Below are 121,896 nucleotides of genomic sequence, written 5' to 3'. Positions count from 1 at the left end.
CAATGGTCCAACTGTGCATATGAAACTAGAAAACATAGAAAACATTTGCCTCAATTTTGATGAAACTTGAACTTGAACTACGCTACTATGAATTTATGTTGGTAATTGTGGTGGTTCCAAGTGTTTTTGAGGTGTATTTGGTTAAAATGTTTGAGAAGCACTGGACTGGAGGCGCCAGATATTTCACAGACATGTTTACCTTGCCTGTTCACCCGAACTCCGCAAACGCTCCATGTTTGAAACTGTTTAGTTCAAGGAAAATGCGAATTATCGCAAATCACATTCTATTTCCACTCTAGTACTGCTGTAAGATGTCCTCCAATTCAGCATAATTTCCCGGATTCCCACTCAAAAACGTGGACTCCTTCCTCCACTCGCATCATTGGCCTTTTCCCACTCCCAATAATCAGCATTATTGATCGTCCCCTGTGGACACAGCTTGTTATGGTACATAATGTGTCGTCCCTCCCTGCATGCAGGCACACGTGCACAGATTAGTAAACACCGTCTGAACATCGTGACCCCAAAGTGTGAGTGGGATGTGTGGGTCTTTACACCAAACAAACTGGCATTGATGACTTAACCACTGTCTTCTAAGATGTTGTGGTAGGAAATTAGTAACAAAGTAAAAATACTTTTAAAATTTGCATTTACGTATCTTTTTCTGGTAACTGCACTTAATTTTGTATTTATTATTATTATTTTTGGCGTCCTTTTACAACCTACATTTGAAAATAACAAGCATATTTAAGAGTCTGTACTTTTTATTTTTACTTCTCATTACTTCTTAGTACTTATATCATAGAAGTTCTATGTTACATTTTATCTGTATTTCGTCTACTTAAGCACAAAGTGTAGACTACTTTTGCCGACTCTGCTGAGAAGGACAAGGAGCCAAGCTCAGCCGATGGATGACATCATTTGGTTTATTACGCCCCCTTGTGGGAGTGCAATGCATATATAATGGTGCTAGATTTAGCATACTAGTGTAACTTTTTAAATCTATCTGGATGATAAAAGTTTTTTTTTTGAACCCCAAGGCCATTCGAACCAGAAGACTCTAAAAATACTGCAGTTTATATTGAGGAAATAACCTCGAGCCACTTTCTTCCGAATTTTCTTGATTACATTTATATATGTAGACAAGGGGTGGGCAATCATGGTCCTTGAGTCCCGGAGTCCTGCCTATTTTCAGTGTTTCGCTCCTCCATCACACCTGAATCAAATGATCGGCTCATCAGTAAGTGCTACAGAAGCCTGATAACGATCCTGATCATTCGATTCAGGTGTGTTGGAGGAGGGAAACATTAAAAAACATGTAGGACTGACCAGGATTGCCCACCCCTGATGTAGAGCGTACACCTATATCTTGTATTGCTCATGTAAGAAAAAAATTAATAGGATCACAGAATCAAAAATGATCAAAAGTCAACACAGAAGGACTTATAGGGAGGGCAGTTTTGACAGTACCTTGGGGTGTCTCGTAATAATGGAGGGTCTGGGGATATGAGAGTATTTGAGCTCCATTTCTGCATAAAATGCCTCCTCAACATCACACGCCGAGCTGGAGGAAAGGCAAAAAGCATGATCATCTTTTTCCTGAGGGTTGCGCAATGACTTAGTTCCATTAGTTTCTTGTATGGAGAAACAGTGGAGGGTCCCTTGAGACTTTTGTTGAGATGAAGAGGCGTCCGCCTGGGACGTCACGGGGCCCAGCTCATGAATTTGACACTCGTCAGATTCTGGAGCAAGAGCTGGGTCGCTGTTAGAGTCGGAGAGGTAGCCGAAACAATGACCTAGGGATGGGCAAGGAAGTCCGTGCATGATGGGAGATGGATGCGAGATCCTCTTGTCCAAGGTGTATTTCTAATGTGGGGATGCCAGTAGCACATCTGTAAATAAAATAAAGTAAAATAAAATGTCAATGATGGTGAAGGGATTGACATGCCTGACACCCATGCAGGCAGATTCACGACCAGTCCAGGGTGTCTGCCTCTGCCTTTCACCCAATGCCAGATGCAAGAGGCTCCAGTTAGATGTCAGACAGATTGGTACGCAGCCTCCCTCTAGTGGTATGGTAAAGAATCACTGCTACAATTTCATTGTACTGTATTTAACTATTTGGTAAAAATGCATTTGCATTCATGCATTTGCATTCTTTGAACTGCCATCCATCCATCCATCAAAGTTTCAATTTTAAAAATTCAAACAAATTTACGACTTTTCATTTGTACATAACAGAATGGAACCTTGTAGCTATGCATGGAGCCTGCTTTTTTTTCTTTCTTTTTTTTTTTAATTTGGTGTAGTTAGTACACTTTTTACTTTTCAAATGCAGTATATTTTTTATTATTATAAATGTATGTATGTATGCATGTATGTGTATATTTTTATGCAGTGCAATACATTTGCACTTCATCTTAAGCACTATTTGTTTTGAAATATTTACATCAAATTCATTTAACTTGTATGTGATATACATTTCAATTGAATCATTTAAGTGCTGTGTTGAAGTTCAAACTGTGCATGGTGTTACAGTGGCCTACAATCATATTACTAAATATTATTTTAAAGAACAAACCAAACCCTCTGTCTCTTTTTTGATGAACAGCTAGTGTATTTTGCTGTTGGTCATGATGGTTGTACTTGGTGTAAAAAAGCTTGACAGCCATTCGTGTAGTAGTTCACTTGCCTGACTTCTGTGCGTGACTGGCTATCAGGCCAGAGTGAAGTCTGTTTTGCCCAAAGTCAGCTCGGTTAGGATCCCCCACAACTGTAAACAGGATAAACACTACATAATCTAAAAAAACTAATAAAGGTGTGTCTCTACATGGAACTGTTAATCCAGGATGATCCTCGAGTTGTTATAAAGTTTTTCTCCAAGGCAGTTGTCCACTAATCCCTTGGCAGATTTTCCATTCGTAGGGGTATCCAGATGATACCATCACTAGGTAATCATTCTCTTAGTTTGTTATATCAGGAACCTTCTCAACCAACAGCATGCAAGGAAGAATCCCTCGGCCAGCACCTTCTTGTCATGTCCTCTCAGGATTTTGGTGTATGCAAGTTTCTTAATACTCCATCAGGTAATTCCTGGTATGTTTGGACAGACTGACAGCTCACACATGGAGGGGGGCACTCCAATTACCGTTCGATCTAGGGTCAGTTGATAACACACTTACCCTGCACTTGGACAGCGCTTAATAAATGATTCATCTGACCGCAGAGCACCGCAAAGAAAAGTGTAGAGGTTATCGTAAGGTTACAGATGGTTGAATACGGAGGTGGACAAGGGGGATCTGGTTACAGGCGGACAAGGTAAATGATAGGCAGAAAGAGAAAGGAGAAGATGACTGGAGCTTTCTTCATTTGGTGGCTCAATTACAGACTGTAGCTTTTCAATAACAAACACAACTGGTCATATATAAAAGGCACTCACTCATATCAATATTAAGAGACGATAGTGCTGGGAGACGCTGCCTGTCACTCAGCTGAAATGCAAAATAAATAAATATATATACATATATAAATATATATATAAATATATATATAAATATATATATATATTGACAATTACAACACAATTTGCACATTAGTAGCAGTAAATGCTTCCCATAAATAAACTACCGTTGTTGTGGTACTTGCCTGACGTCTGGTGGCCACCGTGAATAGTGCAATGACAATCTTACAACAACAAAAATGAGGACGCTGACCGTTTGTCACGACATTTATTCAGGGTTGACTTATAAGGATAATGTATCGTTTTCAAGAGAGTCAATGACCGTAATTTATTTGTCATTGTTCGCCGTAAATTAATTATTTTGCTGGTCAACGTCACTAAAGTGTCACTAGACTATGGTTAGCTGCACATTTAAGTCAGCTACTGTGGCATAACCGGTAACACGCTTCAGTGCTTTTGAGTTTTGCTTTCAGAATAAAGCACAGATATTTTTTTTATTACAATGGACAAAGGAACGTTTCCAACTACTATAGTGCTTTAAATAAATGATGTCAAAAATACTGAATAATATAATAGATCAAAACAAGAGGGCGAGGATGGTCAAAAACGAGTGGATCGTTTATTGATTTATTTTGAAAATTGATACTCGGAAGTTGCGCTTTTCCGTCGTTAACTTGACAGACGCGGAGCACCGCGGGAGAGCGCTGTCCGAAGATAATCGCAGGTGGCGTGCCTGGCAAATTGGCGGACGACAGAAACATGCGTTTGAATGCTGTTTAAAGCCCCAAAACAATTAAATGTATCTTAATTATTTATCGATCTCGCTCATTGGATGCTCAACAATGCGCTCGCCGGCTCGGTTCGTCGCCAGCTGGGCTCTCAACATCCACATCCAACGTCTCCTCGCCGTCGTCCTCTTCTTCCTCTGCTGCACGCTGACGATGATTGACGGGGCCGAGACACAGCGGCAATGCACGGAGGTGAGCGATGCGCACTTAATTCACGATTATTCACGCTTCATTCATGCTAAATTTCTCACCCATTCCCACCTTTGATTACCGGCTGTGCACTGATTTGGGCTGCGTGCGACGTTCAATGTCCCCTATGGGGAAAAACAAAACAAAACAACCCCTGCACATTTCCGGTTTCCTGACAAGTCCTAAAGCTGATCTCGTTAACACAGGGGTGTCACTTTGACAGTCTTCATTTATTTTATAGTAGTGTCTTAAGTGACTTAAGAGTTTAATTTGCTCTGTGACCATGCGTAAAACTCAGGTCTCCTATCAATGTTCTCCATTGAAATGAATAGAAAAGCTCTATATGTTCCACCCCCCCAAAACAAACAAACAAAAACAAAAAAACATAGCTCGAGCACAAGGGAGCATTCTGCTCAAGCAATGCAAAAATAAATAAATAAATAGACAGAGCAAATCCATTTGAGGTGCCACTGTATTATCACAGTAAAACGAATCCATTAGTGCAGGTAAATAAATTATATGCTATCTGATGAAGCAAGAATTCAAAGATTTTTCAGGATTTTGTTTTAACTGAATATCAACAGAACCAAAACAAGAAAAAATTCTGCTGAGGAAAGTAAAGGAAGTAGTGCAAACGAATACATAAAATCAAATCAATGTTTTCTGTTATCTAAATTATCTTCTTTCATCAAGGTGTTATGAATGGGAATGTTGTTACCACTTTAGTGTATAAACAGCTTCTTTTCATTTTTGAAAAAGTAAAAATATAAAACCAGTGTGCAAATATCATCGCTTTCCTTGCCTTTCCGTCTAGCATAGAAAATAAGTTTTATTTCATTGTACAATGCAGGCAAACAACATGGGTCATGTCAGTTGTTAATTTTGATTTTGCCGCATGCTGATAATAAATGAACAACAGGGGCTGCAAATGACCCCTGGGCCCTAGTTTGGACACCTCTGCCAGAACATGACTCACGAGTGCTTCCTTGCTCCAGTGTTTTGAACTTGGGCCACTGTGTGCTTATCGGTTTCCTGCATAGACTGTTTTTTTTCCCGTCCAACTGCTCTGGATCAGCTCAACACCTCCTCTGAAGCCCACACTGGTGTCACACTGGTCCCGGAGATAGAGGGGCAGCATTCCTGAAAGCAATCACTGCCTACTAGGGCGGGGCGAGTATAGCCTTAAAATATATATCAAATGAAAAGAAAATAAGGTTTCCGATTATAGTGAATTTCCCCCCTTCATTGAAAAGAAGAAGCAAAAGACTTTATATTATTCAAAATTCAAATCTTTAAAGGAGTTTTTGAAATCCCTTCTGTGTTTATAAGAGTCATACATTTGCAAGGGAAATAATTGAAACAATTTGGTTGTCATTCTTCATTTTGTTGCCAATGTCTGTTCTGATTTGCAGCATTACACAATGAGGAAATTAACAACCAATGTTTTAACTCCAAATGACTGAGGAGAACTGTTACCGTAAATTAGGTCCCATGTTCGCTGCCATACCGTCAGCGTAAACGGTTCACTTTTCGGAGACACGCTTTGAACTACGGAAGCCATTAAGATTATTTTCTTTTTGTATTTGAAAAACAAAAAAATCGTCCTAGCCTAATAACTCAATTAATTGATTAGTCGACCAGCCCTATTGCAGAGTCACATTTTTTTTTTAATTCGGCAAGAATTAGGAAATTATTGGATTGAAAAGAAAAGGTAACGCTACGAGTTTAATGTAATGTAATCTTGGCAATTTTTTTTATATTTTCGAGATTAACTCACATTTTTGAGAATACACTAATATTGCTATTTTTTTTTTTCAAATTTATGAGAATAAAGTTGGTAATACTGAATTTCAATGTGGCCACAATCTTTCTCATACAGATTAAAGGGATACTTGATTCATTGAGCCGTTTTCAACAGTAAGAAGATAATACTTTGTCAGGTAACGACCAATCATGGCTCAGTTTTCTGACCAAACTTAAAAAACAGCCGTAATTGGTCATTACCTATTTCCTCAGCACATGTGATGTCATCTTCAGTCGACAGCAAGTGGCAAAATTAGTTTTTAAAGGTAATTGTACATGAAAAATAACAAAGTCATCAAATTAATTCTGGACAAAATAGTAACTCTTTACTGCTGAAAGGCTAAGGGCTCAATGAGTCAAGTATCCCTTTAAAATCAATGACAGTGCAAAAAAAAAGAAAGAAGAAGAAGCAAAACACTGCCATCTAAAGCAGTTGTTGCCGTAGATGTGAAGGCGGAATGTTGTACTTCCAGACAAACAAAAAGGAGTGCCAATTACTTCATCTCAGTGGAAGCAACATGGAAGCGCTTTGAGCTTGTAAACGCAGTCGCTTCATCTTTTACTGTTCAGTAAACCAAACAACCTCACGAATAAAAGGGTGGAGGATGGAGCGGGGAACTGTTCTTTGCGCTCTGCCCGAGTAAACACATCCAGACACTTCATTAGTTACATCTGCACAATCTACAGACATAATCATGTTCAGCAAGTTATGATGCGGTTTTATTGTATGGTTGTTATGGGGTGGTTGTTTACTGCATCACACTGATCCTAACTCATCATATGATATAATGTCAATATTTTAGGAATACAGTGACAAAAAAGAAGAAACATCTGTAAACACGATGACACATTATGTAACTAACTCAAGAAGCAAAAACACCAAAAGATATAATTTTACAAAAAAGTTATAGACTGAAGTGGATGTGAAACAGCAAGTAAATTAATATTTGAGGCTGGTGTATTTGGTACTAGAACAGACAAAGATACCTAATGCAAAATTTTTGGTTTAATTAGTGGTGTTTTTTTAAATTAATTAATTAATTATTATTTTTAATTTTTTTGCAGGAGGACTACTACTTTGAGTACACAGAGTGCCACAGTTCTGGTTCTCGGTGGCGAGCGGCCATCCCGCACAACCCCGGGGCCTGCGTCGGCCTGCCCGAGCCGGTACGCGGCACAGATTGCAGTAAGTCTCTGGCATATTTTGTTGTGCGTCCATCTGTTTGGGATGCATGTGTGTATGTGTTGAACACCCCCTTATCGGCAGCTCGGAAATGTCCAAAATGCATCTTGACTGCCTCCGTTTGGACTGTATCCAAAGCCAGAGGCCATTGAACGCAGAACTAAAAAGAGGAGCTGCTCTCCTCATAGACAGGGTAGGGGGTTGAAAATGGAATGTGTCTATAGTATTTATTGATGAGTATGCCTACTGATTGTCGATTAATTTGAGATTAAAGTCATTTTATTACAAAAATAAACTTTATATGTATGTATGTATTTATATGTATATATTTTTTAGATGATTAAACATTTACTGTAAGTTGTATAGTATAGAATAGAAATAGCAACTCAGTTACAGGTCAGCAACTGATATTTTCCTTATTGCTGCCAAGTGGCAGAAAGCTCTATTTTAACTGAGCAACTCATTGACAATTATAACAGCTCTAATGCATTGAATTCATACCATATGATCTGAAAATAATGCAGCCCACGAGTCGGTGCTCGCAGCCCAAGGTCGGCATGCGAACGGTATGGCTGCATGGTTAAGAACTACTTATTTAGACATTTCAGGTATGAACTTATGGCCTCCCCTATATGATTTATGGTTCCACCCTGGCCACCGCAATGAAGAATTTCTGGCTACACCCTTGTAGAATAGTTATCCATATCCAAAATACAATTTCACATTTTTTTTAATTTTTTTAAATAAGTGTGTTATACTTGTATTTTTACTTAAAGTTGTAACATTGAGATTAAAGTCATATTTCAAAAATAGTCATAATGTTACAAGACTACATTAACTATGTTATGAGTGAGTATTTATATATATATATATATATATATATATATATATATATATATGTTTTTAGATCAAATTAAAAGATAAAGGTTTATATTTTCGAAATTAAAATCATAATGTTAACGACAAGTCCTATAGATTTTTCTTTTTTTTATTTAAGTAATTGAATATGTACTGTAAAAATAATTATTTGAGGCATACTATTAAACAATAAAAATACAACAATATTGTATGTAATATTATAAGGTGGAATCTAAGGCTGCAACTGTCAAATATTTAAGCATTCGAGGATATACTACTGATTGTACTGAATATACATGTTCAATTTAAATTATGATTAAAGTAGTATTACGTGATGGAAAAAAATATATTTTTTTAATGGAAGTTGTTGTATTTCAAGAATAAAGTCATAATATTAATTTAGGAGAATAAAGTCTTAATATTAATTTAGGAGAATAAAGTTGTTTTCCCTGAGAAACAAATTTATATATTTTTTGAAATAAATAGTTTTATAGTTCAAAGGTGAAAGTTTTAATATTATGACTGGAGATTAAAATTATGATATTATGAGAATAAAGTTTTACATCAGTATTATATAAATATATATATATATATATATATATATATATATATATATATATATATATATATATATATATATATTATGCATTATTACAAGAATGACATTGTTCAGTACATCGGATTGTGTTGAGGACCACTAAGATATGTACAGTTTTCACCAATACAGCCAATGGAAAAACAATTGGTGAGTTTTCAGGCAAGTTGCGGCCCCGAAGAAGACCATTACTTAATCAGAAAAATAAACACAGCGATTACAACATAATGTAGGCAGTTAGGAAGTCTTGTACATCAAATATGTAGAGCAGGAAGAAGGAAATGACTCTTGTTAAATGGCTCACTAATGTGGTGAGACCAGTTGTTAAACATGGCTGCTAACAGGTTTGTCCTGTGCTTCATTAACATCGGTTCACTTGCCACAATGTTTGTTTCTTCTTGCAACTGCACAGTGTGTTGTTTATCTATGTGGACATAATGATGCCATTAAAAATGATACATCTACAAGCGACGAGCGTCATAACTCATAACTCTGCCAAGATTAGTCGTCTAGTCACGACTATGTCGACAATCACAATTTTTGACAATATAGTTTAATAGTCGTCGTCGTCGTCGTCGTTTATTTCTTTATCTTTTGCGATTTTATTTTTCTCTCGAAACTGCCTCGTCTCCCGCTGCCCCTGCTGTGCTGGTCGTTGAAGCTCATGCACAGTAGTGATAATCCTGGTTATCCGTCAGGTCAACAGAAGCACTATGGCTATTGGCTAATGCAGTGTCATGGCTAACCGGCGTTAGCAACAGAGTTCGAAAGTTAAAATACTTGATGCAATTCAAACCTGCCTTGTATGGCAACATGATGGAAATGCAACAAGCAAATAAAAAGCAAGCATTTTGTGACTTAAGCCGGATTCCATTCCACCTGATGTAGGAGCAGTTTAGATTACGGTCTGTGTTTGATGTCATGTTTGGGTATGCTAATGTAATGTATCATCTACTATGGATTATGGAGGTATTAGTCAGCGAATTCACGTTTGTTTACCATAACACATTCCACAAGCTTGCCCAATCTCTCGTTCCCACACCCGTGAACAGAATAGGAACTCTGAAAATGGAAAACTCAAAGTAACAAAATGGCATGTTTGCTGCAACCCCGCAATGGCAACACATAACAATAAAACACACACAGCTCAGTTCATTATAATATACTATGTTACGGTCCTAAATAATATGAGCCTCTTAATGTTTAAGGATTATTATGTTTTTTCTTCAGGTGCATACCTCATTTTGATTGTGTCGATGTATTATATAACAGTTTTAAAAATGCACTAGTGAAGCAAAAATGTTTTGTATAAATAAATGTTAAATAAAAAACAAAATGAAAATCACTGTTTATTTAAATTTTGTTTAACTCAGTGCCTTTTCCTAATTTTACTCATCTGATTTCACTGTCTTCAACAGAAAAATAAATGTTTGATGCCTGAGAAGAGTGAAATATGCTTAAAAGTATTTCTTTTTGTATTTATAGATAGTATTCATAGCACAATTGTGTGTCATGTATAGTTTTTGGTTCCATTTTAAATTGCACTAAACATTTGCAGCCAAAAATGTTCAGCCCACAGTATCACCTTTAATTTAAGTTGCACCATTATTGATAAACAAGCTACAAAGTTTAATATTGTAAAAGTGTAATGTATTATCATTTTAATTGTCTTCATTTTTAGTTTGTACATACTGTACAATAAACAATTCAAGCTGAAAGCTAATGAGGGTTATACAAGAGCAGCTGCTTGTTGGTGCGATATGCTGTAATTTACATAGTATGATGCGACTACTATTGATGACTAGTCGACTACAAAATAATGATTTTTTTGCAGCCCTAGTGTGGTGTTATGGTCATAAGTTCTATTTTTTATGCAATATATTGTTTTGTGTTTGTGTCTTTAGCCTTTTCGTGCAAAGCCGGCGAGTTCCTGGAGATGTCGGCCCAAGAGTGCACTCGCTGCGCGGCGGGAAGCTACTCCCTGGGAAGCGGAATCCGCTTCGACCAGTGGGAATCCATGCCGGCAGGATTCAGTAGCCTAGCAACCGCCCTGGAAAACGGAGGACGCAGAAACGGCGACCTGACGTGCAACAGGTGACGCAATTATGCATTGTTGGTCTGCAGCTATATGACACACGTACTGTATATGAAACACAGTATATTACGTTTGCATGGAAGGAAATGGTATAAATTAGACATTTCTGACCCCTCTTGGCCCATTGTGGTGTTGCCACGTCGATATATTTAAAAATAAGAAATACCGTAAAAAAATAAATGGATCTCATTTTGCAGAATTTTTGATGTTTTATTCATTTTGGTTTTATCCTTTGAAATGATTTGAATTTTTTTTGGAGTTAATTTCAATAAGAAAAAAAATTGTGAATAGGTGATGTCGCAAATGCAGAAACGCGAACATGTGCAGATTCACAAAAAAAAAAAAAAAAGAAATAGTGAAACTTGTTATCCAGATTTATGAAACACATAATAAGCAAAATACTTTTCTGAAAGCCTGAAGAAATTTCTGCGACCTATTTTCTTTATTAGTACTCGTTTTGATAGCTTCCTGTGTAGTCGTATTCTAATTTCTCAATCATCCAAATAATGCAATATAAAATCACAAAATATTTCACTCTTTGAAGTTAATCAATATATTACTGTATATCAGTATCAGATTTTGAATTTAACTAGTGAAATAAAAAAGTTCTATGTATGGTATGTAGGTGGCTACAAAAATTCAAAAATATATTTTTTAAATGTTATTAATAAAAATGACAAAAGAACAAAGTAAGCCTATTATAATACTTATTTTTTTTAATTTATTTTTTTATAATATTTTCTCCAGATTTGTAAACTTTACAACAGGTGATTTTGATCTACAGTTTAGAGTAATAGGTTAAATGGTGCATAGTTTTTATTTCCAACATTATTTTTTTTTAATTATACTTGAAATAAAATACATTTCCCCCACCAAAAAAATCATATACAAACCATTTAGTTAATCAACATACAGTTGGTTTAATGCATGTCTCGTGTAATGTGCATTTCCGCTATGTTTTATTCATGTGTGTAACGGAACGGAACTGTGCCATTTATAATCCAATGAGAATTCATTCATCTGCTATGTTGTTTTTTTCTGATGACCTCTCATGCCCTCATGCCACAACAGCTCTTCCTGGGTGCCTCAGGGAAGCTATCTGGAGTCCAACCGGGATGAGTGCACAGTCGCACTAGTATACTCGGTCCACCTAAAGAAGCAGGGATCCGTCACTTTTGAGTACCAGTACCCGGACAACAACCTGCTCTTTGAGTTCTTTGTGAGTAGCAAACGCACCCATTTTGTGCACAAACGTATGTTCTCAAAGGTTATGTTGGATTTTTATGAAGAACCGATGGGCCAATTTGTTTGCTGACGAGTTTTTTTTAAAAAAAGTCTAAATTTACAAAACAAAGCACTGTATTTTATTTAATTTTAGTCATTTTTCATTGTTGTATGTAGCATTGTTTAATCCCTTTCTATTTTATTTATACTGGATACATGAACAAAATATTTAGAAAAAAAACATGTCAAATATTATGTATAATTGTTAACTGTGAGGTGACTAATCTTTTCAATTGTATTGTTTATGATAAAATAAGTTGAAAAATGAATACATGTAAATACATTTTAATTAGCCTATTATAACACAGATGTCAATATTTCAGATTTTTTAATAAAGTGTCAAGTGTGGTCATCAGTTGAGGTGAAAGTTAATTTAATTGTAATTGTGTTGAATGGGTTGTAGATCCAAAATGACCAGTGTCAAGAGATGGATCAGTCCGCAGAAACTAAATGGCTAAAGCTTACCAACCAAGGAGAGTGGGCCACCCACACGGTAAGTTCTAAAGCACTTTAGGCTACGTTTACACTGCAGGTCTTAATGCTCAATTACGATTTTTTTGGGTGAAATAAGATTTTTTTGAGTAAGCGTTCACATTACCTATTAATTGTGACCTCAGTCTCTCTGTTGTGTGGACGTAATGACTTGGCTTGTGAAAGAATCACTGAATTAAATGTGCAAACTGTGCTGCAGTCAAGCAAAGTCATCTTTATTTATATTGCGCTTTCACACAGCCGTAGAATGTTGCAGCTTTCATAGCATTAAAAAAAAATCCTGCGCAATACAATCACTATGTACAGTTCTGCTCAAATTTGATTTTTTTTTATTTGTTAATATGATCACCAGGTGAACCTCAAGTCTGGCACGAACATCATGTACTGGAGGACCGGTGCCGTTACTGTGGGCACCAAAACAGTGAAACCAGTGCTGCTCAAAAATGTCCAAATAGAAGGTTTGTCTTTGTATTCATCATTTCCTCTTCAATCATCACTCCATCAAATATTCATCTGTTCAAATATTCACATTTCCTTCCCGTCTCCAGGTGTAGCCTACACATCCGAGTGTTTCCCTTGTAAGCCGGGCACCTTCAGCCGAGAGCCGGGCTCCTCCTCGTGCGAGCCCTGCCCTCGGGACACCTTTTCGGGCCACGGGGCGAGTTCCTGCTCCCCCTGCGACACGGCCATTCAGTATGCAGGTGGACACACACATGCACACAAACTCCTGATACTTACTAAAAGTGAAAACGGATTTCTTATGCATTCAGGTGTGGAAGCTGATCTACTAACCAGGCGTGCTAAATTGCAGTGCAGTTAATTTTGTGCAATATCATTGACTCCTGGCATTTTTTAACGCAGCATCCACCTATTGCAAGCCATTTTAAAGCATTTTGACTTTTAAAGGGCCAGTCCGTGATCCCTTGCGCCATCTGGTGGTGAGATAGTAATTCATTCATTTAAAAAAACGATGTCAATAGTATACAGAAAAATATGTTTCATTGCATAAATGTAATTTATTTAATTATTATTATAGATCTAATCATCACAATATTATATGGCTGAAGTGCCACCTTACAAGAGGTTGGCATGTTTTGCCGTGATCTTCTTGCAAAGTACAACTTCGCGAACATACTAGCCCTGGTGGTGCTTGCATCTAGGGTTGGACTTAATGGGTCAACCGCCACTTACGTTCCACAGCTGGGGCCTGCAGGTGGTCGTCGTTGAGTCCCATGATCCGGGCTTGTCGCTAGTCACCTTATGCTTTGCTCTTGCAAGCTTTTACTAGATGTTTTTTTTTTTTTAACTAGCTTCTCCCGCTAGCTGCTCTTGTTAGCTACGCCAGCCTATGGCGCCGTCTAACTCCCGCTAGCCGCTTTCGTTAGCTGCTCTGGCTAAATCCGGCTCACTCGGTCTTTCGACGTCGCTCGCCGGGCTTCACACTGGCTGCCAAGTTGCCATCGCTCGCCAAAATAACAAATGGTGGTAGGCTTGTGGAATTTGGTCTCTCTGAGCCACCGTAGTGTGCGTGCTTTGAAATGCATGCATTTCGTCTGCATTATATGCTAAAGCGACATCTAGTGGTCACTTTTTACACACTCTGGCTTTAAGACCAAGAAAATGTTGTCTTCTGTGACATTAACATTTAAGACCCAAACCTAACAAAAGGATGACAAGCCTGTCTTCTTTCACCAGGAAAAAAAGTTTCTAACTTTTTCCGTGCTTCGTTAATCAGCAGTAGGTAATTGCTTGGCTTCACCAAAAATAGGGGTCAGTGGTCACTTACCAAAAACAAGCTTTTATTTAATTTTTAGTTTTTTAAAGGGAACATGTCAAACCGAACTGTCACTTTGAAACTAGTATTTTTTTCCTTACACAGGTTTACATGCCTGAATTTCACATAAAGCTGAGCATGACCGTTTTCCATGCCAACCTTGTTGAAACGAATATAGCCATTGCTGGCAAAAAAAACTGTTGGATTCCTTCCCATTTCCAATAAAAAAATTCCACGGCAGACAATAAGTTCATACGGACTACTTGTGTTATTTTGCAGATGAGGGATCCGGAAAATGCAAAAACAGACCTCCATGTTCCAAGAAGGACTATTTCAGCATTCACACGGCGTGCGACAACGAAGGGAAGGTGAGGAAAGCAGGTGACGCTTAAGCAATCAGCTTCTGGAAATCCTCACATATTTCCCCTGTTAACGGCAGACTCAGGTGCTATACAAGTGGATGGAGCCAAAGGTCTGCCTGGAGAACGTGACCGGAGCCGAGACGCTGCCCCCCGGTGGCGAGCGAGAGCCCTGCCCTCCCTGCAACCCTGGTTTCTATAACAACGACACATCCGTCTGCCTGCCCTGCCCCGCCGGGACCTCCTCGGATGGGATGAAACGTACCGAGCGTCGTCGTGTTTCTTCATCGTGCCTCTTCCGCTTGTTGTTCATTTTTGTTTCCTTCGTCAGCATGTCAGCAGTGCCCGGCGGGCACAGAGCCCACCCTGGGCTTTGAGTACAAGTGGTGGAACGTTCTTCCAGCTAACATGAAGACGTCATGCTTCAACGTGGGCAACTCCAAGTGTGACGGCATGAACGGTGAAAGCGATAGAAAAAAACAAAAACATATTTGGACAAAAGTAATAAATCAGGCCTATATAAATAGAGTATATTATACATCTTAAAAGTTGAACATTTGGTACTCTGGAACGTGGACAATATACCAGAAGGCTTAAATTGAAGATGCAAATATATTTTTTTGTCTACATAATCTTTATTTGGCCAAATGTGTTTGGATCTTGAATTCAGTCTGAAAGCCACTTCCTGTTTCTAGGCTGGGAGGTGGCCCGCGATCACATCCGGAGCAGCGCAGGAAGCTCGGATAATGACTACCTCATCCTCAGCATCCATATTCCCGGCTTCAAGTGAGCACGTCGCTCTTCTCGCTCACTGTCACGTCTCCGCTTGTCTTAACACTTTTCCTTCCTCCGACTTCCACCAGACTCCCGACGTCCATGTCGAGCCACACGGGTACAGAGTTTGGCCGTATTACGTTTGAGTTTGAGACGGTTTGCACAGCAGACTGTGAATTCTACTTTATGACGGTGAGGGGAAATCCTGGAAGTGTAGATCAGGGGTGTGCAAACTTTTGCTTTTGTGCATTCTTTTTTTCAATGTATTTTTTTGAAGGATGTGAACCGGAAGAGCACGACCGTGGTCGAGTCATGGGAGAAAAGCAAAACAAGACAGTCGTATACACACGTCATGACCAAGAATGCCTCCGTTTCCTACACGTGGGCCTTCCAGAGGACCAACCAGCCCACTGACGTAAGTCGTACAACACCTGACACAACACCTATCTGCACAACTGTTTGTCCATTCACATGACCATAGGTTTGAAACTCTGGTCCTGGAAGGCCGCAGTCCTGCAGGTTTTGGAGGTTTCCCTCTTCCAACACAAGCCGATTCCAATCAGCAGGATCTTTATCAGGCTTATGCAGAGCTTGCTGACGAGCTAATCCTATATCAGCTGTTTGAAAATGTCTTATTTTAATTAAACACAGACGATAATCAGTCGATTACATGCCGTTTAATTGATTAATTTTGGCAGCTCTACATCTTTGTCCATTCGCTCAATATACACACCTGTTTGTCCATTCACACAATGTCCATATCTGCTATTTGCACAAGCATTTAATAATGTACAAATGTGTCTGTCTATTCACACAGACACATTGTACACGTTAGTCTGTCCATTTTTGTAAATGCACAAACATGATGTACACAAGCCTGTCCATTCACTCAAATGGTAGATATCGGTCTGTCCATTTGCACATGCCTAATATAGAGCTTCATGTGTTGCACATTGCGCAGGTCCGTCGCTACGTGCACGACGTGGCACGCATCTACTCCATCTGGGTGAGCAACGCGGTGGACGGGGTGTCGTCCGAGTGTCGCGCTTGCGCCCTTAGCGCGCAGCCCTCCGGCTCAGCGTGCGTGCCGTGCCCGCTTGGTCACTACATCGAGCCGCAGAGCAGCCGCTGCGTCGAGTGCCCTCCCGACACCTACCTGCTCCCGCAGTCCACGCCGGGACCGGACGCGTGCAAACGTTGCGGACCGGGCAGCCAGAGCAGCAAGGTTGTACTTTCACATAAACATACAATGCACACTTCTGGTTTCACATGAAGACACACCTGTGTTTTCATATTGTAATAAGAACACAATTACAAATGCAGCAATTAACCGACAACTAATCAATTATCAAGAAGGCAGATGTACTGTGTTAATGTATGCCCTTTCAAATAAACGCAGTATATACTGTACACATTTGGTTGTCCCCTTCATCTACACACCATGTATCTGTCTGTACACACGTGATGCACTCACACTGATGTACACGCACGTTTGTCACTTCACATTCAATGCACATAATGTACACGTGTTGGCCCCTTCACGTAAACGCGTATTGATAACTAAGTCTCATCCATGTTTGCCATTGACTCTTTATGCTTCTTCACATTCTCTTCCAGGACCACCGCTTATGCTACAGCGACTGCCACTTCACGCACACGGATGCTAACGTTACCATGACCTTTGACTTAAGCCAGCTGGGCTCGGTGGGAACGCTGATGAACGGGCCGAGCTTCACCTCTAAGGGAACCAAGTACTTCCACCTCTTCAACATCAGCTTGTGCGGAGGACAGGTGAGAGGACAGGACAACGAATGCATGCTCGTCCTGTGAATTACCTTAACTCATTCACTCGCAGCCAATTTCACTGAAGCAACCTCCTTCGCTTCCGGCTGTTTTACTGGATTTTGACTGATTTTGCTAGGCCCACAGAATATTGTCTTATATTGCTATAAAACATGGAACCTACCAAAAGAAAGATTAGAGTCTCTTCTTTCATCAGGAAAAAAACAAATTTTTATCTGTTTCTGTTTTGCCTCAATTAGCATTAACTTATAGCTAAGTTTCATCATTATTCACAAATCTGTTGAAAACACCGGGGAAAACGGCCTTTTGCAACATGGCCCTCGTTGATCTCTTATACTCTGCTGCCACCTGCTGGCCGTTTTTTGTAATAATTACTATTGCTTTAAGCGACCCTTTCAGGTCACAGGCTGCCATCTGTATGCTCGAGCATAACCCCCCCAAATAAAAACATAAATGCATTTTTTTTAAACTAATAGAAATAGTTAAAATTAATTTTTTACGTTTATAGCCGTCAATGGCAGTGAATGAGTTAAAATAGATTTTTTTTTTTTAATTCATTTTTGGCAGCAAATGAGTTAATGTGCAGTTTAGGGGTGTCAAAATTAGTGCGTTAATTTTGAGTTAATTTAAACGCACTATTTTTTTTAAACTCGTGATTAATGACCGCCCTTACTTGGAAAGCCTGTGCTGGGGGAATTCTAGTCGCAACGCGGCAGAAACGTCCACGTCAAAATTTAGCAGTAAGAACTTCAATAATAATGTATATGTTTGTGGAGACTAGGGTCAAGTTGTATTTAAATTTTTTAAAAATGTGCAAAAATTTCACAAGTTACTTAATGTCAAAAAATTGCTCTTAATATGAAAAGAAAAATGCACTAAATCACCAACGTCTTACAAAAGCAATTATGCCATCTAGTGGCAGAACAATGACCTCAACACAAATCAATATCACCCTCCTTTTTTACAGTACAGTACATCTTTTTAATTTTAAATCTGTTATGAGTTATGAAATTACTGTTTCAATGACTAAAATATGCAGCCAGATTTCTATTAGTTTAACATATTTTTCCACTTTTATTTTAACAAGACTATGAAAACTTGTACATTTTATCGAACATTTAGAACAAATATCAAATTTGCGATAAATCAAGAGTTAACTATTTAAAGCGATTAATTCTGATAAAAAATGTTTTATTGCCTGACACACCTAGTAACGATATGATGTGAAACAATAAAATGTCTGTGAAGTGCATCGCACCTGTATTTCATGTAAGTGGCTGTCTAGGCCAGGAGTGTCCAAATAGAACTTTTAAAGGCCACAATGAATTTTATTCATTATGACAAAGGTCTATTTATTGAGGTTATTCAGGCCACGTATGATGTTCTTGTTCAAAACAACAAGAATGCAAACTGAAACACAATATCATTTTCATATTGATGTGCCCCCCAAAAATTCCCTTTGACTCATAATAATGCTTGACAAAGCCCCTTTGGTTGAACATTATCTGAGTGATGTTGGTGTTCTCATCCACAGCAAGGAAAATGTACTCTGCATTTTTTATAACATTGCGCAGCTGCTTAAATGGATCAAATCAGCAGCCAGTGTGTCTTCTTGTTGTGGAATCCGATGGGGATTAGCTTCATTTTAGCTGTCATTGCCTCTTTTTTTTGTTTTGTTTTTTTGCCTTCAAACATTTCGTCCATGACTGCAGTCACGCATGCTTTGTGAGCACTTGCTTTTTGTTGTCATACATGTTACAACAATCTTGCAGCTTGATATGACGATTTCAGTGATTTTTTTTATTCTTACCTTTTGAATTTCCAAAATCTTTCTTCTCTTCTGAATTTCCTATGCTTTGTCTTCTTATAGTGCTGTATCCAATTGGAAATAATCATATTTAGTCCCTTGCCATTTTAATATGACCCTCTTTAGGATCATCTGGCCTCATGCAAAGACAACGTGACCGACCTGTCTGTCAGCGATTCTCTGAGCGAGCACGGCGACGGGGCCAACGCCGTCAAGACCTTCATCTGCCAATCAACCGTAATCCCAGCCAGCGGACGAGGCTTCAACACGGCGCTCACCTCGCAGTCCATTAACCTGGCCGACACCTTCCTCGGTGAGCAGCCGCGTACGCGCTGTACTCCGACCACGGCTGGCCGCCATGTACGTGTTCAAACTTGATGTCATGGTGAACAGGTGCAACGGTGGAGAGTACGCATGCCGGTATTCAGGCAAGACCGGAGCTGTACCCCCGCTCCTCCAGGAAAGTGCCAGATATCAACTTCTACTTTCGGTAAGCCTTATAATCACATTCCTAATCTTAGTATATTAATTATTTGTGGAATATGAATTCTGCAGTAAAATCCACTCGTTTTTATTCATCTCAGACAAAGTAACGACCAATCACGACGCACTTCTGGGCTTGGTCATGCAGACCTGATTTAGCCAGCCCGGCTAATGTTGAATTCACACGAAAAGCGGGGGGAGGCGTTTGTAGCCACTGGACTTTGCGCGGACCGGAACGAAAGTGCGTGAGGCGGCGCGGAGGACGTGTTTGGAGCGCTGGGACGCGGTGCGGCGCAGCGAAATCCGAAAATCCGCACACTCGCATGTTCGGCAAAGTTGAAAATTTTTTACTTTACTTACTTACTTTACTTTACTTTACTTTTTACTGCCTCACGGTAACCGTCACACAAACGTCACACACAACGTCCTGTCTGTTGTCACCCCGAGCGCTACAACACGGCCACCCGGGACCGAATGGTGAGCAAGGAAGTAGCATGCAAGTGCCGGTTAGCGCATTTACTTGTTGTTGAACTGTACCGAGGTAGCAACAGTGTTTATCATCCATCCCAAAGTTATTTAGCTTAACTGCCGGACGCCCGATTGCCACTAAAAAAGCATAAGTGCTATTACGTACCTCAAAAAAGTCTCGCTGCTGGAGAAAATAGTGCCCCAGTCCCAGGAAAGAAGTAGAAGTAGTCGGCCTGAGCAACATAGATGTTATTATCAGTCGACAGCTAGTGGCAAGATGGCCGTCCCTTGAGATGGATAAAAATGGCTGGATTTTGCTTCATAACTCTTTTTACACAAATGTAATATTAACTCTTTTGCTCCCCAAAACGTATAAATATGTTCCATTTTAAATATCATGGTCCCAAAAACGTATTTATACGTTTTTTTTTTTTTTTTTTTTTTTTTTTTTATGCTCGAGCATACAGAAGGCTTTGATGCAGCCTCTGAATTAAAGACAGGCGCTTGAAGAATGGTAGTTATTATAAAACGGCCAGCAGGTGGGAGCAGAGTATAAGCGATCAGCCAGAGCCATGTTGCAACAAGCTGTTTTCTCCACCGTTTTAAACAGATTTGTAAATAATGATGAGACTTCGCTATATACTAATGTTAAATGCTGCAAAACGGAAACAGATAGAACTATACTTTTTTTCCTGGTGAAAGAAGAGACTCTAATCTTTTGGTAGGTTTCATGTTTTTATAGCAATAGAACACAATATTCTGTGGGCCTTTCAAAATCCAGTAAAACAGCCGGGAGCGGACGGGGTTGCTTCAGTGAAAATGGTTGGGAGTGAATGAGTTAATCAGAATGTCATGTTTAGACTAGTGAGATCACATATAACATATTATTGTCAAGAAATGTTTAAGGTTGACTTCCACTTTAAAGCTCAGCCCTGGTCATGTGACATTCACAGGTCAGCCCCTTCAGATGGATAAAAATGGGTGGATTTTGCTGCTTAATTCTTATTCCAAAAACACAATATTAATCAGAATACCATGTTTAGACTAATGAGGTCACTTAGAACATATAGTTAAAAACATTTTTAACTTCACTTACCCTTTAAACATATTGAAAAGCGATTTTCAGTAGGAAAATTCCTACTTTATTTGAATTAATTAGTAAACATCTGGATCTTCATATGTAAACATTCAAACTTCTCGATGGTGAGTTTGTGGTTTTAAACTATAATCATCAAAATTCTGAAAAATATAATCATGAAAGTATAGAAAAAAAGGCTAAAATTCTATTTATTCTAAACTTTTCCGTTTTCTCAAAAGCTCTCTTTTGCTTGTTGTGGTGTACTGGAAAGATGATTTCGCATTTATAAGTGCTTGCCGTGTTTGTTGCCAAGGTCTTTAGAGCCCACCTCATCTTGTGAATCGGGCCGCAGCACTGTGGTGTCTGTGCGCTGCAATCCCCTGAAAAGCACCAAAGGAGAACTCTCCGTGCCAAGGTAAGCATGCACGTCGCCATCGGCATTTGATGGACCAGGTTCCCGCTGTTATGCTCACTGACGCCGAGGGCGGCAAAATTCCAGGATTTTTCAATATTGGGAACGTTTCATGCGAATTATTGGCATTCTATGGAAATAAAATGACGACCATATCGGATCTTGAACATTTCCATAATTCCCCATCTTAATGGTCAATTTTCTGTAAATGTTCCACCCATCTGCAACCCTGACTGACGCTACACATCTGTTGCAGTACGTGTCCCGCGGGAACGTGCGACGGCTGCACCTTTCGTTTCCTGTGGGAGAGCTCCGGAGCGTGCCCCACGTGCACCCAGAGTGACTACCACCGCATAGAGGGAGCCTGCAAAGCGGGTCAAATGGTTTGTGGCACCCCCTCTAGTCTTTTTTTTTTTTTTTTTCCTTACCATTATTTGACTGGTCTGGACTGGACACTCCATCCATCCATTTTTGGAGTGTTATCCTCATTGTGACATTTCATTTCATTTGTTTTCACATCAACAAGATATACATTTTTCCTAAACAATACTCAACTAAACCTAGCCTAAAAAGGGAGTGGGAGGAAGAAAAACTCAAGTCCCACCCCCATTCTCATTAATATTAAGCTTTGAAATTTTTTTAGCTACTTTACTGCAAGCTTGCTGTAACCAACAGCGCTTTTCATGAACACAGAAAAACTGTGTTTACAATTAAGACAAACAGACCTAAAACAATGTGTTACTTAACTAACATTGCAATCAAAAGCTCATGAAAACTAACAATACCAGCTTGGGTAAGAGACAAACCAGAAACAAAACAAAAGCACATATCAATGATGCTAAGACACAAGTAAGACATGTCAAACTATACCAAGGATCAGGAAATATATTACTCGATGCTCCCTAATCTAAAGGCTCAGCTTTACCCTCAACTGCGGGGTCAATGCCAAGTACAGCCTTTTTTAGCGTGACAACGGGGGCGGAGCTAGGGGTGAGGTGAGTAGCCACTACCAATAAGGTCATGAATTGTTATTTTCACTCGTGGAGGCAGCACTTAATCACCAAGCCTTTTGACATGCAGTTGGTGTTTTCCAGTCGCTACTTGATGGTGACATCACGCAGCCAAGGTCATGGGTGGAGAAAATGTGTGGCTTTAGATGAATTGGATGGTTGCAATCTGGCTCACTCACAGACGAAAATAGGAAAATAGTTAGCTTACAAAACATTCACTTACTTGTGTAATTTTATGTATATTATTACTTCATGTTTTCATACTGTATGAAATTTTATAGTGGTCATGTTACACAAATGCTTTAGTGCAGGATTGACCAATTTCGGTCCTCGAGGTCCGGATTCCTGCAGGTTTTAGATGCTTTTGCCCACTAGCACACCTGATTCATATAATCAGCTCATCAGCTTGCCTGATGACGATCCTGATCTTCAGTATCAGGTGTGTTGGTAGGCGGAAACATCTCAAACCTGCAGGACTCGGGACCTTGAGGACCGGAATTAGTGAACCCTGCTTTAGTGTGTTTTGGGGGGCTATAACAGATTAGTAGCATTTTCTTTCATTCCAATGGGAAAAGTTGATTTGGTTTTGAGTTACATTTTGTATAAAAGTAATTAACTCATTCACTCCCAGCCATTTTCACTGAAGCAACCCCCTTCGCTCGCGGCTGTTTTACTGGATTTTGACTTATTTTGCAAGGCCCACAGAATATTGTGTTCTATTGCTATAAAAACATGGAACCTACCAAAAGAAAGATTAGAGTCTCTTCTTTAAAAAGTTTATTTGTATCTGTTTCCATTTTTCAGCAATTAGCATTAGAATATAGCTAAGTTTCATCATCATTATTCACATTCCTGATGAAAACAATGGCAAAAAGAGCTTGTTGCAACATGGCCCTGGCTAATATCTTATACTCTGCTTGCCATTTTTGTAATAACTACCATTGCTTTAAGCCACCTCTTCATGTTAGAAGCTGCATCAAAGCCTTCTGTATTCTCTTGCATAAAAAAACAACATAACAATCGCATAAATACGTTTTTGGGAGTGAAGGACAATGTATTCAAAAAACGCATTTACACATTTTTGGGTTTGAATGAGCTACAAAGACAACTTTTGTTTTTTTTTTGTTTTCATAATGCGTGTAGATGAAGGGACAGATTTGAACGCTTGATGTGTGCTTTCGTGCAGGATCTGTTGTACGTGTGGACGGAGCCCAAGGTTTGCATGGGAGGCGTGAGCTTGCCCGACAAGGAGACGCATCCGTGCGAAGGGATGGATCTGTGGGTGCGCCTCTGCGCCGGATTGGGCACCTTCATTGCCGTGCTGCTAGCCTCGCTCACTTGCTACTTCTGGAAGAAGAACAAGCGGTACGCCATCGCTGTCTAATGCTCACATCTACACAACCATTATGTATGCATCGGTTTGTTTAAAATTTCAATGTCCTTTAAATTAGATTGTGCCTAATATAGCGACTCCCTTTTCCAGTTCTCTCACCAAACTTGTTAATCCTCTGAGCCCATCATCCCTCCTGCTTCATCCTTTTCCCAGATTTGTGATGACTCATGTTTATTTCCCGTGTTGACTTTGTGTCATCTGCACGGGGCAGGTTGGAGTATAAGTACTCGCGCCTGGTCATGTCCGCCAACAGCAAGGAGTGCGAGCTGCCATGCGCCGACAGCTGCGCCGTCATGGAGGGCGAGAATGAGGGCGACATGGAGGACGACGTGGTCTACTCCAAACCCTCGCTGCTCAGAAAACTCAAAGCCATAGCGTCCAAGGTGAAGCGCTACATATGCATACACCTACTCGTAAAAAGTTTGGGATATTCAGTTTATGCTCATTCATTTATTATAATCAGAGCCCTAAATTTACTGTAATCTGTTGTTCAAGCTTTTGAATGTTCCAGTACTTTTTGCAAAATGTGCTTTGCAGCAAAATTTACGACAGGTGAACATTTCCAAGGATGTCCACTTGTTTGCCTTTCTGTGTCTTCTCAAGTTTCTCGGTTATAACAGTCAAAGCTCAGTGACGACTTCCGGTTTGAAAATGTGTACTAATCAATTTTGTTTTTTTTTGCGAAGACAGAGTAAAAATCCAACATGGCTACTAACCAAAGAGAGACAGTAGTGAATTACTTATGTTGTCGTTGCGGGAAAACCTTGTAGATTCATCAGTAAGCTCACCGCTGTTGAAATGATGTCACGCAAATAGACGAATTTGATTGGTCTGACTGTTTTCGGCCGGTGCCGAATCGCTATCTATGGACGCCTGTCCAGACCCACTTTCTTTTTCAAGAAAATGGATGTGGCTTGCCAGGCTAGAACATTTATTGATCCATTATTGGAACAAACACCTGAATATCCTGAACTTTTTGTGAGTTGGAGCATTTCATATTGATACGCCTCTTCTCCCCACTCCTAATTCTGCTACATCTCTTCCAGTAGAGCTCAGTGCTGCTAAGTATAATGTGGCTCAATGCGGTACTACGCTTAAGGCATGCAACTGAATTGTATACTGTTTTTACAAAAAAAAAAACAAAAAAAAACCTTAAAATGGCAAAATATTGACTTTGGTTTACTGCATTTGACTAAATGCAGTATATATATTTAATAATATTGTACACTATTATTGACTTAAAAAGCTATATTTAAAAAAAAAAACATGACAAAACATGGCTCTAAACAAGCTTTCCGTGACACAGCACATTATCCACAAAATCTACATCATTTTTTTGTGACCAACTGAATGTTTTTGTTTTTTTTTTTGTGCAGAAAAATGGGCAAAGCTATGAAGACATGCAGCTAAACTCATCTCATTCCAAAGCCTTGGTGTGGAGTTAAAGCTACGGAGAACCAAACAGGGAGAGGTCCTCAGGAGATTGTCCACTGGTGAAGCCCCCTTTAAACCAGTCACCCACCTCTGAGCTTTGCTAGGCACACACACATACACGCACGCACACACGCACGCACGCACACGCACACACACGGTGGCCTTCAAATGGGTACGAGTGTGTCAGAGCTCAGGGTAAGCCAGAGAGCTATGTCATTTTGTGATTTTACTTTGATGAGTTAGCTACAAGGTGGGCATTTTGTGTGCAAATCCCCCCTCGCCCTCGCCCTCCCCACCCCACCTCATCTGTGGCCACTCGTCATTTGTGTGTATTGTTTTTGTTTGGCTCCAATTGTTGTACAGAGAGGTGGACGCTGAGGTTGTGTACTTCTAATAAATTATGACTTATTTATCTATAAGTGCACCCCGGTTGGTTGTTTTTTTATTGTCTTTGGTGGACTGGAAAATATAATAAATCTAATAAATGTCAAACATTTTTAAAGTTTGAATATGTAGAATGTAGTTAGATTTTTTTTAATGAAAAGTTTAAAAAAAATAAAGTTCATTATTAAAACATAAAAAAAAGGTTCAAAAAAAGGTAATTCAGTTAAACATTTTAAAAATATATATAATTTAAGATTTTTTTTTACATTTTATTTTTACCCCACTCTATAGAATTTATTGAATATATGAAGTATTTTTAATAGGATTTCTTTTTTGAAGAAAATAGATATATTTGTTAAATAATGTGTCTATTTTTTTTAAATACAATATTAAGCATGTAATTTATGTGTTAACAATTTAAATTTATATTTAGAACTTTGGATGGGCGAGTACCGATACCAGCCTTTTAGAAGGTACCGGTGCTCACGACCTTTTTAAGGCTGTTTTACTATCAGGAGCTAGAAATTAGAAGAATAGAAATAGAATAGCCATTAATTTAATAGGATTTTAAGGAAAAAAAATCTATATTGGGGTATGGTCTTTCTTTAAAAATATCTGTCGTAGTTTTTTGGGGAATTTTATGTACTAGTGATGTCTGAATTTGTTATCGGCATCGATGACTACTCAAGAGTTAATTACTCGTGCTTTTGTTGGTCTGAAAAAAAGTAGTATTGAACATCCCCATTTAAAACATACCTTTTTTTTTTATGTATCTGCAACAATGATTCATGTATTAAAATTTTTAGTATGTAATTCGTGGAATATAGATGCATAATTTTTAAACCAATGAAAACATTGCATTAAAAAAATCTGATTAGAAAGTCTATTAACAAATAGAATTTGTTGAAGTTAAATGCAAAATGAACACATTTGTATTTCTTAAAATGTATATAAATTATTTTTGCGAGAATACGACTTTTTAAAAATGTCTATTAAATAACGAATAATTAAAACAAAGAGCTATGTTTCTTTGTTATATTTAGGTTTTGAACTAAAAGTTTTTGTTGTATTAAGGCCTAAATACACCAATCTGACGTCGGTAGTCGGACGTCAGATTGGTGTATTTAGGCCTTTACAATAAAAAAAACAATAATTAAGATGTCATTTTTTTTCAAAAGTTATTTTTTTTAAATGTATGTAACATTATTAAATTTAAGTAAAGTAAGTAAAAACAAATGTATGCATAGTGCTGAGAATTATTTTTTCTGAACATTTTTTGGAATATATATGGAACCTAATTGATTATTTTTTTGAATGACAGGACACAACTTATTTAAAAGAGAAAAAGAAAAAAAGACTGTCCCCAACGAGGCTCATGTATTTCACGAAACACTATTACGACAATCAGGTCCATAGATTTCCAAACCTCAGTCATTAGTTTGTTTGGCTGGCATGTTGCATAAATGCACAGACGAATGTTTCTGTAATTATCCCAACTACCAGCAGAGGCCGCTCTTGCCAGAGATAACCAACCTTACCGCTACAACACTGCAACAGAGGAAAAGTGGATTCCCAATATTCACGGGGAATAGGAACCTGACCCGCCCGCGAATAAGATTGCAAGAAAAAGAAGAAAAAAAAGAATAAATTCTGAAAATCAAGTGCATTCATCATTTTACATATACGTTGCAACTTTCTGGCTTTTGATAAAGAAAAATCACAAGTTGATTTGATTAAACTTTTTTTTTTTTTTTTAAGGAATGTTACTTAACATACTTTGATTACTTTTTAATAATGTAACACATTTGTTTTCACAGTAGGCTAGTTCTTCTTTATTTTCATAGTAATTTGATTTTATATTAATTTATTTTATTCTAGTATAATCCCATTTTTTTGTTTCATCTCTCAAAATTCTGATAGAGATTCATAATATGCTATCTAACATTCTGATCTTTATGCTTTTAATACGATTTCCACAATTCTCAGACAATTTAAACTTTTTTCTTTTTAGGAGAGACACATCGATATTGTAAAAGTAAGTTTTAAAAATGGCATTTAATTATGCTATGAGATTAACAAATGCTATTCTAGGCACTTTGTCACATAATATTGCTAAATATGTTTTTTTTATTTTTTTTATTTTCTTACAAAAAAACAAACAAAAAAACTCCAGTTCCTTGTTGCTGTGGGAGTCTTGCAAAGTGGAAAGAGCTTAGTCCTCGGACGGCCAGCTCACCAGCAACTGCTTTAATTGGAGAGGCGTCACTTAGGAAACAGATTAGAGCCAGCCACTGGCATCTTCCAACACAAGCACTCTCAAAAGAGCTCCTGTGTGTGTGTGTAAAGGGCTAGTGAGGGGATGCCAATGTTGCTGAGGAAACAGATTTATGCATGCACTCTCACCAGTCAGCATTTTTTTCCGACAATTTAGCTGCGAGTCACTTCACACATTCAACTTATTTTTGGGGGCGGTGATCGATACTTATAATTACTTACAGTATAATTTATACATACTTACATTTCTGGCAACATTCAGTATTATTCCGTTGCATTTTCCTACATAAAATGTATTATATCAAACAATTTTTAATATTTGGACTTCATTATTATATTTTAACTCATTCACTGCCATTGACGGCTATAAACGTCAAAAATTCATTTGAACTATTTCTATTAGTTTAACATTTTTTCCACTTTTGATAACAAGAATATGAAAACCTAGAATTTTTTTATTGGACATTTGGAAAAGATGTAAAATTTGTGATTAATCGTGAGTTAACTAGTGAAGTCATGTGATTAATTACAATTAAATATCGCCTCTTGCCTTTAATTTTTTAATAATCTTTTTTTTTAAATGCATTTATAGCAGTAAATGAGTTAATATATTTTTAAAATATTTTTAATACAATTATCATATTTGTAATGTTTCAACTTTACTTTTCCCACCCTTTGGCACCCAATTAAATGAACATTCTGTCTTTGAAAATACAATGAAAAAAAAAAGTTTTTAAAAATGCTCATGCCAAAAATCTTGAAACTTGGATTTTAGTCTGCTCACAATTTTTTTTTAAAACAAATTTTAAAGATTTTATTCTTGTAAAATTTTGACTTCTTAACTAACTTACTTACTAACTGAATCTAATAATAAAAAAAATTACAAATTTTTAAATCTTGTAATATTTCCTTTCTCTCAGCCATTCCTAAATGTTCCCTTTTATTTAAAACTCTCCCAGCATCCTCAAAGGCATCCAAGTCTTTCTCTCTCTCGTCTCGGGGCAAGAGGTTGTATGGGTGGGGGGGGGGGGGGGGTGTCACAGAAAGAGTGTGAGACCATTCGGCCAACTCAGTGAGCACATAACTGAGGTTAAGTGTCCCATTAGGATGCCGCCGTCACCGAGCCAAAATCTCATCAGGCAGTCAACAGACGAGACAACACCCCCCGAACGACCCCCCCCCCCACCCCATTCGATTCTGTCTTCTCCAAATAGACATGCCGGATGCGGTCGTCCATAGCAACCTCGCCATCCACGCGGGGTGCGTCTTTGTAGGAATGGCTGACAAAGCCTGCTAGTGTGTGTGTATGTGAGTGCGTGATGCTTTGAGCTTACGCAAGTGCCACGACTTGTGGAAGTGCTTTCCATAATCACACACACACACACACACACACGCACGCACGCACGCACGCACGCACACACACACAAACTTGCATGTGGATAGGCCTACAGACGCACACACTTTAGCATGCAAACAGCCAAACACACCTGTGCACAATAACAGTTTGTTTACTAGTAATTACTTTCAAATTAGTTTGTGCTGTTGTGTTGTTTGAACAGTTTGTGCTGTATTTGTGTTGTGCCAGTTGTTTTTGTCTTGCGCCTGTGTTGCAGTGTTAATTTTATCCGCCATTTTGAAATTTTAGTCCAGTTTCAATCACGCTTGTTAGTTTTTATCATAGTTAGTCAACCTCCTCCCGTTTTTATTTAGTCCATTTTTCGTCGACTATAAATCTAGAATTTTAGTCTTTATTTTAGTCCAAGGAAACATAATTTCATTCGTCTAGTTTTGGTCAACAAAGACTATGAACATTTTAGTCTAGTTTTAGTCAGGACAATCATTTTTTCCCTTGTATATTTTTTTTGTCAGCAGATTATGTTGAACATTTCAGATCTTAAATTATTTCTTATAAAAAAAAAAATTCTCTCATCTTTTCGATGAAAAACAACTTGATACACAATTACAGTATATCAAACAAGTGGCTACTATAGCTCCATGCTATGAGCTAATAAGTTAGCCAGCATTAGTTAGCGGTCGGAATAACATTATTGTTGGAATGTTGTAGCCGTTGGATTAATGTTACGTTATGACTATAATTTACCCCCCCCCCCCCTTCCTTTCACCGTGAATACACCTCCTGTCTGTCCCATGTGTTTGAGCATGTTGCACTCGCTAACTGCAGATTTGAAAGGGTGTGTGTCACTATGTGTCACATGACAGTGGTTGATGTCACACACGTGACAGATTGGCAGAGACAAGATTTTACAAGATCAAATCATTTTGGTCTGGCTTATGTTCGTGAACTAAAATGTCCATAGATTTTAATCCAGTTTTTATGTAGTGAAGTTTATTTTCGTCTTGTCTTTATTAGTCAATGAAAATGCATATTGATTTAGTCCCAGTTATTGTTAATTAACTAATTCACTGCCATTGACGGTTATAAACGTCAAAAAATCATTTCAATTTTTCTATTAGTTTAACATTTTTTTTCTACTTTTGTTAACAAGAGTATGAAAGCCTAGAATTTTTTTTTATTGCACATTTAGAACAGATATAAAATTTGTATTTAATCGTGAGTTAACTATTGAAGTCATGTGATTAATTACGATTAAAAAATGTAATCGCCTGACGCCCCTAATTTTTAATAATCATCTCGTCAGGCAATTACAATTTTTGATTGTAATTAATTGCATGACTTCACTAGTTAACTCACGATTAATCACACATTTTATATCTGTTCTAAATGTACAATAAAGATTTTTTAGGTTTTCATATTCTTGTTAACAAAAGTGTGTGTGTGTGTGTGTGTGTGGGGGGGATGCTAAACTAATACAAATAGTTTAAATTAATTTTTGACGTTTATAGCCGTCAATGGCAGTAAATGAGTTAATGAGGGTTTTAGTCTAGTCTCGTCTTAATCCGGTGAAAAATGTGTGTTGACAAAATTATTTTTGTTTAGTTTTCGTTGACCGCTGGTGGTATGCTCCGATCGTACTTGTGGTGTGTTTGAGCTATATTAGCGTTGTGTTCTTTGTGTTGTACAGTATTTGTGTTAAATTTTTGTTGTTTATGTTGTGTGAAGTCGCTCCTCTCCAGTGCAGCTGCTCCATCCAGCGACCATTTGACACACGCTGCTACACCGCACACGGGCAAACATGGATGATAAAACACGTCAACGCTTGATGTGCTTTTAATTGCAAGATGGACAAGGAGGGAAGGAAGAAGGAAAATGCTAAACGGGCATAGTGTCGATCACTTTTTTTGTTGCTTTTGAAATGTTGAAAAAGTGACCTTCTACAATCTCCACCCGAGCGTGATCACACATACATAATAAGGCACCGGGCCATATTGAAAACATCACAGACACACAAGAAGACAAATCAGAAGAAGAAGAAGAAAGAGCAGCTAGCACGCATCTGTCTTTCTTGCAACACGTTTTCATCCGAGCACAACTTTTATTTCAATGGAGCCGCTCAGAACGGCAGTGGGCTAACTTTTGTATCGGTGGTTCTTAATCTGGGTTCGGTGAGTCAGTCTCATGGGTTCGGCGGCGGTTAAGACACACACCCGACTCAAACGTTTCATGATGACACGCCCTACTTGACCATCGTAGGCTGCAGGTGATCACGCTACATTACCTGGCCTATCTGTGCTGCAGGGAATTTCAAATTTGGTGCGCTCAGTAGTCGACTTGTGGCTGTTGTGATGGCATGTCGTGATTTCTTTATTATCGTAATCCCCTCATTCTATGTCGAGCAAAAAAAATGAAGGGGTCAGACAAATATGTGCAAAATGAATTTGCATGTATAACGGAATGATGGTGTTCCACAAGGGTCAATTCTGGGGCCTCTGCTGTTTTCCTTGTATTTGCTGCCCCTGGGTTCCATCTTAAGAAAACTCTAAAAATATAGAGTTGAGGTGAGTGATGGGAGTCAGCGTCCAACCTGCATGATTTGCAATGCCACGTTGCAAAATTAAACTTCCTTAAACTGCATGTAATTGGGAATACAAGAACATTCATTCTGAATTCAAGGGGAAGAGACTCAGATTTGATCCCCCCTGTTCATTTAGTTCACCAGTAAACCATCTACCTATGTCTTGAATTTGACCCCCTCCCCCAAAACAAACAAAACAAAAAACAAACAAACAAACAAACAACAACATATTTTACCTTTCCTATAAAGCAGGGTTTGGTGTATGCACATAAGAAACTGGTGGGGTTTAGTACCCCCAACAAGGTTAAAAATCACTGGTCTAAATGAAGGTCTGGTTCTAATTTTGACATTTGGGGGGCCAAAATCCCCCAAAGTGAGTTTCAGAGATGAATAGAAGACTGAGAAAAAAGTAAGCAGTGCTTTAGCTTGACTGCCAGACCAATTCATCCAGTGCATCGTAGTGTCGTTTTTTAAATATTGATGGATCTAATGAATCTTTGGACTTAGACCACTATTTCACAAAATATTTCCCCCTTATCCCAATTGTTTTTTTTTTGTTTTTTGGGGGGGGGTTAGGGTTAGGGCTAACCTTAACCCTAACATAGGGCTAAGCCTAACCCTAACGGCCATAAAACTTTGAATCACTGGCCTGCAAAGTGAGAAAAAGAAAGTTAGCCCACTATAGTTCTCAGTGGCGCAATTTATTTTATTTTGCCTTACATCAAAGTGCACTTTTGGAGAGGTTGATAATATTAACATTTGTTTAATTTTCTCACAGAATATTCAGACTTATTTTTTTCACCTTATAATACTTTAAAAAAATCTAGTAAGATTTTCTTCCTTTTATGTTATGCTTTCATTATGCTAATACTTCTACTTTCTATTATTACTACTGTTTTTGCTGCAACATTACAACCATTTTCTCATTTTGTAACTTTCTCTTCATAACATTCAATGTTTAAAGTTAAATCAATCTTTTTTAAATGTGATAGCATATTCTTTCTATTATTCTAGTAAATCAGTTTTGTTTGAAAATTTCATGTTGTTTTTAACTTGATTGCAGTAACATTGCAGCTTTGTCCCCTCTTAATAAATATATATATATATATGTAGAGAGAGAGAGAGAGAGAGAGAGAGAAATATGAGTTGATTTGGGATTCGCTGTCTAAATGGTAAATAGCGAAATGCAGATTTTGTGTGCTCACAAGCTCACAATATTTAAACATTTTTGTCATATTGTCAAAATATTGCTGGTTTGCTGTAGAGTTCATATGTTTTTCTCATGACAATTAGGTTTTTAATGTTTTTGGTGATTGTCACTTATTTGTCACTTAATTCTCTAAATATTGCTATTTTTTCCTCATATTCTCAATCACCCCAGTTAATTAAAAAAAAAAAGTTGTTTCTTGTAATATTTGGACTATTTGAAGAATATTCTCGTATTCGTTCAACCTCTTCTTAAAATGTGTCTTTGTTGTTTTGTTTGTCTGTGATTGGCTGGCGACCAGCCCAGGGTGTATGTACCCTGCCTCTGCCCAAACACAGCTGGGATATCCTCCACCACGCCTGCCACCAATGAATGAAGGAATTAATGTTTGTTTTCAAAACTTAATTTTCAGATTCATTCTCATAATATTTCAGATTTTTGCTCGTATTCGCACAATCTACACTTTAAAAAGTTTCTTTTCATTCTATTTCTATTGCTTGGGTGAATACACGCGTATAACTATGGCCATTTGAATAAAGGGATTCTATGATTAGACTTGTTTTTTAGCTTACGGTATAAAAATCCAAAGTATAAAAAAAAACATAATACACGAAGACGTAATGTAGTTTTTGTTGTTTGTTTTGTTTTTTTGTACATGTTGTCCATTGCGCTCACATTCAGTCCTGTCCAAATACTGTCCCACACATTGTGCTGTTTCAACCGTGGGCCATACTACACAAAAAAAAGGTACACATTAGGAATGCATACATTGAAGTATTATTATCATTATTACAACAAGAACCTACAAAAAGACCATGAGAATAATCATCATAACAATAATAAAAAGTCAGTGGGCTATTGCAAGGGTCCGCTTCCTTACCACCTTCATAAAACTATTTACATCATAATAACAAAGCTATCAAAAAATCAAAAGGCTCCAAAAGATCTTCCTAAAAATGTTTTTTTTTTTGTCCTTTTTGATAGTCTACTTACAACAATGTCCATTCCACATATTTACAAGCCTTTTAGAAAATAATTTAATTATAGTTACACACTTTCTACACTCCTCGGACCGGACAGTTACGGAGGCTGCAACATTAGTTACGCCAATGAAACCTCAATGGCTGATAGGGCCTGGGTGGGCGGGGCTAACAGTCGCAGGGCGTCGTGACGGTGGGGCGCGTGGTCGGGCGGGGTCACAGAGATGAAGTCGTCGAGTCGACAATCTCTCTGCCGTTGCACACGGTCGGGACGTAGTGGGCGCTGACGGAAGCTGAAAACACAATAAATTGCATTTCAAAAAAAATATGTTTGCTATTTGTGGGGGGGGGGGGGGCTTTTTATTAACATCTATGGCTTGATTGGTGGTAAAACAGCATTTTTTTTCATTTCACACAAATTATTATTATTCTATAAGGCATAACTGCAATGTGGCTTGCAATGAAAATGAGTTTGACACCCCAGTGGTAAATATTGTCCACATTTAATTGAATGTGAGATCAAAAGTCATGGAAAGTAAAGTCCCAAATATATAAAGCTATGGTGTGTAATAGGGGTGTCAATAACGTTCCTTTAACGCCACAATTTTTAAAAAATTAATTATTATTATTATTATTTTTTTTAATTAATAATCATCCCTTACTTGGAAAGCTTGTACTGGGGGAATTCCAGTCGCAATGCAGCAGAGACGTCTACGTCAAAATTTATAAGTAATAAATTGAATAATGCATATATTTGTGGAGACTGGGGTTGTATTTTCCAATTTAAAAAATGTGCAGAATTTTACAAGTTGCTTCATGTTAAAGATTAGATTGCTCTTAATATGAAAAGAAAAATGCACTGAGCTGTCACCAATGTCTTACAAATGCAATTATGCCATCTAGTGGCAGAAATATGACCTCAACACAAATCACACTAGTTTTTTACAGTATAGTACATCTTTTTCATTTTAATTCAATTTTATGAATTATTATGAAATTGCTGTATCAATGACCTAAAAGACGCAGCCAGATTTCTATTAGTTTAACATTTTTTCCACTTTTATGTTTACAAGAGTATGAAAATGTAGAAAATAAAATTATTGTTAATTTTATTGCACATTTAGAACAGATATAAAATTTGCGATTAATCGTGAGTTAACTACTGAAGTCATACGATTAATTACAATGAAAACATTTTTAATCACCTGACACCCTTAGTATGTAACTTTTGTCCCTCCAAGCAGAGCTCCAGACTGACCCTAAATGGTGGCATTTTGCCCGCAAATTTTAGAATTTTTCATTTACTTGCACATGTGACCAATAAATTCGCTGTTGCTGTTTCTTTTAATTATTGAATATTTTTCCAATACCGCCCATTTATCAGTAATACTGTAAAGTGAAAATGTGTAGGAATGTGACTATTTACTTCGCAAGTGAATTTGTGATTCATGTGCGGCCCAAAACTTTTGGCTAGGGGCTACTACTGTGCTCCTAGCAAAAAAAAAAACAGTTGGTTTTGGACTAATCTTCAGTTAACTCGTGAGTCGTAACAATTATTATTTTCATTTTAATAATTATTTTTTTATACATAGTAAACACGACTGTTTGATTATTTCCTACTTAGTGAATACAAATCTCACTAAGCAATAAACATGAATTAGAAACACTAACACTAGCCTTGAATTTGACACCGTACCGTGAGCGGCGTAGGAGGAGGCGGCCGCGCCGCTGACGCTGAAGCGGTTTAGGTTGAGCCTGTGACTGGTGACGTTCTTCTGGGGCTGGAACATGATGATGTGAACCTTGGGGGCGAACATGCAGCCCAGCACCACAAAGCCACTCAGGCTCACCGAGATGCACATGGTGGTCGTCTGAACCTGGAAAGCACACTCGTCATAATGTCAACAAATCTTAGATAGCACAGTGCTAGCTTGACTTACCACTGACCTAACACATTTATTTTCCAGTTATGACTTGGTGTTAACTTTTACTGCCACAATATGAATATAAAATTAGCAATGACTTTGCTCAAAATTGTGTTTTTTACTTATGTTTGTGTAGATTCTTAAGCATATGTCATACTGTAGTAATCGACAGAGGTTAAATCGAGGCAACTGGACCATGCTTGTTTGTTGAATTTGTTGTCTAATTTCCCCCCTTGAAAATGTTAAAAAAAATGAGTGAGGTTATTCGGCTCATGATTTGTGAAAAGTCGTAAGTACTCTGTAGTCACTGGATGTGACGTAGAAGATGGGCAGAAAGGCCAGCCAGATGATGCAGGTGGTGTACATGGTGAAGCCAATAAACTTTGCCTCGTTGAAGTTCTCGGGGCACTTCCTGGTCTTGAAGGCATATCTACATGGGAGATAATCATATTCACATTCAGATAGGAAAAATACTTTTATTTACTGTAATAAAGTAGATTTTTCAGGTGGCTGTACTTTGTGTCAGTATTTGTGCTTCTGTCTCTGTTTTTATTTTTATTTTTCTCCTTATGTTAGAAAACAGATATCTGGCAAATCTAAAACCGTTTTAGTGAATATGGGCCATATTTGAGCCGCAACATCTTCAGTGCGCACACATTTTGTAGCACCTTAGCAAAAGTTTTACATTTTGAAATATCTTCATTTTGTTTATTTGCCACTTCCGGAAAGTCATCAAATGTCACATTTTCAAATCAAAGTGTAATTGCACATCCAGTAGATGGCAGTGGCGCGCTCGTTTAGTTAATTTCAAGTTTCAGGCAAATTAATGCACTTCAAATCTTCTGTTACGGACTAAAATGGAATAATCAATATTGAATCGATTTTCCTTTTTGAGCCCAATTTCAATATTTATTTAAATATCTCTTTTCCCCCATAAATTCTTAAGAAAATAAAATGTTAAAAGCCGATTTTTCGTATCTTAGTGTTTTCTTGAAATTTACTGTTTAAAAAATAATAATAAAAACATAAATAAAAATTTTACTGTTTACGTGAATTTATAAGTTATTTTCTTACATTTGTGAAAAACCTGACTTGTTGCAGTATAAGACAATTAAGAATATTTTATGTTTATATTAACAATTATTAAATTTGAATTTTTTAAATATTTTAATCTCATTCTTGCTGATGTCAATGTTTGGGTAACACTAAAGTGATTATAACACGTGTTTCATTCATTAATGAAATAAATCCTTTAACCAGTTTCTGCCTGGGCAAAAATTTATGTTGGAATTCAATATTTGTGGATTTTTTTTTATTATGTGCTTGACATTTAAGAAGAATTGATGTCCCATAAATAATCAATATCGTATTGAACTGAGCTGAATCGAATTGGGAAAAATCAAAAATCAAATCGAACTGAACTCTTGAGAATCGATTGAGGAATTTAGAATCGATACCCAGCCCTAGAAATGATAAAAAAAATTCCGGTATTCCCGATCCGATCAACAAGATCAGAAGTCGGGCTCGCTTAAGGTATTTTCAGCTGCTCGGTATCAGATGAAAAAAAATTGGGTTTTAACATTTTCAAGTCAAGAAAAACATATTTTAGTTCTTTATTTCATGTGAACCTCTGCTGATTTACAGACATTTAAAATGTATCATCTTGGGATACCTTCATTGAAATAATTAAAGTAAAAAAATGACGATAATTGAGACGACTTGGACTCGGACTCAGGAGGTTATCGGGGCATCTCTACTATTTATAGTCACAGCTGAGAGTGGGGGGAGGTGCGTGAAATGTTTTCTTGTTCCTGTGGGTGGTGTAACAAAAAACAATTGAGGTGCGCTGAATGAAGTCATACAATATCAAAGTCTATACCTTTTTACTTTTACTGAGTAGTACAAGAGACTACTGAGGACTTCTACGTTTACTATTTTTATACAAGTGTCTGAATTTCTAATTAAGAAAAATAGAATGCCAGTAATCTATTTTTTTATTTTTTTTTTTACTGCCGCCAAAAACAAGTAAACAAGAGGGCTGACACTTACACAGTGCACAAGATGACCAGAAGTACGTCGTAGCTGAGCGACAGCAGCATGCTGGCGTCGCGCACGTTGCACTTGAGGATGACCGTCTGCCGACGCTCGGGCAGCGTGAAGCGCCGCGTGCCCGGAACCTCCAGCAGCAGCCACACGGACACCATCACCAACTGCACCGAAATCAGGCTCAGGCAGATGAAAACCTGCCACGCAAGGAGAGGACTCATTGGATTGAGTATGGAATGATGGACATTTCGGCCTCCACTGACCTGAGAAGACGGACTGATGAAACGCGGCCTGGCTGCGCCCGCTCCATCTTTGACGCCGCCGAAGATCCTGGCGATGCGGTTGGTCTTGGTGAGCAGCGCCGAGTAGCAGACGGCGAAGGACGTGCCCAGGCCGAGGCGACGCAGGGCGCAGATGGCCGGTGACGGCTTGGCCAGGAAAAGGAAGGTCATGGCGTACGACATGAAGACGCCCAGGAGGAGGATGTAGCACAGCTCGCGGCCCGACGCCTTCACCAGTGGCGTGTCGTTGTGGCGGACCAACACCCACAGCACCAGGCCCGTGCACACGAAGCTAATGGGGTAGATTTAGCATAGCATGTACAGTATATCAGTTCGTGGTTATGGGTGCAATTGCTGGATCAGGAAAGTGCACATTTTCCCTTCAAGTACCACATACAGAAAAATCAGAGGATGCAAAGCTTCACACTCAGAGGAGTCACATTGAATAAGACAATAGTTTTAATTACAAATATAACAATAAAAATATTTCCAAGTATACTGTATATATTAGTATTAGTGGTGTCAAAATGAGTGCGTTAATTGTGAGTTAATTTAAGGTTCCGTTGACGCCACTATTTTTTTTACTTGGAAAGCCTGTACTGGGGGAATTCCAGTCACAACGCAGCAGAAACGTCTACGTCAAAATTTTGCAGTAATAAATTTAATAATAATGCATATAATTGTGGAGACTGGAGTCAAGTTGTATTTTACAAAATAAAAAATGTGCAGAATTCCACAAGTTACTTCATGTTAAAGATATAGATAGCTCTTAATATGAAAAGAAAAATGCATTGAGCTGTCACCGTCTTACAATTATGCCATCTAGTGGCAGAAAATGACCTCAACACAAATCAATATCACACTCATTTTTTAAAGTACAGTACATCTTTTTAATTTGAACTAAATTTTATGAATTATTATGAAATTACTGTAAAAATGACTAAAAGATGCAGCCATATTTCTATTAGTTTAATTCCCCCCCCCCCACACTTTTATGTTAACAAGAGTATGAAAACTTTAAAAATATATATTGTATATTTCGAACAGATATAAAATTTGCGATTAATCGGGAGTTAACTATTAAAGTCAAGTGATTAATTACGATTAAAAAATGTAATCGCCTGACACCCCTAATTAGTTTATAGTCAATGGTGAGTAAAGTTGTTTCCATTGTTCTCTGTTGTCTGATTTTGTGACACATTTCCAGTTTGGGGTATATAATTGACGTCAATTGAAATGCATAAAAAAAAACATCTTTAAAAAATGCGGATAAACATTAAATATAACATGTAATGTCTTAATTCATGGAGCCGATCAATGACATTACACCCAATCACCAATTTTGCATAAAATGCTTAATATCATCCAATCCTAATCCAACCGATCTAATCGGTGTAAAGTCTAGTTTTTAATGATTTCAAAATATTTTGTTGAGTTTTCACAACACATAAACGAATGTGTGTTATATACAGCGTATTGCATTCACTTGAAAAAAAACAAAACAACTCCTGTTTTTCTGACTAATTCTTTGGGGAGCTTTGTTTAATTTTTTTATATATAGAGTATTTTTTTAATTTTCAGTTTTTCAGAATATATATTTTTTCAGTTTCACAGAATTTTTTTTTCTGTCAAAAAAATATTCCAAAAAACTGGCTGAAAAAATTATTCAGAAAAACAGGACGAAAAATTACTCCAAAAAACAGGTGGGAAAATTATTCAAAAAAACTGAAAAAATATATTCAAAAAACAGAAAAAAATTATTCCGCAAAACAGAGCTGGTGTTCTGTTTTTCGGAGTATTTTTTTTTTAACCTCTGAACTCCAAGTGACTTGTTGCAGACTCGCTAATAGCGGAAGCGGACACTTTCCCGCATACTTCCATATGCAATAAGATGGTCATGTTTACTTACTGGCTCTCAATAAAGGAATGGATGGGTATACTGTATTGTAGTTTGTTCTCTAATCTCTGAGGGAAAAAATATTCAGAAAAACAGAAAAATAATTATTTTTATAAAACATGGAACAAATACTCAGAAAAAAATAAAAAATTCTTCAGAAAAACTGAGGAATATATATATTTTTTAAACTGAAAAAAAAAAAAAAAAAAATATATATATATATATATATATATATATATATATATATATATATATATATATATATAAAAAAACAGGGAAAAAAATATTCGATTAATAACAGGAAAAAAAACATAAAAAAAACCAAACCTCCCCCCAAAAATGTGTCAGAAAAACAGGACTTTTTTCAAGTGAATGCACTCCGAATTTTTTTTTTCAAGTGAATGCACTCCGAATTTTTTTTTTCAAGTGAATGCATTCCGTATTATTGGTGTGACAGAACTTTTTTTTTTTGTTGTATATTATTGAGTCCAATAGTGGGCTTTTAAATTGAATGAATTATTAGTTCACCACTAGATGGTGCTAAAGATTACACTGTCACTTTAAAAAACGTAACGGGAAAAAAAAAACTATAATGAAAATTTCAAAACTATTATAACACTGGTTGGGACACTCCAAGTCCAGATACAACACTGTATGTACTGGAAGTAGTAAATTAGTGTAGGCTACTTCAGTGTACAAATTCAAAAGCTATACGAACCTCCACCATAACCAAAATGAGCACTGTAGTTATTTTCTGGAAGCTTCTCAAGACAGGATGCATGACTCACCCCACACAGGCGATGGTAATGGGCCCGATGGCCCACGCGTCTTCCCACATGATGTAATCCTCGGGGAGCTCGTAGCAGGACGTCAGGTCGTCGGTGGGCCACTGACCCGGAGCGCAGGGCGAGCACGTGAACTCGTCAGCCAGGTATTCATGAGGCTCGCAGGCGGTGCAGATCCAGCAGCAGTACTCGCCTGGGAGGGAAAAATGCTACGTTATGATAGGATTTGATCTGCTCCCCGTTTGATAAGGTGTGCTGAAATTGAAAGTATTGGCTCTCTCACCTGCCTGCATTTTCTTCATTTCGTTGCGCTCGCAAGGGTCGCTGCACTGCGAGGTGGGCGCCGCCTCCCTGGGCCACTGAATCAGACCGCCATTAAGACTCAGACTCTCGGCCCATTCGCCGACCGGCACGTACGCGTAACGCTCGCCTGAGCGCTGGTAGCTGAAGATGTTGTAGCGGCCCACGCCGTCGCCCTGGGAGTCGAATTTGACGGCCGTCTCGCTGCCGGCGGGGGAGAACGGGGCTGAAGAAGAAAAGAAGTGATGAGTGGACGATCGCAAACAATCACGCCATGAACAAATTAAAGCTGCGAGCAGTGATGGACGTCCCTTGCGCATTCTTGAATCCTCAAAATGCCCATGACACTGACGTCATACTCTGCCCACAAAAAAGCTTTACAAATTCGCGTCACCCATCTCTCTAGGATGCTTGAATCCGACTTGGGCCTGTTTGGTTGAAGTTTGTAAAAAATATGAGCCCTGGAATTTGAAAATTGACAACTTCCTGTTCAATTTCTGGCATGGGATGCTGAGACTTTTTTTGTGCGTACTGCGAAGACGTCTCCACCGGATTTCAGTCAGAGAAACTGTTGTCAGAATGATTTAGAATTATTTCCAACATACATTTCATGTGACAATACTGAGTTACTTTTTGGCTGTTCTGTTCTAAACCTAAAAAATAAATGCAGTTACACTTTCACCTGGATGCACACGCAAAACTTAAAATTGGTGAGTTTTGGGTTTTATTCATAACTGCTCAAAATTGCTCCGTTCAAATAAGAGGACGTAGACTAAAAAAGCTTCACAATTTAGTGCACAAATCTGTCTGGGATACTTCCACTTAATAATAATAATAATAATAATAATTTATCAGCACCTTTCATGACACCCAAAAAAATAATAATATATATATAAATATAAAGTAAGTTAAAATTAAGTGAAATTAATCATTTGGGTGAATTACAGAGTTCAGCAAAGTTAAGTCCAGTTTATTTATAAAACCCTTAATCACAAAAGAGCCTCAAAGGACTTTACATGCCCACAGTTGACAAATATTAACAACATCCCCTGATTGAACCACAAGAAGGCAAGAAAAAACTTTTTTAAAAAGTACAAAATGGCTGCCTCAGACCAAAATGGCACAAAGGCTCGACAAAGGCTTATTTGAGTGAATTTCAGAATAGGAGTTGGAAACCCTTTATTGTGCGTCCGATAAATTTGTCCACCAAATTGCCAATGTGAGAGGCAATATTTTCCTGACTGAACGAATTTTAGGGTGTTGCCTTGGTGACGGTAAAATGCGCAATACATTTTAGACCAAAATGGCCAACTTTCCAACATGGACACCAAGCCCCACCCACATTGGATGGCATAGGAGAAATACTTGGGAATTTAGTAGTAGTCTTGGACCTGTTTGTAACTGGGGATAATTTGGGCAAATTCCCTGTGGTAGGAGAACCTGGAATTTGCCCAAAAATGGCTGCTTCAAACCAAAATTGCCTACTCTAACTTTAAACATTGAAGGGATACTTGACTCACTGAGCCATATTCAGCACTAAAGAGTTAGTATTTTGTCCAGAATGAATTTGATAACTACATTTTATTTGGTATACAATTAAACCCTTTAAAAACATTTTTTTTCACTTGCTGTTGACTGACGATGACGTCACAGGTGCTGAGGAAGTAAGTAATGACCAATCATTGCTCACCTGTTTTCTGGGTTTGGTAAGCAAACTGAGCCATGATTGGTCGTTATCTACTTCCTCAGCACGTGATGTCATCTTCAGCAAACAGCAGGTGGAAAAATTTGTTTTAGTTTCAGCATTACTTCTACATGAAAAATAATGAAGTTATCAAATTAATTCTGGACAACAGATTAGCTTTTTACTACTAAAAATGGCTCAATGAGTCAAGTATCTACCAAGTGAATTCTGTTGGTGCCATCTTAAAAACTGCTATTTCCACTAGGAAGTACATGTTTATAAAAAACTGTGACAAATTTAGCACTCAGTTTGATGAATTGTCCAGTAGATACAGTATGACCACAGGAATTTGCCCCAAAATGGCTGTTTCTAACCAATATAGTCAACATTCAAAGTCATCATCAAAGACGGATGCTACGCTCTGCCCATATTAGATGGCTTGGGTAAAAAAAAAGAAGAAAAAAAAGGATCTTAGCAATTTAGTGTTGCCTAACCGTTTCAGATATCGGCTTCTGATTGGGGCTCATTTGGGCAAATTCCCTAGTTGGACAACCTGGAATTTTCAAAAATGGTTCCTTTTTCAATTCCAAGCATGGGTGATTTAGATTTTTTTTGTTACGATTGACAAATCTGAATAGCATGCCAGTCAGACAAATTGGCGTCGGGGGGCAAATTTTTTCTTCTTCCAAATTTGCAGGCGGCGCAACTTTGGCAAAGCCTGGTGCTTGGGCCCTCGTAATAAAGTCGTGTCTGTGTTCTGTGAGGCTGAAAAACTCACAGCGGGACGTTTTCATCAAGTATTTGCAAAGAGGCTATAAAACGCCTGCTATGCTTGGCCATGTCTGCCTCTATCAATGGCCTCCAATCTGTCCCCGAGGCAACATCGGCACAAAAATCACGGCTCCGCAATGAGATCTGACAACACCTCATACCGAAATGCGTCGTTAACAAAGGGCCCGTAAAATCATGGAGGCGTGGAGGCCGAGCACGAGATCCCTGGGCTTCTTTCTTGCTGCCCACTCGCTGATGGAATTGGCTTCGGGGGCTCGTCTGTGCGGGCGATACGCTGAGGAAAAGCGCCAAATTGGTTTGTGCACAAGTTGTTAGGACGGGATTAGCGTGGACCCTGAGGATGTTGGGGGAGATTGGAACACTGGCGGCGAGCAGGAATGGTAATGGAGAAGCCCGCAAGGAAAACGAGGACCTAAGGAGACCAGGTCATGTCGGACATGACACCGGAAAACACCTTGCTGATTTAAGATGAGCGCTGAAACTACACCAAATGATGATGTTACAGCAGCCAGTACAGAGCAGAACATGACCTTTAACCTCGGACCTTTCATGACAATCCATCACCCATTTTTAGGCCGCCATTATTATGGGTTTTAGTTAAGCGCCGCTATGTTGATAGTTCGGCATTCGCCCATTGGCGGTTTATTCTGAAATCTCAGTGGTCTAGAGGTAGAGTGTTCGCCCTGAGACTGGAAGGTTGTGGGTTCAATCCCTGGCTGGACTGGATTTGGGGGTTAGATCACCCAAGCGTGGCCCCTGCTGCTGCTCACCGCTCACTCAGGGGATGGGTCAAATGCAGAGAATGAATTTCGCCTCACATAGGCGGGTGTGAAAGTCAGTTAATCTTAAAATATATATACTGTATATTGTCTTGAATATGTTTTGTTGCTAACAAACATCTGTGCATTCCGTTTAGCGTGAGTGATGAACTATGGCGTGTAACAACAGAGACAAAGAAGAATCAGCAACAATAAAATGCATCTAGCATGTACGCAATCTTGAATCAATCATGCTATCAAGAGCCACCAATTAAATGGTGCATTGCAAACACAGCTGGAAAAAAAATAAATCAATCACTCAATCAATCAATGAATTAAAGTTAACCATTAACAGCAAATTGATGAGGTTTTCAGCCAATTATGAAAAATTGTTTCCCAAAATAGAATCAGCAAACTAGCAAATTCGCAAATGCTGCACAGGGGTTAACTGTACTTTGGCATCATCCTTTTAAAGGAGTCAAACTATGTGGACACATTTGATCTATTTATTTATTTATTTATTTTTCATTTTAATCAATAATGTATGTGCATTGTATGCATTTTTGTTTTTAAATGTAATTACAAAGTTAAAGAGTGCTATTTTCATATAAACATTTTTGTTGTTTTCTGGTGGCCAGCACTGATTAATGGCTTTTCTATTCATTTCAATTGAGAAAGATGTTTTGTGATGCATTTGGAGTTAAGAGCACGGAATGAATTAAACTCATATCTCAAAGCACCACTGCATCTCTATGAAGGATCAAAATGGCCAAAATTAAAAAAAAGAAAAAGAAAAAAACGGATATTAAAAAATATAATATAAAAATTAAATACACAAAATAAATATGAATGGAAATAAAAACAACAACATAAATAAATAAATAACTCAAAAAAAAATTAAAATAAAATAAAAAACAAGATTTGGGGCATTTTTGGTCCTCCATACATCTCATCCTTTAGCTCACAACACAAATCTCACAAAAGAAATTATGAAGTGTTATAAAATTATTATGATTACTATAACTATTATGAAAAAGGACTGACTAATAAAAGCAGTAGCTGCAGAAATGACCTATAACTAGTGAGCAGATATGTGTGAGGTGTTTCTAATGTTGTGTCCCTCTCCAGCAACTGCCGGTTGTCGTAAACTGTGTCAAAGCAGACTGCTGGCTCCAGCTTGCGAGTTGGACGGCGCAAGCTAGCTGGGACTGAGCTGTGAGTGGCATTTAAATTGAAATCTCAGCTAGCGTTAAAAAGCTGCTCCAACGGTGGCGGGAGTTGGGACTTTTATGAAATCCATAAATCACCGAGACAACATAACCCTCGTGTCTCCGTCACAGGAAATTCTCCTTGTCAAGTCTATTTCGGAGTTTGGGGGGAGGTGGTAAATGTTGGGGTGGCAGCTAAATGAAAATGATTTAAATAAGCGCTGATATTATCTGCAGACGAGGAGGAGGAGATATGAATCCATTTTACTGCCAAGTTGGCTGATAATAAAGTCTGTTAATAACACTAAAGCAATAAGACAAGCCGGGCCCGCCTCCTGCTAGACATCCATACACACCAACACAACAGTTGGCCGCTGATTATCATAACAGCGCCTTATTAGAGTCCACGCTGACGTCTAATTAGCCGTGTGTGTATAACGATAACTAAAGAGATGTGGTTCCATTTTAGGGAGCATTAGCCGCAACTAACACCAGTGACCTTGCTCGAGCGGTTTTATGCACCGCTTGTGAGCGGGCTAGCGAGAACCTCCGAGATTGACAGATGTCGTGCTGGGTTTCATGTGACGGCCCGTCACAGTGCGCGGCGGCGCTTTGGGCGAAGGCCTGATGCCAAGCGCTGATGTTAACGCTAACCCTGAACCTGTGTCAAAATGACGAGCCGATGTCATGTTCAGCAGCGTTAAATTTGGGCCCCCGCTGGGGTCTGGCTCTTTAGTACAGCAGCCAAGTGTGTAGTAAAATCTGCAAATAAGCATTTTTATTTTTATTTTATTTCATTAACAATGTTTTTCTAAGTGAGTCAGTATCGCACATGGCAGATTTTTTAGTTGTATATTTGTTACAAATTTTGTAATCCGCTCAGATTTGCTTTTTTTGTTTTATAGTTCGAGTTGTCACAAAAACAAAAAATATCAGTATGAAAATAACATTCTTCAGTCTTTTTACAAAAATATCTTGTTTTCTGCACTTTTTGGTCCCGTGCTATTTTTTTTTCTGGTCAAAGAACATCATCTGCTCTTTCTTTTGGCAGGTGCGGTTCTTATATTGTCACAGGACACGATATTCTTTTGAGTCTTAAAAGATCAGTCAAAATGGCTGGAATTGAATGAGTTAAAATGTTATTTGAAAAGATGCAAGTGGCTGATTTGAATTACAAGCGTGGTCACAGAACCAATTTGCGAATCAAGGTACCTTTGTAGTGAGGAGCCCCTCAGACAAGATAACAGTACATCAGCCAGGAGCTAATGTTAACGGTATAAGCCGTGTCAATAGTGGCAATAGCGGGAAAATGTGTGTTGACATTAGACTGCAAAGCTTAGCCATGCTTGCAGATGGCGTTAGTCTCGCCCCAAATGACTAATCGTGACTTCTCCTTGCCGCTCAGAGACTACGGTATAAGCTGCATAACTTTTTTTTCTTTGTGATGGCCCTTACCGCCATTAAAACAAACCAAACAAAAGCATGTCTAAAACCATTCCCCATTTAGGATTCCAAGGTGTTTCCGAGCTTTCATGCGCTCTCTAGTGTGCAGGTAACAAGGGGACGACACGCTTCTATTCAAAAGAAAAGCTGCTGAGTGTAAAGGAAGAGGTTGGAAAACAAAACAAGGTCAGAGGTGTGATTGTGATATCTGAGCATACAGTGATAACGAAGGATAACAAAATTGTCCCCCCCCCCCCCCCCAAAAAAAAGCGCCAATGTCCTCCAGCTAGTATCCAAAATGAGAAAGTGCTTATTATTCCAGATTAGGGGTGTGGTGAAAAGAGGCTTTTCCATTCAAAATGAGTAATTAATTATGTTCTCGAGCATGTCAGGCTAAGTCTTGCCCAGAGGGGGATTGTGGGTATTAAAAGAGGGCAGCGAGAGAGAACGAGAGATAGAGAGAGACGACGACAAAAGAACTTGGTGGCTGGAAAAAAGTCATCTAAAAGTGAAGAGATTAAGGTGCCCAGTTTGACTTCACTCTTTGTGTGATGCAAATTTGAAATGGTAATTAGGCGAGACGATAGACAACATTACAATACATTACTAGACTGCACCACATATTAGGGCTGTAATATTTGTTACATTGGCAGTAATAATGCGACATAGTCAAATAAGTGATGACAAGGTCACATAACTCTTCCTTGTAGCGCTTCTTGCTTGCACAATGAATATATTTTGAAGTCTGTAAACTGTATGATGAGTAAGTAACTCACGAGGAAATCAACCTTAAACATTTTTGACAATATGTTATATGTGACCTCACTAGTCTAAACATGACATTCTGATAATTGTTACATATGTGGAATATGAGTTATGAAGCAAAATCTACCCATTTTTATCTATCTCAGGGGGCGGCCATTTTGCCACTTGCTGTTGACTGAAGATGACATCACAGTTGCTAAGGGCTCAGCCAACGACCAATCACAGTTTAGCAAGTGGCAAAATGGCCGCCCCCTGAGATGGATAAAAATTGCTGGAATTTGCTGCTTAACTCATATTCCACTAACAATCGTCAATTTTTTTTTTTTTGAGGGGCGGGGTTCTTCACCTTGAACTCTCATTGAACTTTCTTATGTATTGGTCAAAGCTTTTCACGCCAGCTCAATCAATCCATGTTTATATCTGTCAATGTGAGGCAAAATCCAAACCATCTAAACTTGAAATAAGAATGTGATAGAGCTTAGTATAACTTTTCATTACTTAATTAGAAATACTCTCATTTTTTATTTTTTTTTGTGTGCTAATAATTTGTTTACGTGCATATTTTTTTTGCAATGCTGAGAAAGATTTGTTGGTAATTATCACCCTATGTTTTCATTTTATTTCCAAAGATAATAGAACTAAATGCATATGGAATTGCTTTTATTTATAGAAAATGTGTTTATTTGAATACTTTAAACAACTGATTCTGAAAGTACTGTATGGTACTACATAGGGATGTTCGATACCAGTTTTTTTTTTCAGTGCGATATCAGCAGGAGCACTCAACTCTTGAGTAGTCACCGATACATTTACTTACAGAAATTGCATCTTAATAGCATCTGGTATCTGACACTGGTATCGGCCACTGTCGCGAGTACCGGCACATTAAAGTAAGACCGGTTAACTGCCTGATAGTGATACCTGGTATCGGTACTCGTCAATCCTTCCCTATAGTTCAGTTTTTTTTTGTAATAATTTTTTAAGGTCCCATTTTTATTAACCAAAATGCCAGGGGTGGGGACTTCCGGTCCTCAAGGGGTCCTATCCTGCATGTTTTAGATGTTTCCCTCGTTAATCAATCGTTATCACACTTCTGCAGAGCTAATCATTTGAATCAGGTGTTATTAATAATAGATGTCATAGTCTGGATCCACTGTAAACACCCTCTCAAGTCATTAAATATTATTCCTTATGAATCAGGGCATGGATATACAGTATGTAAGCTCACACCTGCTCCACATAAAACATACAGAACTATCAATGCACTGCAGATGCTATGACCAACCTTTCATAGACAAAACCCTCTTTTTTTTCCATTTACTCCAGAGAGTTGATGACCTTAGTACACCTGTGGCCAGCGCATGGAGCATAAAAGGGACACACTTACAGATCTGGACGCGGGGATGCACTCACATGTCACAAATGTGCACACACAGTTGCTATATTTGCTCTCCCCGCGGAGTCAATCCCCGGGGGGTGGGGGGGGGGGGGGGGGGGGCAGCAGCGGCAGCCAGCACACTAGGGCGGGAAGACTAAAACAAGGCAGAGCCATGCATAGGCGGAAAGGTGTGTTAGCAAAGTAACTGAGATACAAGAGACAAAAGGGAGATGAGCCGGAGGAGAGGCGGCGAGAGACCAGATAAGCGCAAAGAAAGGCGGCGGGTGAAAAAGGAGAGGATGGCGACAGAAGGAGATATATGTTGGCGTTCAATAGAGGAATGCTTGAAGGACAGATGGACGGACGATGGAGGGAGGGATGAAGGAATCGACAAACAGACTGACGCAGAGAGGTGGCGAAGGCAGGAGAGCAACCTTGTGAAGTCTGAGTGGGATGTGCTGTTTTTGAATGTGGCGAGAGAACACTTTCTGGGTGTGAAAGAGGAGGAGAAGGAGGAGGAGGAGGAGAAGGGAGTCTGAGAGAGAGAGACGTAAGAGAGAGAGAGAGACGTAAGGGATGGAGGGATGAGGAAAAGAGCCACAGAGACGGAGGGGGAGGAGATGAGGGAAGGTGGTTCTCGAGCAGCCAAACGTCGCAGTAAGCCCTCTGCCTAATACACACACGCACACGCACACACACACATTTGCACATTCTTATATCACCCATATCTGAAATCTCAACTTGGTACTATAAAGAAAGGAAGACTTGAACCCAGAACCACTGAAGTGTGGCAGACGTGCTAACCACTAGTGCGCTCACCAACCGCATCATGTGATACAAAACACAAACGCAAAACTAGAAATGAAGAATGCGCCTAAAGTAATACTCAACTTGGTCCCCATAAATATATGACAACAGGTAACGCTTAAACACATATTGTTAACTTGGTCCTGAAAAAGATAAAAGGACAAGTACATCTTAAACACACATTCTCAACTTGGTCCCTGTGATCACTGGAAGAAAATTAAAGAGGAAACACATCATTACTGTGTGTGAAAAAAGATTCATATGACTGAGACACAAAACTCCACTACTTAGCTTGGTTCCAATAACTATATATATAAAAAAGTAAACATAAACTACATATTGATAACATCTTGATAACGATAGGAAGACAAATACAGCAGAAACAGACATTTTAAACTTAGTCCCCATAAACATAAGAAGACAAATATAGCTAAAACACATATTCTGTTTGACGTATGAAAATTGATTTGATAGAGACACACCATGTGAATTACTTTCTCATGATTTGGCACACAGCTCCTCCTTAAAGTTCTTCTCACTACTAATGAATGAATGAATGCATTTAATTTTGACAACCGCATCATGTGATGCAAAACCATAGAACATATGATTGTAGAGAAGGATAAAATATTCCACTAGGTCTCCATAAATACTTGACGATAAGTACAACCAAAAGACACAATTCAAGCAATTCACCAAATGCTTAAATCGCACAGGTTCTCAACTTGGTCCCCTTAAAGCAGGCGTCTGCAACCTGCAGCTCTTGAGCCATATGTGGCACTTAAGTCCCTTTCCCGTGGCTTCTTGTGTATCTAATTTTTTAAATATATATATATATATATATATATATATAAATATGTATATATATAAAAAAAAAAAAAAAAAACTTTTTCATCTATTTTTTTATTTTTAATAAATACCTAATTTTTTTCAAAAAGTGACCATAAAATGTCCAAAAACAACAGAAAGACAGAAAAGTACCATAAAATATCTTTGGAATTGCCCCCCCCCCCCCCCCAAAAAAAGTCAAAAAAACGTATTCTAAATAATCAAACAAATAAATAAATAAATAAAATAGAAAAGAAAAATGTTCAAAAACTTTAACATGTCCCAAAACCAAAGGAGAAATTGTTATAAAATGTCCACAAAATTGCCAAAAATATCAAAAAATTGATTGCAAAAAAGGCAAAAAAAATTGTGAAAAAATAGCCATAAAATGCCCCAAAAAGGAAAAAGAGAGGCAAATAATTACCACAATACATCCATACTGTACATCATAATGTTCATAAGGTTTTGTGGCTTCAGACAGACTTTTTTACAATTTATTTGGCCTAAAATGGCTCTTTTGACAGTAAAGGTTGCTGGCCTCTGCGTTAAAAGGAAAAAGACAAGTAAGTCTAACACACACACATGCATTTTTTATTTATTTAGAAAAACTGATATCGTCACCCTCTAAAATAATAGTGTGAGTCATATTTCGACAAAAAAAAGGAGGAGGTTGACTTTAGATAGGCAGATTTCATGAAAAGTATCTTTAATATACCTACATAAAACAACCTAATCCATACCCCAAAGAATACATGTTCAAGTCCGTCCACCGCTTGTGATGCATGATAGCTAAACTGGAAAACAAGACTGTGGGCTCAGTCGGGCCCCCACGAAGATAGGAAGACAAGTAAAACACATGGCTTGGGTGTCTCCCATGCATCATCATTATTTGTGCTTGCGTGTGTATTTGTGTGTGTGGAGATGTGCTTGCTGCACATCAGAGGAGGCGAGTGGGTGGTTGATAGCTGGTAGAGGTGTGTGTTTCTGTGTGGGTTGCGTGTCTGCAATTTCATGCTAGTTTAAAAAAAAAATGCGGCCTTTGTAAAAAAACAAAAACAAAAAACAGCTTTTGTCTATATGTGTGTCGATCCATATCAATACAGTACGTGTGTGCGGCTAGCAACGGGGCCTTCTCATGATCGACCGGATGACTCTAAACAATTGGCAACAGTGTCGGCTTGATTACCATAGCAACCGGTGAGATGAACAGAATGTGAACACACGCCGCATGCAGCAGCAGCAGCACACATACACACACACACACACTCATGGACTGTTTTGCAAACGGCGGCCTGGGAATCTTGCACTTTTAATACATTGGGTTGAGTCCAGTGCCAGAACAGCAATGGAAAAAGTTGCAAGTTCTCACTGGTTTGACTGACATCCAGCAAATCTCAGGGAAAAAGCCTTCACGTTCCCACGTATGGGCAATTTAGAGTCGTCAATGAACTTAACATGAGTGTTTTAGGAATGTGGGAGGAAGTCTCTTGACTGTGAGGCAGACATGACATGATATCACTCATGATTCCTCGAGACAGAACCGCACCCTTGGAAACGTGTGATTTCCTGCAAGATGTTAAAAGTGGATATTAAGTGTGCTGTTTAATCTTTGTCGTTTGTGTGTTTTGACGAAAGAGTCTCACAGTCAAGTTGTTAACATAGCTGGGAACGGTTTTAAAGCTTACCGGTATATAAAATACAGTTCTAGCCAAATTCGATTCATTTTGACATTTGGCATCAGTACGAAATACCCCGTCGTCCGGGCCCGGACTGGGCCATCTGGATGGAAATGGATAAATCCCGGTGGGCCGCAGCCCACACGTTCGTTTTGAAATCAGCCCGTAAATGAAGAGTATCCACATCATCATGTGACGGGTGTCTCATTGTCAATCTACTCCTATTAATTTAATAGGTCATTATATTATATATAGCACTGATTGCCTGGCTTAGTTACTAAGGGTGTCACCAAGTTACAATAATTTTATATCAAAAGTAGCAAAACTTTAATCCATGAATAGAAACAATAAAAAATACAAGTAAGTATATTAAACCTTGTCTGTAAAAAAAATTGCATAAAAGAGGCAAAACACATCACAAGTGTTACTAGTAACAGCAAAGCATGATGGGAGAGCCTCCTACCATTACCGTTGCTCTCTTCAAGTTAGCATCAGTCAGCTCAGGAATGTGCACCAGAAGTGGTGAGAACACATTTCAAAATAAGAGTACTAACAGGAAGTACAGTGTTAGCTGCCTTAATCTTGCTGGTTTAATTTCATTTGGTAAGTGCGTCTTGTGAAGTGTAAAATGTCTTATCACATTTAATGTACATTTGCTTATTGGTTTCTTTTTGTCCTTTTTTGTGCCCATTTTATGTTCACATACTTGTTCAAATAAACAAAGACCGTGCTCTTGTAAGAGCATTCAATTGTAAATTACTTTTTTTTTCAAAAGCAATATGAATATCGTTGGAGGGAATGCTCATCTATTTTACATTGACACACAAACTGTAAAATTGTGTATGTTCATTCAAATGTGAAGTGGGCCGGTCGGAACCCATGAAACTCCAGGGCTGAAAATGAAAATGAGTCCCAGTGCCGTCGTCATTCTTCAGCCTTGAAATTTGATGTGTGTTCTGAACAGTCACAAAAATGAGAATTTTGTCATCTATAGGTGATTGTGTCAAATTTCCCTCATATCTACTTACATAGACTTTAGATTTACCAAAGTGTGTTAATTCAAGGAAAATGGTTGCAATGGTGAAAATCACAAAACATGCCATAAACACCTTTGGCAGTTCCTCCTCAACGCTGCGCTTGCTAGTGCAATGAATATATATTTAAGTTCATCAACTGTATCATGTATCTGAACTAGAAAATAAGAAAAATAAACTAAATGCGTTCAATTTTTATGATACATGTTAATAGTTTGCAGTATGACGCTTTAAAAAAAATCCCATGAACTATCTGTGTTTCCACCACATTTGCACATTCACCTGTTGGTCTTTGAAATGCGGTGGGGGTATCTTGAAACAATACGACATAAGAAGGATTCATGCTAAATACTTAAAAGTACACATAATGAATATTTTTTAATCAAAAAAGTGTGATGTAAGACAATAAAAATATACTTTCACAATTCTCTGACACTGATCGGGGATTAATCACCCATTTGCAATTAATACACTGTAAAAAGGTAGACTCTGATTCATAACTTGGTGTAAACAGTATGTAAGGGATTGTGTTGTAAATGCATAATCCTTCAAGTGAGTCTGGAAAGCTTTATTCTCTCAATCTGCTAGAGAAGCCACTGCAGAATGCAATGGCCGTATGTATACGGTTCGACTCTGATGGGCGGTGAGTCATGGCGAGCTCCACAACAAAGCATAAAACTGCCGTTAACTAGCAAAAGTGACATCAAAAAGCTAACCCTCATCTGAGGAATTGCAAGACCGTAAGTGTGAAAGGGTATTTCAAGACGTCATGCACAGATCCACTACAGTAATTGACAAGTTTAACTGGGCAACTCGGTGATGAAGTGCTGCCTCTACCAGCGAAAATTCAGTCATAATTACAAATTTCCCCAGCACACGACAGTGTGAAAGAGGGTTTTGGAGTTGGAAGAGCTCCCTCGTGCTCCTGTTAACGCTGTTTTGATGTCTGGGTGCGCCTATACACCTGTGTCAGTCCCTGAGACACTGCAGTTTATTTATACCGCTCCCTCTGTAGCGCTATCTGTCAGTCAACACAATCCCCGCTTTTTTCCCCCCTTCTCTCCGGCAGCTCCGCCGAGAGCGGCAGATGCGGCGGCAGGCAGCTATAGGAGCTATTATAACGCACAACCAATCTCATTAGTGCAAGTGGGGGAAGAATATGGCCCGGCGGATTAGCTGCCGCTCTCATTGCTCAAAGCAACTTAGTAGTGGCGTGTCGCCGGTAATAGTTGTCAATAGCCGGCTGCTGCTTAACAATACATGGAAATTAAGCCGATTGGTCTCAGGACTTGGATGCCGAGGCTGAGAAGGACAACAGCTCGACAACACTTTGTTATCTTACCTTCCCCTGTCCTTACATCAGAGGTGGCAAAACTACTCGCGCTCTGTAGGCCTACTTAAGTAGTGCAGTGTGTTAAAAATAAACTGGTCAAAGAATATACACTGATTCAAGTACACATGCTCCTTAAGTAGAAAAAAAGCCCTCATAATTGCTACCAACTTTATCTGGCATTGGGACCACAATAGAGGGGGCAGGGTGAACAGTGGCTACTTTCCATCCATCCATCCATCCGACAAGTCGTGCTTCCTTCATCAATAGATTATTTTTTTATTTTTTTATTTATTTATTATTTCACCGCTATTTTAGAGTCATCAGTAAAAAAATAAAAATTAAAAAAAATAATAAAAATAAAAAACATTTTTTTTTTTAAATTTTCTTCATTTAGAAATTTAGACAGTTTAGAAGTTTAGACAATGCACGCGCGTGCGCGCACACACACTCGCACACACGCAAGTTTGTTTTACTATCTTTGTGGGGCCATCTCATTGACATAATGTGTTTCCTAGCCCCTTCCCCTAATCCCAACCATCAAAAATCTACCGCAAGACTGGAATTCCGGATATCTGAAATGTTTTTTTTGACCCGGTAAAACTGATACAAATTCTGGTAACACATTAAGCTCTCTAGTTGTTAGACATTAACCAATTCACTGCATGCCCAATTTAAAAGGTATCTTTGACGTCTATAGCCGTCAATGGCAGTGAATGAGTTGCCTTGTGCCGTTTTTGTAATCTCCACGCAATCTTACCTGTGAAGCTGACGTTCAGGATAAAGTCCCGGTAGAGTCTGCGGCCATCCAAGGCCTTCATGCTGTCGCACAGCGTGCTGGTGTTGAAGCAGAGGCTGCGCTGCATATTGTGCAAGGCGTAGGCCATGACGTACACCGCGTTGACCACAAACATGATCTTGGACTCGGGCTCAAAGTTGCTCTTGTCCATGGATAGGTCCTTATCGCACGGGGTAAGCGTAGCTTCCCCTCCGCCGCCGCCCAGCGAGCACTGGAAGCGCTGCTCCCAGAATTCTCTGAACCAGGGATTGCGGAGGTTCGTCTTGGGGTTCAGGCTGAGAAAGTATCGGTTGAACTCTGGCACGTGGTTGGCGGCCAGCTCCAGCGTGATGGCTCCTTCGGCAGTCACCTCGTTGCCCTTGACGATGCTCTCTTGCGCCCCCCAGCCGTCGCTGGCCACCCAGATGAAAGAGGCGTTGAGCCTGGCGGCGGCGGCCAGCAGCTCTCGGGCGTCGTCGCTGCGCAGGAACAGGACGGCCACCCGGGCGTTGGGCTTCTGGAGGAGCTGGCGGATTACGGCTTCGTATGACTTCTTGGCGTTGGAACGTCCCACCTGTATGGATACAAGGATTTGAAGTAAATGTCAAATAAATAAAAAGTCCACCACTACAAAGTAAACAAACCAGGTCAAGCCGAATATTAAAAAGTTTTTTTTCTTCTTTTGATTTATTTAGGACACATTGGCACTTCCCAATGCAATTCTCGGTATCATGATTAATAAACAACAACAACATAAAAGCATCCATATCAATATCGGTATCCATGGTACCAATCTCCATTTGGGTAGGTATCATATCGAAAGGGCCCATCACTAACTTCCATTTAGGGACCAAAGCAATACAAAAGTTCCAAGTGTAAAAGCAGATTTGTATGAACTATCAATATAGCAATAGTGATACCATTAGCTTACCTCTATTTTACTCATCATACTGATATCATTTGTGGTACTGCCCATCACAGTTTTTAGTCTTTCACTTCTGAAAACACAAGCTAAATGAAACCCTACTTGGTATGTCAAAATTAATAGTGCGTTAGTTCCTTTAACAGTACAAATTATTTGAATGACGATTAACAGCCGCTACTTATTTGGAAAGGCCCATACTGGGAGAATTCGGTTCGCGATGCAGCAGAAAGAGTATTTCACAGCTGTTAATATGAAAAGTAAATACACTGTTGCTGTCATCAATGTCCAACATGAAACACTAATGGCATCTAGTATTCAACACAAATCAATATTTCACACTCTTTTTTTACAGCACATCCTTTTAATTTCAAATAACTTTATGGATTACTATGAAATTACTGTATCAATGAACTAAAAGATACAACCATATTTGCACAAGTTCAGCACATTTTTTTCCCTCTTATGTTAATCATTTAATAAAATTATAAAAACATGAAAAATATAGAACAAATATAAAATGTGATTAATCATGAATGAATTATAGAAATGATGCTATTAATCACGATAAAATTTTTTAATCCACTATTAAAAAACATATTGGGATATACCCGTTGGGTTATTGGCCTTTTCATGATCAATAGCGCAGTTTCAGGGCTCTCATCAATGCCGAGTCAAGACTTGCTATATGTTTCAAATAGGGATGGCAGCTAATTATCAGCAATTATTGACCAATTTGACATCATACAGATAAACCAGATAATAAAGAAATCCGCCGGTAATAATAGAAATGCCCCGTCGGTCCATTTGTTGTGGTTGTGGCTCAAGTTGTGCCCCAACTCCTCAACCCCTACTAACTTCTATGGTAGTGTCGCATGTTTGTGACATCATAATGCGCGCGAACTTGTGTTCACAGAAGATGGGCTTTCTTTACTGTCTCCCCAAAATGTTACCCTCACAGTTTTTTTGTTGCATTTTTAAAACATGAAAACATGATTGTTTTGGCAAACTCAAAATGAGTTATTTGAAGCCGAGATATCAATAAAATTTAGCTTCATGGTGCTTTACACGTTTCAATGTATTTGTACATGTTAGTAGGACTCAAAAGTACATTTGTATTCAAGTTAATTTTGCAAACATTTATCGGCTTACTTATCGGTTATCGACATCGGCACTTTCTAAATTATGGGTTTATCTGTATCGGTTGAAAACAGCCTTATCGTGCATCCCTAGTTTCATATCATAATCACATCATATCTTACTTTTTCTGACGTGGCAATGCAGATGTTCCTCATGCGGGCCTCCTGCTCGAAGGCTTCGATACCCGTTTCGCCGTAGTCGCCCTCTGACGCCACCGTGGAGACGTAGGTCCAGTTAAAAAAGCGCAGGATCTCAGCCATGGCCTTGGCCTGGTAGAAATCGGGCGGCACGGTGCGGGCGAAGTAGTCGTAGCGGGTCTTGTCGCTGAGCTTGGCGCTGGTGGATGCGTAGCTTATTTGGGGGATCTGGAAGAGCCTGAGCAGGTTGGCAACCTGGAAGAAGGATAGATGATGGTGACGAGTGACGTCACCTTGATCATTGGCAAGATCTTAAAGATTTTGTGTCACAAGACATAACATTCTATGCTGAACTGATGTTATGGATCAAAAATCTTATTTTACCTACAGTATATAATAGTTACTTTTTCTTTAAAAATATTAAGACTGATTTTATGAAAAACATTATTTCTATGAAAAAGCTGTGAATCACGCTGGCTGGTTGACAATGTTGACTTCGCTATGTGAATGTGCAAGCAGCAGCCCCTGGCAATTCCACGCGATAAAGAAGTTGAGCTAAATAAAACTAGCGTACCTTTCACTTCCTTCTCAGCTCTCTAATACGGCCCAGTGGGAACTAAAACAAAACAAAATAAAAAACCCAAAACATGGAAAACAAACCCTTTGCAGCACAACAGTCACCAGAAAATCCCCCAATGCGTCTTTGTAAGCAATCCTCCTTGTTAGACGATGAGTAAAGACGCTCATACAGAGGAGCTAATTATGATGTGTTTCGCTAATGTCAAAATACATCAAATATGGAATTATTCAGCGCCGTGGACACGTACAAGCACACGCTCTGCTTCTCGCTGCTTTGTATTGGCCAGCACATCCCTGTGTGTGTGTCTATGTGTGTGTGGAGGTTTTTAATTAAGCGCCTTAATGAAAGTTTGATCAAAAATGACTGCTGGCCCGTCGTCCCCTCCCCCCCAAAAAAGGCGAAGCTTGGAGTATAAAACCCATAAAAAATCTTTTAATTAAAGCATTTTCCCGCTTTCAAAGATAAAATGTCAATATATTTGGAAGGTTGCTGCTGACGGCAATTATGCATAATGGCATTCAGTGACGATATGAGTAGGAAGTGTGAAGACACTTACACACACACACACATATATATATACACAGTTCTAAAGTTCTGGGTTTGAATCTCTCCTGTATGGGCAATTTGCATTTTTTCCCATGCTTGGAAGTCCGCCCTTAACCTACCTACCTGGTGGTTCCCTCCCAGTCATCCACTGCGTCTTGTGCTTTTGACCACAAGTTCCGCCTCAGCACGTTTGCCTGTCCCCTTGGCTGTTTGGTGTTTCGCTACATCACCCAAGTGTGAGTTTCCCTGTCCTTCCAGTGTCTCCTTTAATTAACACGCTAGTTACGAAAAATCCTAATCCGGCCATATCTGTGCAACGCGGCCCTCGACTTGATGGGAAAAAAAAAAAGCATAGTGAGCGGAACCCAATTGTTTTAGAAATGTTGCTGAGCTGATTGAAATGTATCGAGTGACTAATGTGGATTGTTAACGATCACTTGCACTAACAGTTCATAGAGGTCTGACTCGTGTATCATATGAGCTATCTGCGGCAGTGGAAGTATCATCACCACACACACAAACAGGCACAGATGGCTGCAAAGACATGTAAACAGCACAATCAAACATGCATAGAGTACATAGGCACAAATAAACACACGGCCATTCTTTGATGGATTCTCCCATCTGCTGTGAGGCGCCACGGAAAAAAAAAAAAGGACAAGGAAGAATACAGTATGCGCCTGCCTAAGTAGAAGATGAATGGATTATGGAAAATATATGGAATATAAATCGTTTCTATTCATGATTATTCTACTTCAATTATCATATAAAGCTCAAGAAAAACACAAACTTCTTTCAGCACATAGTGTTCGTACCATAAACATTTTGCGCATTGTAATTGTGATACATATTTTTTTAATTGCATTTTTTTCAAATATCTTGATTTTTTTTTCATTTTTCAAAGGTTGCTGTATTCTTTTCCCTAAATATATACATGTAACAGTACAATGGCGTATTGAGATATGAATTCAGTTTGTTCCATGCCAGTGCTTGTAACTCTAAATATAAACTCAGCTTTCCTTATTGAAAAGAATGGAAGTGTGATGAATGCATTCCAGTTGCCCCAAAAAAAAAGCAAAAATGTTTGGAATGTGTTTTTTTTGGTGTTTTTTTTAAGGAAAATAGCACTCATAACATACTATTGTACTTTATAAAAAACGAAATGCAATTTAAGTAATTCAACCATTTTTGGCACATTTTTGCTCCAATTCAATGAATGTTGTGCTGCTCCTTCTGGTGTGCATGACTTGGCCACTTGAGGTCAGTTTAACATGAATAATGGATTTAAATCTGTGGTGTCCAAATGCAGTCCTCATGGGCCCCTATTCTGCATGTTTCAATTGTTTCCTTCCTCCAGCATACTCTGTTTCAAATAATCATCTCATAAGAAAGCTCTGGAGAAGCCTGATAATAATCCTGATTATTTGAACCAGGCGTGTTGAAGGAGGGAAACATGCAGGATAGTGGCCCTTGAGGATTGCCTTTGGACACCCCTGCTTTAATTGGAGATGGTCAATCCTCAGTAAGACAGTTGTTCTTCGCAGAAGATAAAGAATATTTTCTTTTTTCTTTTCTTTTGGCAATATCATGATCATTTTGCGCACTGTAATGGTGATATGAACACGCATGCAGACAGTCAAACACACTTTGACGGCTGCTTATGACGGCGTAGGCGGCTTTTAAGCTTTCAAGCTGGCCGTTGATTTAAATGTCAGGGAAGGTCAGAGGCGCATTTCACCATTAGCTGCCCCCAGGAGGAGCCAGTAGAGATATGTTGCAGGAATGTGCTGCCGATATGGGGAAGAAAGAAAGAAAGAAAGAAAGAAAGAAAGAAAGAAAGAAAGAAAGAAAGAAAGAAAGAAAGAAAGAAAGAATAAGTGCAGTGTGGAGAGATGTCGTGTGTGTTTTCTGATTGAAAGGCAAGACGCATGCACGCACGTGCAGTAGCAAGGATACCTGTGCTTTAATTTATTGGTAAAGCGTTGGAAACACACATGATTCAATGGGAAATATGATGAGCCGCAACAAGTCAAGCAATTGACTCCTTAAAACAAGAAAAGAAATGTTATAAAATATAAAAATATTTTACTAACATTGCCATTTTATTAACTATATGGTTGTAATAATGAGTATTTCTTAGTCATATTTAATGCTAGTATTTGTAAAAAATTTGTCCAATACTTTTGTATTTTTATATATATATATTTTAGAATATTTGGTCAAATCTTTTGTCTCAATAATTATGTACTTTTTTGTCATAATATTTGGAGTAATATTTTATATAATAACAACAACAACAATACTATTACAACAACAACTACTACTACTACTACTAATAATAATAATAATAATACTTTTAGCTTTTTGCTCATGTGTGAATAGATCATTTAATATTTTTGTATTTGTCTCAATTTAGTGTAGTACAATATTTCTCAGTTTTTTTTGTCTGCCTTGTGTATTGTTTATAATATTTTTTTGTAGTATTTTACAATGAATTCTATATTTCTTATTAAACCTGGGCTAAAAAGTGGTTACATTTTTGTTTCAACATTTTCCCTTCCCGTCTTCCTTCTCCTATTTTTGTCTCATTCTTTCTTCCCTAAAATTTGTTTACTTGTACTTAATGTTTTCATCCAATATACCCCCTTATACATTATTATATTTTATTTGACATCAAATATTTTGTGTACTTTTTAAATTACATATATTATTGTATTTTTTCCAACACTTTTATCCATATAGTTTTGTAATTGTTATAATTACTTGATTATTTTTTGTCTTATATTTTGATATTTATAAAAACAATTGTAGTTTGATGTTTTTATATTTTGCCCATTTATACCACTGCTGCTGGCAAATCTCTGAAATGTGGGCACACGACTTGAAAACGACTTGAGCAAGAGGAACAGCGCTTGGCTCAAAAAAGGGAGGATTCCCCGCAGCAGACACCGAGCTGGGATGTTCTCACTGGCTGCCCCAGAATGCATGAGGACGATGAGAAGAGGAAGAGAAGGAGGAGGAGGAGGCTGAGGTCAGCACAGAGTCTCCAAATAGCTGGCAGAAAAGCCTCACAATGCACATAACATGGTCGACAAACAAGTAGGCTGTCGGGGGCCAAATGCTTAATCAGCCCTCCGTGTTCTCCATCTCTCGACTCTATCGTAGCAAAAACCTCAAAAGAAATGCAGGATGTGCTCTTGCAAAAATAGAGACGCTTGAAGTACGACATTAAGGGAATAAAGTGCAAATTTTAAGAGGATAAACGTTTATGAGCGAAGACGTTTTATGAGTATAATGAAGAAATTTGAAGAGGAGAAACTCTTAATACGGGCAAAAAAAAGTCTTGATGGGATAATAAACGTATAACCTATGAGAATAGAAAAAAGTATAAAATAGTTTTGAAAGAAGATAGTTGTAGTAAGACAAGAAAAGTTATCATTTTAGTATATAATACAAGATGAGTGTTTTGATGGTACAAATAAAATTTTTTTTTTTACAAACAGAAGAACGACATAACATTACAAAGAAAAAAAAAAGTAATTTTGCCATACTAAAAGCCCTAATATTACAAGAAAAAAATATATTTTATGCTAATAGTCATAATTTTCAAGCACAAGAAAAATGAAAGGAATAAATTTGTAATGCGATGTCTAATGTGAGAATCAATGTCTATTTTTGCAAGGAAAAATGTCTTCTTTCTTCTAATGTTTTCTTATTTCTCATAATTTTGTTTTCAGATTATTATTATTATTTTTACCTTAAGACTCCATTATCAACCGATGCCTTGGCAAGCCTTCAAATTGAGCTTATTCCACAGAATCAATGACCCTGCGTGCATTCAAAGGCAATAACCAACAATTTTCCACATAAAGGAGGAAAATGAGCCCGACAGTCTTTCGTCATTTATCAACCGTCATGCTGGCCAAACACCAACAAACAATCCTGGCGGAGGCTATAAAGATGACAAGTGAAGAGATGAACAGATCAGCCATCACGGCCTTACGGTGAAATTTGGAGCTGAAGCTAAAATGCACGACAAACTTTCCCAGTGAACTTAAATTGACCTTCCCTTAACTTGTGAATGGCCAAATGTTTTGGTACTTTGTGCACAAATAAATATAAATTAAAAACAACAACAACAACAACAACAATAATAATAATAATAATAATAATAATAATAATAATTGTAACTCCGTAACTAACTATACTGAAGTAACCGTACCAAGGCAACTGTGAATGAAACTAAGTCACTGTAACCAAGTGACTAACTGTAGCGGAGTAAGGGTAATAAAAACAAAAAAAGTAATGCAGTAGCTAAAGTAAATAAAAGCAAAAAATCAGGAGATACAACTAGAGAACATCTTAACTTTATTTTGGGTCAATCAGAGGCATTTCAAATGGTGGTTAAATATGACTTGTAAATTCTGAACACAACCACATCCCCAGTTTGTAACAAAATGAGTAATTGTAACTAAGTTAATTACTTTTCTAATATAGGTGCAACTAAGTAATTAGGTAACTGGAACTTAGTAACTAACTGTAACTGAGTAACTGTACCTAGGTAACATTGAATGTAACTAAACAATTGTAACTGAGTCGAGTAACTAAGCGACTGACTGACTCGGCAACTTTAACTGATTAATTGTAACTAAGTAGCCATACTTGTAACTAAATAACTGTAAGTACTTAGTATCTAGGTAACTATGAACGTAACTAAGTAACAGTCACAAAGTGACTAACTGTATCTAGGTAACTGTAAGTGAGCAGCAGGTAAATAACTGTAATCAAGGAGCTATACCTGAAACTAATTAAGTGTAACTGAGCAACAGTAATCATAACTAAGTAACTGCAATAAAGCAACCGAGTAACTAAAGCAAAGTAAACAAAAAACATGTTAGGAAAAGCCTCCTAGAACACCAGAACTTAATTTGGGGTTTATCAGAGAGACTTGAAATACTGGCTGGTGTGTGTTGTAGCAGAAAAGTTGTTTTTGTCTGCCACCTGTGCCACGCAGCGTCCTGCGTTACCTGTATGGAGACGCTGCTGAATGAACCGCCAATGACGCCGGCGATGGCCAGCGGACTGTCGTCCTGCAGCGCGTAAGAGCCGTCCGGACAGATGAACTCAGAGTCGTCCACCTTGGTGAGCGACGCACGCACAAACTCCAGCGCCTGCACGCAACGCACGCACCGTTTGGCACAACGGTGAGCGTTATTATCTTTGGAAAGGCAAACCTTTCATACAACTCTTGCTTTGCATCTTATTTGCATCTTATTAGTGATAATGTCAAACATGGCACAGCAATTAATAATAAAAATAATAATAATAACAACAACAACAACAACAATAATAATAACAATAATAATAATAATAATAACAATAATAATAAGAAGAAGAACAAGAACAAGAACAAGAAGAACAAGAACAAAAATACAACAATACTATTTAAGAAAAATGTTTTAGTACTGGTTATTTGTATTCATGTATTTATTTTAATTCACAGTAATTAAAAAAATGCTGACATACGGTAGCTACTACCCCATATTAATACAACTTTAATTCATTAAAAATTTTTGTACGCCTGTATTCATTATTCATTCATGGGTTTTATTTATGTTGGTTAATGTATTTTTATTTACTCTTAAAACTGCTGTTATGGGTTCCGTTTTAAATGATTTCGAACACATAAAACCCATAATGAATTAATTTTATAATTACAAATAAAATAGAAATAATTAATTTTATTTTTTGTGTTGTATTTTCTTTTAGTTACAAAACTGCCGATGCTATATATATATATATACTATAGCTGTTACTGTATATATATATTTTTTATTTTTTAATATATTTATTTCTTTGTTTATTTTTAGTTCTACAAATACGTGTACAATTCTGTATATATAGTCATCAAAAGTTGCCATTTGTTTACAATTACTTGTTTTTGAATTGCACTGCACTTATTACTTATTCATGCATTTCTTTCAAAAAAAAATGCTGATGTCACAATTTCTATACTATTTTATTATTGCATTTTTACATACAATATACTATGTATTTGTTTAATTTCCATTTGCATGTACAGTATGTATGTATTTATGTACTGTATGTATGTATGTAGCCTATGTATGTATTCTACATCTTAATGTTGACATAAAGTATGTTTGTAAACACCAGGGAGTGTGAGTTTCAGAAAGTGTTGACCACTGCTGACTTGTGTTTGGGTTAGCGAACCTGCTCCAGTGCGTAGGTATCTCGCGAGCATGTGTCCAGGATGTGCACGCCGAGGGAGACGCCGGGCAACAGATCGGGGTCCCGGTTGATGGCGTCGATGGCGAATAGCATGGCCTCCAGTCTCTGGATGCCTCGGTCCTCGTTGATGCGGCCGCACTCCTCCATGCCTCCACCTTTCTCGTGTACGGGGAACAGACCGCCCAGCACCAGGTCGCCTTCCATGCGGATTTCTCTACGGGATGGCGGCGGGTCTCCGACAGACAGCAGCACGCCTCGACACATCATCACCACCACGAGAGCGCGGGCCACCATAATTGAGGTGGGGAGGGGGGCTGGGTGAGGGGGAGTAAGGTTAGGGGAGAGGGGCTAAGGGTGGAATGGTGGGGGTCACTTGGAGTTCCATGAAACGGTCGAGGGGGACAGTTAGAGGAGTGCGTGATGGGGGACACACCGTGAGGACATCAGCCCTGCAGGACAGAAGACAAGTCATCCAGATCAACTACGCAGTGTGAGTACGGACAAATCAACAGACAACAGACTGAATTAAAAAATAAAATGTACGATTAAATCATTCATCGCCATGATCATCATTCATATTCAGCAACTGGAAACCATGTTTTTGGTCAGAACCTGAGCGCTCTGGATAAGTTGCAATTGTTTCCTAATTGTACGTATTTGAATACGTAGATTTCATGAAAAAAGTCACACAAAAACCCATCACTGCTAAATTGCAGTAATATCAGTTGTTGAAAGAATGCCTGTGGGTATTGTTATACAATGTTATCTTTCTGTTAAATGTAGATGCCGTGTTATCTTAAGGTTTATACCACATCGATGCTAATGTTGCATTTGAGGAAAGCGGGAAGTCGTACTTTACTTCTACTTACTTCAAACCAGGAAGTGTGTACGGTAACGCCCCCTGAACTTGGAAATCCCACTTGCGAAGTCGGGGAAAAAAAGTACCCCGACTTGACCGACGGACTACAATGTGACGTCACTCTACAATGGCGACGCCTTTGGAAACACAGACCGTGAATGGTAAAACCCAATTTACTCAAGTAAAAAACTAGACCGCTTTCTTCATAAATATATCAACATAACTTCACGTAACACAACAATTATGACAGTATGTCGCGATCTCCCTGCAAGAAATTTTTTGGTGAACTACTGAACTGTATAGAATGCTTATGAAGTAAGATAAAAGCAATAAATAAAGCAAATTTGCAAGAAGGCAAGTTTGCTGGGGGTCAAAATGTGTTTTGAGGACTGAAATAAAAAAAATAACAATTTATCATTATCTGCCATTTTGGTTGTTTACTTTCACCACGAACGCTTTCAGGTCGGAACTGGGAAAAGCTAACGGGGATAAATCCGACTTGAATGCAGCATCATTTCTTTAGCCTGTCCCCAGTGTTTATCACATTTATGTGTTAGCTTTAACTTGTAGACTTTTGTAAGACAAAGCTAGTCATTGTGTTCAATACACAATATGTAGTTGTCTTTATTTTTTTGTTAGTTCTACAGTTAACTTCAACTGGGAATGGCGATAAACATGTATTAGCCCATTTTCATTAGTCCAATGAACAGTAGCTACCGCTAGCGGTAATAGTGCATTGCTAGCTAAATGCGTTAAAGCGTGTTTGTGGAGCTAAACTAAAATGGTTTCTCTAGATCACATTTTTTATTTTTTTTAACCTATTGTGTAGCGGATGGGTAAGGAACATATCCACTGGTATAAAAGTCTGTAGTCCCTCTCAGAGTACAGAGACAATGTAGCCTACCCCTAAAGGTTCAAGGATGTACTTGATATCAGAGAGTAGAGAGCGATACATCTGCTGCCATGACTAACAGGGATTTGGAATTGTTTGGAGATTGCGCCTTGCTGATCTCCAGTCAGCTATCCTTTAGAGCACACGGTCAACCTTCTTCTTTTTCTTCTTCTTCTTCTTCTGGCTGTGTGTATGTGTGTGTGTGTGCCCCTGGTTGTATCTGGATAAGCCAGCTTAGATGGCTGCTTGATACATGAGACTTCTCATAGCACAAATCAGAAAAGCCGCTCTAATCTGATCTTGCTTGCAACACTTCTTCACTCTCCCCGGCGAGTGTGTGTTCGTGTGTGTGTGTGTGTAACAACAAGGACATCTGATACTACCAAGTTCACGACTCAATCAAAGCTATCGGAGGCAGTGTTTTGGCTGCTGTGTTCAATAATGTGACTTTCACCCTCAGATATTGAACTAAGAAAAAAAAAGAAAAGCACAAATAGGTTTAATCAAGCGGAACACACCAGAAAGCACTTTAAAATGTAAACATTGCTAATCTTTAAAATGAACGTGCCTGTTGACGTTTATGGGGAAACCAGGGCACCGGTAAACACGGGAAAGTTGAGGAAATTAATTTGTCGCAAGAATAATTCTGTGTCATGCAAATGCAAGTACAGCTGTTTCTGTGATGATTGGGGGCGGAGCTAGGACGTTGTGATGAAATAAGGACTATACTCAGTGTTGCCAACTTAGTGACTTTTCCGTCTCCTCCAACAACAATTTATTTTTATTTTTTATTTTTTTTAAAGCAAACTTCTGTGGTGTTATTGGAGCAGGAGTCATTCAGCCTCCGCGTCCAGACTGCAAATGAATCACCCTTGCTCAAAGCCACCACTACACCCAATTTAATCAACCTCCTCCAATAAATCAACCTAAAAATATTACACTGAAATTGTATTCATAGAGGCAGCACTTCGTCACTAAGTAGTCTTCCCACCATATTTTTTCTAGCTTTGTTGAGCTCAGCCTGTTGCATGGCATGAGGCACTGCACACCCCACCTGCTCTGCAAGGCCATCTTTAGTTACCATGACAACCAGGGGTGAAACTATTTGTTGAGGCCTGAGACTAAAAAAAGCATGCGCTGAATTGCGAAGCACATATAGACACGAACAGCACATGTTGTATTTTCACTCTTCGAGGCAGCACTTCATCACCAAGCCTCCTTAGTGCAGTGAAATATGAACGACAAAACATCCTTAACTATATGCTATTTATCCTGCTATTCTAAAAACAGATATACATATCTTTCTAAATATTTTGCTTTTATTTCACCTCAGTGTTATTATTTAAAAAAAATTGTCTTTCTGGAAACCCTCGCACCCTCAATTGACCAGCGGCCACTGCCACCACGTAAAAAGCCAGTTATTTGAGTATTTTGCCGATTAACAGAAGTCACGAAAACACAACGTGGCCGCGTTCGTATGCAAATTAGTCACAATCCATATTTTGGTGAAAGACACATTTTTGGAACTAGGCAGCTCACAAATGATTCACTTGGTTATTTAAGTTGACACTTGATAGGTGGGCAGTCACTCCAGGGACCCAACTACTTGGGTACAAGCAATTACAAAGTGATTTATCCATAATACTTAAAAGAGAAAGTTGTTTCTTGGGCTTTTGTATTCTCTGAAAGTGGTTCTTATCGTGCTTGGGAAGCTTAACAACAGGTCCTTTAATATATCGCAAAGCTGAATTGTGGAATCAATGAGTTGTGGTGCATAAAAGGTCAGAATCAATGAAGGGTCTGGAATCGCTTGAATTGTATCATCCACTTCTGAAAACTGATCATATCGATGTGGCCCAGCTCAACCGTCTGGCCCGCATGGTAATGAGGGCCAAGTGTAAGTGAAACATGAAGGTCGCAATCAGCCCACGGAATCAAAAGGTCACACTTCGTTCTCCTGCCGCACTCCCCCTGCTTGCCTAATACCAGCATTCGGCTGAATCATGCTTTTGATCAGAATCAAATCGAATGGGATTGGTCGCAGCAGCCGTAGTTCGGCAGTGATAATGCTTCAGTGAATAGCAGTAATGCAGGAAGCACAGCGGGACTAGGAACTAGCCTTTCCGCTAATAGCGGAAAAACATGATTGAATAAGTCGCATCACATACAATTTCATATAGAGGCCACAAGATATGTGGCAAGGCACTACTTTTTTTTTTTTCTAAAAGAAGCTCCTAACTCACTTCAACGTGGTTTCTTGGTTATCAAAATGACACGAGATAAATAACAAAGCAAGTTCTGTTAAACTCCCACTCCCTCTCAGCTGAGAATTAGGAAATTTGACTGGAATTTAATAGTTAAATTTGACGGGCCAATTTCTGTCTGAGCAGTTTGCTATCATGCTTGGGGGCATTTTGATGTCACAGTCATGATAGTAAGACACCTGGGAAGTGTGTTAAACATTTAAAAAAATGTACAATATGTCTTCTTTAAACTAAAAATCTACGGGTGAAATGAGTCTCCTCAAGTAATTCGAGTACCTCGGTTAAAAAAATGCTCAAGGCATTTTTTCTTTCTCGGATAAGTAGCCAACATTAACATTTGTAAATGCTATGCATGACAGTCACATGATGTCAAAAGAAGTAAGAAGGCCAACTTCAAAATAAACCTGACCTTACCAAATCATTTATGGACATCAATGCCTTCTCGACATCGTGTCATGGCAAAATGGATGACTTGACTTGACTTGAGGCGCCTGTGCTAGCGACTAGCTGTGCTAGCGACTGGCTGTGCTAGCGGCTGGCTGTGCTAGCGGCTAGCGGTGAGATTCTGATGAAAGCCGTCAGATAACTTTTCAAAGGCAGTATAAAAGACGTAAATGACTCTGAATGAATCACACTTTGATGCTGACAGCTGAAACACTTGGAATTCCTAACCGGCAAAATTGCTACTGTGGTTCTAACGTCTGTCAGAAATGTTGATTATCTAAAAATGAAAAACAGTTGGTTGTTCATTATTAAATGGAAATGTGTGTGTGAATGGGTGAATCTGAGGCTAAAATTGCAAATGAATGAGTTTAAATGGCCTGGGCACTATTTTCTGTTTCTTAAAACGAGGTACTGTACTAGGTGACTTATTTTTGTTTGCCATGTGTATGATTCTTGGTTAAGGTGTAAAAATCAGTATGTGTGTAATTCTGTTGAGTATAAAGTGAACAATAGCAGAGGACGGCAATGACTCACCCTACACATTCATTTATCTATCTATCTATCTATCTATCTATCTATCTATCTATCTATCTATCTATCTATCTATCTATCTATCTATCTATCTATCTATCTATCTATCTATCTATCTATATATATATCTATCTATATATATATATATATATATATATATTATGGGTGTGGCAAAAAATCGATTCTCGCGATTCTCATTTAGTACGATTCAGAATCTATTTTAAATGTCCCAAAATTGATTTTATTTAAATTATTTTATACTGTCTTGCCTTTTTCTGTGTGTGCCTTTATTGGGAGCGCTGTTCATGTTGTACCCGATTTGGCCACTGAGGGGCAGTGTGGTTCCACGGGGTCTAATACACTGTTAAGATGTAGCCACATTTGAGAGTAGAAGGAAAAAGTCCCGATCAAGTTACTCCAATAAAAATAAAAAATTCCAGCGTGGAGCCATTCTTTTGAGTGATAAAAGTGCCGCGAGTAGCGCGCTAATTAGCATTAGCCAGTCAGACTGGAGTAGACCATAATCACCTAATCGAAAATCGATTATCAATCGAATAGCAGACCCAAAAATCGGAATCGAATCGAATCGTGAGACATTCAAAGATTAGATTTTTTTTTTTCTCTCTCCAGTAAGCTATCCCAATACCAAGATAATCGATAGCTGCAGCCTTATAAAAATCATAAAGGTTACTTTGGCCTATAAGCGCAATCTTGAATGTGAATCTAAGTTTGTGTGTGTGGGCAGGGAGGAGGATGAAAGCTTCCCTTTGGATGCAGGCAGCAGAGATTTTTCTTCAGGCGGCTGCCATATCTTTACCACTACTCTGTAATATGACACACACGTAAAGACAAACAGCCGCCCCCACACGCACGCACACACACCTCTGCGGCTTCTCTAAGGAGTTGACCTAAAAGCAGACTATTTCTATGTCTTGCCACCTCCCTCTTCTTCCTCTTCGCTCTTTCTCTCTCTGCTACAGACGTCTGAAATGCTCAGCAAACACCATAAACGAGCGTTTCACAAAGTAGCGAGACGCTAATAAGACATTTGAAGTGCGATTTGTATGACCAAGTCGCTCTCGTCTTCATCTTTTGCCGTCACAAATCCACAGGAGGCGAGCTGACATGCGGTTCGATGATATGCATCCAGCTTTGAGACGCGACAACAGCTCCACTATATGCTTTGTTTTGAACTTTTACGTAAGAGATGTTGAGGTGTTGTTATATAAAAGCAGCTGAGACAGAATGTGCATTCCTCGAAATGGGCCAAGTCGCATCTTCAATTGAGTGTGTGCTTCATTAGATCTTCTTGGAAAATATCCCAAAACACAAGAGCAAAGGCACTAAATTGCAGCACATTTTGTCCCTTCTGTTTTTTTTTTAAATCATTGCAGAACTTGCAGAAGTCATAAGTTGGTGCAGTTTCACCATTGAGCTTCTATTGGCGTTCATAGTGTGACTACTTTCATTTGATAATCCGTCTTTGCCAGCGTTGTATCGTGACGGGCAGAACAATGAAATGCTCCTCCACTAGACGGCAGATATTCCTGCATATCCACCTTTTGCCATTCTTACAAGAAAATAGCTTTGTGTTTAATTAAACAGAAGCAGGTTTCACATTTGTGAGTAAACTGAGTTGAGATCATGATTATTTCAGCATGTTTACATTTCGTGACATATTTCCTGCTTTCCAATCCAAAACTGCACATAACACGGAACATTACTTTGATATGAATTGAGTTATGAGCTTGGTTACATTCACAATTAAATTTGTAAGTCAAGGTAGCCCGGTGCCTTACCTGAATGAAGATGCAACGGAGCAGATGGCTGATTGCAGCTAGCGACATCCCAACACCTATTGAAGACAAACATACAGAACATGAGTAAACCGTCAGAAATAAACGGTGGAGACAATTTTGAGTTGGAGACGAACAGTTGACGTACACATTAACGCTCCCTTCTCATGTTTCGCCTGTTTTTTTGGGGGATGTTTTCCACCACTGCATCCTGTCCTCCTCTAACAGGCAAGACTGCTCTGCAGGACACGCATCCGTGCAGGGTCGATGCCCAGACCACCACAGAGCACTAAGACCAGCAAATTTCATTGCAGCCTTCCATCAGTATATGTTTCTGTTTTTTTCTTCACGTTCTTTTTGGTCTTTTGAGAAATTTACAGTCAGGGCACATATAACATAGACAAATAATGAGCTGGTCACCAGCCATGTCAAGGCACATACAGTATACAGTAGATATTAGGGGTGTTAGAAAAAATCGATTCGGCAATATATCGTGATATTACAGCACACAATTCTCGAATCGATTCAAAATGCGGCCGAATCGATTTTTAACGTCGTCTTACTTAGGGTTAGGATTCGCACATTAAGCATGGAAGAATGTTATATTAATAGAACATTAACCCTGGAGAACCCAATAACCCTTTTCTTCTTTGGAAAATTATGAATTATACATTAAATGACTGCTATAAATTCACTGAACACCAAAATATATGTTTTTTCAATTTTAACCCTTTTTTTTTAAACTAGCTCAGGGTTGCTAATTTATCAATATATATATATAAAAAACATACTCCTAGGCATTCTGCAACATGATATGAAATACAGTAGATTAACAAAAAAAACACAATTTTACCATCTGATGGTTTGCTGAGAAGATGGTTTTGTTTGGATTGATTTCCAGCTCAACAAAACAGCATGTTGCCAGCCATCTTGTCACCACCACCCTGGCTCATGTAAGTGCAATATTCATCCACTAGATGGCCCCATGCAGGGGTCAGAAGTGGCACTCTGGACTTTTGAAGTTAAATTTGTAAAAAAAAAAAAGGTCTTTGTTATTTGAGTAGCAGAATTTATAGGGGCCAAATTTGACCCCGTGGGTTCTCCAGGGTTAAGCCATAATATTTTATTTCAGTGCTGTTCAAACATGAAACAGACTGCAACCTGTTTGTTAAATGCATTAGCTCACTTATAAGCCTGAATTTTCAGATAAATAAATACATTTTCATACAAATCTTACAGTGTACATTTACAAGTTTACTGATTAGTATTCTCTAAATTTGAGTTTAAAAAAATTGCAATAATAAATGTATAGATTCGTATTGGGATTAATCGGTATCGAATCGAATCGTATACTGTGAATCGTGATACGAATCGAATCGCCAGGTACTCGGTAATTCACACCCCTAGTAGATATCACTTTAAAAATGTAAAAATAAAAAATAGAATTAACAAAGAATTTCTGTAAAAACATGACATAAAAACTATAAATGTGTAACTTACATTAATATGTTGTAAAACTCTGAACAAAACACAACTGTTGATTTAACGGTAAAAAAATCTTTAAAATATATTTTTGGGGAGAATTCACAAATTACTCTAATTTAGACACAAATAAACTGTAAAACAAAAAACATTGGGATACAGTTAAAATGACATCATAGAATAACACTGTCAGTACGTTCTTTGGTACATTTTGTTTATGCCAAAAGAAGCATGCATTTTACAAAGTCATATTACAGTTAATTAATATTTAGATATACAGTACAAATTTGAATATAAAGGTTAATTTAAATATATTCTGTTCATTTAAAATTGATATACTGTAGACCTAATTACTAATTTACGTATCAGTAGGCCTACACTTTAAAAAAACATTCTGTTGTTTTAGAGAAAAAAACTGGCAGCTGTTAAAAAAAATACTGTGCAAAAATAAACACCTGTACTTTTTAAACGTGTGGATTCAACACTTCTTTACTGATAACTTAAGAACATCAGGGTGTGTTGGCTCAGTGGTAGAATGGCCGTCTTGTAACGCTGAGGTTGGTGGTTTGATCCCAGCGCGTGTGACTGTGTCGAAGATCCATGCGCAAGATACTGAAACTCCAGTTGTTCCTGATGCTGTGTAATCATTGGGTAGGTTATTTTGTCATGTTTAATTTATTCTGAGCTCGTTTTTAGTCTTCAATGTCCGACTCATGTCCCGCTATGTAGTTAGCTAGCTTCCCTCCCCCAAAAAACGAGTTTGCAAACGGGTTTATTTTGAAATATACCGGATCTACCTTGATGCCGACGCTCGACTTTCTGTCCGGCTCCTTCATCTTCATGAAAATCCGCATGCGGCGTCCGGAAAAAAGAGAACGCTTGCGCAAGCGCCACATCCGTTCCGCACCGCATACACACCGCACTGCTGCTGGTGTGAATTGACACGCAGACTCGAATGCTTTCTATTCCTTGCGGCGTCCGTACGGAAAACGCACCGCATCCGTTCCGCAGTCAGTGTGAATTGGGCGTTATACTACTTTGCTCTGTAAAATTTACATACAGATTTTATTTGTTATTTGTCGAATTCCGGTAAAATTTACAAGCAGTTATTGTTTATTGTACATTAAATACCAGTAAAGTTGTTTACATTTGCACTGTATTTTTCACAATTTCTCTGACAATCACAGCTGCCATTTTTCCCCGTCACAACAACAGAATTTTTTTTACAGGGTTAAAATTCTGATTGACACCTATGGATAATTTAGAGGCTTCAGTAAACACAATAATCATGTTTTTGGAATGAGGGAGGGCGTTGTGCTACTAACCCCCCCCCCCCCCAAAAAAAAAACAGGCAGAAACAAACTAATAAAAAAACTCCACACAAGATGATCTAAGACGAGATTGGAACCAAGAACTTCCCAACGTCATGTAGGCCTACAATATCTGGCCATTGTCTTCTAGTTGAGCTCCAATCCGAGTGAATTCCTTTCATTTTGGCGGACCTTAAAAAAAGTCAGCCCCATCCGTCAGACGACCGTTCCATCAGCTGAATAACGGCCGGCCCGTCAAAGGCAGAATTAGCCATCTGCGCGTGACATCTATCAAACTTAAATGTCACGTAATGACCCTGGGAGCGATGGCGGGGGCATCATTCAAATGCATGGCCGCTGGCTCCGGCTTGATTCATATCCACGCTACAGGATGTTAAAATTCGGAGTCACAAAGAGGTGCTACGGGTGCTAACATTCAAGAGAAACTACATGTAATATGGAGGACCAAAAATCCCCAAATTAAATACATGAATACACCATTAAATAATTAAATAAATGTGACATTATTAATTAGATGTTTCATTTAATAATTAAATAGGGGATTAAATATATCAGTGTCTTATTAAATGTGTCATTAATTAGTTACATTTTCTCACTTTTATTTTGATGTTGGTTTTGCACAACAACAAGCCTCGAACACTTTATCAAGGGACGTCAGCAAAAAAAAAAAAATCCAGCACCGTCGCTCCCATGTTTACAACCATTTCAGGCCAAAGCAATAGATTAGACAAGATTTGAGTGAACCACCCACTAACTTTGATGGTCGAGTTTGACGGATAAAATAAATTCATGAAACGCTGCAACACAGGTTCCTGAAGGCTCTGGATGTTGTGGGGCTGTCATGGTTGACACGTCTCTGGATTAGCAGACCGGGGTGGTGGTCCTCCTTTTTAAGAAGGGGGACCGGAGGGTGTGCTCCAACTATAGAGGGATCACACTCCTTAGCCTTCCTGGTAAGGTCTATTCAGGGGTGTTGGAGAGGAGGGTCCATCGGGAAGTCGAATCTCGGATTTCAGGAGGAGCAGTGTGGTTTTCGTCCCGGCCGTGGAACAGTGGACCAGCTCTACACCCTCGGCAGGGTCCTCGAGGGTGCATGGGAGTTTGCCCAACCGGTCTAAATGGGTTTTGTGGATTTGGAGAAGCGTTTGACTGTGTCCCTCGGGGGTGCTTCGGGAGTACGAGGTACCAAACCCCCTGATACGGGCTGTTCGGTCCCTGTACGACCGATGTCAGTGTTTGGTCCGCATCAGTTAGTCGGATTCGTTCCCAGTGAGGGTTGGACTCTGCCAAGGCTGCCCTTTGTCACCAATTCTATAGATAGGGTTCGACAGCTGGATCGGTGCAGCGTCTGCAGTGATGCTGGTTCTGTATCGGTCTGTGGTGGTAAAGAAGGAGCTAAGCCAAAAGGCGAAGTTCTCGATTTACTGGTCGATCTACGTTCCTACGCTCACCTATGGTCACGAGCTGTGGGTTGTGACCGAAAGAACAAAATCCCGGATACAAGCGGCCGAAATGAGTTTCCTCCTTCCTCAGGTTCAAGCCGCTGCTCCTCCGCGTGGAGAGGAGCCAGTTGAAGTGGCTCGGGCATCTGGTTCAGATGCCTCCTGGATGCCTCCCTGGAGAGGTGTTCCGGGCATGTTCCACCGTCAGGAGGCCCCAGGGACGACCCAGGACACGCTGGAGAGACTATGTCTCTCAGCTGTTCTGGGAACGCCTTGGGATCCTGTTGGAGGAGCTGGTTGAAGGGTTGGAGACAGGGAAGTCTGGGCTTCCCTTCTAAAGCTGCTGCCCCCCTGCCCCGCCCCCCGGTTAAGCGGTATGGATGGATGGATACAATATGCCCCGCTAAGCTAATGGCTATTTTTCATTGCCTATAATGGGAACACCGCTCCTGCCAACATGGCCGCCACATAGCTGCTTCTGTTTGCTGGATCTGGTCTTTACCGTAATGCCCATGACAGCAACGCACAGACTTATATATGAAAGGACTACTAATAGGTCCTCGTGACTGAAGCCAAAGGCCAGCCATCTTACGTTGCCGCTTTTAGTGACAACTTATGACTTAGTGACTAACCGTTATTTATTTATTTTTTGCTGAAAACATGTTTTACACTACAATGGAGTAATGACAGCCTAATTACCAGAGGCCAATTCTGGAATTAACAGACTTTGACAACTACTCCGCATTTTTATACGTTTTTTTGTTTTTAGCATACAGAAGGCTTTGATGCAGCCTCTCAGCTGCAAAGAACGGTCGAAGAAATGATAGTTATTACACAAACGGCCACCAGGTGGCAGCAGAGCAAAGGAGATGATGCTAATTGCTGCAAAATAAAAACAGATAGAAATATATTTTTTTCTGATGAAAAAAGAGACTTTAATGTTTCTTTTGACAGATTAATGTTTTCATAGCAATAGAACACAATATTCTGTGGGCCTTGCAAAATCAGTCAAAATCCAGTAAAACAGCCGGGTGTGAAGGGGATTGCTTCTGTGAAAATGGCTGGGAGTGAATAAGTTTAAATCTCCGGGGCACTATTTTCAGTTTCTTAAAAGGATGTACTGTACAAGGAGATTTATTTTTTGTTTGCCATGTGTGTGATTCTTGGTCAAGGTGTAAAAATCAGTATGTGTGAAACTCTGTTGAGTATAAAGTGAACAATAGCAGAGGACGGCAATGACTCAGTGCCATCAAAACTAAGGTGATGGGAGAGAAAGTTGATTGTGGGTGTTATCATAATTGCTCTGGCCAATGCAAACACTGACCCACTTTTGCACCCTTTGGTCTAATTAGGATCACAGCCAGCTGACAACATTTGGATCACTCAGACCCCTCGCCGCCATGAGCTGTGGACAGCCCACAAATGTCTCACTGCCTATTTACCTGTGAGATGACGACACACACACACATGCTCACACATACTTTTCTTCTCCACTTCATCAATTATTTAAGAGTCTGATCTTTCTCAGAGACATCGCAGGCGTACATCCCACTGGCCTTTCCTCCCCGCTCAGTGAACGTCTGCGTATGAATGGTGCTGAATATAGAGGAGGGGGTGTGGTGGCGCACTGCGAACCCTTTGTGTGTGTGTGTGTGTTTGTGCGCGTGTGTGAGAGTGAGATAAAGAAAAAGAGAGAGAGAAAGAGAGAGAGACGGAAGTAGCAAGCGATCTTCAGGCATACTTCATTAAAGCGGAAGAAACAGCGAAGTATTGAAAACACACACACACACACACACACACACACACACGTCCCCTCCAAAAAACCTGAAAAGCAGAGAGCACTACAGGAAACCTCCAAGGTAATTAATTTAATGCTATCATTATGGCACATCTGAAAAATTGATACATATACTGTATATGGCATGATTCCATAAAGGTTTTTTTTAACGTACTTCCAAGACTTGCAGGATTTTTGCAGTTGATTTTTTTATCAGTCACACTTTTTAGGAATTGTGATGGTTACACCTTATGTGGAGCTTCAACATGGCTGGAGCATACTTACAGTAACCAGCTGTTATAAAAAAAAGAGCAGAGGGCTCTTTTAAACTTGAATTTGAAGTAAACAGTTGATGCAACAAGAAGTGACTTTTTATTTCAGTGTTACCCTACCCTGCCATACTACAGTTTACACATTGTGGCCCTCCTATTGCACAGAAATCATTATGGACATTTCAGATATAAGGACACTTACGTGGTTAGTAAAACTGTTTTTGTTATACTTTGCCAAGTGAGTAACTAGAGTTGTCTGCCTTCGGTGCAGCTACTCTGTGTGTAATGCAGTATCAGTTCTTTGAAGGTTTATAATTACTGTATGTAACATCTATGCTAATTACCATTAGCGTGCCTACGGTGTTTCACATTATATGTTAGCATTAAGCTCACTCATGTGGCTTGATTGAACCTTTGGACTTTAAATATACAGTCTTTAATTCTATTTTGTGCTTTGTAGTAAAAGTGAAAGAGTGAGACCAGGTAGGAGTACTTTAAGTGTTAAAACTAAAAACATACTTTCCTTATATGGTCTCTCTACACGGATTTTCACCTATCACATCTGAAACCATAAATGGGGGTTCACTTTATTTGTTCCTGCAACTATGTGCAAAAGCAAGAACTGTGAAATCCGCAAAGTAGTCAGCTTTATTTTTTTACATTTATGTTTTTAGGCTGTAAACGCCTCATCACACACTTCATGCACTTTTCTGAGACAGGCATTAACATTTGCTCACGTTTCTCTCTTGTTTAAACATGCTCAAAGTTCAAACCTTCATAGGTTTTAAAAAAATAGGTACGCCATGCGTCGGAAGTCGAGCAACTTTAGGCATCTGACGAGACGGGATGCATCTGACAACTAACTTTAGGCATGTGTCGTGGGTCATGCAACGTGCATGTCGTAATTGTGAGAAAAGATGATACAGTTGATGGATTGAATGATGAACGGCCCTGATTTTCAACCCAATCCGATGCGGAAAGTCAGCGCTACTCATGGCAAGTTTTTTACTTGTATATTTATAAGTCAATTATTATTTTGTCATAAAATACACTTTCGCAGTCTTGTTTTTGTTCTTTCAGAGTTAAACTAACCTATCTTTTACGATTGATTACTAATGGCAAGGAAATAGCTAGAAAAAAATTGTTTATGGTATAAGAAGAGAGTCGACTACTCCATATAGGCCTACTCAATTATTTTTGGGGGCGTATTCAGTGCTTATATTGTCACAGAACACAATATTCATGATAGCCATCATGATCTAAACCAGCTAGCAATACGGGAAACTCTGCTTTGAAATGACTAACAGTAATTGAGTTAACTACACAAGTGTGTTTTGCTTTTTCTTTGGCTTATTTGTGATGCAAACACAGAAGCGCACCAGTGAAGGCAGTGAGGAAAGATGCGACACCCGTCATATAACCAGGCATGGAAGTTGAAATTTGGTTGAGAAATCATGAGACGTCAACAAATTCCTATGAGCCGTCTTCTAATGACATTACCCTATAAATGCACCAGGAGTGTGTAAAACCAGCATAGAGATATTTAATATGCCACGAGCTTACACTACCATCATTGCTACTTTCCTATTGCTGAGGCTGTGTACTGCATACAGTCCGGCGAGAGAAGCGGTGTGGAAGCTACAAGGCCACGCACGCACAGACACACACACGCCTGCGCGTGCTCGCACATATCATCATCATCAAGGTGCTCCAACAGGAGCTCATGTAAGCATATTCACCAGTGCAGAAATGCTGAAACACAAGGCCATGTTCCAGACTCGCCCCCTCGCCCATAAAAACACACACAGCCTTTCAACACACACAAAATACAACCGTGCAGAGCACTCACTCACACATACACAAAGGCGCGTACGTGCACATGAGAGTATCATCACGGTTTAACACATGGCATCAAATGCCCATGCCCACTCCCGCACCTTTTTTGACCCACCATTACTCCCCTAATCATAGATATACAAATACATATATAAAAAGTGAAAACATTACATGTCATTTTTAACTTCCTGTCAAAATAGTCATAAAAAAATCTTTATGCCTATGTAGATTGCCAGCCATCCAGGTCGTATAAATATACTGAATCAAAGCAACTGGACTCTTCTAGCTTGTTGTGTTATTCTTATTTTAGGAGAATGCTAAACATTGACAAAGATTATTATGCTAACAATGAAGCCCATATCCCACTGAGCGGGCGAACGTTTGTTTGCGTGTTTGCAAAGATAGCGAAGTTCTTGTCACGTTCGTTCAAGATTGCTAAACATTGTTTGCTAAACGTTGTTTGCGAAACGTCTTAAATGTTTTTTTTTTGTCGCAAGAAGAAGAAAGAAACAGAACTGTTGGTCAATGTGTGGTGAACGTTGCGACCTTGAACATACCCTGACGAAGGCTGACGAGAAATCAAAATTCGCTGCCTTCAGAAACACTGGCATGTCCATGGCTCACAAAAAATTGCTCAAGCACCATCTAGTGGTATCTTAGTGCCTAGAAAATATGTTAAACTGAGGGGAGGAGCTTAATTTGATTCAAGCCATAGCATTGTTTAAAAGGGAAGTCAACCCAAAATATTCTTTATATAATTATGTTCTATGCACCTTCACTAGTCCAAACATGGCATTTGATTGAAAAGGACAGTTGCTCAGGTGACGACCAATCACTAGAGCAGGGCAATTCCGTGTACCGTCACTTCCCGTCGTTGACGATGGCAACGGTCACCTTTTGCCGAGCGCTTCCGCGTATTCGGTGAATGCTTTACGAAGCCTCGCAAAAATACACAAAATGAGTGACCATCTGTACTCACCCCGATCGACAGACGTAGAAGTGCTTCATTTGGTGCTCAGTCCGTGTATTTATTTGAGGCTTTGCGTCATTGTGCACATATTAGTGTAAATCATTTTTTGGGGGGTTGACTTTTCCTTTAACCAGGGCTGGACTGGCCAACTGTCATACAGGGAAGATGCCCGGTGGGCCGGTGTCCTTTGGGGTCGATGTGAGGCTATTCAATTATTATTTGCCTCCGTTTTACCCGGAGAGACCGGCCCACAATTTAGAAGGAGCAGCCCATTCATCCATTTACAATATAGAGATCAACCTGAACCAATAATCATCAGTGGTAGAGCTACATGGTAGCCAAGGGCGGTCAGGAATCGGGCTGGGCCGATTATTTGTGCCATCCCTTTTACACACGCAAAAAATGCTTTGCAGCCATCCCATCATGTGGCACCTAATTCCAAACCGTTTTGTGTTAGCATTAATTAGTCATTCACTGGGCAGTGTGAGCATTATGAAGCTCTTTTTGGGCTCGATTATATTGGATTTTTTTTCTTCTTAACTCATATTGAGCCACTTTCGTTTTGGAGCATAATGAGATCCACTACAAGCGTTGTATCAGAAATTTTGTAAGCCTATTTCATTAAGATAATTAAGTTTTCAGGGGATTCATTTAACATCTCTTGGAATCGTTGTGCTTTTCATTCTTAGGACAAATAAATCGACAAACACATGCCACAAAACTCAAAAGTTTGGTATGGCTGGTGACACTGTACAATATGTATTTTAGGGGTCCTGAACACGACCCTCTAAAAACTCACCGAAGTTGCTGAATGTCCATCATAACGGGACTCACGAAAGACTCAAGCACCCTTGCCCGAAATTTTGCAGGAAGTTAGCCATTTTGAGTTGCAATTGGAAGCAGGGATCCTTGACAGATGGGCGACGCTAAATGGTCAAGCTTTTTTGCCTACCTCGTCTAATGTGGGCATCAAAGTTTGATGATTATTTTGAAGGTTCGCCATGAAAAAGGCGATGCGGGAGACAGTTCTAATTAGGGCTCTCGCACCAGTTACACTAATCAACATGAAAAAGTTTCAAGAACCCATGCTGTACGCCGGCTTCCACCCACATTCCAAAAACTTAAATTTTAGGTTCACTAAAAACTATAAATTGTCCTTAAGTGGGAATGTGAGCATGGCTGGTTGTTTGTGGTTGTTTGATTGGTTGGCGACCAGTCCAGGGAATAACTCACCTCTCACACAAAGTCAACCGGGATAAGCTCCGGCACAACAGCGACCCGAATCAAATAAGCTGTTCAAAAAAATAAAAAGGAGGATGGATGTTTAAAACACACCACCCTCAACCCCCCAAATCCCTTTTTAATATAAAATGGCAAATAGCCGAATAGTATACTTTATTTCTGAATTCAATTTACTGTTAAAAATATATAGTAATAACAAGAAACTGGAGGGGTAATTTATACAAAAGGAAATGACGTGGTGTTAATACATTTATAAATTATAAGCAAGCTTGGCAAAGAACCCTTTTGATATGCTGTTTTTGTTTTTTTAACGGCGGAATTTTTTAGACGTGCAGGTGCCTAATGTTGCAGTCAGTCCCAAATATGAATAGAATCAATCCACCTTCATTTAAAAAGTAAGAAGAAAGCAATTTACACAATGAGACTCATCTCCCTACCTCGGTTTGATTCAAAGTGTGTCACATTCTAACAGGCGGCAAAGTTAAGCCTATTGCAAGGGCGGCGTGACATAATTCATGCAGATTTCATGCAACTGCTACTTCTGCACATTTACTTGCCGGGGAAAAAAAACGACTAGCTGTCGACGTGGGTGGACTTTTAAGGGGTTTTGGGGCAGGACCTCACGGGGTCAGCAGATAGTCCACCTGTATGCACGAGACGGCGGCGTGCGTTGCCATGCGAAGTTCAAACACGACTGCATCATTTCAGCTTGTCTGTCACGCGTTTGCTGCAGAGGATCACCGACTGAAACGCGTCTTCTTCTTATCAGGAGAAGTCAAACAAATCAAAGTTCTACACCAATTGCAGACACCGACTGACAATTTCTTTTCTCTTTTATCCCGCAAAGATGAAAAATAGGGGAAGGTTGTTTTTTTCCAAAATTTTTTACTCACCTTTCTGTTGTCTGGTTGTGAATCCCTTCTCTGCTGGAAGTTTGACTGGGTCTACTCCCGATCCCCGGAGGAGTCGCGCTGAGAGAGAGAGGATGCTGCCGCTGTGTGTACGCGTGTGTATGTGTGTGTGTGTGTGTGTGTGAGAGAGAGGGAGAATGTGTGTTTGTATATGAGAGAGGGCGAGAGAGAGAGAAAGAGAGAGAGAAAGAGGGAGGGAAGGAAAAAAACAGACGTGGTGAGCTGAAGCCCGGTGCCAAAGGATGCTTCAGTCTCCTAGCAACAACAATCGATCTTTGCGCGGAGACATTTTTATTGGATAAAAAGAAAACTTAGCCATTCCAACACCCCCACCGCCGCCATCCTTCTTTGCACATGTTTACCACTCGGATCAGCAACAACCAGGAGAGAGAGGGCGAGAGTGAGGAGTAAAGAGACGTAGAATTCATCTTCAACCATATGTCCACTGGAGAGTCTGATAAAAATGCAGAAATATATTTGAAAAAATCATTTATTAGAAGTGCATTCCTTGGAATCACCACCAACATTTTGACGCCATGCTCCACCCACATTTGATGGCCGAAGATAGCCCAAGATGGCCCAAGATAGCTTCGACTTGCTGTCTAGATTTGCCAACTGCCGTGTAGGAGTTGGTCAGAAGATGCGCCCTGAATTACGTCTCCAAAATGGTTGCTTGGAACAAAATGGCCGCCTTCCTGCTTCCTGTTGAATTTGGAGCATGGCTACTTGAGACTATTTCACGAGACATGCCCACCAAATATTGTGTCAATTGGTGAAATCGGTGGCAGTTCAAAATGTTCCAATTTTGATGTTTGGCCCGCACATTAGATGGCATAAAAATGTATTTATTTAAAAAAAAAAAAAAAAAAGATGGCATAGACAAATAAGCTTGGTCACTCATCTGTCGGCTTCTTTTATGCATCTTTTTATGATAGACATGTTCATCAAGTTTCATGCCGATCAATGAAACGATGGTACTTGTGAGATATTTCTTTGCTTTTACTCTCAGAAAATCTTGAACATGATCTAATTTTGATGCCTGCTTCTCCCACACATTAGATGGTGTAGGCAAAAATCTTGGCAACTCAGCATCGCCCATCTGTCTAAGACACTTGCTTTCATTTAATGTATTTTTTTCTTTTCATTTGAAGTTATTTAACTAAGAAAGCCTCAGAGATTTAAAAGAAAATCTAATTTACTAGAGTGTCCTTTCAAAGACAGCAGGAAGCGATGGAACGCAATTACAGACAAACAATTAAAAAAAAGAGAGAGTTTGGTGTCAATCGGTGAAATTAAATTGGTATTACCCATCTGTCCAAGATACTTGCGTCTTATTGGGTCAATTCCCAATTAAAACTTGGTAAAAGTATGAGTATGGAAATTGGCCAAACTGGAGAACCCACGGGGTCAAATTTGGCCCATACAAATTCTGCTACTCAAATAACAAAGACCTATTTTTTATTTTATTTTTTTACAAATTTAACTTCAAAAGTCCAGAGTGCCACTTCTGACCCCTGCACGGGGCCATCTAGTGGATGAATATTGCACTTACATGAGCCAGAGTGGTGGTGACAAGATGGCTGGCAACATGCTGTTTTGTTGAGCTGGAAATCAATCCAAACAAAACCATCTTCTCAGCAAACCATCAGATGGTAAAATTGTTTTTTTTTTTTGTTAATCTATTTCATATCATGTTGCAGAATGCCTCGGAGTATGTTTTATATATATATTTTGATAAATTAGCAACTCGGAGCTAGTTAAAAAAAGGGTTAAAATTGAAAAAACATATTTTGGTGTTCAGTGAACTTATAGCAGTCATTTAATGTATAATTCATAATTTTCCAAAGAAGAAAAGGGTTCTTGGGTTCTACAGGGTTAATTTGGAGCAAGGATTCTTGAAACTTTTCTGTCACAATGGAGATGGCCAGCAGGTTTGGTGTCGATGGCAAAAACTGGTGGCAGGGGCTTCCTTTTTGCAACTTTCTAGGGGCTGTGACTGAATGAGTTGTGATTGCTTTCAGAAATCGGTGAGTTCTCAGGCATGTTGAGGCCCCCAAATGGTGTCTTTTTTAAAGGTGCCAGCTAACACGTGATTCTGCATTCAGACCTATTGTCTCTCCAGATGACCATCCAAAGCTAACGTGTAAACAAGTCCAAAGCCTGAAGACGAGAGGAACGCGCACACGCAACAACCTGTGAGCGCGAACTTGTTTGTATGACACCGCGCTCATTAGAATGCAGGCATGCACGTCTGCGGTGCCTATTGAACAGAAAATCCTCTTCATGCATGATTGAGTCACAGAGCCTCCTCACTCAGCTCAAACACACACGGTCTGTGGAGAGGCCTGATTTCTCCATTGTAAAGTTAGCGGAGTGCATAGAGATACACTGGTGTGAATGCTTTCTGATTGCAGCTAACGGCCAAAGACGCAGTTTTTGTTTTGTGTGTGTGTGTGTGTGTTTGAGCACAAGTACTTACAGGAGAGAAACAGGTTGGAGTAAATGTGTTTTTATTTTAGATATTGAGCTGTCAATTTCCATCACGTCACATCAGACATAAGTCAATTTCACAAACTCACTTTTTTTTCTTGTAATATTACGGCTTTTCTTGAAACACTCTCCTTGCACTATGTCAGTGCCAAGCTTCAGTAAAGTGAAAAAAATCAAGCAACTACTTTATGCACATTCTCCGATGCATTTTCAGCCGCTTATCTATTATGACAAGCAGCCAAAATCACAAGTACAAAATATAAGCATTGTGAGGAACATTGTCCAGACGTGTGTGAGAAGTGGCCTGCCGGAGCTTACGAGGAGGCCACGCCCCTTAAAGGCACTTTGCACATAAGTGTAATACTGTGCGTCTGTAAAGGCCTAGACGCACGCACGCACGCACACACGCACACACGCACACACACATAATCACCCACATACAAAAAAAAAGGAGCGCAATGGTGATGACATGTCAAATCGGTAAAATTACCGAATGAACAATACTGAGCTCTCCAAAAAAAAAAAAAAAAAAGTAAAGGCCTAGATAGACCAATCCGACGTCGGACAAATGTGACCGACGCCTACCCTCCGTGGCGTCGGCCCAGACGTCGGATGTAAAAGATGTAAATACACCGTACCGACCCCAACTATTATGTACCTTCAGCGCATATGTGAGAAGTAATTCCCCTCTATACCATTGGCGGCGGTAGTCATTATTCCTAAAGGCAACCGGAAACCTCTTTACAGGGGCTGGATATAAAAACAGAAACATTGCATACCGGTTACTTTTTCTCTCACGATGTCCTCCCACATGAATGAAATCCTCTGGCTTTTTGCACAGTATATAAAAGTAAATGGCGTCCCCACGTCATGCCATAGTTTGGCTCTCATACCTTTGTCGGCATACCCTTTAACGGTAATATAACACAATGCTGGTCCCTCTTGAACCAAAGAGACAGTCATCTTCCCGATCTTCTGTCCGGACAGATGTTATACGTTCAAATGCGGAGGGTACAGCAGGGTGACGATGCGCAAAATGAGCGGGAAAAAAAATGGTTCAGGCTTCCCATCAGTACTGTTTATCCGCGTTTGTCACTTCCTCTTCTTGCCCCGTGCGCTGATTCGCTAGCTAACAGCTAATCACAGTGATCAAATGCCCCGACGCCGATTCAACATGTCGAATTTGCTGGAAATGCCCCCCGACGTATTCCAACTCGATACGACTTTACGACAGTAATTTATACATTGATTGGTGTATCTAGGCCTTAACAGCCTTATAAAGCTTTTATCACATTCTTTTTTATTACGTTTATCAATATTAGTTTTTTAAATGTATTTATATGGCGTTTTATGTATGTTTTATGATGACGAATATAAAGAATATAATGAATTGTGCAGTAAATACCAACATACGGAAACACCATGCATGGAGAGGTTCACAAGTCTGTAAGCCGCAGTAATAGTTGATTTTCGCTGATGAAAAATAATATCAGCTTTTGAGTATTGTTAAATCATACCTACATGTATTACTCCACAGTTTTTGTTCAAATATCCATTGCTTAAAGCGGCACAGATGCTATTCGGCAGCCCGTCTTTGACGTTTTGCATTCTTTGTTAGCATTATGCTAAACGGACTTTCATGAGACAAAGTTAATTTGGTTCGGTTAAGTCATACAGAAAATATAATTCTATTTGTTTGATGTTTAGTTTGACAGTAAACCTCACCTGGGAGTGGCATTAAACAGCTTGAAGCCTCTCTGGAAGATTTGATTTTCATCTGCCAAATCGGGTCACTCGTATTTGAAGGCAGCACTGCAAAATGACAAAATCTGAACATTTCTGTCAAAACAAGTATCCAGAAAAAGTAAACATTTACAAATAAATCACTAAGATAAAGAATCTCCCAGACTTTATTGCAGCCATAAAACTTTTAACTCCCTCTCCTGCAAAATGACAAAAATTCAGTTAGCTCACTCTAGTTGTCAGTAGCTGAAAAGATTCATTGATCGGTATGCCAACTTGGACAGTATTGATTTGTGATGCAATAAATGATATTCTGCCTCCGCCTCTTTCATGCCACCACGCTGTGCGGGGCAAAACTGCATGTGATCAGGCAGTGATTGATCACTTAAGTGACCAGGGAGGAGAGCATCTACTTCACACGCGCGCACACACACACACACACAACCTCACGCTCGCAGTGTCAGTCACAGCTTTCCCCCGACCGCATCCCAGAGCGAGCAAGCGAGATGCTGGCCGCTCTAATAAGGGCCGCATTGTCTGCATGGCATCCATATATGGAGCGAGCCCCAGAAAGCCAGCTTTGTCCAATAAGGGTCCCTCAGCGAGGGGGCTTTGTGCCCAATACTTCCCTACAGACAGATGGACAAAAAAAAATACAAAGATGGAAAGAAAAGAAAAGAAAGAAAGACATTAATGCAGGAAGCTATACAGATGATAGTCAATAAAAATGGACCATTTGAAGACCACATGGCACCACTGTGTGTGTGTGTGTGTGTGCGCGCGCATGGGAATGCTGTGTTTCGCCTCATCGCCAGTTCATATCGCAGGAAGTCGGTCCACTGGGGCCGCACGCTCTTCCTTCTCCGATTCCCCACAGATGGTTTGCGCCCGTGCGCTAATAGCTTTAGCAGCGCTTCATTTCACACTCATCTCCATGGATGGCGTGCACACACACTCACACACACACACACACACGCACACACGCACACACGCACACATGAACACACGTTGGCCCGACACTTTTAAGTGTAAGCTCCCATCGACTTTTGCTCTAATAGTCACTTGTTATATGGCCAAGTGGATGGAAGTTTTCCCAATTTTCTTAAAACACTTTCATTTAGGGATGGGTGAGTATCAGTGAGTATCCCGCAGATACCAGGCCTTATTTCAGGGTATCGTTGCCCTCCGTGGCCATTTTACGATCAGGAACTAGAAATTATAAGTTCGAAAATAAGAAATTGCCATTATTTTCATCCACTTTTAGGGGAATATGGTATATTGGGATATACAGTATAGGTCTTTCTTCTTTCATTTTATGTACCAAAAGTACTTTTATCGCTACTTGGTATTGGTATCGGGGACTATTCAAGAGTTGAGTACTCGTACTCGTATCGGTCTGAAAAAAAACTCAACTCAACTTTATTTACAAAGCACTTTAAAACAAGCATTGCTGTATGCAAAGTGCAGTACATGGAACAGAAATCGGTCATGCAGTAAAGATAAGAAAATAAAACAAATATTTTAAGTAAGTTTACAAGTACATAAACTTTATATCAATACATTAATAACAAGATGAAGGTAAATGAGGGAGTGAATAAATAAATAAATAAATAAATAAATAAATACATACAATAAGCATCAATTCCGTAACACTGAATACAGCACAAACACACCACACACCCTACATTTAGTTAAGTATTATTGTAAAACATAATATATACTGTATATCCTCTATCAAGGATTTTATGTGTACAGTTTGTAACGTTTTTCTTCTGCCTCATGATTATTTTGTGTGTAATTCCACCATCAACCACTAGACGGTGACACACTGTTCTGTTTGACACTAAATTTGAAAGAAGAAAAATGAAAACAGGAAGTGTTTCAGTTCAGTTTATGTTTTGGCTTAAGATTACTGAATGCCAAAACCTCTTCAATCTGCTTTTTACAGAAAGTGATCGCTGCAGGTTCATTTTATAATATACATCTTTGAGCATGAATATGCATATTGTGTGATGAAAAATTTGTTTTGGAAAAAATGTGATTCCTTTACTATAAACAAAGAGAGATCTGTGTATTGTACTCTTGCACTGTACAATATATATATATACAATTTAAATAGGGTATTTCTATATTGTGGATGTCATTCATCTGTAACGTAACCCCATGATGGATTGGGGAGGGTTGGGAGGGGGGGGGGGGGGAGATGTACTCCACAGTGTTGGTAGCAGCCCTCTAGCTTTGTACCTGAAAGGTTATATCTGTGACATTCATCTGTGATTCAATTTTAAAATGCGTCAGGACAGTAGTAGTGAAAATCTTCTTTATTTGTGTGTGCACATACTGTGCGGTGGTACTGCCTGTCATATTGTTTTGGGCTGTGTGGGTCTCCAAACAGGAGGTCTTGTAATTAACTTGTGTACACATGCATGCCTAACACACTTCATAGGACATGCACTGACCTGTCTGCTGTTCATCTGCTCACGTTATTCATTTTCACTCCTGAAAATAAACTACTTCAAAACTCCATCCTGAAGAAAATACACATAATAATATTAACACCCCTCGCCCGCTCGCCCACGCACATAGCCCAAAATCCAGTGTACGGTGTGTGATTTGTGGTCTCCTCAGAGCTTTCTGAGTACGAGCACAATTCATTAGTAATTGACCGCAGCAGCCTCGCTCATGAAACATTAACAGGCTTGTGGTGAATAATTGATTAATGATATGAGGCGGTCTGCAGCAGCATTCTGACAATAAGAGCAGAAGCAGCAGCAGAGCACAGCGGCCACACCGTCCGGCACGCGCACGTCACTCAATCACTCACTCATTTTGTAGTCATTCACTTTGCGCATTCACCCCTCACTCACCTGCTCACTCATTCATTCATCATTCCATTTATAGACTACATTACTTCTTACTTCCTTGGCAGTGTATCTTAGAAGGTTCATTTGGCAGCGCAAACAGTAAATGAGGCAGTTGGAATATCCAAGTCCTATACATGCTCTACCGCTATATCAACTTTCTTTTCAAGTTGTATTCATTCATTCACTTCCATGGACGTTTATTGTCGTCGAATTGGAATCCAGCTGTTTACTGCCACCAATGAAAATATTTGCTTAGTATAGTTTTTAATAGTTAGGCGTGCAAGAGGATTCATGTCTGTAGACCACTATATTGACTCACAGGTCCATGTAGATTGCGTTGAATTGCCTTGAACTCAAGATCAGCACAGCTTTTGAGTAGCGGATACAGATTGCCGGGTGAATCTCAGATTGTCGCTTCGATTATGGGGGAGAGAAATGGGAAGTGGGACAAGTTTAGACAGCTCACAGTATGTTCTCAGCGTTCATGCCTCGTTGCGTCAACCGAGTAGCCTGCTCAGATGAGGGCGAAATATTTTCTAAGACAACCAGAAGAGGCCAGTTGCTATCAATTTAATGCTCTGAGAATGAAGGGAATATTTACAGGCATGAACAGAGTTTGTAGAAAGACTCAGAAATACACATAGCGTACGACTGGGATGTTTGTGCTAATACTTTTCTGTCGGGTTTTCAAATAAGGAGATCGTAATTGCTCTAGCAGAGATTAATCATATCATGTTAAGCATTTGCTCTTTGAACCGTTGGGTACGGCCAGCGAGAAAGACGCCACGCTTTGCAAAGGTCCAAACCATGAGGATCAAGCATTTAAGTTAATGATGATGACATGTCAAATCGGTAAAATTACCGAATAAACAATACTGAGCTCTCCAGAGAAAAAAAACCCCAAAAAAAACATTTAAGTTAATTTGTTAAAATGTATATTTACTTGTACATTTATGTTTCCAGAACTATTATTAAAACATTCATACATTTTTTTTTATTGTGTTTTTTTTTTTTTTACAAGTAGCTAAATTGATGTGTGGAATCTGCTGCGCTCCGTCATTCACTTACATTTATCTAAAGTATACTAGCTTCTGATTGGTTAGTGTTTAGTCAGTTGGTAGGGGATCAGGAAGTGTTGTCGTTTTACCTGCCGCGTTTGACGAGTAACGTTTAAATTAAAGCCTGGTTTATACTTCTACGTTTGCTCTTGCGTCGCTCGTCTGCGCACACGTTTCGAAATCTTGTACGCACTAGATGGTGATGGCGTACTCAGCTTTTTTTTTCTTTCTCTCCCTCCTCCCTGGATAGTTTCCGTAAAGGCACAAATCCAGTTTGAGACCACGTTTGTGTTTGTCTGACTGTTCTAAAAAACTGTTTGCAGCACAAAGTTGTTGTGTTTTGGCGAGTGTTGACAGCAACATATTGGCATTAAATAATTGCCATGGTGATGAGCCAACTCTCCCCTCAGCTTTGTTCCTTGTTTCGGAAAAAAAAATTGGCCATAATATGCAGAGGAATTTCCACTCTGTGGCGTCCTAGCAGCCGTAGCGAGACCACGACTTGGAGTGAAACTGCAGCAGAACCTGATGTGTATTGTGATGTGTATTGCGCACAAGTATGAAGGTAAACGCACGAGCGGGGGTTCCTCGGTAAGACGCAGAAGTATAACAAGGCCTTAAGAAAGAATCCGTCTCCACCCTGCCTTTTCAATTTATAAACAGTGTCCCATTAACCACCAACGAATCCTCACATTAGACACTAGTTACGCTACATGTAGGCTATTTGTCGTAAGTTTCTGTGTGTTTTTTTTCTCGCAAATTTGCCACTTTATAGAGTGGCAAATTTACACTCCCTCTGAAAAAAAAAAATATACATAACCGTAAAGAACAGTTAACACTCTTTTCTTTGGTCCTTCCTCAGGTCTCCTGACGGCCTCACGACTCTGGCTGGAAGTGTTCGGTTTAGGTGAACGGTATGGGATTTTTTAACAGGTTTTAGGTGAACTAATGAATACAAACACACACACACACACACACACACACACACATACTCACCCACATACAAAAAAAATAAAAATAAAAAAAATAAAATAAAGGAGAGCAATAATGATGACATGTCAAATCGGTAAAATTACCGAATGAACAATACTGAGCTCTCCAGAAAAGAAGAAGAAGAAAGAAAAAAGAACAGTTAACACGATCCCATAAAAAAAAAAAAGAAGGTTCAAGATTACCGCCATTTTTGCTGATTTGACTCACTGTAAATCTCAAATAAATTTTAGTCGCCACAGAGCAGCCTCACTGTAGACACATTTTATAGGGTCCGTACAAGAGTGACTTTAAAAAAATAAAAAACAAACAAACAGTATTGGCGTTTTTTGGTGTAAGTTTTGCATCACTTTAGGAAGACATCAAATATCAGTGTAAAGAAATTTGGGGTATTTTTATGGGTGTCAAACTGGGTCAAATTTGAGCTAACGGAAGTGGTAAAGGTGACTTTAAGTCTACTTGAAACTGCAGCTTTAGTAATGGTCAGCAGGTGGTGACCTAGTGGTTGCAAACAGAGTCCATGAGAAAATGACCCTACTTGACTTGTGAAAATTGAAGATTTCATTTGCTAGTCTTATTCACCACACTGCAATCACTATTAATTAGTGTTGTTCCGATACCGATACTGGTATCGGCAGAGGCCCCGATGCTGCATTAATCCAGTGGTATCGGTGAGTACTAACAAGTAACATGCCGATACCATTCATTCTGGACTTTGGATGCAGCATCTTGTGTCATGCTCATGCACAACATTCACTGATGTGTGACATGTTCACTGCATGCCGAGCTAAGATATCCTATTGGCCCTTGAATGCTCAGAAGCAATGGCAACTTTTTCATGTTAAGAAAAAAAACATAGGTGTCGTAAGGTATCGGAATCGGGATGCCAAAAAACGGTATCTGGACAACACGACTATTAATACATAACTCACTTATTGTACTGCTCACACATAAAACATGCACGTTGTGCAATCTGGTTTGGTGAATTGAGTTTCATCCTTGGATTGGCCTGTTTGTCTAATGAGAAAGGAAAAAAAAGTTGTGATAAGCGCCTGACTTATAAAAAGAAGAGAAAACCGCAAATTATCTTTTAAAGTGGGTTACACGCATAGTCAGGCCACATTTTTTGCATTTTCCTCCCTCTGTGACCAGCAACGGCCCAAGAATGGGATGTCGCTGAAAAACTATCTCGAGGGATCATCCTTTGGTGTGGGAAATGTAGAGGGATTTTTCTTCACTGATCTGCTGGGAAAAATCATAAATGCTAAATCTGTTTAATACAATTTGCAAATCCTCGGCTGAAAAACGTTAACATTTTGACCCATAAACGCCTCGCCTTAAATACTGTTGAGTGGCTCCAAAAACTTCTTGTTCTTACATGAAGTAGTGTATGATTTTAGTAGCCTACCACATTGTGTCAGCCACCGAGACAGTCTTCACACAAATGTGCACACGCATTCCCATCCACATGATATTGATGCTGGTCCTGGGAGTGAACATTGGGATAATGACACTGATAAAGATGATGATGATGAGGACACTGATGATGATGACGGCAGGGAAGACAAGAACTGAATGTCAGGCTGAGGGATGAGCGGGCTATTAGCAGAGAGACAAAAAGTGAGACGATGTGTCCACTGTCAGCGCTGATGAAACGAACTGGGACCAGTCACAGGCAGCAGTTTCACCCCTTTAAATCAACTAATGATATATGTGTGCGTGTGTGCGTGTGTGCGTGCGTGTGTAAGTGTATGTGTGTGATCAGCCGGGTAAGGAGACGGTTCTGTTCACAATCACACCCTTTAATCTTGAACCGTTCTGGCGGGAAGACTTGTTCCTTTCATGACAGGACCCAAAAGAACATTCAAATGTGATACTTCTACACATACGTTGAACCCTTGACGTAAAAATACTTCACCTTACAAGCTCTGTGAATTATGAACTTTCTCCTTTTTCTCTCTCGACAGACGATTAAGTTCACTAAAAGTGTTTTTTTTTTCTTAGTAATTAAGGAGCGATTGTTCATTTATTTACAATTGAAATGATTCTATTATTAGTTATTATTATATTCAGTTCAACACTAGAATGAATTCATAACATTTCCATTCATTTCAATAGGGAAGGTGATTTGCGTTATAAGCAAAGTCATGGAACAAATTCAACTCACACATCATGTACTACTTTTTTTTTGTCTAGAACTTTTATGGGAATTTAATAGGGGATTTCAATTAAAAAAAATAATTCTCACAACGATACCAGAATGAGTAGAACTCTTGAGTACTCATCGATACCGATACCAAGTACCGATACCATTAGACTAGTACTTGTGATACACAAAATCTCCCCCCAAAACGACAGATAATTAAAAAAATATATATATATATTCCAATTTAGCAGTTTTCCTTAATTTCTCATGAAATTAACGATATTTTGACATTCTTGACAAATTCCTGTTCATAAAATAGACACAAGAAAGCGCCATTGCGAGTACCAATACCTTGAAATAAGGCCTGGTATCGGCCTGATGCTGATACCTAGTATTGGTAGAATTTTGAGTCCTTTCAGAAAACAATTATTTTGTCATTGAATGTGTTGACATAAGATAATCATAAAGTAACATTGGAATAAATTTAGTGTGATTATAAATGTTTGTGATTAAGTGTGATACTTGCACCGTGTTCTAATCCGCCTATTTTTAGTGTATCTGGTCATTATCTGCTATGAGATCCTGTTATCTCTGGCGACATGCATGCTTGAACAGCGCCCAAATCGTCCCCCGTCCATTAATCTGCCATCTGCTTCATTATCACAGTTGCTATTTGCAAAGCATTCAGCTCAGGTACCGACCCTACTAACATTTCTGTGTCTCCGTGCTCAAGGTGGCACAGAAAACAAAGTTAGGAAGGGCCGATGAAGCCATGCGGCCCATGTGTCCCTGAGTATGGCGTTGCTATTTCCAGCCTCGCTGCACTGGCCGCTATTACAAGCTCCGAGGAGATGCCCAGGTGGGAACTTGGCAAGGGAGCAGCATTTTCTGTTATCTACAGTACATGCGGAGCTAGAAACTTCCCAAATTAATTATAGGATGACAGGCTGTGCTCCCTGGAATCCCAAACGTTATTGTAGTCCAAGCGGAAGAAAGGGAAAGTGTTGACAAATACAGTGTGTCCTGGATGCCTGGAGTATGATGGATGAAACAAAAAAGCAGCATACAATCATATTGGCCTGAAATATGGCAGGGATTTCCAAGCCCTTTCTGAAAGTCAATTATCTGGGCTTAAAATGTGGTTAGAATTTAACCACTGTTAAAAAAAAACAAAAAAAAACCATACAGACTCAACTTTATTTATAGATTAGTTTGGCTGCATACCAAGTACTGTGCATAAATTTTAAAAAATCAGATACTGTAAACAAAGTAAGTTAAAACAATAAATTAATAACCATTATTTTTGTCATTTATAATTGAGAAAACAAAACTGCTGTAGTTAAATGGAATACAGTATAATCTATTTGTCTTGAAATTTGGCGTGACATTTCGAGCCCCATCTGTACTCCCTGACCTGATGACTTGTGGAATGCGATACTGGCAATTTTGGTATCAATCTGATATCAGGTATATAAATGGCCCATATCGCCGATACCGATATTGATACTTTATAAAAATAATATTTTTTAAGGTAGCTGTATCATTGATATACAGCAGCGTTTCTGTTATTTACAACCTTAATATATATATATATAATACTTAATCAATGCTTTTTCCCCAGAAACATTACACCCAAAACACAAAGTGATCATAGGAAAACAAATTCGTTATCATAGACTGTTCTTTATCCTAAACTACAAAGACAAAAAATAACAAAAAATTTTGCCTTCAATGCACTTCTTTTGTGGATTTTTTCAACCTAAATAAACAAGATTATCATGCAGCAAATATAAAACATCAAGCAACAAACAAATGAAATTCTACTGTATGTCTCAGACAATCTACTACAAAGATGAGATACATACTAAACTATTAGATCGATATTATAGTGCCAGTATCGAACTGGTATAAATATTGACTTGGTATCGATAATATTGATATTTGGATCGATCCACCCACCACTACTGATGACTTATGCCACAAAGGTTAAAGAAAGATGTATAAAGGTTAAGCTTCAGGAGAGAGGCTATGTCACATGCTCAAAAACGAAGGTGCTGATTGGACAAAAAGAGAAGACCTAGATAACTGAAAGCAAGTGCTTTTCTATAAAAGTACCCGGATGTCTAAGCATAGCTAATTTGAATTTAGAGAAATGACTTTGCTATGAATGAGCTGAAAGTGAAAATATATAGAGTAGCATTTTCACTGAGGATCAAACTGTTGCCACTGTGTTTTGGGTTGGGTCAATGGGTCATATGATGTTGATGTTGTCAGTTGCTATGCAGTTGGAATGTTCCTGTAATTGTACTGTATTTTAGGTTCTGTATTTGTGACTCTTATTTTGTTATAAATGCCTTTATTTTGTCATATAGAATTGCACGTTTTCCCAAAAAACAAAACAAATTATTTTTGGCTTAAAGTTGGGCATGAATTTTCAAGCTACTTTTTAAAAAGAAAGCCCTTCTGTAATTTGAAAATCCACCTGCTTCTATTTGTCATCCTCTTTGATCTTGCCGCTTTTAAAGCGTTAGATGAGACCATATGTGCCTGCTTGTGTTTGTGTGTAATTACCTGTGCAATTTTATGCCCACGTTTAACCGAGGCAATGGAGCCGTTTTGGGAAAATAAACTTTTTAAGCGCTGGATGGTCTGAAGCCCTTTAGTGTAGTCATTTCCTGCTCCATCTACAGTATCGTTTGGATGGCAGGTGTGAATTCGAAATTGACAAAACATTAGGCACACATATAAGTTCTAAGTTGATCCTTAAGTCTACTTCTAAATTTCTAAAAGTCACATTTTATATCCCAAAATTTCGAATTGATTCAAATTTGGTAACATTTGGTAAAATATCTGCGGACAACTGAAACTACCGGTAGTCACCTGCAAAGTAACCGCGTAAACTGATGGAAGCCTGATGTGATGTTTACCGCCGGCATCTATCAGTGTCGGAAACGTACTCGCAAGTGATTTTGCATTGATGTTTTCGCCAGTTTTTCCTGTTCATTACAGTGAATGACTCAAAGTAGCTCTCCATGAAAAAAAAACACACGAAATGTTAAAAATAGGTAACCATGTGCGACGCTCTTTCTGTGTGTACTTTACTTAAGAATAAAAAGTAATGAAGGTCATTGTGCTGATTTACATTCGGCGCCCGTCTTACTTTGAAAGGACACGTCTCCGATTATTCGTCCTCCACGGGTAACAGGGGGACCATTTGCAACGCAAGCGGGGACGGACATAAATTCACTTTGCGTGCTGGCTCACAGTTGGTGGAAGCAGCTCCAAAACAGACCGCCGAGCAGTAGCGAGCGCGCCGTAAACGATTCTTGATGACGTTCCAGGCCTTTATTTTCTGCACCGTTAGACAGCCCGGTGGGAAGTCAAATGCTCCTGCTGCTGCTAATATCATCCAAAAGGTGACACTGACGCCAGTTATTCACATGCACTCAGGTAATTGCACACTTTGGGCAGACTCTACTGTACATGCTGTACAGTGCTGTGAAAAATAGATTTGCCCTCTGCCTGTTGTCTTTTTTTTTTTTAACCTTTTTAACACTTTACATACATTTATCATCAACACATTTAACAGTAGCAAATAACGTGCTCCATGTGGTTTAAAGTAGAGGGAAGACCATGCATACAAACATCGTCTCATCTCCAAAGTCCAAAACTGATCAAATGTAGCTTGTACTTTCTGCTTGTACTCTGTTGGATTTACATGTAAGTGACGTTACATCTATTTTGAAAGACAACTTGGCATGAATGCATGCAGAGGCCCAAATACTTACTATAAAAGGAAACCATTTTCTATCAACAGCACTCACTTATTGTACTATTATTTGAATCAACAAAGTAGTTTTTTTGTGAAGATCATATATGTTGATTTATTTTGATACACTCTAAAAAGAGAATTGTTTGAGAACTAAGATTACAATTGAATTGTCTTAAAAAAATTGCTTCGAATGGTAACACACGAGTGGGTTAAGTTAATGAATATATTAAGTTTAATTAAGTGAATATAATAAGTTTAATTAATTATGCGTACATTAAATTTAACATGCTCACTTTGGATTACCTTTGGATTAATTTAAATCTTTAGATATATTTAGTTTATTTAACTCATAATAAATTAAATTTAATATATTCACTACAAATTAACTTAATTCATTCCTGTGTTGCCACCAATTGAAGCACTTTTTTTTTTAGTTGCTCAACAATTCCATTTGTAATCTTAAATAGGATCAACGATTCTCTTTTTAGAATGTATACAACCATCTTAAGTTAATTAAATGTGCTTTGGATTATGAAGAAATGAGAGTGAAATCTCTAATATACAACTAGTTTATTATTGTCATCTTATTTTTTCTTATGCCTCCCCATTAAGAAAAAAAACATGTTGCACCCGCCAACTCTCCGGCATTCTCTGAAAGTTTTCACTTCTGCAGAGGAGCTAATGGACTCTATGCACGAATAGCCGTGACGTATTTCCGGGAAAATCTCATAACGTACCGCCTTTTCCAGTAATGCCATCGCTGTTTGTTTTCCTTCAGAGTACCTCGACCAGTAGTCAGCGTTTTGGGGTATTTTTTTTCGTAATTTTCTTTACGAGTGTCGTTGCGTGCATTTGTCAAGGCAGCAGAGACAGGTTATAACTCTGCCTTGTTTTTTTCTCTTATGCTGACCACTGGAGACAGTTTGTTGTAACTTAACATTCGCAGTGATAACTGTAGTTGTCGACCACACAGGGGCGCTGTTTGTTAAGAGTTGTTGTTGTTGGCTGGTTGATTTATTGAACATATTAGCACGCTACAAAATACAAGTTGAAGTTAAAAATACAAATTTGAAGAAAGAAAATAATTAATCAATGTCATAATTTACATGTTCAAAGATAGTAGGAAGCACAATAACTTATATATATTCTTATCCAGTAATTAAAATAAAAAATTTAAATAAAAAAGGAAAATTAACAAGTTATGAACAGTTAGCTGGCAGGTTCCAACTGAAAGATCCAACAACTCAACCTTACCTACTGACTGGGTGGGGGGGTACTGTGTGGACTCCAGTAGTCCCGGGAGAGGAGCTACAATACATAATTTACATTTACATTCAAAAATGTAATAAACAAAATAGCTTTAGCAGCTACTCAAACGGCTTGTATTTACGTGTAATAAAAAATCTAAGCAACGCCATCATTACCAGAGCTCAAGCCGTTAAAATTACGGCTCTGGGTGATCTAATTAGTAGTTTTAAAATTCTGATAGACATAGTGTTAAAGCAAGGAGCGACTCCTGTTCTTTTTCAGTGGGTTAAAGATTTAGGCTTAGAGTTTTACATCACATCAACAGTGAGCTCGGCTGAAGTCTCCCCACACCGGAAGGTTGGGTGCACTCATATGACGAATGCGGAAGTAATTTGTGCATATAGTCCATATTCACTGCTCAGTATCTGACAATGAGAGCACCACTGTCACCTACAGTACTGGATGTGTAATTACACTTTATTCTATTACGGCAATGTTCCAGTCTCACCATACAGTGCGCGCATATGCTTTACATAAATATTAGGGTATGATGTAAAGCACAACTGTAATTCACAAAGACAAGTAAATACAAAATGTGGTTTCTAAATGACAACTATATTTATGAAGGCTTAAAAAAATCCGAACCAATCTGACCTCAAAAGTCATTGCGAAATTGAGACGACTGTGATTAACCACAATATTTGGAAAGCCGTTTTCAATTCCATTTGGCGACCCTCAGTTCCCATTGTTGCCAGATTCTGGGAATTACGAAATCACTTAATAAGACAATAGGAAGCAGGCTACACAACCTCAAAAAGAAACATCATGTCACGATTCAAAGACATTTGAGAACAAATGGTAAACAAAGTGATTGAAATCTATCAGTTTGGATTTGGTCACACAGCCATTTTCAAGGAATTATGACTTGAGCGAATCAAGATCAGAGCCATTGTCCACAAATGGCGAAAACTGGGAATAATGCTGAACCTCCCAAGGAGTGGTCAGCCAAACCAAAATTGCACTCAAATATGACTGAGCTGGAACAATCCTGCAAAGAAGAGTGAGCCAAAATTCCTCCACAGCAACGTGAAAAACTCATCGACCACCAATGGCACAACCTTTTATTAGATTCAGGGTGAAAATACTTTTTGAAATAGGGCCAGAAAGGTTTGGATAGTTTCCCCCTCAATGAATAAAATCATCATGTAGAAATTAGGTTTTATGTACTGCAAAAAAATGTATTGCATGTGAGCAACAAGACAAGCATTTGGCATTCAAAAAAATCATATTGGCTTGAAATTTCTCATACAGGTTCAGATAATTGTGCCCTATAAAACATAAACTGCAACCATTGATGTCTACTTGATGGATTTTTTAATTTACTAATTTGCATAAACTGGGTTTAGGGGCTACACAAGTCAGTAAAGTTTGAGCAATATTGGTCAATAGCAGGTTGAACGTTCATACAGTTACAGCTCAGCCATTCTTTTGGGGCCATTTTACGACCAGGACCTAGAAATTAGAAATGAGAAGAATAGAAAATTTACATCAATTTCACCCCAAAACATTTTTATGAAAAATGTTACATTGAAACTTGTAGGTATCACTTCAAACTTGTCACGGTTGGCTGTGGTTTTGGACCCAAGTGTGGGGAGGCAGAGCGAGGGAGCCGAGGTAAAGTCCAAAACAAAAGGGTTTTATTAATTAAACAAAAACAATGTGGTGCACAACGTGCCGACAAGATACAACAAAAACAACAAAGTCCTAAAACGAAGCAAAATCAAGTGGCATGACGAGAAACTGGCAAGACATGGGAGAAACCACAAAACTTGTAAACAACAATGGACAGACACAGACTGTACAAACACAACACACTAAATACACCAACACTAATGAGACACACGTGGGGAACACAATAGGCTGAGGGCACCGATTGGTCAGACACACTGTGAAGGGAAGAAACACACAGGTGGATGTGATCAGACTAACGAGAAATCAGGAACACATGACAAACACCAACCACAGACAAAAAACAAACGCACCCATAATAAACAAAATCCAACCCCTGCAAAACTGAAACATAACAAAACTTATCTGTCTTTTTTTGGGGGTGGGGTAGATATCAAAAGTACTAGTATCGATACTTGGTATCGGTTACTACTCAATCAGAACATCGCTACGTATTACATAAAGACAACAAATTGATGAATAACCGTTCCGAAATCAGAGGCCATTAAAAACTGCTCGTTTATTACAATTATTTTAAGAGGTATTGCTAGCAAAAATGCTTGCAACATCTCGCCGTTTTGTGAAGACAATTCGCAAATTCAGACTGTAGATTTCTTTTAGAAATATGAAAGCTATACTTGGCACCATTTGTGGCTCAGTAAGACTGACAAGACATGACTATCATCAACCAAAAAGGTCTTCACTGGGGTTGGACTTAGCAGCTAGTTGGCTGAAAGACAAAGTCCTTGTTACAATTAACTTGAATTTTCTCATATGCAAATCGAGTCTATGTGAAAAATGGCATAGCCATGGTCATATATTGTGGGTAGGGTGGGGCAAGTAGGCAGGATTAGGTAGACATTGTCAAATATTTTACTAGAATAGGAGACTTGATTTTGCAGCACCCGCGAGTTGAGTATGTGGGGCAGCATACATTAATCACAATGATTTTTGCACAGAGTGACAGATACTCATATCAGCATTTACATAAACAAGGCGAAGTGCTTAGCAATCCAAAACGGCGCGCCGTAAAGAATGCACGGCCTAAGACGAGAACGCCGGCTTAAACGCTGAGTGGGGTGCCGGGGAGCTACGGTGAGGCTGCCGGCGACAGCAAATAAGCGAGTGAATAAGATGGATGGCAAAACGTGGCAGTCACCATCTGCAGGTTCAGCTCACATCAATGAGCTTGGGAAATGTTCAAGTGAAACCCGCTTCCGTCGTACAAATAGTATGAAATAATCACTTTAGTTTGAATGCCTTGCTCGCATTGTGTGACTTTAAAGTGTGTTTACATTGATAGCTTAAACTGCAAACCTTAAAAAGCTTTAATATCATCTACCAACATAATCTCATTTTACCAACAAATGCCTTACAGATGATTTTATTACCATAAAGAAATGTACTGGAAGTTTGTGCGCATATGTGACAAGGACCATCCGGAACTTCCACTAACAACCCAGGCTAAACTTAGCTCCTCCACTTCAACAGACTTCCTTAAAACCGATGGATACTTTCCCATTAGCTGGGGGTTTGGTGCCATTTTTGTGCATTATAGAAAAAGCACAAAATGAATAGGTGAAGGTTCTTTCTTCTAATTTTAAGGCACTATTGGACACATACTAAAGGAAGGAAGGAAGGAAGAAAGGAAATAGTTTTAGGCTAAGTTAGGAAGGTAGAAAAATAAAAATGTGTGCTTGAGGGAAGGAAGGCAGGAGGAACAGAAGGCATAAAAGAAAAAACAGACTGAGGTGATGGTAAGGCGTTAAGGAAGGAAGATAAAAGCAGGTTTAAGCAACAGATGGAAGGAGACATTGCTAAATAAAACGGGTGTGGCAGAAGGAAGGAAGGCAGAAAATGAAGTCAAGTCACGATAGGACAGAAGTAAGTATACATGAATAAAAAGATCTGATGTAAAGAAGGCTGGAAAGAAAGAAAATGAGGACAGAAAGGAAGCGAGGAGGCCAGGAAGGCAAGGAAGCTAAGGCGAAAAGATGGACAGTGGGAAAGGAAAGTGGTTGGAAAGGAAGGAGGGAAGGTCGGGACAAGGGGCAGGGAAGTAGCTTTCACTGAAGGATGGATGGATTTAAGGATCCATGAAAAAACAGGTGTGATGAATGGAAGGAACAAAGGAAGGAACAAAGAAAGGAACACAGGGAGCAACGAACGAAAACAGTAGGTCTGGGTTGTTGCAAAGCAGGCAAGGAAGAAAGGATGTAAAGATGCATGAATAAAAAGAGGGTCTATTGGAAGGACGGCAGGAAAGAAAGAAGGAAGTAAGGAGGGAAGAAAGAGGGAAGGCGGTCAGAAATACAACAGGAAGGAAGGAAAGAGGTCTGAACGGAAGGATGCCCCCTCAGGTGGATGCCTGGGGCTGCCACCCTTCTGCACGCCATTGACGCTCATTCATTTGAGTTGCCATTTAATACATTGCAGAAATATTTCTTCCGTCATCCGTTTTTTGGGGGATTTGGCAGAAAATTCTTCGCAACCATATTTACAATACTCTCATAGTGTTGCACTTCTAATTAATTGTGCAGTCAGACCACCTCCATGTGTATGTGTGCGCTTATGCTAGCATTTATTTACAGCTTGAGGGTAAACAGGCGAACTGACGTCTTCAAAATATCCCAAAGCAAAAAAACGGAAATGTGTGCGACATCTTTCTTACCTACACACTTTCTAAATATGTTAAATACATTTCAGTTTGATACCAAACTGAGTCATTTGGCCCTGGGTGGATATATTTAGAAGCTCCCAGGAAACGAGCGCCTTGCCTTTCCCATCCCTTACTCCCACCTTGCTTGCGCAGGATAGCACGGCTGTCTCATCTTTGAGAAAGTTGATCTTAGGAATGTGGAAACTAGACAGCATAGCTTGCTTGGAGTGGGCACATTCGCGTCTACCATACAATTTTTTTGCGTCTACCATACAATTAAAAATAGTCAAATGGGTATAGGTATAGGTATAGGCTATACATCAATAGGTTGTATGTAGAGTATGAAAGTAATTAGGTAGAAGTCAGTCAGCTGTGTAGGTGAGGTGGGTAAATGAAGTAGGGAACTACGTAGGTGTAAAGGTAGATAAGTAAGTGTGATGGGCAGGAAGGCATCTACATGCCAACTGTTCTACATGCTGAGTCACAATCAAATAACTTCCATTCAAAGTGGAGTGTATCCAAACAGGTGTAGCTTTCAGACAAGTCTATAGTGCATGTGTGTGTGTGTATTCAGCCGCGCACTTGTGTGTTTCTCCGGTGCACACGTTCAGGGAATAGGTGATGCGATGTGTTTGAAGTACGGCTGCCGCGGCGGCAGTGGCAGCGGCGCCAACCCAAGTGTTGCATGCCGCCGGATGGCTTTGTTGCCACATGAAACGTTGCGAAGGAATGGCGGGGAGGGGGACGGAAAAAGACAGAGCGGGAGCCACAGCTGAACCCAAGTAACCCTCTGACGCTTTGAATTTAAGTGAGAATTTAACTCAAAGTCAAACTTTTTGTGATTGTCACTTCTCCCCTACTTCTGTGGCAGAACATTTGAGATGCAACTGCCATTCGGTATTTCAGTCAACATGGTACTGTAAGGTACTCTGTCTGTCTGTCTATCTATCTATCTATCTATCTATCTATCTATCTATCTATCTATCATTTAGTTTCCCCACCTCCAATTTGTAGCCCTCATTTTCAATGAAAATACTATATATATATATATATATATATATATATATATATATATATATATATTCATTTTGGACAAATCCATCAAAGGGGCACTCAGAGTGTGATCGGAGGCTACCTTGAGGTGGGTAGATATGCGACTCAAGCGGGTAAGTAAGTAGGCACATGCACAAAACAAACAAAAAACAAACAATGAGTGGCAAAGAATCGATGGAAAGCAAACTTTTAAATGCATGCGTTACACCTTAATTTGACCGTGTTCGACTTTTTAAAAGATGGATTAAAACCTGCAGACTATTGGACTGGAAATCAAATTCCTCTGACTTGTTTACACTTTGCTCAATCAAATATCAGAGACGGCTTTCTGCACGTGCCTCCGTGGTTGAAGGTAACGCGGAATTTCATCCACCAGAAAATGTATACCCACTGCTGTTTTTTTTCCTTTATTATTCCACGTATGCTTTGAATATTAGGACATAAATGTGTACTTTTATGTATTTCCAATTGCACCAGAAAATGTTTAGTTTTCCACATGTTGTGTCGACAATATTTTTTGCCTCATGAGTCACGCTTGCGTTTGCTTGACAGTGATGAGTGGGTTTTGGGGTGCGGGGCTGCGGAGGGGAGCTCGCTTCATTTATCTGATTTACATCGCCCACAGCGTTGTGCTCCTTTAAAAGCGCAGCGGGGCTCTTTTATCGTAACCTTGATCCCGCCGATTGAGGGCTGACTTGATTGACTCGCGTGTCAGAGCTCGGGGACTCGCACATGCACTTGGCACGTCTAATTTTACGCATATATTTTTGTCAACACCTAAATAGTTGCCGTATTTGTGTGCTTGTGCTCATTTTCGACGTATACTGTGTTAATTTGCTCTCAGGCTCCCCCAACATGTGTTTGCTATGTGACAAAGACATGGTAAAACTAAGCTTACTAAGTAATCCAAGCAGAAAATGTCTCAAAGTTTCCGGTAAAATTACAGCTGGGGAATTATGTAAATATTCCAAATGAGAAAATTTCCATGGGAATTAGCTCAGAATTGAGTGTACAGTACTTTCATTGAAATATATTATATTCAAGCATACATACAGTATAAACATTTTGTTTTTTTGGTCATAAGTCACAGTTACAGTTCTTGATGCGCAAATTTGTCAAGATACGAGAAAATTGTGTCTCACGAGGAAAAATCTGAGAAACGAGTGCACTTCACTCGCTCACCACAAGATGGTGCCAGCAAACTTCCCAACAGCCGGCCACCGTCAGTTGACAGTGGTTTCCTTGCAGTGGAAGGGCAACATCAGCTGGTGGCGCTAATGCATCATTATGCTGCTTTGCAAACCGCCAATAGACATCACAGAAGAAGAACTACAAGGGCGGACAATACATTAGGTACACTAGGCATACGATACGAAGTGCTTACAGTTTTGTTTTATGGAGAGCAAATTTCACCATTTTCTGTTGCTTGTGAACCCACAAAACCTTTTCACTACAGTACTCAAACTATACGTGTTTTAAAATAGGTCAAATTTGTAACCACAAACCCCATTCTAAAACATGTTTGTTTCATCTGAGCTGTGCATTTTGCAGATATACATACTGTTTTTGTTGCGTAAGAAACGGCAAACAACACTTTTTAAGACACGTGTAGGTGTTAGTGTTGATAAGTGAAATGACAAAAGCTGAAAAAGGTGTGGCCTCCTTCCTCCTTGTGCTATTTTGGTTTATGTCTGATTGGTGTTGCTTGCACGCGATATAAAACGACGGCTGTTTTTGTAACCTTACCACACTCTGCTTTCATCACATCGTTGTTTTTTCTTAAATGAATTGAGCAGCGGTGAGGATGAGGAACATGAATAAATGGTGTTGGGGGGTTTCTCTACACTTCATTTGGGTTCTGACTTTGGGTGTTAAAAACAAATTATACTTATCTTTCCACATGGATCGGATGGTATTTTCAATTTTATCCAGACATAAGGCAAGGTGAGGCAGCTTTAGAATACAGTACAATAGGGATAGACCGATTATCAGCCGGGCCAATTATCGAATCTGAAGGCCGATAAAGCTGGTATCTCACTGAGCGGTGAATGCTTGCGAACGTAGAAAATTTAGGGTTTTCATCAGGATTTGTAAGATGTTCACAGATAGTTTTTACTTGTCGCTGAGACATTTCAAACATATTCAGATAATTTTTCACAGTCTGCGAAGATCTTTTGGAACCTTTTACTAACCCTGATGAAAACCCCAAATTAGTTACATTGGCATGGATTTGTCACTCAGTGAGAAACAGAACTTTTCATTTATGGATTAATTAAAATGTTCACTTTATAAAGAAATGATGCTGACACTGGGAACTCCCTACTATATTTATTTTAAAAAAAATACAATTAAGAAATTATGTTGGACATTTTGGAAAACTTTATTTACAGTAGAGAATTTAAGGGAAGTATTTACTTGCTTAGTTTTAAATTTAGCTTAACACATGCTGATGACCCTGGAAGCTCCCTGCAATTTTTAAAATCATTTTTAAACAAAGCTGTTAATTCTTTATATGTTTAGAATTTAAAGAACATGTCATTAAAAAAAAAAAATTATGCTGATCTTTTCTCTTTTACTGCAAATTAATATAATCTTGAAATATCGGTTATAAATCTCCTTGACTACTAATAATCGGTATCAGCCTTGGAAAAACCATATCGGGCTATCGCTACAATATAGCACATTTCATAACAAGATACTGTAAGCAAAGACACGTTAACTGAAAGCACCAACAAACAAAAACGGATAATGACAACAAGCTAGAAATGGCAAAAACATTTTAAAAACACACACACACACACACACACATGCTAACTATGGTATTTACTGCAAAATTTGCCAATTCATATATTACTTTTTGTGCTGTCAAAATATGATGACAACTACACCAATACCGCATTACACCACCACTCCAGTGTGCTCCAACGTGCGTGTAAAAATACAATAAGAGCAACATTGGGAAAGTAGCTCTTCCCCACATGTAACTGGTTGAATGCTAAAAATAAGTTCAAACTCCTGACAAAATGTGACAGTTCCAAAATGACATGACGTCACGTGATAGAGATGACTGGACTTCCTAATGGGAGACGTACTGTATCGCATTCCTCGCATTAACAATTCAGCGCTTGAATGTCTATTCATCTGCGCCGCCGTCTCCACAAGTCAAATATTTATTAGCTCTGATTAGCAAATTCATATTTTAGATATGGTCTCATCAATATTCAGCGTCCCATTCACCGCCGACGGTTCGGGAGTGTTTCTGACACACACAAAGAAAAGAATCGGCCACCGGGGTGAGCGACAAAAGTTTCTTTGAGCTTGACGATGATCTCCACTGACTGCATTTGGAGCCGCCGAGCGAGTCTGAGATCACTTTCGATAAGGCTGCACTGGGTCAATGAATGTGTTGATTAGTGTCATTGGCACTCTTTCCAACTTGAAGAGACCTCCAGTTGGACCAGGAGGGTCATGGGAACCCACTCTCTCTCTGTCTCCATTGGCCATCGCAACTCACATACACGCACACACACAGAGCTTTCCCTCTAGAATAAATTAGCACCACTTGTTTTGGCCAACTACTTTTCAGGCGTGCATGTTTCAACTTGACTTAAAGGGCCCGTGGCTCCAGTTGATTTCCGCTGACTACTTCAGGGGTTTTCAAAGTGTGGGAAAAGGGGACACTTCCAAGGCCGTTCGGAGCTCAAGTAATGTGTTAGTTTTAGGGATGCTCGATACAACTTTTTTTCAGACCAGTATAGCTTCAAGTACTCAACTCTTGAGTACTCACCGATTCTCATACCAAGTACCGATACCGCTACTACCTTTGACGCATACAATTTCCCCTAGAAACAATTACAGATAATTTTAAAGAAAGACCTATATATATATATATATATATATATATATATATATATTAGGAGTGTTTAAAAAAATCGATTCGGCAACATATCGCGACATTACAGCGCACAATTCTCGAATTGATTAAATATGCGGCCGAATTGATTTTTAAACTTTTTTTTTATTTTTTATGGGAATATTCAGAAAAACGTCTTACTTAGGGTTAGGGTTCACACGCTAAGCATGGAAGAATGTTATATCAATGGAACATTAAGCCTTAATATTTTATTGCAATGCTATTTAAACATGAAGGCAATTCACATCCCTAATATATATATATATATATATATGTGTATATATATATATATATATATATATATATATATATATATATATATATATATATATATATATATATATATATTTATATATATATATATATATATGTATATATATATATATATGTGTGTGTGTGTGTGTGTGTCCCAATATAACATTTTCCCTTAAAATTCCGCTAATTTCTCATTTCTAGCTCCCAATCACAAAATGACCACACAAACCCAACCCTAGTTATTTTAGCAGTTGCATGATCTTTGTGAAATTTTAAGTCACATAATTTAGGAACGAATCACTGAGTTCTGTTGCCGAAATATTTACTTCAATAACTGCCCTTGTTTAGAAAAAAAATCATACATATATTTTTGTTTTGTTCTAGTCTATCCTTTTCAATTGTCTGCTCACACAGTTTAAAAACTCAACATCGGGTGCAAGTTGAAGTCAGAGACGAAATAATCACTGCGGCAAAGTCATGTGAAAATTATTTGAAAATCTGCGCTTGTTCACAAACTGATTTTGTCGTTTTCTGCTTGCCTCAGTTTTCGCTGTCATCTCAGCTAGAAACCCCTCCAAAGTCCGTTAAAGTGGAAGTCAACCTTGAGCATTTCTTGACAATAATATGTTATATGTGACCTGACTAGTCTAAACATGACATTCTGATTAATATTAAATTTGTGGAATATGAGTTATGAAGCTAAATCCAGCCATTTTTATCCATCTCATTTTTACAAGCTGCTGTTGTGTGCATGTGAGCATATAAATTTCAACGCAAACATTTCAGACTCTCGTGCGATGCTGCTTCTATCAGACTGTATAACACACACGAACATACAGAAATGAACGTACACTTACATAATACAAATAGTGCATCACACATAGGTCACTTACAGAAGAGCACAGGCGACACTTTAACGAGCCCTTGTTTACTTATTTATGTTACTTAATGTCTTTCTAGTGTGTTATTTGTATTGCTGTTACAGTATACTGTATAATGTATTGTTTTTTATAGACTTTAAAAGCTGAATTAAAAAAGGTTTATCGGTGTCATTAACTAGGGGAAATAAATTCAGAGCGTGACAAAAATAATGTCTGGTAGCTTGATCACCTGATTTTTTTTTTTTTTTTTTAAGGCTTTTGCTTGGGTATAAAGGACAATCATTAGTGCTTGTTTTAACCCCGGAGAACCCAAGAACCCTTTTCTTCTTTGGAAAGTTATGAATTATACATTAAATGACTGCTATAAGTTCACTGAACACCAAAATATATGTTTTTTCAATGTTTTTTTCAATTTATTCCCTAATTTAGGATTAGGGCGAAATTTGACCCTCAGAATAACAAAAACTGTCAGTAAACTATTTAGAATTTAAGAAAAATAATCAATCAAATACACAGCTACATTGAACAAAATATTTTTTTGGTTTTATTTGTTGCATTTTAGCCATCTTGTCACCACCACTCTGGCTCATGTAAGTGCAATATTCATCCACTAGATGGCCCCATGCAGGGGTCAGAAGTGGCACTCTGGACTTTTGAAGTTAAATTTGTAGAAAAAAAATAAAAAAAAGGTCTTTGTTATTTGAGTAGCAGAATTTATAGGGGCCAAATTTGACCCCGTGGGTTCTCCAGGGTTAAAGTAAAATAGCATAATTGATGTAAGGTTTGCCATTCATATGGAAAGTATAGTAGATTTTTTTTCCCGCAAGACTTCCTTTCAAACATTTTTTTTAATTTCGTCTGTCAACTAAAATGTATCGAATTTGTCGACGAAAGGACAACAATTGGGCAAATGTAATGCTTGTACTTGAGAGATATGAAAAATCAGCCAAGATGCACTGACGTCGTACATCTTAGTTGGACACTTCAATTATTGCGACATATCGGCGAGGTACAGCACGCGCCGCAAAACAGGTCCAAGGGAATGTTTGCTACCTACACCCAAAACAATTACCCATCTTAAATCAGCCGACAACGGCGTGATGCATGGCCTCAATTAGGCTCATTTTGCCGGGTCGGAGTGATTTGCAATCCATTAAGCAATTTGTACGAGCTTGTGTTTGTTTTGAGGGAGGGGATGGAAGCAAGGAGGAGAAGGGAAGAGAAGGAGAATACAGTGTAATTGGCCTATCTTGTGTAGAGTGCTTAATGAGGTTTACGCACACACATATACACACATGCATGCGTCAGCCTTGCGCATGCAAATTCTTCTAGATTTCAGTATGAACGTGTCTGGCGGGATAGATCTCTCATACACGTACACACTGTACAGTATCCAATTGCTGTACAAAAAAAAACTTCAATTTTATGGACAGAAAATGCTGATTCTTGATCAATGCTGAATTAATAACAAAGCAATGCCGTCTGACCAAAGCTGGATGATTGAGCAAACTAGGAAATGGCTTGAAAGATGATGTTACATTTTTAAAAGTAAGAGCGATTTCCTTATTTCACTCTGAAAAAACAAAAATGAGAAATGTCATTCATTTTTTACAGGTGCTACAAAGCTTGTGTATGCTGTGACTGTTTGGGTCGAATTTAGCAACAATCTTGAAATTGTACGTGTCATAAATGTAACGGTTTAAAACAGGTCGAACGTCAAAACAGTAAAGAGTATTGTGACAATTCGCTGTCTTTAAATAAAAAAAATGAACAAATGAAACAGTTAATATTTCAAAAGCAAAAACGAGTGTGGGGTGGGGGCTTCCAGGGGAAAAGAACCCCCCCCCCCCCACCTACCCCAAATGAAAAAAAACTGAGGACCACAGTGCAAAAGAAAGGTATACAAAAATCAATGACTAAGAACATACATGGCTAAGAATCGCGGTAAGAGAGAAAAAAAAGAAGCCACAACTCAGACAAAAAGACGACAATAGCTGGATGCATATTTTCATCTGACAGTTGCAACAGTGTTGAAAAGATAGCATGAAACAGTCCTGTGAACTGTCGGTGAGTCCACCATATTGCACAAGTTCCGCTGAAATATTTACCAGTTGGACTTTGAAGAAATTTTTGAAACATTTAAAGGCCAAATCATATACAGTGCTCACTCACTACTTTGCGGTTCACTTATTGCAGGTTCGCTCTATCACAGATTTTTATTTGCATCCATTTATGCTGCTAATTTTGTCCTTTTTTGTAATATTAAAGTAAATAAAAACAGCTCTTTCTTTCATTCAACACAATCTATTACATTTTTAATCAAAATATAAAATATTTGGTAAATTGGCACCTACACAGTAATGATGCGTTCGGACCAAACCGAAAATATTGCGACGTTACGCTGGTCTCGAGCGTGTTTGTTCACGGGCTTCCACGGGAAGAGGAGAAATTTCCGCTTCGATAGGTGGTGCTAGCTTTATTGTAGCATTGCTAGCTTGCTTCACACTTCGACAATTAAACAAATAAACTCACCAGATAACCAATCTCCATTTTGACCCGGTCCCGGTACACGTAGCTTGCCGTGTCGTACAGCAAACTGTGACGATCAAGCTATCCTCCATTGCTATGCTACGCGTTTTGCTCACAACTGTTTCCTGTGTTTTTGCTGTGACGTATTTGGTGACGTGGACTATCTCGACACGGATTGGCTGTTGCTGATGTGAAAAGTTCAATTCAGCCAAAGGCGACAAAATGGGCGAAGTAGCAAAATACTCGCCGGAAATGATCGGCACGCAAACGCGCCCCGCGAAGTCTATTGACTACAATGCAATGGCGCCGCCGGAAACGCCTCCCCCACTGTTGGTCTGAACGTAGCATAAGGCCACTGCATTTGTCCCCCCTCTGCATTGCAGGAGAAGTAGAAAAACAAGTTAATTGAAGGCAATTAACTCAACAAGGACAAGGCCACTTGTTTATGCAAGAACTGCTCATTAAGGTGACAGACAGTATTAGTGGATATTGAAGAAAAAAAACATATATATTTTTAAACAACCTTTAACTTCACGGAAATTCACCTATCGCGGGTGGTAGTTATGTGTCCGACAGATCCTTTGGTTAAAACAACCACTCTAGAATGGTAGGTGTTTTCAACCAATATATATTGGTGATTGGGCCAACCGATACAAATTGGTCATTCTGATCAAGGTATTGGTTAATCTGTTAGAAGATTAAAAATTTTCGGGAAACCCGTGAAAAAAAAGTAGCACTGATTGTCATACCCACCTAAGTGCAGGTGAAATTCGTTCTCCGCAGTATATTTTTAATATATAATATGATGTAATCACTTATAATAATTAATAAATACATTTAAAATACAATAAATTGATCCGATAAATTTATTTCTAAGTGATCTATCTAGAAATGCTTTTTATTGTAACCACCCAGAATGGTCAATGTCTGACCAATCTATCGGTTAATCAGGCCTAATATGAGCTTAACCTACTAGATTGATAGTTTTTTTTAACCAATCTATTTTTAGGGTGTTTGTTCCTATCACATTCCCACAGAAACATGCACCTGTTGCTCTCTAAAGTGTCATGGGGGAATCTCCACACAGTGAAAGTGGATTCAAATAGTTATTTTTGTCAAGTCTCAGGTAAAATAGCAGCAGTGTAAAACATAAAAACGACCATTTCCTGTTTCCCAGAACATGGATTAAGGATTCAGACATAGTACACAGCAAATCGGTCAGTGTTAAATTTCCAGTTTTCGATCAAACATGCAGTCAGCAGTGTTATTTTAACACTGTCAGAGTACATTTCCTTGAGTCTTGGGGTGGATGATGAGTGTAACCTGAATAGCACCACCCTGAGTGTTAAATTGACCACACCCTCATTTCCGGTAAAGGAGAAACTTTCCATGTTTCCAGCACGCTGTCAACATTTCAATAGCGATACATTCACTTGCTGCTATCGGGGCAGTGTGCCTCAGTGGTAGACTGGTTAATCCCAGACCAGTATGACTATGTCAAAGTATCCTTGAGCAAGGTACTAAACCCCCAAGTTGCTCCTGATGTTGTGTCATCAGTCACCGTGTCAAAAAGCCTTATAAAGCTCGGTTCACACGATTTTCAAATTGTCGGCCGACTTCCAAACCGTGAGAGACACCACACGTGAAGAGAAAAAAATCACGGGAGTAAGAGTTTTGAACTTATCGTGTGTGGTGTGCAGCCACACTGCACAATCAAGTTCGAGTTCATTCATGAATGTGACGGGAAGTCTCGCAAAACCTCTTGAGATTAAACGAGTCAGCAAACATGCAGGACCAGTCGCGATGCTTCCTGGTTTTCAGCCGAAGAAGCGGAATAAAAAGAAAAAGCGTTGTTCAAAGGAGTGTAAATGGGCTCTGGGCGAAGAGGCATCGCTTGCCCTCTGTGCTGGCAGCGCGGGTTCGCGTCCCACCCGGAGACGACGTTGTGTAGTATGTGTGTGTGTGTGTGTATAATTATTATTATTTTTTTTTACATTTTTTGAAGGAGTGTAATAGCGCAAGCACGGACTTTCTGCTGCGTCATGGCTGTTTTGATTTGGGAATCCCCACCGGCTTCCTCGCCGGCTCGCTTTCTGTTTGGCTGTGCATCACTGTCAAGCGGCTGTGCGGTGGATTGTCCTCGGGGCACATCGCACACGGAGCGAAGTCGGGCCAAAACAATCCAACAGGTTGAATACCCCCGATTTCAAGTCGGAGGTCCTTTCGAGCGCCGATATCGGGATGCGCCGTGTGCGGTATCAACACACACGGCAGGATTATCGTTTGCGAGTCGGCGCGTTCTTACGATTGTTGGGAGGGGAAATTCAAGGCTAAAATCGGGCCAATTCTCCTGTTGTTTTAACACTATACAGTGTTGGAGTTCCACTGGTTAAGTGTAAAAAAATAAAATAAAGTAACACTTTGAAAAGTGTTAGATTTACACTCATTGGTGTGGATACATATACTTTTCTAGTGTTAGATTTTGCCAGTATTAACATATTTTGAAACGCCCCATTGTTCATGATTTGATGTAACCACGTGGAATCAAAGTTACTTAGTCGAGTTGAGGACGTCCATCACCTGCTGTCCTTTGGATTCTCTCTACTGTCACACAAACACGCACACCGTGGTAATGAGCTAATCCGTGTAGCCGCCGTGGGGTCCGCGCTCGGAAGCCCGTGTTCTCTCAGCCTGAACCATCAGCAAGCTGTCATCCCTTCAGACACTTAATGACTTTCTGCTCCTTGGACAACTCGGGCCAAAAGAGATTACATATATACGTACTGTATATAAAAGAAAACGTGTATGGGAGAGAGGAAAAGACAAAGAAAAGTTAGGGGAGAGAAAAGCGGCAGAGCGTGGCTGCTTCTCCAAGTTGATGCTGTTGATCTTGATTGCTGATCATCGGTCTCAGCCTGGAATGAACATCTGCTCCCCACGTCATGCTTACTAACTTACATGATCCCCTTTTGGGTTCAAAAGCAACACGAAGGAACCTCGTAAATAGGGTTTACGTCCACAGGTTGATGCTTCTTCGCAGGGGAAGAGTCCGTTCCCATGAAACACACAAGCCAAAAGCAATGTTGAACTTTCCAGTGTTTAGCCACGTCCAGAGCGCTTATACGAGGCACATGTACCTACACGACGGTTACAAAGACGCATGTGCTGCAGATGGTGGAGCGTGTTATTGGATTCGATGGATGACAGGAGTTTGTGGGACGATGACTCTCATTCATCAAGAGTACATTAATGTTCCTGTAAGTCTGGCGCGTGCTGGAGCTATCTGCTGCTGAGAAAAAAAATCATTTGAGAGCGTTTACTCAGCAGCAGATAGTGTCTGCGCTCTCTATCCCTGTCACAAGTGTCCCATCAGCAAAGGGTTTGAATGTAGGGGCTGGCATTGGAATATGTAAGAAAATGTTGACTTACTTCCAATGCCAAAAAGTTGTATTAAAATGAGACACCTATCTACTGGAAGCAAGATTCGGTTTACAATTTCAGGGACAAAGGTTTCAGTTTTGTGAGAGAGAGAGAGAGAGAGAGAGAGAGAGAGAGAGAGAGAGAGAGAGAGAGAGAGAGAGAGAGAGAGAGAGAGAGAGGGAGAGAAAGTGAGTAAAAGAGAGCAAGAAAGAATGTTAGCAAAATAAAAAGTGAGAGAGAAAGAGGGAAAAAGAAAGAGGGAGAGAATCAATGCAAAAGAGAGAGATAGATAAAGAGGGGGTAACAGAGGGAGAGAAAGTGAGCAAAAGAGAGTGAGAAAGAGAATGTTAGTGAAAGAAAAAGAATAAGTGAGAGAGAGAGTGCCACAGAGAAAGAGAGAGGAGAGCGAAAAATAGTGTGCGAGAGAGAGAAAGGGAAAGAGAAAGAGGGAGAGAGAGCGCAAGTGAGAAAGAGAAAGATAGAGTGAGAGAAATGGAGAGAAAGAGAGGTTACGAGAGTCAACAAGTGATCGAGAGAGCGAGAGAGAGAGAGAGGGAGAGAGGGAGAGACAGAGAGACAGAGAGACAGAGAGGCGGACAGAGAAACAGAGCGAAAGAGAGAAAGAGAAAGAGAGAGGGTGAGAAAGTGAGCAAAAGAGAGCAAGAAAGAATGTTAGTGAAAGAAAAAGAAAAAGTGAGAGAAAGAGAGAGAGGAGAGAGAAAAAGGGAAAGAGAAAGAGGGAGAGAGAATCAACGCAAAAGAGAGAGCTAGAGAAAGAGGGGGTAAAAGAGGGAGAGAAAGTGAGCAATAGAGAGTGAGAAAGAGAATGTTAGTGAAAGAAAAAGAATAAGTGAGAGAGAGAGTGCCAGAGAGAAAGAGAGAGAGGAGAGCAAAAAATAGTGCGCAAGAGAGAGAAAGGGGGAGAGAGCGTGAGTGAGAAAGAGGGAGATAGAGAGAGAGAGAAAGAGAAAGAGAACGAGAAAGAGAGAGATCAAAGGATAGCATAAGTGTACACCCCCTCATAACTACGAAGTAGCTGTGCTCAGTAATAACACTCAGGGTGTAATTCAAAATGGCTCTGATTAACCTTGAATCAGGTTCAGCTCTTCAAGCAGGGTTTTTTGGTCATTTGTTTTCTTTCTAGAAGAAACTGAAGCCTCGGAGTTTTGTTTTCAATCGAGCTGGATAGCTTATAGGTCACATTAACCGTGTGAAAAGTGTATTTTATTAAAATTTATTTTTCATATTACGGCAACCTGGCTTTTAAACAGACAATGTAGACAGATAGATAGATGGATGGATAGATAGATAGATAGATAGATAGATAGATAGATAGATAGATAGATAGATAGATAGATAGATAGATAGATAGATAGATAGATAGATAGATAGATAGATAGATAGATAGATAGATAGATAGATAGATAGATAGATAGATAGATAGATAGATGAATAGCACTTCAGCTGTAAACCAATGCCAGGCTGTATACGTAATTTCAATATCAGACAGTCCAGGCTAATAACAACAGCTCCATTTTGCAAGCAGATGTTCCTTTCAGATGGAGAGAGCCAGATACAGGCAGCAGCACTGTACATTGTTGCCTCCCTGCGGTCTTGCACCAATTACGTGCCGGCTGGAATACCTTTCCTCTCCTCCGGTGACCTGGCGGGCTCATTGTCATGCTAAACTACTTTTCATCTGCTAACGACCCCCCAGTCTGAATATGTATGGAGGGCCAGCGGCTATAATGGAGATGGGCTTGCTCCTGCCCGATTGTCTACCACATCAGCCTTCAATCACCACTCAGCCTCGCACACTAACACCTGCATAGGTGTGTGTTGCTACCGAGCCCTCATTCGGCGCCGGCGGCCGCGACTAACACATGCGAGCGTAACAGAGCCTCTCTGATATGCAAAGCGGCCACTTCACTGCACCTGGCATCCAGACGCTCCTCGTCCTAATTTGCTCCCCGTTCAAATGTAATAGGAAAACACTCATACGGGACAATGCTTTGTTTTGTCTGCTTGCCTTGATAATAATGACCCCCCCCCCCCATTCCCCAGCACCACCATTTTTCCGGCAATGTATTTGTGACGAACAAAAGGTTGTGTTTATACGGAGGAGTGGTTACAGGTGTGTGTGAAAGTTTAACACGCATAATGACCACAATTCAAATGTTACATTCAGCTGACCTCTATTTGGACATTTAGGCAACGGGTCTGAGCTAGATGTTCTGAATTTTGCAGTCTAGCCTACCAATTCACGCCTCTCCTCCACCAACTAAATAAAATTAATGAGACGTTCTCTTCTGAAATTGATAACTAATGCCTGGCCTTCTTACAGAGCGGCTCTGATTAATATACGACAAAATTAAGCAGGTTGATGAAAATGAGTCAAAAGTAAGTTGCTATTTTTAACATCTGCAGATTTCTGTAAGAATATTAATGCTGATAGTGATAAATGGGCCCTCACACCGCCTTAATCACAGCAAATCCTCGAAACTTTGATATCATGCAGCGCCCACAATAAATGGTTATGCCCATTTTGCCATAGAGACAGAGAAATCAATGCATTCTACTTAGGCGGGCTTAGAAAGTGGCAATGTAAAATGGCCACCGGTGGCTTCACTTCCCAACGATAAGTAAGCGGCATTGTTAGTCCATTCATATATACAGTAAGTCTGTGGTCCTCAACCAGCCTATTGGTTATGTATGGGCTTCTTCTATACGCATTGCACCAATGGAGCTCAGCAGTGCCACCTGCTGTACATTTTCAGTTTGAGTCACTTTTCTGGCCAACAGAAAGATATACCGTTGAACGTCATCATGTGCAGTATTGTACCCAGGGCTGGACTGGCACCAAAAAATCGGACCTGGCAGTTTGACTTAGGCCCACCAGCCCTTGCCCAACATGTAGTTCTGCCACTGATGTTTATTGATGATGTTACAGTTTGCTATCTAGATTCAAAATGGAAATGGATGGATGGATATATATATATATATATATATATACAAAGTTTTAATTTTTTATATTTTAACTCTTCATGCCTGGTATGTTAGGCTTGGCCTCGCCTGCCAGCCCTGATTGCACGTCCCTGAGCAGATGTACCTTAATAAAAAAGCCTGCATTGAGGGACTTTGGAATCCTGTGCAAGCCAAAGCTTTTTCTAAAGAGTTGTTAACATGGAAACAACCTTCATGACTGTTTGTGTGCTGCATATCTAACCTTTATAAAAAAAAAGAAAGAAAAAAAAAACAGCAAGTGCCGAGAAATGACATATCGCCATGACAACACAACGAGGCGTAGGACACATGCCATTCCATTTGAAAGGAGGGAAAAGATGTGTGACGCTCCTGTAATATGCAGAGGTGGCAAAAGCGCTCACACGCAGTGCTTAAATAGAAGTACAGCTGTAAACTGATGATGTACAGTCAATGACAGATATGATGTACGGATGAAAATGTGGACTTTGCTAAAAGTACTAATTCAACTCCTTTACTTACATAAGAACTTGAGCGCCTTTATTCAAATCAGCGCTTATCCAGCGCAAATGTGAACGCAGTTAGCTAGCTAGCTATGCCTACACCCTAAAAATACATCTCCCTTTGGCTAGTCTGTTGAAGTGGCTGATTTAGAGTGCCTCATTGTCTGCTGTGAGTGCACACACTTCACACATAGAAATATGGAAGACCAAAGTAATAAATAAATACATGAATAAATAAATGAAAAAAAAAAAAATTAAAATAAAAATAAAAAATTAAAAAATTAAAAAATTAAAAAATTAAAAAATTAAAAAATTAAAAAATTAAAAAATTAAAAAATTAAAAAAAAATTAAAATTCTGACATGAGAGCCAGAATATGGACAGTGGCTTTGGGCTGGTCGTGGCGCTTTAGAGCGCCTCGTTGTTGCAGCCACTGTCAACATTAAGTTATATCATTTTGTACGGCTGAACACTATTCATATATGTAGGCATAGTAAAAATGCTAGACAGAGTAGCATATATTTTCCAGATTGTAGCAGTGTTATTTGATTGACAGTTGAGTAGGGCGTGGTTTCAGTGCATTCAGCGGGCGTGCATTGCATCATTTTCATGACTCACTTTGTAGACATGTCGATTTTTTTTCAATCATTCAAATTGATTTGGCAGGGTTTTTCAGAGCTTTTCTGTGATGTGTCAAATTTACAATACATTTATGTTCATTTTACAAGCACTTTAATTACAGTAATGAAGTATTTGTAGTTAATTACTTCCTACTTCCCACCAATACTAATGTGTGCATGTTGGGTACACATGCTGAGCATTTGTGCTAATCCATTTATTCAGCCCGTGCCTAATTTGCCGCACCAACGACAAACTCAACTCATTCCCTCCGGCATATTTTTTTCTTAATTTTTTATTCCAGTTCAATGACCTCCCGAACAATTCCACCTGAACTTTGATTACTTGCTGCTCATTTGCATATTTATTGTTTCAAGCCTCACTTTTCTTCTTCTCTTGTATTGAAGTTGCACATAAATGAACATCAGCAGCCATCATGAGTCAAACAATTGGAGCTTTTGTGTGAGATCCTTGATACAATTTACCAAATCTGTGCAAAGTGAGTCTTTTTTTGGAGGAAAAAAAAATGTCAAGCCACATGCCATCAGGACCTGCTGGCAAAAAGCTTGCACACAGGCACACTAGTGACACCCAGTGGATCTTCCCGAGTGTTGTGGAAGACTAGCACCACCACTGCTACTATTTAATCTGCACTTTGAGTCCCTCCAAAAAGTCTTTGCGCTGCCTTGTAAGGATTTCTATACCTTTTATATTCACAATTTTTCTTGCTATCTGTGACATTACATCTGAATGGTAGACTTGATTTCCTGTATGTACATAACTGGATTATTTCTTTCAAATTTGGCCAGGTAATTACTGCAATAATACAAATTTTATCAACATTTCGAGCAACATAGAATCAATCAAATATAGCTATTTTACGATTTGTCAATTTTAGAATTTTATTCTCAAACTGTTTTATTGTACTTAGATTTTTTTAATTGTGTTATTTTTATTTCTTTACAATATATAATAATGCATCCATTTTAATACTTCTGTTTTAATTGTTTTAATCTGTTTTATTGCTAAGCATTGGGTATGTATTTTATTATTCCTGTGTTATTTCATTTTGTTGTGTTATCTTGTGCAGAGTTCATCATCTATTGGATTTGATTTTACTGTATGTTGTCTTGTTTTCTTTCATTATGCTTGCCGTATATTATCACTTATTTGTGTTATTGTTTGCTTGTTTTTTTTTTTAAACAAAATGAAATGATTACAAAAAGGTATGTACAGTGATACATTTATATTTATAGACTAATTACATTCATCAAAATACATTTTTGGGATATTTATCATCAGCTGGGGAAAGAAACAATTATTCTGCATCCTGAAACTAACGCACAAAAAACAGTTTTCTCCCTGCCACGCTCCTGACTAGATTC

At 39.1% G+C, this 121,896-nt stretch overlaps 2 protein-coding genes across 2 annotated transcripts; one reads left to right on the top strand and one right to left on the bottom strand.

Annotated features, from left to right (window-relative positions):
• The first annotated feature begins 4,140 nt into the window (after nucleotides 1-4,140).
• Nucleotides 4,141-25,971, top strand: elapor2a (endosome-lysosome associated apoptosis and autophagy regulator family member 2a). The gene is made up of 22 exons (XM_077569169.1): nucleotides 4,141-4,440; nucleotides 7,306-7,426; nucleotides 10,781-10,970; nucleotides 12,043-12,190; nucleotides 12,659-12,748; nucleotides 13,100-13,205; nucleotides 13,296-13,448; nucleotides 14,801-14,889; nucleotides 14,961-15,141; nucleotides 15,212-15,340; nucleotides 15,576-15,666; nucleotides 15,744-15,846; nucleotides 15,932-16,069; nucleotides 16,616-16,879; nucleotides 17,272-17,445; nucleotides 19,391-19,577; nucleotides 19,658-19,754; nucleotides 21,607-21,708; nucleotides 21,962-22,088; nucleotides 23,902-24,080; nucleotides 24,320-24,491; nucleotides 25,485-25,971. Exons 1-22 carry the CDS (start codon nucleotides 4,258-4,260, stop codon nucleotides 25,551-25,553), a joined length of 3,093 nt encoding a protein of 1,030 aa, XP_077425295.1. The 5' UTR covers nucleotides 4,141-4,257; the 3' UTR covers nucleotides 25,554-25,971.
• Nucleotides 25,972-31,331: 5,360 nt separating this feature from the next.
• Nucleotides 31,332-83,812, bottom strand: grm3 (glutamate receptor, metabotropic 3). The gene is made up of 13 exons (XM_077568695.1): nucleotides 83,643-83,812; nucleotides 72,401-72,456; nucleotides 65,594-66,060; nucleotides 64,390-64,533; nucleotides 58,222-58,491; nucleotides 56,020-56,611; nucleotides 41,540-41,782; nucleotides 41,260-41,449; nucleotides 38,557-38,866; nucleotides 38,297-38,490; nucleotides 36,545-36,677; nucleotides 36,019-36,199; nucleotides 31,332-34,615 (listed from the first exon to the last, which is right to left on the bottom strand). Exons 3-13 carry the CDS (start codon nucleotides 65,903-65,905, stop codon nucleotides 34,539-34,541), a joined length of 2,646 nt encoding a protein of 881 aa, XP_077424821.1. The 5' UTR covers nucleotides 65,906-66,060; nucleotides 72,401-72,456; nucleotides 83,643-83,812; the 3' UTR covers nucleotides 31,332-34,538.
• Nucleotides 83,813-121,896: the final 38,084 nt, after the last annotated feature.

The sequence above is a fragment of the Vanacampus margaritifer genome, chromosome 6 (genome assembly GCF_051991255.1).
Source record: "Vanacampus margaritifer isolate UIUO_Vmar chromosome 6, RoL_Vmar_1.0, whole genome shotgun sequence".
NCBI lineage: Eukaryota > Metazoa > Chordata > Actinopteri > Syngnathiformes > Syngnathidae > Vanacampus > Vanacampus margaritifer.
This window is presented reverse-complemented; position numbering and strand designations above follow the sequence as displayed.

Coding starts and splice junctions, on each gene's coding strand:
- elapor2a (XM_077569169.1), top strand. CDS start 4,258: ATGTATCTTAATTATTTATCGATCTCGCTCATTGGATGCTCAACAATG. Junction 12,191..12,658: donor ACCTGCTCTTTGAGTTCTTT/GTGAGTAGCAAA, acceptor AATGGGTTGTAG/ATCCAAAATGACCAGTGTCA. Junction 15,667..15,743: donor ATCCATATTCCCGGCTTCAA/GTGAGCACGTCG, acceptor GACTTCCACCAG/ACTCCCGACGTCCATGTCGA.
- grm3 (XM_077568695.1), bottom strand. CDS start 65,905: ATGGTGGCCCGCGCTCTCGTGGTGGTGATGATGTGTCGAGGCGTGCTG. Junction 64,534..65,593: donor ATACCTACGCACTGGAGCAG/GTTCGCTAACCC, acceptor CGTTGCGTGCAG/GCGCTGGAGTTTGTGCGTGC. Junction 34,616..36,018: donor CTCCTCCTACGCCGCTCACG/GTACGGTGTCAA, acceptor TTGTGTTTTCAG/CTTCCGTCAGCGCCCACTAC.